This window comes from Petromyzon marinus, chromosome 48 (genome assembly GCF_048934315.1).
Source record: "Petromyzon marinus isolate PM22_M1 ecotype Great Lakes invasive population chromosome 48, UKy_Petmar_22M1.pri1.0, whole genome shotgun sequence".
In the NCBI taxonomy this organism is placed as follows: Eukaryota; Metazoa; Chordata; class Hyperoartia; order Petromyzontiformes; family Petromyzontidae; genus Petromyzon; species Petromyzon marinus.
In genome coordinates this window covers 6,281,241-6,425,419 of record NC_133714.1, presented here as the reverse complement: position 1 = coordinate 6,425,419, position 144,179 = coordinate 6,281,241, and the positions used below count along the sequence as shown (strand labels likewise).

The window sequence follows — 144,179 nt, the reverse complement described above, 5'->3', positions numbered from 1 at the left end:
TTATTTTATTGGTTCCCTTCTACGTGACTTTACCGAAAGAACCAAGAATGCACTAAGTCTAGGTCAGTGGTTCTTAACCTGGGGTGCACACACCCCTTGGGGGTGCGAGAAGCCCTTTCTAGAAGTGCGAGACGTGGACAGATTTTCTTTAGAAGGTAAATAATTGAAAACACAGATAAAGCACGGGGAACGTAAATTACAACTACTTTGTTTCATAAAACCCTACGTATCTATTGAGAACCAAAGGTGTGCAGGCTGCAGTAAATGTTAAGAACCACTCTGTCTACGTGATCAGACCCAGGCCCATAGCGAGGGTGGTACTGTCAGCGTGAGCGACACCGCATTACCACGGACGTTTGTTTTCCCAGGAAAGCCTCACTGAACTCGTTTTCAGGAGGCTCCTGCCAATTGTTTTACAGCAGGTGGCGATCAATACAAATGTAAGTTACATGTGTGTATTGAACTTCTTTCGCACGGTACTAGCCAACCGCGCCTATCGGAGGTGCGGGGGAAGGACAACGAACTAAAGCACAACAATCAGTTGTAAAGCTGATCTAAAAGTGCATGAGTTCCAGCCGCTTCCTAATATCTGAAGGAGGAAGAGCGTTCCAGACGGCCGCAGAAGCGCATCTGAAAGCGCGCGATGCGGTGAAATGTAGCAATTTCAACGTATGCAGCACGGGTCGGAATCTGACCGCCCTGATTTGGTTCGGGGTTCCTGCATCTTGTGCTGAAGACGCTGGGCGCGGCTTCAAGGGAGGCGCGGTGTTGCTCTTCTGTGTTTACCGTGAGCTGAAGCAGCAGTGACAGCACCGGGCATTGTTGACGAGCTGACAAGTGCATTTTGGCGTTTGGCCGTGTCGGTTTGTGCGGTGGAGAGTTCTTCACGATTCACATTTGGCCAGATCATCACATGGCCTCGCGAATTAATACATTATTTTTTTTAAAAAAAATATACAATCATACATTCTGGATGCGAAAGTTAAGATGAGAGCAGTTTGGAATGCAGCTGACTCTAATTCGATCCCGAGCCTGACGCCTGCTGTTTATTTGGAGTTTGCGGCGTCTCTCTCCCCGTGGTAGCGTGGAGTTTTCTCAGAGTACTCCGGTTTTCTCCCCACCACATTTCAAAACAACGTCACGCGTTTAGAGTATTTGGCTGCTATACATTTCCACGCGATGATAAGCCGCTTCGTTGAGCAATCATTTGTGGCCAGGTCGCTTCTGAAAAATAGCTGTAGAAAGCTCAGTGGGTCTTACCTAGTAAAAAAAAATAGTGTAATTGCTGGCTCTTACTGCTGTGGCTGCTGCTGCTGATGATGATAATGACTCTCTGTCAACGAGACAAAGCGCCAGAGCTATGGGAAGCCATTCGAGACAGCATCACTAAGAAACTAGCAGGAGAGGACAGCGTATAGGCATTAAAGACGCCACTGCGGAATCAACTCTCCCCGGCGAGCAGGGGGGGGGGGGCAGTGGCTTGTCAGTCCAGTCCTGTACCTGTGAATCATCTGGCGGCCGGGCTAGGCAATGGTCACCGCAATTTGTGTTGCGAGCAACAATTGACGGCGGAGGGAGTTCTCCAAACGCGAAGATTCATTTTTCTCTCCATCGATGGGACAATTTTAGTTTTGTTGTTGTCGGTATCGAGAAGATGATGAAAAAAAATAATGAAAGGCTTTTATCCCTTTGCGGTAATGTTAGGGAAGGCGTTAAGATGTCCAAACACCATATAGACGACACCAATTTGCGAGGCATCGAGTTCTGCGTTCGCCACTCAAGCCTCGTAACTCATTGTCCTTGCAACTCAGTGGCCTCTACACCAGAGGCAGCCTCCTTCATGGAGGCATTAAAGACACCACCGGCGTGAGGCCAGAGAACAGCGCCAACATTGCGAACAGCGCAAAAGGAAATGCAAATATCAAAGCGTTAATAGCTCGGGGTTGAACAGTTATATCTATGGGACCATTTCTTTTGAATTATTTTTAAAAATATATTTTTTTCCCCGTTCGGTTCTTATTGTTTTTAATCAGTTGCTGAAACAAATTCTCAAACTACAGCTGCCGGCAACAACGGGCAGTGTTGGCGAATTTGTAATTAGATACCGCAGGTGGGAAACGCATTTCTTGAATTGAGGAAGGTTACTGTTTTAATAGATTGAGAAATAGAGACACTGGTACGCGGATTCCAGAGTGGAGCAGTGCCAAGGAAGGAGCAGCGAGAGAGAGAGAAGTGAGGTGACCTGCAGTGTGGTGAGTGAGTGGGTAAGTGAGTGAATGAGTGAGTGGTCAGGCGAGCGAGCAGGTGAGTGAGTGAGTGTGTTGTTTAGACCTGCAATGAGTAAGTGGGTGAGTGAGTATGTTGTTGTGATCTGTAGTGTGGTGAGTGAGTGGGTAAGTGAGTGTGTTGTTTTGACCTGCAATGCGTGAGTGAGTATGTTGTTGTGATCTGTGGTGTGGTGAGTGAGTGAGCAAGTGAGTGGGCAGGTGAGCGAGTAGGTGAGTGTGTTGTTGTGACCTGCAGTGAGTGGGTGGTTGAGTGAGCGAGGTGAGTTTGTTGTTTGTGATCTGTGAGTTGTGCTGTTGGAGTCGGGTCACGAGCAGAGGTCGATGTCGAAACTCACCCGGGGAAGGGTCGGGGGGGGGGTGCTGGGCCGCCCTAAAATGTCAATCATTTTAAATAGGTGTCTGCATTATTAATAAAATAAAACATTGAATGTATTTTCTCCTGTAAATATCGATACAATAGCAATTTCGTGGCCTCAACGGGGGAGGAGGGGGGGCAACTCCCCCCCCCCATCGCCCCCCCTCCCCACCCTCGATCCGCGACTGCTCACGAGTGGAGGTTGTCCATTCGGATCTGTCGCAGTCAGCAGTGCATCGCCCCGCGTTAGAGAGACGCGGGAGAGAGGTCGCAAAACTACCGCTGAGATCTGAGATCTCCTCTGATGATGGTGATGATGACGATGATGGATCTATTGATGGATGATGATGATGATGAAATTTTGAATGATCAGTGATGATTATAATGCCGATATGGATACGACCGCGGCGTTCCTCCAATTGTGAACGGTTGGCTACGTACGGCGCGAAAAAAAGTTCTGCATACATTCGCGTGGCCGGGCGTGGGTCCCGGACGGGATTCACTTACAGTATATATGTGTGTCACTCTGTACAATTCCACCGAACCCTTCACCCCTCCAGCCAGGGCCGTCGATAGGGCGGGGCAAGTCACACTGTGTGGGCCCCCCAAAGCGCGAGGCCCGGGGCAGTCGCCCTGATTCGCCGTACCATAGAGATGGCCCTGCTACCCTCTCGTGCCCAGTGTCGGATTAAGCTCGTGCGGGGCCTGTAGCATATGTTGTAACGGGGCCCTAAATTGTGAAGGGGGAAAGCAGGAGAAAAATCCACGCGACCACCAAGTGCAGAGAGAGAGAGAGACACACAAACTCCAAATATACAGCAGCAGGCGTCAGAGTCGTGATTCGAACCCACGACCTCCTGCGTACCAGGCGAGGTAGTTAACATCTCCTAGCCAACGTGATGATGATAGATAGAGAGAGAGACTCGCAAACTCTAAACATACAGCAGGCGTCAGGGTCGGGATCGAACCCACGACCACCTGTATACCAGGCGAGGGAGTTAACATCTCCTAGCCACTGCGGCGCCCCATTCTGTCCCGCGTAACCTACGGGGGTGGGGGTGGGGGGGGGGCGCAGTCCCACCGCTTGTGCCCTCCATGGCAACGCCGCTGGGCACGAGCACGGCTGGGTGAGGGTGGGTGAGGGTGTGAGGGTGGGTGAGGGTGTGGGTGGGTGAGGGTGTGAGGGTGGGTGAGGGTGAGGGTGGGTGAGGGTGTGAGGGTGGGTGAGGGTGAGGGTGGGTGAGGGTGTGAGGGTGGGTGAGGGTGTGGGTGGGTGAGGGTGTGAGGGTGGGTGAGGGTGAGGGTGGGTGAGGGTGTGAGGGTGGGTGAGGGTGAGGGTGGGTGAGGGTGGGTGAGGGTTGGTGAGGGTGAGGGTGTGAGGGTGAGGGTGGGTGAGGGTGGGTGAGGGTGGGTGGGGGTGAGGGTGGGTGAGGGTGAGGGTGAGGATGGGTGAGGGTGGGTGAGGGTGGGTGAGGGTGAGGGTTGGTGAGGGTGAGGGTGGGTGAGGGAGGGTGAGGGTGGGGGTGAGGGTGGGTGAGGGTGGGTGAGGGTGAGGGTGGGTGAGGGTGGGTGAGGGTGAGGGTGAGGATGGGTGAGGGTGGGTGAGGGTGGGTGAGGGTGAGGGTTGGTGAGGGTGAGGGTGGGTGAGGGTGAGGGTGGGTGAGGGTGGGTGAGGGTGGGTGAGGGTGAGGATGGGTGAGGGTGAGGGTGGGTGAGGGTGAGGGTGGGTGAGGGTGAGGGTGAGGGTGGGGGTGAGGGTTGGTGAGGGCGCGCGTGCCACGTTTCCGTTCTGTGGTCGCCACCCCTCGCGCGCTGCTCCCCTATTCATGAGCCCCTCCCCCTGCCACCCCCCACCCCCCCTTGGTACGTACGTTTGAAGGGTGGGTGGTGGGGGTGGTGTTGGGGCGGGGAGCGGTGGTGCAGCGGTTAGCGCTACGCTGCGCTGTAAACCCGACGATCCAGGTCAACGCCGGTGACGATTATCTGAACCGGTCCCGGGCCTCCCCTAGGTCGACTCAGCCTCAATACGAATACCTGGAGTGGTGTGTAGTAAAGCATCGCCACTGGGGCGACAAAGGCGGTCGGGCGTGGTGCTGGCCACCCACCCCCTCGTGTGCCGTTCCGGCCTTCATAGGTGCTCGCTAACAGCACTTGCCCCTGCAGTCTGTTAAGGCCATACGGGGGATCTTTGTCTTTGCTGTAGACACGTGCGTGCGTTGCCTCTGCCAAAGACGCGTTTGGATCAATCGAGTCGAGAATAGCCTCCGCGTCCTGCAACGACAGCAGGCCGCACAAACACGCGCGTACAATGCGTTCTGAATGGCATTACGGCGATGTGGATCTACCGACACCGCTGGATAAATAACACTATTTAGAACTATTTGCCAATTTTTTATTACGAATTTTTTTATTTTATTTTCTCTACCAGGTAAGGCCCAAGTGATATATGCAGAGATGTTTTTTTTGTTTTATTTTTTTCCAGGGGCCACCCGCCCACAAATGAATGCTTTGACGAGGTGGCTTATCGTCGCGGGCGTTGACAGCAACCAAACACTCTGAACGCGTGGATGTTCACTGTAAATGTGGAGGGAAAAACCGGAGGACCTGGAGAAATAAAATCCGCGCGACGACGGGGAGAGAGAGAAAGAGAGAGAGAAAGAGAGAAAGAGAGAGACACGCAAACTCCCAAACATGCAGGCGTCGCCAGAGTTGGGAATCGAACCCACGAACCTCCTGCGTACCGGGCGAGGGATTTAACATCTCGCCACCACGGTGGTGGTTGTTACGCTGCTGCACGTGGGTTGCCTGTAGTCCCGCGCTTTGGAAGCAGCAGCAGCAAGGGTTGGTGGATCACCGCGAGGCACGCGCGCGCACACACATACACACACAAATGAATACATAAAGAAATCGTTTAAAAATAAATAAATGTATGCAAACCGACACACCTGATGACGACCGTTTGTGTTATGGTCGAAACGTCGTGAGAATTTTTTATTGTTTTATATATATTTTATTATTTTATTGTTTCCCTTCAATGTGACTTTACCGAAAGAGCTAAGAATATGAATTACTGCAGTCACGAAAGCTTTAAATCAAAATTTACACACACAGTTGTTGTTGTGAAACTTTCCCTTCCCGTGGGCATCGAGATGGAGCCGCCGTACCCCTGGGTCGGCAGGAGAAGGCGGTACGGCAAACAAAGAAGTTGACTAACACCCGTTTCCACCTGCCATGTGATCGAGAGCTTTCCCCCCCTGGACACCGTGGGCTCTTCCCCGGTTGCTCGCGTTTAACCCCACGTGTGAACACTCATCACATTGGCCCGTAACACCTCGATATGTAGAGGACCGCAGAGCCTGGGCAATTGTTGGGAGCGCCGGCGCATTTGCCCGTCTGCTGCCCGCTGCTCCCTTCTCGCTCCTCGTCTGTAGTCCCTCAACTGAGTCGTCCTCTCCATCTCTCTCTCTCGACAAGAGCGAGAGATTACCGCGCTTCGCAAGCTACAATTATAAGCATAAAACCACATTGGGGGGGGGGGGGGGGTGGGGGAGGGGCAAGTCAAAAGTCCTATGAATTGACATGACCCCTGCCATGGGAATGTGGAATTTCCACCACTGGCTCAGGGGCCGCGGAAGGAGGAGCAAGCAACGCAGCGATGACCTCGAACCTGGCGACTGGGGTTCGACCGGCGACTACGGACGACCATCGGTGACGAGGTGGACATCAGCCAAATGTTCTGGGCCTGCATTAGGTAGACTCGGCCTCAATGAGTACCTGGTGCGGTGTGTAAACATCAGCGCTGGGGGGGGGGGGCGGGGGGAGACAACGGTGATCAAGTATGGATCTGGCTACACCACCCCAGTGTGTTAATAGGTGCTCGCAAACTGAAATTGCCCCTACAGTCAGTGGAAGACTACATGGGGAATCGTCGCCTGTGTATATATGTTCACATGTGCACGCGGCCTTTATAGGTGCTCGCGAACAGCACCTGCCCCTACAGTTTGTGAATGTTATTCGGGGGATCTTTGTCTTCATAGGTGCGCGCAAATGTATGCGGGAAGCGGTGGCACGGTGGTTAGCGCATTGTATGTATGTATGTTGAATTTATTTCGCACCCTACGTAGACAACCGTGCCAATCGCAGGTGCATTGCACCGTGACCTCTGTTTCCAGAGTTCAATTCCCAACCACGGCTAACATCAATGGGGAGTGATATCTGAACGGGTCCAGTGATCCCCCCTTCAGCATACATACAACCGTAATTCTTACGTACTGTGCGAAAGAAGTTCAACATACATGCAACATACCACAATGAACCAGCGTGGTGAAGCATTATCAAACAACCCCCCCAACCCCACCCCCATGACCGACACAGCTTGGGGCACGGATCTTGATCCAGCAGTGGATTGAGAATGGGGTTTGCTTGGAATATTTTTTTTTATTGTAATCATTATTGCTGTTACTTGTTTTTTTTTTTACAAAAGTATTTTAACTGAAACAAACGATGCCGGCACACGCAGAGGGCACGCATGGGCATGCCATTGACAGCAGTACAGACGCAATGCGTATTGCAATGGTTAGTACCAACGTCTTATACACGGTGCTTTAGGGGCCGTCCATAAATGACGTCACGCACTTAGGGTGGGGTGGCGGGGGGGTCAGACATTTGTGACGATTTGTGACGACGGGGGGGGACGGGGGGGGGGTTGAGAAATGTGACGTCACATCAAAATTGCGCAACTGTAAATAAATATAGACAACACGTTCTACTTAATTAAATAGACTTTTTAATAAATGTTTTCCCCTACAACATCAGCGTGCAGCGCCACATTAAATAAGCACTACAATGACAATAGTTTAAAGCGATTTGAAGCATATATATTTTTTTGGGGGAGCAGAGCTTTGTGACGTCATATTTGAGGGGGGGGGGTCTGACTTTTTGTGACGCCGTGTGACGAAGAGGGGGGGGGGGTCAAAAATCGTCCAAAATCGCGTGACGTCATTTATGGACGGCCCCTTAAAAAAATGTGAACATTCCTGAGAATGTGCAACAATACCAAGAGATCACCTGGAGAATATTCCAAGCAACCGTTGACAATGATGGCGAACAAGTGGAGACTCTTAGACTTTTTAAAGCAATTAGCGTACATCTGTTATCATCATATAATGTATTATTTTTTTCACTTTAAAGAATAGCCCCATAGACGCGTTAACATTTTTTTTGAAGCAACCTGCATTTTTTTTCCATACCTGTCTCGTTTGAATGAAGTCTCCTTCCTTAACCCGGAAAATCCTATAGGGAATGGACAGAGTTGGGGGGTTGGGGGGAGCGGGAGGTGAAGAGGAGGGAATGGGGGTGCCGGAATGCCCGAATTCACGATCTTAAAGAATCAATGCCCACATCAAAGTGCTTGCCACATAATGAACCACCAAAATAGCTCGTTCGCCTCGTCAAGGAGCTATAAACCATCGTCACGCGAACTCCGGTCATCGTCACAACAGCAGCAGCGGTCCTTGGCTGGGCCATCGAACAAAGACGGTCACCGCATCGCGCAGCGCTTTCAGACGCGCTTCTGCGGCCGTCTGGAACGCTCTTCCTTCCGATATTAGGAAGCCACTTGGTGCTATGCACTTTTAATATTGTTGCGTTTAGTGTATTGTCTTTCACCCACACCTTCGATTAGCACGGTGGGCTACGTACGGTGGGAAAGAAGTTCAACATACATACCTACGAAACCGTGCAGGTGTTTCTACTGCTGTTGCCTTGAATACCTGTTGCAGACGATCTCACTTGATTCAGAGCCCTTTAATTATTTATCATCTTCCTATTTCGCATGGAGATTTCTATATTTGGTGATCACTAAATCATACATTTTGCTCTCCCCCCCCGCCCTCCTTCTGTACCGTAGCGCCTGGACATTAGACTGTATGGTAAATCAATTTCACTTACTTTGTATGTTCAGTAATCAGCCGTGATTGATGCATTTGAGAGGTCTCTTGAATGCATTTAAATTGCAATATCTAGTTGTGTGCGTGCGTACGTGCGCGTGGGTTCGTACGTACGTATGTATATATGCGTGTGTGTGTGTGCCACTTGCACCGACATTCTGTTGAGGCTAAACGAGGGGTCTTTGTTGTTGTTGTTGTGTGTGGGGAGCGGTAGCGCAGTGGTTAGCGCAACAGCGTCACGAACCCGATGACCTGAATTCGATTCGCGCTCACGGCCAACATTGGTGGCGAATATCTGATCCGGTTCTGGGTCTCCACTAGGTCTACTCAGCCTTAAATAGCGTGCTGTGCTTATATCAGCACTGGGAAGACAAAGGAGGTCGGGTATGGTGTTGGCCACCTACCCACCCTCTCGTGCACCGTGCCGGCCTTCACAAGTGCCACTAGCTAACAGCACTTGCCCCGAGATTATGTTAAAGGCTATACGGGGGATCTTTGTCGTTATGTATATATATAAACTCATAAAAATGGTATGCGTGGGTTTGAGCTCATAAAGAGATAGGCAATGAAAGCACTTCAAATAAATTGTGGATTTTAAGGTGATGGGTCGCAAAATGGAATATGAGGTCCCAGGTTATTTAAGGTGATGACGCTGAAGATCGACTGCACTCTTTAGACTTCCTTTGCCAGTACCAAAATATAATAATAGGGGTTTTCCCTTTTTTTCTGGCAACAAAACTGAAACCTTTTTTACGAGGATTAATGTCTGCATTAACAACAATACCTGCAGTCAAAATGCAAACAAAAAACATACTATGATAATATATGCGTTGTGTTTTAAACTGATTGGTCCACACCAAGGGACGGCTTTCTTTTGAGCCTCGACCCAATTGGTGCTCCACCAGATGACGCCAAAAGGCCTTTTGCATGGGGATTTCTATATTTGTTTCAAGGACAATGCATATATTATCATAGTAAGTTTTTGTTTGCATTTTGACTGCAGTTATTGTGGTTAATGCAGACATGAATCTTCGTAAAAAGGTTTAAGTTTTGTTGCCAGAAAAAAGTGGAAAAAACCCTATTATCGACTGCACTCTTAAGTCTATTCCCCAAAAAACTCCTCCGTGTGTAATAATGACAGCAGTGATAAAAGCATTCGTCCCGTTCGCTGAATCCACCGCTGGATTCAGCGAACTTCCATTATATTTGGAAGCTTAAATGTCCAAAAAATTGCACCCCGCTCATCTCATTTCAATTATTCTAATGCCCAGCTGTAGATTTGCTTTTTTTGATTTGGCCTTCGGGGAACCCCCCTGGAGACAGCTGCCGCTGTGCCTCTCCAAAATCCGTTTTCCCCCACGCTCAAGATCTACCAACGCCGCTTCGCCGGGTTGCTGTCACACCATGTTAGGTGGCCTAGGAGACATCAACACGCCACTCGACGCCGACGCCAGCCGTCGCGGCAGTGGCGTAGCTATCGGGTGTACAGGCGGTGCAACTGCACCGGCGCCCGTTGGGTTGGAAGGGGACCGCAGGCTCTGGGTTACGAAGGCGTCCTCTCTGTTAACGTTCATGAGCAGTGGACATCATCTATTCTGGTTTGTTGAATCCTCTGCTGGAGGACGCCTCTCGTCCCTTTAGCTAACGGTTAACTTTTGATTTAAAGCTTTCGTGACTGCAGGGATTCATATTCTTGGTTCTTTCGGTAAAGTCACGTAGAAGGGAAACAAAATAATAAAAGTATACAACAATAAAATGTTTGTTTGATTTAAAGTCACGTAGAAGGGAAACAATAAAATAATAAAAATATAAAACAAAAAAATTATTGTTTGATTTAAAGCTTTCGTGACTGCAGGGATTCATATTCTTGGTTCTTTCGGTAAAGTCACGTACAAGGGAAACAATAAAATAATAAAAATATAAAACAATACATTTATTGTTTGATTTAAAGTCACGTAGAAGGGAAACAATAAAATAATAAAAATATAAAACAATAAAAGAACCAAGAATATAACTGTTAACCATTATAGGCAAGCTTCTTTGCCCGTCTTAGGAAGGAGGCTGTAATATTTACGAAATAATTGAGCAGATTATATCTTGTGTAAATTTAATGGCAGTGATCTTGCACGAAAACAAGTCATCAAACACTTCACTGCATTTCGCTGTAGCACTCTATATAACTGACCGTCAATTTGTTCAAATTCACTGATCTGATACTTTATTCCCTTCTGCTTTCGGTCACTGGGATTGAAATAAATTTGAAATCGATACAATATCTGGAAAATCACCGAGGAAAGTCTATTTTACCTTAATGGTGAAGCATCAATTAGACTTACCTTTTGTCTCAAGTGCTGAAGAAATAAATAAAGACACCAAATCCACTTTGTTGCGGCGTAGAATTATTTATTAGATTCAAATTTCAATAAAGAAACGTCAAACTTAAAGCGAATTTGCGAATTTGTATTTATTTCCGCTCGAACCTTCTGCGTGAGTGTCAAAAATCCACCCGCTCATGAATATTAATGACGGGGGGTAGGGGGGCGGGGTGCGGCATGTGGAGTGACGTCACGCGCAGGACACACAGACATTTACCAGGTAAGGTCCATTGAGACTGGTATAGATGTAGTAAAGACACAAGCCATGGCAGTGCGACTGTGGCCGTGCAACACAAACGATTGACCGCGCAGTAAGTCCCGCTGCAGTTTCCTCTCCTTTAACGAAGGAGCAACGGGTAGAGAAAACTTTATAGCTCATCGGATTCCTTCGGAATAAATACATAGTCTGATCAAATATTACGAAGACTACACGAATTCTACCTGCCTCCAGAAGCCCTTTCGTTGTGGCCAGCAGAACTCGCATTGATATTGCGAACCGTGAACAGTGTTGCTATCGTACACGCGCAATAATGCGATTCCACATAACCAGGGGTCGGTAACCTGCGGCTCCTCAGCCTCGTGCGACTCATGAAGGGACCCGCTTCGTGAGACCATCACTTATTGAGGATCGTCCGTCTCGTAATCACGTTGCATTTCGGCTCTTGAAATATAGTTTTTTTTTGTATATATATTGCCGACCCCCGTGCACACAACGGTGCGGAGACGATGTCAGAGCAAACTAAATCGGATGTCATTTTGATGATTTAATTTAAAAACAAAGAAACGCAACGCGTAGCGGGGTTCCAGAGTTTCAGGTCCCAGGCTGGGACCCCAAACTCGACAATTTCCAAACTTTTAAAGCCTCTGCGTCACACGCGAAACGTTCTCTCGACGTTGTTTTTGAAGGGCATGTGCAATATACCCCCCCAAAACCCACCCTTCCCAACCGCGCACACCGTGTCGCCTTAACAGCACATTCGGAGCAAATGCTGTTATCAAGTAGCAGCGCCTTTGAAGGCCGGCACGGCACACGGCTGGGTGGGTGGCCAACATCTCGCCCAGCCGCCGTGGCGATGTTTACACACACCGCACCGGATACATATTTGAGGCTGAGTCGACCCAGGGGAGGCCCAGGACTCGTTCAGATCATCGCCTGGTCAGTTTAACTCGTAGACTTTCGCGACCAATATTATCCATAGATAAAAACGTTTTCTCAGAGTTTGAACGCCGAATTAGAATATTTGATCAATACCATACATATTCTTGGTTCTTTCGGTAAAGTCACGTAGAAGGGAAACAATAAAATAATAAAACATATAAAAAATAAAAATTCTCACGTTTCGACTGCAACACGCAACAAAAGTGGCGGTTTTTTCTTAACGTTACAGTAGAAACCGCCACTTTTTTAAATTTTTCTTGCTGTGGTTTTCACAACTGATGATGATTGCTTGTGTTGCAGTCTAAACGTGAGAATTTTTATTGTTTTAAATATTTTATTATTTTATTGTTTCCCTTCTACGTGACTTTACCGAAAGAACCAAGAATATGAATCACTGCAGTCACGAAAGCTTTAAATGAAAAAAATACCATACATTTTAAATAAACTTTAACTCGTATATTACGCGTATTCGTGTTAAATATGTATCTCGAATAACTATTAAACTATTCGATGTTCTTTTTGGGATATAGATTTTCTAACACCCTGTATATAACAAAGGCAAAACAAAGAGATCCCCCGTATAGGCTTAATAGACTGTTGGGGCAAGTGCTGGTGGGTGACCAGTACTACGCCCTGCCGCCTTTGTCTCCCTCGTGGTGATGTTTATACACTGCACCAGGAAGTCGTTTGAGGCTGTGTCGATCTAGGGGAGGCCAAGAACCGGTTCAGATAATCGTCACTGGTGCTGGCCGTGAGGGGGAATGGAACTCAGGTTGCCGGGTTCGTAGCGCAGCGCCCTAACCACTACACTACCGCTCCCTTCACACACACACAAACAAACACACGTGCCATGTTGCACGTGAACGACGTAAGATCTATATCAATTTTTTGCAGAATCATTCTCTCTCTCTCTCTCTGGCTCACCTTCAGCAACAGGCAAAATACAAACAATGCCCTTTGTGCAATCAGATGATATTCACGGCGTGAGCCCTCGGAAGAAAAAAAGCCACAGTGGAGTTATTCGTGAAGTCCAATGTGCCAGTGAAAGATAGTGATTGAGATCTGTATTGGCTGAAAGGTTGCATTCATTCCATTTGAGGACGTATCTTTCAAAGCTCTTACAGTGCGCGTGCGGCTGGTTGTGAGTGATTGAATGAATGGGTGGCTGATGTAAAACATCGTGACGTAAAAAAACTAAAGGAGGGCAGATAATTTTTTATTTTGACAAAAACCTACTCGAGGCTCTGCTTCATCATCCATGCTTCGATTATCGGTAATGGTCAAACCACTGCTGGATCAAGGCCCTCCCCAAGCCACTGCCACCTCTCACAATCGTGCCAGTAACTGTTGGTGACTCAGTGTCCTGTCTCTGCTGGTGACCCAGTGTCCAGTTTCTGCTGGTGACTCAGTGTCCAGTTTCTGCTGGTGACCCAGTGTCCCGTCTCTGCTGGTGACCCAGTGTCCAGTTTCTGCTGGTATACAGTGTCCAGTCTCTGTTGGTAGCTCAGTGTCTCATCTGAATACTACAGAGAACCAGATAGTACCAGTCCAGATCCCGATAAAGGAGTGTGTGACGAGGTGAAAGTTGAGGATCACACCACTGGTTTCCCTCTGGTGTCCAGTGATAGCTGGTGGGACCGATTTTAGGAGAAATGGGTGTGGGCAAGCCCAATGATGCCAATTTACCGGCAATTAAAGGGGAGAAGGAAGCAAAGCGCGGGAGCCACCAGGAAACAGCAAACCAGCACCAGACATCAGCCACCAGCAAGAGGGCCTGGTCCACTGCTGGAGTGTGGAGCAACCACACCGAGTGGGGCAAGAGGGCCTGGTCCACTGCTGGAGTGTGGAGCAACCACATCGAGTGGGGCAAGAGAGCCTGGTCCACTGCCGGAGTATGGAGCAACCACATCGAGTGGGGGAAGAGGGCCTGGTCCACTGCCGGAGTGTGGAGCAACCACACCGAGTGGGGCTAGAGGGCCTGGTCCACTGCTTGAATATGGAGCAACCACAGCCAGGGCTGTGATAGCCTCAAGCAGTGCAGCCCCAGAAGCTGTGGGTGCTGTACCTGGGGCTGAGTGTGGTGTGCTGAGAGGTGTGGGTCCAGACTCTACTGCTGGTGCGGGGTGGAGGCGACACGCTACACCCAGAGCCACGAGGAGGGCTCTATCAACTGTTGGAGTGTGGAGAGAGACCACTTCAAGAGCTGGGTGAGCGGTGTCGACTGTCGGAATGCGGGGACTCTCCACGCCGAGGACAACCAGGTGTCAATAGTTGCCAGTGCCTCCTCTTCAGCTTCCACGGATAGGTCAACGATTATCGAGTCGATACAGAGGGGTAGCCTCATCTCAGCGGTGAGCGTTCCAACATTCCACGTGGCCACTCGCAGTGGATTTATTTTTTATTTTTTTGCCGTTTCTGGAAGAACACCGAGGGTGCGGGTTCAGTCTCCTAGCTCCGCCAAATGGGGGTTGGTCAGCGTATGTCACAGAAGCCCGTCTCCAATGTTGTTTTGCCGGAGACGCACACATCCACCCACACTTTTACAGGTAGTATACGCCGACAAAAAAAATGTCAAGTTGTCACATTTTGCCCAGAAAAACAAAATATTGCGGAGCAGACGTCAATTGCCCGCGGCGCGAGGCTCCGTGGGGAGGGCAAACGAAACGATTTGTAGCTGCCCCGCATCATGGGGGGAGGGGGGCGCTAGAGTGGGGGAGGAGTAGGGGGGGGGGCTTTGGAGTTGAGAGCTTCAACCACGTGCCAACAAACTGCTCGCCTGCTCCGAGAAAACACAGAGCGTGTGAGCGAGGAGCGGGAGTGTAGCAGTGAGCGCGCTGCGCTTCAAACCGATTCGGTGACCCGAGTTCGAATCCCGCTCACGACCAACACCAGGTGACGATTATCTGGGCTTCCCCTAGGTCGACTGCGCCGCAAAATGAGTACCTGGTGGGATGTTTAAACATCGCCACTAGGGAGACAAAGGCGGCTGGGCGTGGTGCTGGCCACCCACTCTTTGCGCGTGCCGTTCCTGCCTTCATTGGTGCTCGCTCACAGCACTTGCCCCAACAGTCTCTTGAGGCTATACGAGGGAGATCTTTGTACTGTATTTGTGTGTGTACGCGCCGCATCTCCCACCACGCCATTGGCTCATGGACTCCCTGGGCAAACAATGAGTCTGAAGGCTATTTTTCAAGAGGCTCCCGCGTTGGAATGTTTGGCCACAGTGTGGTGTTTTAAGGTGATGACGATCATTATCATTATTACGAGCCGTGGTTTATCTCCTTCTAGATGAAGGGATACCCAAGCCGTCTCCATCTGTAATAGTCCCATGAGGCTACAATTCATCAAGCGCCTGCACTCGAGCAAAATTCCACAGCTCCATCTCTGGGACAGAGGTCCTCTCAGGGCCGAGTGTATTTAAGCAAAGTGGACTTGGGCTAGAATGATATGTAGCTGGTGATCGAGACTCATGTTGGAGCATGGTCGTGATCATCACGATCATGATGTAATTTATTGATGAGGAGAAATTCACAGTGAGTCTCAAAACTCGTTTTCAAGAGGGTCCTTAGTTGGGATTTAGCGACCAATGCCACCAATTAGGGTGTAAGAGGCAATCAGAGGTCCCGGAGAAAACCCACTGCTCATAATGAAGGGGGCAATACTAAGCACCACCATTTCCTGGCCACCACAACTACAAAACTAAAATATGTTTTGTTATCTTATTAATGGTCCAGTGAGCGATATAGCTCTATTTTTTTCAGAAGCGACCTGGCTTTCACAAATGATAGCTCATCATCATCACGTGGACATTTTTAGCAGACAAATACTCTAAACGCGTGACGTTGATTCTCAAAGTGAAGGGCAAAAACTGGAGGACCCGTCATAAGAAATCCTCGCGACCACAGGGTCGGGGTCGAACCTACGACCTCCTGCATACCAGGCGAGGTAGTTAACATCTCCTAGCCACCGTGGCGCCCCAAGCCCAGGCAGTCACCCATCAAAGCACTGACCAGGCTCAAACCCGCTTAGCTTCCAAGATGAAAAAATAAACTAGACCAGGGGCATTCAGGGTGAATTTCACGTAATTAATAGCAACAATAGAGACAATCAGAGAGCGTTGCGCGCTAATGAGTGGGTATCATTAACTCGTGCGCATGGCCATCTGTCATTATGAAAAATGCACATTGTGCATTGAGTCATTTATTAAGTAGGGAGATTAATTTAAAATACGGTTGAGTGGTGAAGTGGTGGATCGCCGCACCGCGCTGAAATGAAAAAAAACACAACCTGAGTTGGATTCCTGGCCACGGCTATCATCAGTGGCGAGTGATCGCGTGGATTCTTCTCCGAGGCCCACGGCTATCGTCCCCGCACATTCAGAAACACGCTTTCAGAGAATCCGGCTGCTATGAATGTACACGTGATACGCGAGATTCGTCCAGCTATCTTTTGTGGCCAGGTCGCTTCTGAAGAAGAGCTGCTGTAACTAGTCAAAAAAACTAAAAGATTGTTTAGTTTAGTTTTTCATTCTCGTCTTCTTAAGCGTTCCACTATTCTCACAGTAGCAGCTGCCGCAGCGTTATTCGGATTCTGGCATGAGCTTCTCGGATGGTGACAGCATCAGCGCTATCGCAGAAGCGAAGGGGGGGGGGAGGTGTTAGGTGGTTGTGGTTGGTAGGGAACGGTGTAACAAACCCCTTGCAGTTCGCATGCAAATGATCAGCCGCTGTGAAATGAAAATACACGCGTATGTAATTCGTAGCTCGTAATCCTTATAATTGTGCGTGCTCGTTCATTGCATGCTACATGTTGAAATGTATTAGCAAGTGTTTAATTGAATAACGAGGTGAATTGTTTCGTCGGATGCACGCCAGTGCGCACGTGGTTAGACGGTCGAGTCGACCACGGTTGGCTGCCTCACGAAAGGGAAATAAGTTCAACATCGTGCCTACGGTACACAATTTCCGCATGTCTTAATCTCGCCTGTTGCATATTTCACGACCATTGTAACTTGCAAACGCCCTTGTCTCGCGATTAAAACGGTGTTCGCTAAAATATACAAAATTGCCCGATGATGCTGGATGTAATTGCCAGCGAAACGTCGTACTCAAAAATTGTAAATGTTGTAGATTCACTCTTCAACACACCGGGTGGGCTAAAGCAGTGAACTATTTTGTCTGTTGTCAACGTCACACCTTTTTTACTGATTGGCCGTGTCGGGTGGTGGAGGGTTACGACACATTTATAAATAACGCGACCTAACCCAAAAACGTTTATTACGAACAATATTGGTCGCGAAAGCCCACGCGTTAAACTTAATATATACAAATATAGACAAAGGTCCCCCGCCCCACCCGTCCTGCTACAGCATAGCCTTTAAACAGACTGCTGGGGCAAGTGCTGAAAAGCGAACGCCTTCTCAGGCTGGCAGGGCACGCCAGGTTGGGTGTGTGTCTGGCAATCACGCACGACTTTGCATTTGTCTCTGCATATTTGTACACCGCCACAAGGTACGGCACTCACTTAAGGCTGAGTCGACCTAGGGTGGTGTGGGGGTGGGGGTGGGGGGGTGGGGGGGGGAGCAGAACCGGTTCAAATATTCGCCACTGTTGTTGATCGCCATCGGGAATCGAACTTGGGTCGCGGGGTTCTTAGCAGGGTGCAGTGCTAACCACTGCCCCACCGCTCCACCGCACAACAATTTAAAGGAACAAGCACGCAGCGTCTATGCTGTCCTTCCCGTTGTCTGCCAACGGGTTACACTGTTACGATGACAATCGACTCATTTACCCGCGGTGAATTCCTGCATCCTCGAATCTCACCCAGATCCGCGAGAACGCTGATTTGCTGGCGAACAGAGCCTGAACGATATTAGAGGGTTTTTTTTTTCTTGGGTTAGATCGCGTAAATATAAAAAAAAAATGTGTCGTTAAAACCCGCCACCACCCGACACGGCCAACTAGTAAGGGTTGTGTCACGTGAGCAGAACGTGGCCAACTCGTCACTAGCACAGCACACCGCTGTGTTGGAGCGGAGCTACCTGGGGGGGGGGGGGGGGGGGGCGTGCCCAGTGGCCCCTCCAGGCTGCTGCTGCTTGAACGCGACGACGACGATGACGACACTCCTCCTCTTCGTCCTCCTCGTCATCCTCGTCCTCCTCCTCGTTCTCCTCCTCGCCCTCCTCCTCCTTGTCCTCCTCCTTCTCGTCCTCCTCGTCCTCCTCCTCCTACTCGTCCTCCTCCTCCTCGTCGTCCTCCTCCTCGTCCTCCTCCTCCTCCTCGTCGTCCTCCTCCTCCTCGTCGTCCTCCTCCTCGTCCTCCTCCTCCTCCTCGTCGTCCTCCTCCTCCTCGTCCTCGTCCCCCTTCCTCCTCTTCGTCCTCGACCTCAGTGGGCTTTGCCTGGTAGGATGGGGATGGTTTCGTGTTGACTTTGTTTGTGTTTGGGTGATTTGTTTATTTGTACTTTGCACTCGTATCACGTTTTTTCACTGTTGTCGTTGTAACGTTCTTACCCATCCCTACCTGAACATCTGTGAAAAAGAGCTTTATAGCTCATCGGATTACTCCATGAAAAAATACTGATTCTGCGTGGGAGACCCCCACTATTTGATTTGCGAAATGTACGGAAGCCAAACGTTACTGCTCTAATCACATTTAAAGCGTGGAACGTACATAAAATGTTTTTCAAAACCGCGTTTTAAATAAGAGGTTGTTGTTCTTTGACACCGTGGTTGAAACCACTCCTCATGGTGGTTGTCAAGGGGACCTCAACTCATAGCTTTGGCCACCGGGGGGGGGGGGTGGGGGCGGGACGAGACATCCCCTGCCCCCCACGCTCGTTACGCGACTGACAGAAATTGAAGACACGAGCCGCGGCGGTGTGTCTGTTGCCGTGTAACCCAAACTGTGGACCATATACTACACCCAGAGAGACACCTAGAGACACGTGAAGACTCACAGAGATGCACAGAGACTCATACAGATTGATTTAAAGACAAGCCACCAGTAATACGACTGTCCCCATGCGACACGAACTACGGACCGCACAGTGAACCCATCGTGATCTGCGCTCCTTCAACAGAATATGAGGACGGCACAACGACACGAACTCTTCTCTCTCTCTCTCTGCCGAAGCCCTCTCGTCGTGGACAGCCGCTGCAGACTTCCACATTGGCATTTAGCTCCCAAACATATTGCCATCATAACGCAAGAAATTGAACGGTGGTATTTGAACGTGTCTCGGCGCTGATGATGCTGCTCTTACTGCGTGTGTGTGCGTGTCGGGACTGAGTGCCTGCGCTTGCGTCGCTGATAGGACTGCAGAAATGAATGATATCAATCAACGGGATTGAAATGGAATTGAGTTAGGGATTGGAGGGAGGGCTGAGTTCGGGGCCACCCATCGCACATTTTGCTGTTTTTTTTCTTCTGGATTTTTCTGTTTTGCGCATAGTCACTTTAAGATGTTTTTTTCTCGTTCATGTTTTAGTTTTTTTTTGTTTGTTGCGGTTGCACCCGATTCAAGAGCCGAATGGCTCACGGGGCTATACCAAAAAAAATGAAACTGAAAACTGAAACCATCACCAAAGCTCCAATGCGGCACGCGCACCGTTGCCTCTGAGACTCTCAGCCAAATCCACCCACGAGCCGACGCAAGTCAGCAACAGCTCGGCACTCAAATCCGGCGCACTATATAATACCATAGACTACAGATTATCAGACGCTCCGGAAAGTAAGACGCACCCTACCCCCTCCTCCCCCCCCACCGTGTGTGCTCCGTGTCAATAAATGTGCACAAATCTGTTCAAAACTAAAAAAAAAACAGACGAAGGTTAATTCGCTGGATAGCCTTTCACAGACTGTTGGGGCAAGTGCTGTTAGAGGGCACCTATGAAGGGCCTCATACACATACAGCGCACGGGGAGGGGTGGTGTTCCTAGAGCCACGCCCGGACGCCTTTGTCTCCCCAGTGGCGATGTTTACTACACACCGCACCAGGTACTCATTTGAGGCCGAGTCAAACTAGGTGACACCCAGGCTGAATCATATAATTGTCACTTGGTGTCGGTGGGGGAATGGATCCTATAAAATATCTCCCTCGGGCCCCCAAATAAACTATAACTACGAACTTTATATATTGATATTTTATTGTTTCCCTTCAACGTGACTTTACCGAAAGAACCAAGAATATGAATCACTGCAGTCACGAAAGCTTTAAATAAAATTTTACTACGAACTATGTTTTATTTTACAAGGTAAGGACCGCTGAGATGCGTAGCTCTTTCTCAGAAGCAGACCTGGCCACAAATGACAGCTCAGCGATGTGGCTTATCACGTGGAAATTTATAGCAGCGAAATACTCTGAACGCGTGTGGATTCTTAATGTGGGAGGGAAACATCGGAAGACCAGAGGGAAAAATTGGAATCGACAACGGAGAGAAAGAAAGACACGCAAACTCCAAATATGCAGCAGCAGGCGTCAGGGTCGGGATCGAACCCACGACCTCCTGAATTCCAGGCGAGGTAGTTAACATCTCCTAGCCACCGTGATGATGAGAGAAAGACACCGCAAACTCCAAATATACAGCAGCTGGCGTCAGGGTCGAGATCGAACCCACGACCTCCTGTATACCAGGCAAGGTAGTAAACATCTCGCTACCAAATGAGTAAACATGAGTACAGAAGACGGAGGCAAAGGCGTGCGAGAATTGCGGGTGGGGGAGAGTTAGGGGAAGCGGGGCGAGTTAGGCAGGGGGAGGGGGGGCAGTGTGTGATTGATCGTGCGAGATGGGGGGCGATTGAATTACAGACGACACCGAGTGTTCCCCGCAATGGGATGTGACATTAACGCCTCCGTGTTGTCGAGCCATGCCTATGCATGCACACGCTCTCGCTCGCTCTCGCTCGCTCTCGCTCGGTCTCGCTCGCTCGCCACCCACGTGGAATTACTTACAACAGGCGCTCGGCAACCTGCGGCGGCGCAGCAGCAACGGCATGCGGCGGATCTTTGGATTCCCCGCTTGCGGATCTTTGGATTCCCCGCTTGCGGATCTTTGGATTCCCCGCTTGTGGATCTTTGGATTCCCCGCTTGTGGTTCTTTGGATTCCCCGCTTGCGGATCTTTGGATTCCCCGCTTGCGGATCTTTGGATTCCCCGCTTGCGGTTCTTTGGCTTCCCCGCTTGCGGATCTTTGGATTCCCCGCTTGCGGATCTTTGGATTCCCCGCTTGCGGTTCTTTGGATTCCCCGCTTGCAGCTCTTTGGCTTCCCCGCTTGTGGATCTTTGGATTCCCCGCTTGTGGTTCTTTGGATTCCCCGCTTGTGGTTCTTTGGATTCCCCGCTTGCAGCTCTTTGGATTCCCCGCTGCGGTTCTTTGGCTTCCCCGCTTGCGGTTCTTTGGATTCCCCGCTTGCGGATCTTTGGATTCCCCGCTTGCGGTTCTTTGGCTTCCCCGCTTGCGGTTCTTTGGATTCCCCGCTTGCGGATCTTTGGATTCCCCGCTTGCAGCTCTTTGGATTCCCCGCTTGCGGTTCTTTGGCTTCCCCGCTTGCGGATCTTTGGATTCCCCGCTTGCGGTTCTTTGGCTTCCCCGCTTGCGGATCTTTGGATTCCCCGCTTGCAGCTCTTTGGATTCCCCGCTTGCGGTTCTTTGGCTTCCCCGCTTGCGGATCTTTGGATTCCCCGCTTGCGGTTCTTTGGCTTCCCCGCTTGCGGATCTTTGGATTCCCCGCTTGCAGCTCTTTGGATTCCCCGCTTGCGGTTCTTTGGCTTCCCCGCTTGCGGTTCTTTGGATTCCCCGCTTGCGGTTCTTTGGCTTCCCCGCTTGCGGATCTTTGGATTCCCCGCTTGCGGTTCTTTGGCTGGCCACCCTTGCAGGCACCCTTTAAAAACAAATACTTACATCTTCCACGTAATTTTGGTATGTAAGGGTAATTTATGAAATATGGCAGGGAATGGGTCACTCTGGAATGTCTTGGTGACGACAAAATGTACAACAGTCAAACTGTACTGTTGAAGAATAAGTAATGGTGGGGGGAAATAAAACGAAGTAGACGGAGTTTATTCCATCACCTATTTTGTTTTATTTTAGTCAGAATTTGTCATCTGCTATACCTGCTGCGTTTGACTTGTCTCGTCTCGGTCTCGTCACCAGACTCGTTTGAATTCCGTCTAGAGCCAAGCCTTGTCTCGTTACACGTCGTGGTGACGAGACTTGTCCCGCCTGTGTCTGGAGACAAATCTTGTCTCGTTACACGTCGTGGTGACGAGACTTGTCCCGTCTCTGTCTGGAGACAAACCTTGTCTCATTACACGTCGTGGTGTCGAGACTTGTCCCGTCTCTCTCTGGAGACAAGCCTTGTCTCGTTACACGTCGTGGTGACGAGACTTGTCCCGTCTCTGTCTGGAGACAAGCCTTGTCTCGTTACACGTCGTGGTGACGAGACTTGTCCCGTCTCTGTCTGGAGACAAATCTTGTCTCGTTACACGTCGTGGTGACGAGACAAGCCTTGTCTCGTTACACGTCGTGGTGTCGAGACTTGTCTCGTCTCTGTCTGGAGACAAGCCTTGTCTCGTTACACGTCGTGGTGTCGAGACTTGTCTCGTCTCTCTCTGGAGACAAGCCTCGTCTCGTTACACGTCGTGGTGTCGAGACTTGTCCCGCCTGTGTCTGGAGACAAGCCTTGTCTCGTTACACGTCGTGGTGACGAGACAAGCCTTGTCTCGTTACACGTCGTGGTGTCGAGACTTGTCCCGTCTCTCTCTGGAGACAAGCCTTGTCTCGTTACATGTCGTGGTGACGAGACTTGTCTCGTCTCTGTCTGGAGACAAGCCTCGTCTCGTTACACGTCGTGGTGACGAGACTTGTCCCGTCTCTGTCTGGAGACAAATCTTGTCTCGTTACACGTCGTGGTGACGAGACAAGCCTTGTCTCGTTACACGTCGTGGTGTCGAGACTTGTCCCGTCTCTCTCTGGAGACAAGCCTTGTCTCGTTACATGTCGTGGTGACGAGACTTGTCTCGTCTCTGTCTGGAGACAAGCCTCGTCTCGTTACACGTCGTGGTGACGAGACTTGTCCCGTCTCTGTCTGGAGACAAATCTTGTCTCGTTACACGTCGTGGTGACGAGACAAGCCTTGTCTCGTTACACGTCGTGGTGTCGAGACTTGTCCCGTCTCTCTCTGGAGACAAGCCTTGTCTCGTTACACGTCGTGGTGACGAGACTTGTCTCGTCTTTGTCTGGAGACAAGCCTCGTCTCGTTACACGTCGTGGTGACGAGACTTGTCCCGTCTCTGTCTGGAGACAAATCTTGTCTCGTTACACGTCGTGGTGACGAGACAAGCCTTGTCTCGTTACACGTCGTGGTGTCGAGACTTGTCCCGTCTCTGTCTGGAGACAAATCTTGTCTCGTTACACGTCCTGGTGACGAGACAAGCCTCGTCTCGTTACACGTCCGTCCTGGTGACGAGACCGGCACGTGTGATCTCGTGATCTCCCGCTCCATGTCGTGGCCCCTCGTAACGGTGGTTTTGGGGACACGGGGTTTGGTGGTCTTGAATGGTAGTTGTCGTAGGGGGGGGGGGGTGAGGGGGATACCACTCATTCACATACCACGCACATTTTCCTCTCAAAATCCAGCACCGTGGGTCTAGGGCGGTTCAGAATAACACCTGCAACTGTGACCGTCCCGGTCTCAAATTGACATTGGATATGAATCGGAGCGAAAGATAGGCGCGCTTGCAATGCCACCGTCGTCTAAAGCATTTCCCATTTGTGTTTTCGCAGGCCCCTTGATTGAATCTGGGGGTGAAGGGGGGAAATTGTCGAATCGTTAATGTGTCGGAGCCCGACGCAGTCCAGAATGAGACGTGAAGGACAGATGCAATGACGATCCCTCGAACCAATTTGTATTTTGTGTCGCGAGACCGCCTCCTCCTCCTCGTAGTTCGTGAGCACAATCCTCACTACGGTGCGCTTAGCAAAAAAAAAAAATACATTCACGAGCCCCTTCTTAACTCGATTTATCCGCAATTTACTTTCAATAAATAATTTACGTTTTGTAATTTAAAAACCATTATAATATATTTGGCCTTTTTTTTGCCGGCCTCTTCACGATGAATATTTTCACGGACACGAGAGTCGCGTTGTCACGTAACTGTGTGCCTAAAATAAAATAAAATGTTTCGCTCCGGATGACCGCTGCAAAGAATTATCTGTATTTTGATTCAGCGTGCTGATCTTAAAGGTGCATTGAAAAATTTGATACTCCGACTGATGCTCCTGTTGTTTTGGAGTGACTCATGCAGCCAGTAATGGGTCTAGGGTTTGGTGTTACATGTTATTTATGTAGTTTATTGTTAATAATTCGGTCGCAGTCCTTATGATCACTGTTACATTGCATTTATGGCTTTATTTTGGTGATTTCGAAAACCTTTTTTGGTTTGGCCATGTTTCTTTGTTATAGTACGGAGTTAGACTGATGACCTAAATCTAAGTTGTCTTGTGGTTGTTGTTGTTTGACTTGCATTCCACTGGGATTTTTGCACACAGCGTTGGTGTACGGTGCTATTTCAGGAATATTATGTTGTTTTCTCCTGGATTTTCTGTTTGCACAGTCACATAGTCACTTTAAGACGTTTTCTTGTTCATGTTTTGTTTGTTGCGGTTGCACCAGATTCAAGAGCCGAATGGCTCACAGGGCTATACCAAGTAAATGAAACTGACAAAAAAAACTTAAATCTGACCTCCGTTTGCCGAACGAATACACCATGAGGTCGCACTCATTACACGCAGTGAGTTCTGGGTCAATGGAAAGTTCGTGCCATTGTGTGAGCGAGTACAAAGGCACGTGACACAGCACACACACACACATGATGATCCCAAGAACAAGCAGCAGCAGCACCAACATTTTAAGAACAACCTTTGTTTCCTTCCTCTCTATATATCTATATCTACGTGAAATATATATATATTTTAGGTAAGCACACAAGCCCCGGTACGACGCCCTCACTGGTTTCTGGGGAGCGCAGGGGGCGGGAGGGGGGGGGAGGGTGAAGACAGAAAAACCGCGACGGGGTGGGGGAGAGAGTGTGGGGGGGGACACACTTTCCGGTGTCTGCCACGAATGAACAACAATACCTTGCTGATCTCGTACAGGAGCCAAAAAACCCAACACGCGAACTCTGGTCGCCCTCGCAGCAGCGACTTCTGGCTCGCCGTCGGACAAAGACGGTAACCGCATCGCGCGCTTTTGCGGCCGTCTGGAACGCTCTTCCTTCGGACGCTAGAGAGCCCCTGGAGCCATGCACTTATAAGTAATCTCGATTGAAAACTCGTTTTTTTTATAACCCGCTTTTTTTCTTCTTTTTAGTTCATTGTCCCCCCCCCCCCGCCTACCACTGACTAGCACGGTTGGCTATGTACGGCGCAAAAGAAATTCAACATTACGTACGCATTGCGGCACAGAGGTGATTTACATGGCACACGCTGGCAACGTGCCGATCACATTACCCTCCGTTGTTGTTGTTTGTTCGAGCCATTTGGATGAAATGTAACGATAAATTAATTCTGTTCTATTGTCGTCATGCGGAAGCACTTCATTTAGGGGCTAAGTGCCAATGTCGAGGTCCTGCTGCTGCTGCTGCTGGCCACGGCGAGAGGGCTTCAGCAGAGAGAGAGTTCGTGTCGTGTCGCTGTTCCTCCTCCTCCTCCTCCGTTGAAGAAGCGCAGATCGCAGTGGGTTTACTGTAGACTAATACTGGACCCATAGACTAACACTGGATCAATAGACTAACACTGGACCCATAGGCTAACACTGGACTCATAGACTAACACTGGATCAGTAGACTAACACTGGACCCATAGAATAACACTGGACCCATAGACTAACACTGAACCCATAGACTAACACTGGACCCATAGAATAACACTGCACCCAGAGACGAACCCTGGACCCATAGACTAATGCCGGACCCATAGACGAACATTGGACCCATAGACTAACATTGGACCCATAGACTAACACCGGACCCATAGACTAACACTGGACCCATAGACTAACACTGGACCCATAGACTAACACTGGACCCATACACTAACACTGGACCCATACACTAACACTGGACCCATAGACTAACACTGGACCCATAGACTAACACTAGACCCATAGACTAACACTGGACCCATAGACTAACACTGGACCCATAGACTAACACGGGACCCATAGACTAACACTGGACCCATAGACTAACACTAGACCCATAGGCTAACACTGGACCATACGCTAACACGGGACTCATAGACTAATACTAGACCCATAGACTAACAGTGGGCCCATAGACTTTCGCTGGACCCATACACTAAGACTGGACCCATAGACTGACACTGGTCCCATAGATTAACGCTGGACCCAAACACTAACAGTGGACCCATAGTCTAAAAAATGGCCATAGATTAACACTGAACCCATAGACTGAGACTAAACCCATAGACTAACACTAGTCCCATAGACTAACACTGGACCCATAGGCTAACACTGAACCCATAGACTAACACTGAACCCATAGACTAACACTGAACCCATAGACTAACACTAGAACCCATAGACTAACGCGGGACCCATAGACTAACACTGAACTCATAGACTAACACTGAACCCATAGACTAACACTAGAACCCATAGACTAACACTAGAACCCATAGACTAACGCGGGACCCATAGACTAACACTGAACCCATAGACTAACACTAGAACCCATAGACTAACACTAGAACCCATAGACTAACACAGAACCCATAGACTAACACTGAACCCATAGGCTAACACTGGACCCATAGACTAACACTGAACCCATAGACTAACACAGAACCCATAGACTAACACTGAACCCATAGGCTAACACTGGACCCATAGACTAACACTGGACCCATAGACTAACACAGAACCCATAGACTAACACTGGTCCCATAGACTTACACTGGACCCATAGACTAACACTAGAACCCATAGACTAACACTGAACCCATAGACTAACACAGAACCCATAGACTAACACTGGTCCCATAGACTTACACTGGACCCATAGACTAACACTAGAACCCATAGACTAACGCGGGACCCATAGACTAACACTGAACCCATAGACTAACACTGAACCCATAGACTAACACTGAACCCATAGACTAACACTGAACCCATAGACTAACACTGAACCCATCGACTAACACTGAACCCATAGACTAACACTGAACCCATAGACTAACACTAGAACCCATAGACTAACACTGAACCCATAGACTGACACTAGAACCCATAGACTGACACTAGAACCCATAGACTAACACTAGAACCCATAGACTAACGCGGGACCCATAGACTAACACTGAACCCATAGACTAACACTGAACCCATAGACTAACACTGCACCCATAGACTCACACTAGAACCCATAGACTAACACTAGAACCCATAGACTCACACTAGAGCCCATAGACTAACACTAGAACCCATAGACTAACACTGAACCCATAGACTAACACTAGAACCCATAGACTAACACTAGAACCCATAGACTAACACTAGAACCCATAGACTAACACTAGAACCCATAGACTGACACTAGAACCCATAGACTCACACTAGAACCCATAGACTGACACTAGAACCCATAGACTGACACTAGAACCCATAGACTCACACTAGAACCCATAGACTGACACTAGAACCCATAGACTGACACTAGAACCCATAGACTAACACTAGAACCCATAGACTGACACTAGACCCATATACTTTAATTTTTGCCGTGTGGCAGCAGAAGCATGCTTCATGAGCTAAGTGCCAATGTCGAGGTCTGCTGCTGCTGGCCACGACGAGAGGGCTTCAGCAGAGAGAGAGTTCGTGTCGTGTCGCTGTTCCTCCTCCTCCGTTGAAGGAGCTCAGACCACAGTGGGATTACTGTGCAGTCCGTAGTTTGGGTATCATGCCCCCAATCACACTACTATCTCTTGCAATTCATGTATCTCTATGAGTATGCGTCTCTAATGGGACTCGATGTATCCCTATGAGTCTCATTGTGTCTCTATATGGGTTTGCTATATGGTCCGTGGTTTGTAATTGATGTTAGACGTGGGCGGGATTGGAAACGGTGCGATAATCACTACCGCCACCGCACACATTGAGTGCAAGCTAGACGCAGCCGCCATTCTCCACTGAGCCGTGCGGACGTGAACATAGCCTGGCACAGCGCGTTTGGACTTTGAGACTATCACGTCAAGTGTGGAGGGCTCGCCTACTGGCAGGAGGTCACGGGACAGACCCAGCAGGACATCGGTGAAAAAAAATAATCTTGATAGCTAAACGGATTCCTCCAGTGTGAAGACGTTTTCTGATTCTGAAAAGCCATGGATTGGCTGAGATGCCTTTCAGATGCACCACCTGGGCCACCTGTACAAAAAAAGACAAATATCCCCCGTATAGCCTTCCAAGACTGGTGGGGAAAGTGCTGTAAACACCCGCACAGCATGCGAGGTGGGCGGCCAGCATCGCGTCCGGCCGCCTTTGTCTCCCCAGTGGCCATGTTTACACACCGCACCAGGTACTCGCTTGAGGCTTGTGTCGACCTAGGGGAGGCCCAAGACCGGTTGAGATAATCGTCACTGGTTTTGGCTGTGAGCGGGAATTGAACTCGTGACGCCCGGTTCGTAGCGCAGCGCGCTACACCACCGCCCCCCAAACACGTACACACACACACATACACCCACACACGGTCTGCAGTACACAATGACAAAGATTCCCCCCATAGCCTTAACAGACTCTCGGGGCAAGGGCGCTGCTAACGAGCAACTACGAAGGCCAACACAATAAACCCGGGGGTCGTGTGGCTAGCACCACGCCCGACCGCCTTTGTCTCCCTCGGTGGTCACGTTCGCTCATTTAAGAGCAAGTCGACCTAGGGGGAGGCCCAGGACCGGTTTCGGATTTTCGTCGGCTGCTGTTGGCCGTGAGCGGGATTCGAACCGGGTGTCGCCGCTGCTTTGGCAGAGGTGTGCAGCGCGCTAACCGCCGCGCCACCGCTCCCCCGCATATGGGCTCACTCGCACGCGAACGCCGTCTCTCACTCTCACGCGCACGCGCACGCGCCCAATCCACCTACGCGCGCGCTCACCGGCGCGGGCCATCATTATGTATAATTTACTGGGGAAGATGTATACAGCGAACATCCTGTCAAGTGAAACAGTAAATGCTTTCCGTTCCACTGGGCGAAGTCAAATGGCTTTGTTTTACCGCTGCAAACCCCATGCTCTGAGATGCTCTCGACATCGACAGCGGCAGCAGCGGCAGCAGCAGCAGCATCGCTCACACAATATCCGCAATACTACCGACCGGATTCTCCGCATTGAGACGTTACCGGTGAGAAGTGTGACGCACCTCGCCCCCCCCCCCGGCCCCCCCCCCAAATAAAAACGAAACTGTGTTTTTTGCCGGTGTCAATAAATGTTCCATATAGGAAGGGAAAAAAAAACAAATTTTGGTGACATTTTGGACGACAGTCTCGGATAGCTCCCGAATGAAATTAACAGCAAAAAAAAGAATTAAATGCATTCGTCAGTAACGCCGTAGCCTTAAGATATATATAAAAAAAACCAATAAAATGATGATATTATTTGGGTCTTTAGGTAAAGTCACGTAGATAGGTTCAAAGACCCAAAGAATATGAATTCCTACAGTCGCGAAAGCTTTAAGTCAAAATTACGATAATTTAGTTTTTTACGACGTTTCTCTCAATGGCTACTTTCGTCGCCAATTCGTGTGCTATGAAGAAGGGTAATTGCTTGAAACGTCGCATATATATACACACTTCCTTTCAAGGTCTCGCACGGTGATATTATTGCCAGGTGCATTGAATTGTTGTGTTAATTGTTATTTTGCACCGCAGAAGCTGCACCAAATAATTGGTCTGTGTCTCTGTACAAACAAAATTCCTCCTCCACCGCCTCCACCTCCAATTTCAATGCACGTCTATCCGTGTGTGTGTGCGCGTGTGTGTGCGCGTGCGTGTGTGTGCGCGTGCGTGTGTTTGTGTGCGTGTGTGTTTGTGTGGGTCTGTGTGTGTGTGGGTCTGTGTGTGTGTGCGTGCGTGTGTATGTGTGCGCGTGCGTGTGTGTATTTGTGTGCGTGTGTGTGCGTTTGTGTGCGTGCGTGCGCGTGCGCGTGCGTGTGTGTGTGCGTGTGTGCGCGTGTGTGTGCGTGTGTGCGTGTGTGTTTGTGTGCGTTTGTGTGCGTGTGTGCGTGTGTGTTTGTGTGTGTGCGTGTGTGCGCGTGTGTGTGCGTGTGTGCGTGTGTGTGTGCGTGCGTTTGTATGTGTGCGTGCGTGTGTGTGTGTGCGCGTGTGCGCGCGCGTGTGTGCACGTGCGAGGCTTTGTCTTTGGAGCGGTGGCGCAGTGGTTAGCGCGCTGCCCTACGAACCCGGCGACTCGAGTTCGATTCCCGCCTCACGGTCATCGCCAGTGGCGTTCATCTGAACCGGTCCTGGGCCCTCCCCTAGGTCGACTCAGCCTTCAACGAGTAACCTGGTGCGGTGTGTAAAAGCATCGTCACTGGGGAGACAAAGGCGGTCGGAGGTGGTGCTGGCCATCCAGCCGTTCGCGTGAACGTTGCCGAACCTTTGTTCGGTGCTCGCTCGCGAACGGCACTTGCCCCCCAAAAGTCCGTGAGAGGCTACACGGGGGACCTTTGCCTTGGCGCGCGCGCGCGCGTGCCCCGTGCGTTATTTATGCGAAACCGCGCGCGCGCGCTCATACACGAACGCCAAAAACGCGTGGGAAGAGTCACGTAATGTGCGTGGGGGGTGCTGGGGAGCGACAAACATTTTTAAAAAATATTTTTCGTTGTTGCTGTCGACCAATACCTCTCTGCGACGGCGTCGTAAATTATGAAAGTGACTATTAAGTATATTGGTTTCGGACGCATGATGAAGCAGAGCAATATCGAGCTAAATGAAAATCGCGGGCATCGCACTCCGTCTCGGAAAGGGGAAGGTGAGCGTCCCTGCGAAATAATCCAAGCTCGGGGAAGTATTCCGAGGCGTGGCGTGATGAATGCCAGTGTCTTCGTCGATGCATATGATAGCCAAATTCACAATTAGCCACACACCTTCAACTTCACCCCCCCCCCCCGTCCCCGCAGGCCCCTATTATCGGTCTGCGATTCTTACTTAAATGAGTCATCACACAGGTTTACATCGTTGCGTCGGTGGCAATTGTGTTGTTCGACGTTTCGAGCAACGGCCCTCTTTTTCGTCTCCTTCATCTAAATAGCGGCGCGTAAACAGAGAGGCCAGGGGGGAGGACAGAGCGGTGGCGAGCTGTGAACTACCTCGCCTGGTATGCACGAGGTCGTGAGCTCGATCACGACCCTGACGCCTGCCGTGTATGTTGAGTTCGCTTGTCTCTCTCCCTCTCTCTCTCCCCGTGTGGTCGCGTGGATTTTTCTCCAGGTCCTCCGGTTTTTTGCCCCTTTCACAATTTAGAATCAACTCCACGCGTTTTAAAGTATGTCGGCTACTGCTATATATGTTCTACGTGATAAGCCACTCCGTTGAGCTTTCATTTGCGGCCAGGTCGCTTCTGAAGATAAGCTGTATAGCTCAGTGGGCCTTACCTGGTGAAATAAAACGTTGTTTTGTTTCGTTCTAAAAATAATAAACTCTGGACATGATAAGAGTTGGCAACCACATCATGGGGCCTGATGGGGATTACATTGTTCCCAATGTTTTCCGATGACCAGTATTTACATTTGGCATGTGATCATTCTGCGCACTAATCACCCACCCATTCACCTACTCACCCATCCACTCACCTACTCACCCACCCACTCACCTCCTCACCCACCCACTCACCTACTCACCCACCCACTCACTTACTCACCCACCCACTCACCTACTCACCCACCCACTCACCGACTCACCCACCCATTCACCTAATCACCCACCCACTCACCTACTCACCCACCCACTCAACCACTCAACTACTCACTCACCTACTCACCCACCCACTCAACTACTCACTCACCTACTCACCCACGCACTCACCTACTCACCCATCCCCTCACCTACTCACCCATCCACTCACCTACTCACCCACCCACTCACCTACTAACCCACCCACTCACCTACCCAGCGGTCCATCGACCTGAAACTCACTGCTGCTGCACGATTTTCAAGACTCTTCACGGACATTTAACCAGTTCAGTGGAAACTGCGGGACAGAACTGTTTAATTGAGGAGGCCGCTCTCTCTCTTTTCTACAGTTACATGCTATCTCTCACATTAACATCACTAGCCCCGGCCACTTCTTTATGACCCTTGAGCTACACCCATTTCAAACCTTTTAAAACAGTCTGCATCAGCAGCAGGCCACGCTTTCCCACCTGATGATGGACGCTTGTGTTGCGCCCGAAGCGTCGTGATTTACTTTATTTTATACCTACGTGACTTTACCGAAAGAACCAAAGAGTATGTTTAATTGAGCTTACAATGTATGATTATTGCGCACTCGTGACAACCGAGGTTATAAGAGTTGCGTGTTTATAAATGTACTTACTCTCTGGGTACCAGACAAATGCTTCAGTAACAATACGAAAGAAATGCTTGATACCTTAATTGATATTCGTGTTGGGGAACGACGCACGGAATCGGACATCAAAGAGCTACGTCAGAGTCGTTCCACGTGACACTCCGGTCCGCTCACAGCGCTAGAGGGCAGCACTTACCCACCTGCTCTGCAATAACGGAGTAAAGTTCGTCACGTGACGGTCAAAGTTGTAATTTTTAGATCTCAGAGCTGCAATTAAGCCAACCGAAGCCCAGAACCAAAGCTAGTGTGATGCTATTTTTTTGCAGTCATTGACCCCGTCAACTTGAGAACCTCCGTTTAATCACAACTCTGTCGATGCTACTGTAGGTATGAGTCGACGAGTCGGTATGTGAGTCTATGGTTGCTATATGTGTCTATGGGTCTCTACGTGAGCTTATGGTTGTTATTTGAGTCTATGGGTCTTTATTCGAGTCTATATTTGTTCTGTGAGTATGTGGGTCTCCATGTCAGACTATGTGAATGTACGGTTGATATGTGAGTCTATGTTTGTTATGTGAGTTTATGGGTCTCTGTCAGACAATGTGAGTCTATGGGTCTCTATGTGAGTCTATGGTCGTTATTTGAGCCTGTGGTTGTTATGCGAGTCTGTGGGTCTCTTTGTCAAACTACGTGAGCCATTATATAGTAATAGGTTTTACCCTTTTAACTGGCACAAAAACTGACACCTTTATTCAAGGCATCATGTTTGCAATAACCACAACACAAGCAGTCAAAATGCAAACAAAAGAGACAACTCTGATAATAATATGCACTGTCCTTGAATTTGATTGGTCCACACCCGAGACGGCTTTTCTTAGAGCCTAGTCTCCACTGGTGTTGGACCAGAAGACGCCAAAAGGCGTACAACTCAAAAACAGCGCACTATCAGAGTATTGAGGGCTCGGGTTGAGCATTTAGATTATGAGACCTCCTTTGCCAGTAACAAGATATAGTAATAGGTTTTACCCTTTTAACTGGCAGTGAGCCATTGTTCACTGGGCTTGCACCATCAACTTTCTACACTCTAGAGCCCGATCTCATCACAGGCGGCTTGCCTGGATTCGAACCCACGAACTTCAACGCCCCGCTTCCTTCATTCGAGTTTATGAAACGTTGTTAGCGCCACGCCAACCCCTCCTCCCCTCCCATCCAGAGGACCAGTGTCCTGGCCTTCGTCTGGAATCTCGCCTTAGGCCAATGCTGTGCCGTTAACCCTGCCGGGAGCCCGAACCTCCCACCGCCATGGCTCTCAGGGTGTGTTGAGAGGGAGCAAGCGAGAGAAAGAGACTTCAGAGCTCTAACCTCTCAGCCACCTCACTGCCTTTGGCCTGGACAATTCTCAACCACCCGTCTGTTTGGGGTCACCGCACGGTGCAAAGACAGAGATCCCCCCCCCCCCCGTGCAGCCTGAAACAGATCGTTGGGGGCACGTGCCGTTTATCGAGCACCCTGTTAAGGTCGGCACAGCGCACGAAAAGGGGGTGGATGGCCAACACCACTCCCGGCCGCCTTTGTCTCCCCACATTACTGATGTTTACACACCGCACCAGGTACACATTTATGGCCTGGGTCGACCTAGGGAAGGCCCAGGACCGGTACAGATATCGGCGCTGCTGGTAGCCAGTCTGGACATGAGGGCGCAGGGTTTATAGTACGGTGCGCTCACCACTACGCCGTCACCCATAGCTTCACCACATACACACGCATGTTGTATAAACACACACACACACGCATGTTGTGTATACACACACACGCATGTTGTACACACACACGCAGAGGACCATATATAATTCATTATTACACTAAGTGGCTACGGGCCTGATGTACGGCGCAATGAGTTCGCGCTCTGATATGTGGGGCTGTCACTTGGGGTTCGGTGTTGCGTGGGTACAGAGGTGGGGAGGGGGGGGGGAGATGGCGGGTCCGGGAATGCCCGTTGCAAACCGAACACGGCAGTGGCTATGAGATGTTAACAACCTCGCCTGGTGTGCAGGAGGTCGTGGGTTCGATCCCGACCCGGTCGATCCCGACCCTGACGCCTGCTGCTGTATATTTGGAGTTTGCGTGTCTCTCTCATCATCATCATCATCACGGTGGCTAGGAGATGTTAACTACCTCGCCTGGTGTACAAGAGGTCCTGGGTTCGATCCCGACCCTGACGCCTGCTGTATATGTGGAGTTTACGTGTCTCTCATCATCATCATGGTGGCTAGGAGATGTTAACTACCTCGCCTGGTGTACAGGGGTCGTGGGTTCGATCCCGACATTGACGCATGCTGCTGTATATGTGGAGTGTGCGTGTCTCTCTCTCTCTCATCATCATCACGGTGGCTATGAGATGTTAACTACCTCGCCTGGTGTACAGCAGGTCGTGGGTTCGATCCCGACCCTGACGCCTGCTGCTGTATATTTGGAGTTTGCGTGTCTCTCTCTCATCATCATCACGGTGGCTATGAGATGTAAACTACCCGCCTGGTGTACAGGAGGTTGTGGGTTCGATCCCGACCCTGACGCCTGCTGCTGTATATTTGGAGTTTGCGTGTCTCTCTCTCTCATCATTATCACAGTGGCTAGGAGATGTTAACAACCTCGTCTGGTGTACAGGAGGTCGTGGGTTCGATCCCGACCCTGACGCCTGCTGCTGCTGTATATTTGGAGTTTGGGCGTCTCTCTCTCCCCGTGGTCGCGTGGATTTTTCTCCGGACCCTCCGGTTTCTCCCTTCACGTTTAGAATCATAATCACGCGTTTGGAGTCTTTGGCGGCTAATACATTTCCACGTGATGATAAGCCACTTCGTTGAGCCTATCCAATTGTGGCCAGGTCAGTGGGCCAGCTCTGTGGGCCCTACCTGGTAAAATAAAAAAAAAAGTTTTAGTTTACTTTAAACCGTGTTCCGTTTGTGGCCCCATATAATGTGTCACTTCACTTGTTGACCCAGCAAAGCCTTGGAGCTTAGGGGCGATCACGGTTTATCATTGTTTAACCTTAATAATAGGGGTTTTCCCCTTTTTTCTGGCAACAAAACTGAAACCTTTTTTTACGTGGATTCATGTCTGCATTAACCACAATACCTGCAGTCAAAATGCTAACAAAAAACATACTATGATAAAATATGCATTGTCCTTGAAACTGATTGGTCCACACTAAGCCGTCCCAAGTCGTCCCTCCACACCCAGCCCCTCCCTCCCCACCCAGCCCCTACCCACCCTCCCCTCTCCACTCAACCCCACACCTCCCATTTTTGGATGCACGACGGACGGACGGCCACAATAATCCCCTGTGGGCTGGTGTAACCAGGAGGTTCCTACCAGTAATAGTCAATGTTGATGATGCCTCTAATAGTCAACATACTACATCTAACAGTCAATGTTGATGATGCCTCGAACTGGGGTTCTCTGATGCACGTGTTTCTCTTATCTTGCACGCCACCTTTCCCGGTCCCACGATCCACTTAACTCAACTAAAGTATGTTTTTATTTGATCAGGTAAGGTCCACTGAGATAAAAAAATAGATATTTTCCAGAAGCGACGAGGCTATCACAAACGAATTAGCTTCTCGTCACGTGGACATTTATAGCAGCCAAATACTCTGAACGCGTGACGTTGATTCTATATGTGGAGGGGAAAACCGGAGGACCCGGAGAAAAACCCACGCGATTACGAGGAGAGTGACACGCACACTCCAAATATACAGCAGCAGCAGGTGTCAGGGTCGGGATCGAACCCACGACCTCCTGCACACCCGGCGAGGTAGTTAACATCTCCTAGCCACCGTGATGATGATGAGAGAGAGTGACACGCATACTCCAAATATACAGCAGGCGTCAGGGTCGGGATCGAACTCACGACCTCCTGCATATCTAGCGAGGTAGTTAACATCTCCTATCCACCGTGTTGATGATAATAGAGAGAGACACGTAAAACTCCAATTATATAGCAGGCGTCAGGGTCGGGATCGAACCCACGACCTCCTGTATACCCGGCGAGGTAGTTAACATCTCCTAGCCACCGTGATGATGATGAGAGAGAGTGACACGCAGACTCCAAATATACAGCAGCAGGCGTCAGGGTCGGGATCGAACCCACGACCTCCTGTATACCCGGCGAGGTATTTAACATCTCCTAGCCACCGTGATGATGATGAGAGAGAGTGACACGCAGACTTCAAATATACAGCAGCAGGCGTCAGGGTCGGGATCGAACCCACGACCTCCTGAATACCCGGCGAGGTAGTTAACATCTCCTCGCCATCGCGGCGCCCTGTCTCCTGCTCGCTCAAGCAGGACAAGAGTCGTCGATTCTCAAACGCACAGTTGGATGCACCATGAGTATAGGAATTGACTTCATCTGACGGAACGATGCATCGTTTGCATCGTCAGGTCAGAGCGATGTCTGCTCAAATGAGCATTGATGCATTGACGCTCATCTCCTTTTTACAACGCTACAGAGCCAGTGGAGGGGGGGGGGGAGATTCCACATTCATTTGACAGGGGTGAGTGTATCTACAGGACAATCGCTTTCGATTCCACAAAATGTTAACCCTGAAGGCGCGATGGGCTGCGTCAACCCCAACCAGAATTAGAACTCCCAACTGCTGACTCATTCAAGTTTCAACTTTCATTTTTTTTTTGTTCTGTTCAACCGGTCGACGAGAATTCAAGAGACCAGGATTAGAGTTTTCGTTTTAACAAGCGTGATCCAACCAGGATTATTCCGGCGACCGGTTAAAGGGGCCCGCTGTTTCCCACGATGACCGCGTCCCAATTGAGTCGCCATGCAGGCGCTTCTCGAATGTGGGGCACGTTTGAAACCACCGCAGCACTCCTCCGGCCTCGGCATGGACCGGTGCCTCGATCTGTTTCTTAACCTCAGAGGCCTCCGTGCGTCTCCCACGCGGCCGTTAATGGAGCCATCTCAGGCGACCTTCGGACAACGTCACAAGACAGTTATCCCGATATTATTATTCCGTCCGCAATGCATTTCATTCACGAAGTTGTTGTTGTTGTTGTTGTTTGTTGTTATTGTATTTCGCCACAGGTTCTGACCGGTCCACTTAGGTGGGAACTCACGACCTCCTGCACACCAGGCGAGGTAGTTAACATCTCCTAGCCACCGTGATGATGATGACGATGATAGTGAGAAGCACGCAAACTCCAAATATACAGCAGCAGGCGTCAAGGTCGTGATTGAACCCACGACCTCCTGAATACCAGGCGAGGTAGTCAACATCTCAAAGCCACCATGTTCAGATTAAAAAAAAAAATATCCTCAAACTTGCCACCGACAATCGCTTGAAGAGCCGCTCGAGTTGAAGCCACCGGTGATGTGACGTCACAATGGCAGCACACTGCCTACGCCACATTGGTCCACGTCAACGCCTCGCGGGCAGAGCACGAGCCCCCCCCCCCCCTTAGCTGGTAACGACGTTACCAGCTAAGGGGGGGCTGGGGGGGGGGTTCAGCAAACGGTCAGGGTGGGAGACCCCCAATATTTGATTTGTCTCTTTGCACGGTCGCACCCAGGCTACTGAATATCCCTGCTCCCCTCTTGCCCGAATCGCAGCGTCGTGACGCTCACGGTCTCGAACGTTTAACGCTGTGGGGGTGGGGGGGGCGGTGCTCTCCGTCGTCGCGAGATGCAGCCACCACTACAGCTGCGTTACCGTTACCGCTCTAATCGAATTTAAATCAAACGTGGAACGTCAAATGAAAGCATTTTTCATATATATACTAGCTGTACTACCCGGCTTCGCCCGGGACTTGGATCCACCACGCGCGGCCGCCTTTGTCTCCCCAGTGGCGATGTTCGCACACCACAGCAGTTACTCGTTTGAGGCTGAGTCGACCTAGGGGAGGCCCAGGAGCGGTTGAATTAATCGTCACCGGTGGTGGCCTTGAGCGGGAATCGAACTCGGGTGGCCGGGTTCGTAGCGCAGCGTAGCGCTAACCACTACACTGCAATGCGTTACGCTTCCACACACACAGACACACACAGACACACACACAGACACATACACAGCGCGCTAACCGCTACACTACAATGCGTTACGCTTCCACATGCGCGGGTCACGTGACAGATTTGACGTCACAGCTCACTTGCCGTGCAAAAAATCTATGCATTATTGAGCTCACCCCCCCCCAAACAAAAAAAAGTGTTTTTTTATAATTGTTGCATGGCGTACAGTCTGGAAAGTACCCACATGGCAAATTTCCAGTTTGTTGCATGTCGGGAAGTACACTAAACATTTTGAACAGACACACATATATTTATATTTTGTTTATTCGTTTACACAGCTGTTGAAAACAAATCTCATGGTGGTTGTCAAGGGGGTGCCAACTCGTAGCTTTGGCCACCAGGGTGGCGTCTATGTGGACTTCAAGGACGAGGAGGGGGGGGGGGGGCGGCGGGGAGATTGAGGTGGAGGGGTTAAGGCCATGGGAAGGAGGTAATGATATCCAGAGGAGCAGCAGTCACCTCCGATTTGCTTTGACACGTATTCAACCCCGTTCGCACAGAGAGCAGGGTCTAGCAAAGCTAAACACAAATATAAAGATTCCCCATATAGCCTTTAGCAGACCGTTGGGGAAAATGCTACAAGCGAGCACCTATTCAGGTCCATCTTATAGCCTCAACAGACTGTTGGGGAAAGTGCCGTTATCGAGTGGCACCAATGAAAGCCGGCATGGTACACGAGGGGGTGGGTTGTCAATACCATGCTCTAGTGGCGATGGTTTACACACCGCACCAGGTTATTCATTAGAGGCTGAGTCGACCTAGGGGAGGCACCTGAACCGGTTTAGATAATCGTCACTGGTGTTGGCCGTGAGCGGGAACTCGGGTGGCTGGGTCCGTAATACGGTGTGCTAACCGCTACACTACCGCTCCCCACCTGACGACACACACACGCAGATACACACACACAGATACAAAGACAAAGACCCCCATATAGCCTGTGCAGACTGTAGGCAAGTGCTGTTAGCGAGCACCTTTGAAGGCCGGAACTGTACACGAGGGGGTGGATGGCCAGCACCACGCCCGACCGCCTTTGTCTCCCCAGTGGCGATGTTTACACACCGCACCAGGTACTCATTTTAGGCTGAGTCGACCTAGGGGAGGCCCGGGACCGGTTCAGATAATCGTCACTGGCGTTGGCCGTGAGCGGGAATCGAACTCGGGTCGCAGGGTTCACAGTGCAGCGCGCTAACCGCTACACCACCGCTCACACACACACGCACTCCACCTTTCCGTCAATCCACCGTTCGATGCGTGTCTCTTCCGCACGCAATGCGCTCGCCGCTGCGACTTGGTGTGGACGAGGAGCGTCGACGTGGACACTGACGGGTGCAGTCGATCAGCAGTGCGACTTTTGCTGCGCAGCCCTCTGAAGTGCCACCACGTGGCACAAACGCAGTGGCACCTATGAGCAACCTGGCATTCGTGGTGTGGTCACCCACCCACAAGCCAAGATCCAGGCTCAACCTTGCTTAGCTTCCAAGGTCAGATGGATAATTTAGTTGGTGATGCTGCTGCTGCTGCGTTGACAATGGCGTGGTCAACCACCCACAAGCCAAGACCTTGCCCCAAAACCTGCTTAGAATCCAAGGTCAGATGGATAATTTATTTGGTGATGTTGCTGCGTTGGCAGTTGTGAATAGAGATCCCCCCCTTCCCCCCCCCCCCGTATCACTCGGACGCATCAATGTCACAGGGACCTCTCCGTGTTACTCGCATCCACCCGTATCACATGGACCTCCGTGTCACACGGATTTCCCGTGAGATTACAACCAGTGACGCGCGTCACGCAAATCTACCGCCGACCGCGCTCCACGTGTCTGAGCCCCCTTTGTCCTCCACCCCCCACCCCTCATCCCAAAAACAATTCCATGAATTTTCCCAAACACGTGAAACTCCCATCGCTTCCAAAAAAAATACGTCCTCGGCTCGTTTCCCATAGTTTTCGTCACGAGTTGATGTCCACTTACGATCGCCTGCGACATTTACCCTCGTCTGTTTACGCGGGGGGAGGAGGAGGGGGTGAGGTTAATAGCCACTCTCTGAATCCGTTCGACGTGTCCTCTAATGTCATCGCTCGTCGCACTGGGAGCGGTGTCCAGGTGAGCCTGTCCGAGCCAACAGACACACACTTCTTACGTTACGGAGAAATGTGTTTTTTTTTTCTCTATCGCGATAATGCTGATTTACGTTTGCTCGCTGTAACGCGGTTGGTTTTGCTTTTGATTTCTTTTTTCGCTTCATTGCCGGTAACTGCATAATTTTTTATGTGATTGCCTTTTTTCGTCATTCTGGGTGACCCAGGTCACCAATTGCAAACGATACTTATCCCTGTATCTTTGAGTTATACACACGGACACAGCAAATGAGACTCATCCTGGTCTCTGTGAGTCCTCACTCGGACACAGCAAATGAGACTCGTTCTGGTCTCTTTGATGTTTCGCTCGGACACAGCAAAATGATCTTGAAACTTGTAACGCCTGGGTTCAAACGCAGTTGGCTGGCTGTCATTCCACTGACTTCCTAAGTGTCGTCAAGTTGATGGTTTCACGCCCGGTCACGAGTGACTGAACACACACACACAGAGATGATAACACCACGTCGAAATTCGGCGTTGCACTTAATTTGGCCAAATTTTAGTGTCTGTGATCTAAACCCATCAGTTTGACCGCGACGCCACAAATTATTTCTCCCGGTGGTGGAGCGGTTTGGAGGGCCTCTGCATACGGGAAAGACGTCGACTCGACCGACTCTCAGATGTAGCTCTCTGAAGTCCCGCTCGCTATTCGACACGGGGGAGCGGCAGCGCTTGTCCTGGAGCGGTTTGGAGGGCCTCTGCATACGGGAAAGACGTCGACTCGACCGACTCTCAGATGTAGCTCTCTGAAGTCCCGCTCGCTATTCGACACGGGGGAGCGGCAGCGCTTGTCCTGCCATGGTCCCGACGAATGGCTCGGGTCACGTGACGACTCGGCGCACCGGAGACCACAAATCGAGATTAAAAATTCGGTGGGTGGAGGGGGGGAAGAAACCCACAAAACGAAAAACAAGACAAGGTCAGACTGCAGGGCGCCTTGGGCAGCGAGGCTGTGTGAGAGATGAAATGTAGGGAATTCCTTTTTTAGTCCGTGACCCGGGGTGGTTGGTAATGGGGGGATGGTGTTTGGGGGGGGGGATTGGTGGAGGGGGGGGGCAGGGGGATTTGGGGGGGGGGAGTGAGTGAGCGAGTGAGCTGGAAAACTGGAGAGAGAGAGAGAGAGTAAGAAAAGGGTGAGAGCCGTGTAATATATATTATATATAAATAACAAAACACTCTTTATGTAGATCGAGAGATCTTGGATGCATTTGACAAAATTACGGGCTGACACGGAGTGACCTTGGAGCAGCGGCTGGGGGTACGGGAGAGACGGGGCGGTGGGGTCAAAATTTGAAATTCAGCTCAACAGACGCCCATGGGTTCCACAATCACTTTTGGCTTTCCTCTCGTGGGACCAGAGAGACAGGAGGAGGAGGAGGAAGCCGCGCTCCCACGAGGGGGGTGGGTGGCCAGCACCACGCACAGCCGCCTTTGTCTCCCCAGTGGCGATGTTAACACACCACACCAGGTACTCATTTGAGGCTGCGTCGACCTAGGGGAGGCACAGGACCGGTTCGGATAATCGTCGCTGGTGTTGGCCGTGAGCGTGAATCGAACTCGGTTCTCCAGGTATCGCAGCGCGCTAGCCTGCTACACTACAGCGACTAAAGACAACCATCCCCCGTATAGCCTTAACAGACTGTAGGGGCAAGTGCTGTTAGCGAGCACCTATGAAGGCCGGCACGGCACACAAGGGGGTGGGTGACCAGCACCATGCCCGACCGCCTTTGTCTCCCCAGTGGCGATGTTTCCACACCGCACCAGGTAGTCATTTGAGGCTGCGTTGGCCTAGGGGAGGTCCAGGACCGGTTCAGATAATCGTCACCGGCGTTGGCCGTGAGCGGGAATCGAACTCGGGTCGCCGGGTTCGTAGCGCAGCGTAGCGCTAACCGCTACACCACCGCTCCCCACAATGAACACACACACACACAGACAGACGCGCAATAACTTGTAGTTTGGAAACCGATGTGTCCCTTCGCAGACTTTCTTGAGGCATCTTGCTCATCCTTGCCGCATCCTTCATTGCCGACTTACGAAGCGGAATGAAGAGCGCCTTTCGACGAGTTCAGTTCATCACGCGGCATTGTTTCACTGACGCCTGGCCGCCGACGAGACGCCAGCGTTGGCGACTCCGGGTCGCATCGAAATCGATGCTCACGGAGCCTTGAACGCTACCACTCCCAGAAGAGCGCGTGGCTGGATTATGGGATTGTTACGTGAAATATAATAATATAATTAACAAAGGATTGAGGATCAAATGATGAGAGAAAAATATCGCCGGTCTATTATTGTGTCATCTCTTTTCTTTTCCCTTCCCAATGAATCAATCCCCCGCGGGTCTCGGTTGAACGGCGATGCGAGGAAGACCTGGCACCTGGCCCACAGTAGCAAACGAAAACACTAAAGACAAAGATCCCCCGTATAGACTTGAGCAGGCCGTTAGGGCAAGTGCTATTTAGCGAGCAGCACCTACGACTGCTGCAACGTTCACATCGGGAGGGGGAGAGGGGGGGGGTGATGTGGCCAGCCACCACGCTCGGCCGCCTTTGTCTCCCCAGGGGCGATGTTTACACAACGCACCAAGGACTCATTTGAGGGTGAGTCGACCTAGGTGAGGCTCAGGACCGGCTCACATAATCGTCGCCGGTGTTGGCCGTGAGCGGGAATCGAACTCGGGTCGCCGGGCTTGAAGAGCAACAGTAGCGCTAACCGCTGCGCCACCGCTCCCCACACTGTTGCATCACACACGCGCACGTGCCCGTAACACAAATGTCAGACGTCAACACATTGACTGTTGTTGTTATTGTTTATTATTTACCCGAGGGGGAATCTCAAACGTCGCATTCCGTGAGCGTGTAAAAGGCCGCTCGTTATGTAGAGAACCCCGATGCTCGCCGTGCCAACAGGGACACGAGACACGTGTGTGTGTCTGTGGTGGGGAGCGGTGGTGCAGCGGTTAGCGCGTTGCGCTACGAACCCCGGCGACCCGAGTTCGATTCCCGCTCACGGCCAACACCGGCGACGATTATCTGAACCGGTCCTGGGCCTCACCTAGGTCGACTCAGCCTCAAATGATTACCTGGTGCGGTGTGTAAACATCTTCACCTGGGAGACAAAGGCGGTCGGGCGTGGTTGCTGGCCACCCACCCCCTCGTGTGCCGTGCCGGCCTTCATAGGTGCTCGCTAACAGCACTTGCCCCTAGAGTCTGTTAAGGCTACACGGGGGATCTTTGTCTCTTTGCGGTCTTTGCGGACAAATGAGCTGTCGAGAAATAAACCCCGCAACATCGAGACCCTCCCCCCACCCACCCTTAATTATATAAGATCTCATATTGTTGACGAGGTCAAGGAATGTGTCACCATATTACGTTCGCCTTACATAAGGAAAGACAGGAGCAGGAGGAGCGATATGGTAAAGACAAAGATCACCCGTATAGCCTTTGACGGACTGTTGGGGCAAGTGCTGTTCGCGAGCAGCTATGAAGGCCGGCGCACGAGGGGGTGGGTGGCCAGCGCCTGGCCGCCTTTGTATCCCCAGTATACACACCGCACCAGGTACTCATTTGAGGCTGAGTCGACCTAGGGGAGGCCCAACACCGGTTCCTATATGCAGTGCGCCAACCACCATGCCACCACTCCCCTCGAATATCTCTGTGGGAACAAGGACAAAGGTAAAGGCGCTACATATGGTCTCGGTTGTGCGACACCACCACAACCACCACCACCACCAACACAGCAGCCACAACAAAGAACGCCGTGTGTGCGCGTGCGTCAGCGCATCTCCAGAATATGGGGGGGGGGGGGGTGAGGTGGGATGGGGGGGGGATAGGGGGAGGGGAGAATGGACAGGGAGTGATTCGGTTGCGAGACGCGAGAATCATCCTTGAATTAATGAGTGAGCACTTGGGATGTTGTGTGTGTGTGTGTGTGAACAGCAGCACCGGGAGAGAAAAAAAATGTGGCTGGGCGTGGTGCTGGATGCACGTTGAACTTCCTTCGCGCCGTACGTAGCCAACCCTGCTGATCGGAGATGCGTGGTAAGAACAACAAACTAATTCTAGATTTGAAGCTTTCGTGACTGCAAGGATCCATACTCTTTGGTTCTATTCGGTAAAGTCACGTAGGTAAAAAATAAAGTAACAAAAATCACGACGTTTCGGCCACAACACAAGTGGCCTTCTTCAGGTGAAAGGGACAGACCTGTTGGGACGACAGTGCTTCAATAAACGCTGTTAAGATTCGTAGCGCCCTTTTAGTTTAATGTTTGGTTTGATTTAGAACATCTTTCCAATGATTGCTTAATTTAAAACCATCCTCTCGGTTGAAATTGTGTTTGTAAATCTGAATTGACTTGTGGACAAATCTCTGATTTGCCTCGTGATCACGATATAGTTTTCTCCGATACCAAGGTTCTCTGCAAACCCACGGGTTTTTATCAGAAATTTGTCCACGAGGCAATTCAGATTTACAAACACAGACACAATTTCACACGAGAGGATGGTTTCAAATTAAGCAATCATTGGAAAGATGTTCTAAATCAAACCAAACATTAAACTAAAAGCACGCTACGAATCTTAACAGCGTTTATTGAAGCTCTGTCGCCCCAACAGGTCTGTCCCTTTCACCTGAAGAAGGCCACTTGTGTTGTGGCCGAAACGTCGTGATTTTTGTGATTTTATTTTTTTACCTACGTGACTTTACCGAACAACAAACTAGCCAGAGGCGGCTACATTTACAACAAGTCTGAAAATACAACTACAATACAGGGTGTTTGAAAAAGATGGACCCAATTTCAAAGCATATTTCACGATGGCAACATGTTACAATTACACGAAAAGTTATGAACGGTTTTAATGAGTTATCAAGTTTTACTAACCATTTTATAAATGCCCTGCTGTACGGACAGCATCGAGACGACGGTTGAATTCGTCCCAAACGCCTCTCAAAGTGTTCTTTTCCATTGAAGTCACCGCTGCCGTGATTCTATTTTTGAGGTCATCCAGATTAGTCGCTAATGGTGGCACAAAACCATCACGGTCTTTTGTGCCACCACGCTCTTTGACATTGGCGGATCAATGCCAAAACGCCGTTGAAACGCACGCTGCACCGCAATAACGAATTCAATCTTGCTGAACTGCAGAACGCAACACGCCCCTTGTATTGCGGTGGGGTCACTGTCTTGCCAATGACTGAGGCTAGGGGCTGTTTGTGCGCTGGGAGAGGCATCTAGCGGTAATCATTTGAAACTCTATGCCCCACCCTCTCTATGCCCCGCCCTCTCTATGCCCCGCCCTCTCCATGCCCCGCCCTTTCAAGTGGTAACAGTTTCATTCATGGGCGGTTCGTGGTTGCAGAGATTTAGCGATTTCAAATCGGGTCCATATATTTTAAACACCCTGTAAAAGTACTAAATTCGATTGATATGTTTTATTCATTATTTCGCTTGCTTATCCAGGAAAGCATCAACGAGTCCCAATACTCATTTTTTTAAGTGCTGTGATTGGCGATATGTTAACTCACTCGCCTGGTATACAGGAGGTCATGGTTTAGATCGCGACCCTGATGCCTGCTGTACATTTGGAATTTAAATTTTATCCTCCTGGTCGCGTGGATTTCTCTCCGGGTCCTCCGGTTTTTCCCTTCCACATTTAGAATCAACATCACGCGTCTAAGACGATTTGCCTGCTCTACATTTCCACGTGAAAAGCAGCCACTTCGCTGAGCTATCATTTGTGACGGCTTAGGGAGCTCCTAAAATAGAGCTACACAGCCCAGTTGGGCCGTACCTGTTAAAACTTAACAAAAAAAAAGTTAAACTTTTTTTGTAAAGTTTGGATTTCGGAGGGTCCTGCTAAGTTTTTGTTGTTGCAGTAGGGGGCGATGATTTCTGGGTATCATCCACTCCAAAACGCGAGGAATCGTCATAATTCTTGGCAGAGAAAGGGGGGGGGGGAGGTGGATAGGAGGGGCGGGAGGGTGGGGGAGGGATTGAGCGGGGTACTGGGTGGTAATTGTGCCATCTTTGTAAACGTGACACCAATGCGGCTGCAGTACTGTTCAATTAGTATATATCCGAAGCAGAATAAAAAAAATATAAAATTATCTGTCGATCCTAAAGTTCACGTGTATAGAGATATGTGTGGAACAAACATCAAACGTATGATTGTGCTTTGCTCTTGAATCGAACCTTTAGCCCTCTGTAAGGTGCGGTGCAGCAGCCTTTGGAAGATGATGAATTTGAGTCGTTGATCTTTGAAGCCTTCATCTGTCTGTGAACCCACAGCAGCTGTGCCCATAGACACATAGACCCATACATTTACACAGAGACCCACAGACTCACGCAGACATCAACAAACTCATACAGAGACCCACAAACTCACTCACACAGAGACCCACAAACTCACGCTGAGAACCAAAGACTCACGCAGAGACCCACAGACTAACGCAGAGACACACAGACTCACAAAGAGAACCACAGACTCACGCAGAGACCTAAAGACTCACGTAGAGACACAGACTCACGCAGAGTCCCACAGACTCGCGCAGAGACCCACAGACTCACATAGAGACCCACAGACTCACGCAGAGACCCACAGACTCACGCAGAGACCCACAGACTCATGCAGAGACCCACAGACTCATGCAGAGACCCACAGACTCACGCAGAGGCCCACAGACTCACGCAAAGACCCACAGACTCGCCCAGAGACCCACAGACTCGCGCAGAGGCCCACAAACTCACGCAGAGACCCACAGACTCGCGCAGAGACCCACAGATTCGTGCAGAGACCCACAGACTCACGCAGAGACCCACAGACTCATGCAGAGACCCACAGACTCATGCAGAGACCCACAGACTCACGCAGAGGCCCACAGACTCACGCAAAGACCCACAGACTCGCCCAGAGACCCACAGACTCGCGCAGAGGCCCACAAACTCACGCAGAGACCTACAGATTCGCGCAGAGACCCACAGACTCACGCAGAGACCCACAGACTCATGCAGAGACCCACAGACTCATGCAGAGACCCACAGACTCACGCAGAGGCCCACAGACTCACGCAAAGACCCACAGACTCGCCCAGAGACCCACAGACTCGCGCAGAGGCCCACAAACTCACGCAGAGACCTACAGATTCGCGCAGAGACCCACAGACTCACGCAGAGACCCACAGACTCATGCAGAGACCCACAGACTCATGCAGAGACCCACAGACTCACGCAGAGGCCCACAGACTCACGCAAAGACCCACAGACTCGCCCAGAGACCCACAGACTCGCGCAGAGGCCCACAAACTCACGCAGAGACCCACAGACTCGCGCAGAGACCCACAGATTCGTGCAGAGACCCACAGACTCACGCAGAGACACACAGACTCACGCAGAGTCCCACAGACTCACGCAGAGTCCCACAGACTCACGCAGAGATACACAGACTCACGCAGAGTCCCACAGACTCACGCAGAGACCCACAGACTCGCCCAGAGACCCACAGACTCGCGCAGAGGCCCACAAACTCACGCAGAGACCCACAGACTCACGCAGAGACCCACAGACTCGTGCAGAGGCCCACAGACTCACGCAAAGACCCACAGACTCGCCCAGAGACCCACAGACTCGCGCAGAGGCCCACAAACTCACGCAGAGACCCACAGACTCGCGCAGAGACCCACAGATTCGTGCAGAGACCCACAGACTCACGCAGAGTCCCACAGACTCACGCAGAGTCCCACAGACTCACGCAGAGATACACAGACTCACGCAGAGTCCCACAGACTCACGCAGAGACCCACAGACTCACACAGAGACCCACAGACTCACGCAGAGACCCACAGACTCACGCAGAGACCCACAGACTCACGCAGAGACCCACAGACTCACGCAGAGACCCACAGACTCACGCAGAGACCCACAGACTCACGCAGAGACCCATAGACTCACGCAGAGACCCACAGACTCACACAGAGACCCACAGACTCACGCAGAGAACCACAGGCTCGCGCAGAAACCCACAGACTCACACCGAGACGCACAGACACCCTCCAGAAAGGACTTCTCGTGGAGGCCGCTTTTTGCCAGCAGTGGTGTGGGCCAGCACTTGCTGGGCTGCCCCTTTATGTTATTTTATATTGGGGGAATTGTAAACGAACGAAATAGCATACAAAACAACGTTAGTTTTGTTTAACACGTAGGCTTTCGAGACCAATATCATTCCTAATAATATATTTTTGTTGGGTTAGACTGATGTGCTGTGCTGTGAACGAATTGGCACGTTCCGTTCACGTGACGAACCTTCCTAATTGGCTGTGTACGGTGGTGGCGGGTTTAACGACACATTTATATTTCCGCGATCTACCCAAGAAAACCTGTATTATGAATATTAGTTTTGGTAATGACACGGCATTCATAACAATCATCGGATGAAATGTATGAAACGATTAAATAACTTCACTAGCTGGTACATCAGAATCAGAATCAGAAAGGGTTTTATTCGCCATGTAAGTTCACACCGACACGGAATTTACTTTGGCAGGATGGTGCATACATTCAACATATAGGAATCTAAAATCTTAAATAAGTTTTAAACAAGTCTTACTATAATAAGGGTTAAAAGTCTAACACTAAGGGGCTGAAGTATATAAAATTAAATAAATATCGAATATAAAATAGCTTTAAGATATAATTTAAAAATACAAATAGGGAAACATAGTTAATATCAGCAACGTGTCGTTATGTAGATCAAATGTTAAAAACAGTGTTATCCCTTGGCCTTGTTTAACAGGCCAGCAGCAGATGGGAAGAAACTGTTTTTATGGCGTGAGGTTTTGGTCCTGATGGACCGAAGCCTTCTGCCGGAGGGGAGTAGCTGAAACAGAGAGTGTCCAGGGTGGGAGAAATCGGCCATAATCTTCCTCGCTCGCCTCATAGACCTTGTCGTGTGCAGGTCCTCGAGGGTCGGTAGATTGCAGGCAATTACCTTCTCAGCAGTGTGGATGATACGCTGCAGTCTGCTCTTGTCCTTGGCAGTGGCAGCAGCGTACCAGACGGTTATGGAGGAGGTGAGGATGGATTCAATGATCGCTGTATAGAATTGCACCATCATTGTCTTTGGCAGGTTGAATTTCTTCAGCTGCCGTAGAAAGTACATCCTCTGTTGAGCTTTCTTGGTGAGGGAGCTGATGTTCAATTCCCACTTGAGGTCCCGGGAGAGAATAGTGCCCAGGAAGCGGAAGGACTCTACAATTTTTACTGGGGAGTCTAACAGGGTGATGGGGGTGAGTGGTGCTGTATTCTTCCTGAAGTCCACAACCATCTCAACTGTCTTTAGAGCATTTAGCTCTAAGTTGTTCTGGCTACACCAGGTCACCAGATTGTCAGCTTCCCACCTATAGTCAGACTCATCCCCACCAGAGATCAGCCCAATGAGGGTGGTGTCATCCGCAAACTTCAATAGTTTGACGGACAGATGATTGGAGGTGCAGCTGTTGGTATACAGGGAGAAGAGCAGAGGGGAAAGGACGCAGCCCTGAGGAGTTCCGGTGCTGATGGACCTGGAGCCAGAGACTTGTGTTCCCAGCTTAACGCACTGCTTCCTGTCAGACAGGAAGTCTGTGATCCATTTACAGGTGGTGTATGGCACGTTCAGCTGGAAGAGCTTGTCCTGAAGCAGGGCAGGGATGATGGTGTTGAAGGCAGAGCTGAAGTCCACAAACAGGATCCTGGCGTAGGATGCTGGGGCGACCAGATGCTGTAGGGTGAAGTGGAGGGCCATGTTAACTGCATCGTCCACAGACCTGTTGGCTCTGTAGGCAAACTGAAGGGGGTCCAGGAGAGGGTCTGTGATGGCTTTGAGGTGTGCCAGGACCAGGCGCTCAAAAGACTTCATTACCACAGATGTAAGGGCGACCGGTCTGTAATCATTTAGTCCTGTTGGCCTTAGCTTTTTGGGCACAGGGATGATGGTGGAGGACTTGAGACAGGCTGGTACATGGCATGTCTCCAGGGAGGTGTTAAAGATGTTGGTGAACACCGGAGACAGCTGGTCAGCGCAGTGCCTGAGGGTGGCTGGAGAGACAGAGTCCGGCCCGGCTGCTTTGCGTGGATTCTGCCTCTTGAAAAGTCTATTAACTTCTCCCTCCTGAAAGGAGATAGTCGTCTCTGTAGTATTGGTGGGGGATGGGGCCTCTTGGGTTGGAAGGGGTGGTTCAGGACAGTCCAATTGTCTTTCAAATCTACAGTAGAACTCGTTCAGGTCGTTGGCTAGGCGGGAGTCGTTAGTGGTGTGGGGGGCTCTGGGTTTGTAGTTGGTGATCTGCCTGAGCCCTCTCCAGACAGAAGCAGCGTCGTTTGTAGAGAACTGGTGTTTTAGTCTCTATGAGTACAGTCGTTTAGCCTCTCTCACCGCTTTGCTAAACCTGTTCTTCGACTCCTTGAATCTGTCTCTATCTCCACACCTAAACGCTTCCTCCTTCTCCAACCTCAACCTTCTGAGCTTTGCTGAGAACCAGGGCTTATTGTTGTTAAAGTTCACCCTGGTACGTGTTGGGATACAGCAGTCCTCACAGAAGCTGATGTAGGACGTCACAGCCTCTGTGAGTTCATCTAGACTATTGGTAGCAGTCGTGAACATATCCCAGTCAGTACAGTCTAAGCACGCCCGCAAATCTTCCACAGCCTCACTGGTCCACTGTTTAGATGTCCTCACAGCAGGTTTACAGAGTTTTAGTTTCTGCCTGTATGCAGGAATCAGGTGGACCATGGCATGGTCAGAGTGTCCTAGTGCTGCTCGGGGGACGGCGTGGTAGGCTCTACTGACTGTAGTGTAACAGTGATCCAGAGTGTTCCCTTCTCTGGTTGGGCATTTAATGAATTGTATGTATTTGGGGAGTTCGTGGCTGAGATTACCTTTGTTAAAGTCGCCAAGTACGATAACCAACGAATCTGGATTTGCTCGCTCCACACTCAGAATCTGATCGGCGAGCATGCGTTGGGCCTCTTTAACCTGAGGACAAGGCGGCAAATAAACTCCGACCAAAATGAGCGACGCGAACTCGCGAGGCGAGTAAAACGGTTTACAGGTTATAAAAATTGATTCAAGGAGTGGAGAACAATGTTGCAGAATCACTGTGACATCTACACACCAGCCACTGTTAATGTAAAAACAAATACCACCGCCTTTCGTCTTGCCGGAGAGTGCTATGTCACGATCCGATCTTACAAGATGGAATCCTGCTAGTTGTAGCGAAGTGTCCGGAATCAAATCACACAGCCATGTTTCCGTGAAGCACAATGCAGAAGCTGAAAGAAAGTCTTTGTTTTTTACCATCAGTAGCTGAAGTTCATCCATTTTGTTGTACAGTGAACGTACGTTGGAGAGGAAAAAGCTCGGAAGCACTGTTCGGATCCCGCGTCTGCGTAGCCGTACTAGAGCCCCCGACCGTTTACCCCTTGGGCGGCGTTTCGTTGCTTGAGCAAAGCCTAGCGCGGCATTGACTAGAATGCCTACTAATTCTGCCGCTGGAAGCAGAAAAGTAGGAATTAAATCCACAGGAGTTGTTTCCCTGATATTTAAAAGTTCGTCTCTTGTTAGAGAACTCCGAAAATCTTGGCAAAACACTGAATTGACAGACAAAACAAGACAAAACAGGGCGCACCGACCGGCTGAGGCTACCATCATCAGCGCCATCTTCGCACCAGCACGGGTGTGCTGAACAGCAGGACTCCCTCACCAGCACTGGTGTGTTGAACAGTAGGCCCCTCTCACCAGCATGGGAGTGGTGAACAGCAGGCCCCTCTCACCAACACGGGTGTGATGAACAGTAGGCCTCTCTCACCAGCATGGAAGTGAACAGCAGGCCCCTCTCACCAACACGGGGGTGATGAACAGCACGCCCCTCACACCAGCACGGGTGTGATGAATAGTAGGCCTCTCTCACCAGCACGGGTGTGATGAACAGCAGGCCCCTCTCACCAGCACGGGTGTGTTGAACAGCAGGCCCCTCTCACCAGCACGGGTGTGTTGAACAGCAGGCCCCTCTCACCAGCACGGGTGTGTTGAACAGCAGGCCCCTCTCACCAGCACGGGTGTGCTGAACAGTAGGCCCCTCTCACCAGCACGGGTCTGTTGAACAGCAGGCCCCTCTCACCAGCACGGGTGTGCTGAACAGTAGGCCCCTCAACACGGGTGTGCTGAACAGCAGGCCTCTCTCACCAACACGGGTGTGCTGAACAGTAGGCCCCTCAACAGCAGGCCCCTCTCACCAGCACGGGTGTGCTGAACAGCAGGCCCCTCAACACGGGTGTGCTGAACAGCAGGCCTCTCTCACCAGCACCGGTGTGCTGAACAGCAGGCCCCTCTCACCAACACGGATGTGATGAACAGCAGGCCCCTCTCACCAGCACGGGTGTGCTGAACAGCAGGCCCCTCAACACGTGTGAGCTGAACAGCAGGCCTCTCTCACCAGCACGGGTGTGCTGAACAGCAGGCCCCTCTCACCAGCACGGGTGTGCTGAAAAGCAGGCCCCTCTCACCAGCACGGGTGTGTTGAACAGCAGGCCTCTCTCACCAGCACGGGTGTGCTGAAAAGCAGGCCCCTCTCACCAGCACGGGTGTGTTGAACAGCAGGCCTCTCTCACCAGCAAGGGTGTGCTGAAAAGCAGGCCCCTCTCACCAGCACGGGTGTGTTGAACAGCAGGCCTCTCTCACCAGCAAGGGTGTGCTGAACAGCAGGCCCCTCAACACGGGTGTACTGACCAGCAGGCCTCTCTCACCAGCACGGGTGTGATGAACAGCAGGCCCCAAAACAGCAGGCCTCTCTCACCAGCACGGGTGTGATGAACAGCAGGCCTCTCTCACCAGCACGAGTGTGTTGAACAGCAAGCCCCTCTCAAGACAAAACAAGACAAAACTGGACAAAACAGGGCGCACCAACCGGCCGAGGCTGCCATCATCGTCAACTCTGTGAAAAAGGGGTCATTGCCCGAAACGTCGCCCAATGTAATATTTTATTTGCCTTCGCAAGCCACGACGTTGTGATTATCGAACGTCTTGAGTGATATATTCTTGGTTCTTTCGGTAAAGTAACGTTGAAGGGACACAATAAAATATATATATATAGAACAATAAAATTCTCACGACGTTTCGACTGTAACACAAACAGTCATCATCAGGTGTGAAAACCAACGGCAAGAAACTTTTAAATGAAGTGGCGGTTTGTGTTTATTTATTTATTTTTAAACGTTAGCACCACGGATAGCGATTTGAGTGTTGTTGTTGTTGTGTTGGTGCAGCAGCATCACCCAAGTGACTGACTTCACATCGCTGTGAGCCAGACTTAACGTCGTGGTGCGGTGAGCCCCCATTTGACGCGTGGCGATGTTCACACCACAACTGCGTGTTAGCTGTAACGCGCTTCTTCCATTCGGGAACACGTTGCGCACAAAAGCGGAACGGGCACCCCGTTATAACGCGCGACGCACACACTGTTATAACGTGACACACACCGTTATAACGTGTAACACACTATTATAACGTGTAACACACACCGTTATAATGTGTAACACACACACCGTTATAACGCGCGACGCACACACTGTTATAACGTGACACACACTGTTATAACTTCTAACACACACACCGTTATAACGTGTAACACACACACTGTTATAACGTGTAACACACACTGTTATAAGGCACACACCGTTATAACGTGTAACACACACGCTGTTATAACGTGTAACACACACCGTTATAACGTGTTACACACACCGTTATAACGTGTAACAGACACTGTTATAACGTGTAAGACACACACCGTTCTAACGTGTAACACACACTGTTATAACGAGTAACACACACTGTTATAACGTGTAACACACACTATTATAACGTGTAACACACACTGTTATAACGCATACACCGTTATAACGTGTAACACACACGCTGTTATAACGTGTAACACACACACACTGTTATAACGTGTAACACACACGCTGTTATAACGTGTAACACACACTATTATAACGTGTAACACACACCGTTATAACGTGTAACACACACTATTAAAACGTGTAACACACACTGTTATAACGTGTAATACACACACTGTTATAACGTGTAACACACACACTGTTATAACGTGTAACACACACCGTGATAACGTGTAACACACACTGTTATAACGTGTAACACACACTGTTATAACGTGTAAAACAGACACTGTTATAACGTGTAACATACACACGCTGTTATAACGTATAACACACACTGTTATAATGTGTAACACACACCGTTATAACGTGTAACACACACACACACTGTTATAACGTGTAACACACACTGTTATAACGTGTAACACACACATTGTTATAACGTGTAGCACACACACACTGTTATAACGTGTAACACACACACTGTTATAACGTGTAGCACACACACTGTTATAACGTGTAACACACACTGTTATAACGTGTAACACACACGCTGTTATAACGTGTAACACACACTGTTATAACGTGTAACACACACACTGTTACAACGTGTAACACACACACTGTTATAACGTGTAACACACACACCGTTATAACGTGTAACACACACACTGTTACAACGTGTAACACACACCGTTATAACGTGTAACACACACCGTTATAACGTGTAAAACACACCGTTATAACGTGTAGCACACACACTGTTATAACGTGTAAAACACACACTGTTACAACGTGTAAAACACACACTGTTACAACGTGTAACACACACACTGTTATAACGTGTAACACACACACTGTTATAACGTGTAAAACACACACTGTTACAACGTGTAACACACACACTGTTATAACGTGTAACACACACACCCCGTTATAACGTGTAACACACACTGTTATAACGTGTAACACACACTGTTATAACGTGTAACACACACACTGTTACAACGTGTAACACACACCGTTATAACGTGTAACACACATCGTTATAACGTGTAACACACAACGTTATAACGTGTAACACACACCTTTATAACGTGTAACACACACACTGTTATAACGTGTAACACACACTGTTATAACGTGTAACACACACACTGTTGTAACGTGTAGCACACACACTGTTATAACGTGTAACACACACTGTTATAACGTGTAACACACACACTGTTATAACGTGTAACACACACACTGTTATAACGTGTAACACACACGCTGTTATAACGTGTAGCACACACACTGTTATAACGTGTAACACACACACACACACTGTTACAACATGTAACACACACACTGTTATAACGTGTAACACACACCGTTATAACGTGTAACACACACTGTTATAACGTGTAACACACACTCTTGTAACGTGTAACACACACACTGTTACAGCGTGTAACACACACCGTTATAACGTGTAACACACACACACCGTTAAAACGTGTAACACACACCGTTATAACGTGTAACACACACACTGTTATAACGTGTAACACACACACCGTTTTAACGTGTAACACACATCGTTATAACGTGTAACACACACTGTTATAACGTGTAACACACACACTGTTACAACGTGTAACACACACACGCTGTTATAACGTGTAACACACATCGTTATAACGTGTAACACACACTGTTATAACGTGTAACACACACACTGTTACATCGTGTAACACACACCGTTATAACGTGTAACACACACACTTTTATAACGTGTAACACACACCGTTATAACGTGTAAAACACACTGTTATAACGTGTAACACACACTGTTATAACATGTAACACACACCGTTATAACGTGTAACACACACCGTTATAACGTGTAACACACACTGTTATAACGTGTAGCACACACACTGTTAGAACGTGTAACACACACACTGTTATAACGTGTAGCACACACACTGTTATAACGTCTAACACACACACTGTTATAACGTGTAACCCAAACACTGTTATAACGTGTAGCACACACACTGTTATAACGTGTAACACACACACTGTTATAACGTGTAACACACACGCTGTTATAACGTGTAACACACACTGTTATAACGTCTAACACACACACTGTTACAACGTGTAACACACACACTGTTATAACGTTTAACACACACACCGTTATAACGTGTAACACACACTGTTATAACGTGTAACACACACTGTTATAACGTGTAACACACACACTGTTACAACGTGTAACACACACCGTTATAACGTGTAACCCACACACCGTTATAACGTGTAACACACACACAGTTATAACGTGTAACACACACACACTGTTATAACGTGTAACACACACCGTAATAACGTGTAACACACACTGTTATAACGTGTAACACACACTGTTACAACGTATAACACACACTGTTACAACGTGTAACACACACACTGTTATAACGTGTAACACACACACACACCGTTATAACGTGTAACACACACTGTTCTAGCGTGTAACACACACTGTTCTAACGTGTAACACACACACTGTTACAACGTGTAACACACACCGTTATAACGTGTAACACACATCGTTATAACGTGTAACACACACCGTTATAACGTGTAACACACACCGTTATAACGTGTAACACACACACACTGTTATAACGTGTAACACACACTGTTATAACGTGTAACACGCACACTGTTGTAACGTGTAGCACACACACTGTTATAACGTGTAACACACACACTGTTATAACGTGTAACACACACACACTGTTATAACGTGTAACACACACGCTGTCATAACGTGTAGCACACACACTGTTATAACGTGTAACACACACACACACTGTTACAACATGTAACACACACACTGTTATAACGTGTAACACACACCGTTATAACGTGTAACACCCACTGTTATAACGTGTAACACACACCGTTATAACGTGTAACACACACTGTTATAACGTGTAACACACATCGTTATAACGTGTAACACACACACCGTTATAACGTGTAACACACACCGTTATAACGTGTAACACACACACTGTTATAACGTGTAACACACACACCGTTTTAACGTGTAACACACACACACCGTTATAACGTGTAACACACACCGTTATAACGTGTAACACACACACACACACTTTTATAACGTGTAACACACACCGTTATAACGTGTAACACACACGCTGTTATAACGTGTAACACACACACACTGTTACAACGTGTAACACACACTGTTATAACGTGTAACACACACACTGTTACAACGTGTAACACACACCGTTATAACGTGTAACACACATACCGTTATAACGTGTAACACACACACAGTTATAACGTGTAACACACACACTGTTATAACGTGTAACACACACACCGTTATAACGTGTAACACACACCGTTATAACGTGTAACACACACTGTTATAACGTGTAACACACACTGTTACAACGTGTAACACACACACACTGCTACAACGTGTAACACACACACTGTTATAACGTGTAACACACACCGTTATAACGTGTAACACACACTGTTATAACGTGTAACACACACTGTTATAACGTGTAACACACACATTGTTATAACGTGTAACACACACACCGTTATAACGTGTAACACACACTGTTATAACGTGTAACACACACACCGTTATAACGTGTAACACACACTGTTATAACGTGTAACACACACACTGTTATAACGTGTAACACGCACACTGTTATAACGTGTAACACACATTGTTATAACGTGTAACACACACCGTTATAACGTGTAACACACACACATTGTTATAACGTGTAACACACACACCGTTATAACGTGTAACACACACACTGTTATAACGTGTAACACACATTGTTATAACGTGTAACACACACACCGTTATAACGTGTAACACACACACATTGTTATAACGTGTAACACACACACCGTTATAACGTGTAACACACACTGTTATAACGTGTAACACACACTGTTATAACGTGGTTTCTGAGTGATGGACGACGAACTACTTTCTTCAGCTGTGCGGCTGAGCGTTAAGGTGATACCGACTTTTTTCTCCCTCCAGATCCTCCAATTTTTCCCCTCCACATTCAGCATCAACATCACGCTGTACATTTCCACGTGATGCTGACGATGATGACGAGCTATTGTTTGTGGCCATGCCGCTTCTGATAAAAGAAAAGCTACGGAGCTCACTGGGCCTTACCTGGTAAATAAAAGAATGCATATCCGACCAGGAACACATAGCCAGTGAACTTAAGCACGTACAGCAAGCTCTTAGGGCTAATGGTTACTCCGACTACACAATCCGCAAAGCTATCACTCCAACCATGAAGAAGGACCCTCTTAAGGAGCCTTCCAAAACCATCACTTTCCCCTACATTGCGGGGATCACAAAAAAAGATCTCCAAAATCTTGAATTAACACAAGATCAAGGTCCGATTCAATACATTACATAAAATCCGTGATCTGGTTCCGTATGTAAAAGATGTGATTCCGGACATACAGTACCCTGTTGTCTACAAACTAAGTTGCCTCTGTGGTAGTAGTTACATTGGAGAAACCAAACGACATGTCTCGGACTGCATCCGTGAACACAAAGCAGACCTAAAACACAGTAGGACCAACACCTCGGCCGTGGCAGATCATTGTTATAATTCAGTAGGCTCACATGACATTGACTTCTCCAAGACAGAGGTTCTTTGCAAGCCATCTGGCTACCATGAAAGATTCGTTCATGAGGCTATCCACATATACAAACACAGAGACAATTTCAACCGAAAAGATGGATTCTGGCTTAGCAATCATTGGAAGGATTTGATAAACCATTTCGGGTCTTAATTTATTGTTCACGCTTACGGTGGCTTTCAGACCACATCCATTATTTTCGTCCCCCCCCCCTCCTCTTTTCCGAACATAGATGGACTCGTCCACCTGAATAACTGCCAAATCGCTCTCCGTGGTGCTAACGTTAACAAAAAAAACCCGCCACTTTTTTCAAATGTTCTTGCTGTGGTTTTCACACCTGATGATGATTGCTTGTGTTGCAGTCGAAACGTCGTTATAATTTTATTGTTTTATATATTTTCATTATTTTATTGTTTCCCTTCTACGTGGTGACCTTACCGAAAGAACCAAGAACATGAATCCCTGCAGTCACGAAAGCTTTAAATCAAAACAAATTGTTGAAATAGTAAGGGCGGGTAGGGCCGGGGCGGGGTGACGATTACCGCTGTGTTTGCGATGCTAACCGATTAAAATGTTCTGTTCGCGGTGTCAATTTCGACTCTTGACAACAACAAAACGTGGACACGCGCTGGCCCGCATCTTGCGAGTGGTCTCACGCGGGGATCTTTAACGTCCGCTGCGAGTCAGCGCTCACGTGCCCCCCACCCCACGCCCCCCGGGCCCCCCGAGAGTGTTACTACCGCTCTCGCATGACAGCGGCAATTAGTCGGCGGGTACGGGGGCTTGGGGGGGGGCTGCCACCGGAATATAAAATAAATGCACCGCAAAATGACTCCGTCGGGATCGTACCGTGGCAATCATCGGGCACCATGCCGGCAACCCGACGACTCCCGTGGGGGGTGGGGGTGGGGGGTCATTCTGTAACGACAGGGGAGGACGCGCCACCACCACCACTGCCACAACAACCACCACCACAACAACCACCACAACAACAACCACCACCACAACAACAACCATCACCACAACCACCACCACTGCCACAACAACCACCACCACCACAGCAACCACCGCCACAACCACCACCACTGCCACAACAACCACCACAACAACCACCACCACAACAACCACCACAACAACAACCACCACCACAACAACTACCACCACAACCACCACCACAACAACCACCACAACAACAACCACCACCACCACAACAACCATCACCACAACCACCACCACTGCCACAACAACCACCACCACCACAGCAACCACCGCCACAACCACCACCACTGCCACAACAACCACCACAACAACCACCACCACAACAACCACCACAACAACAACCACCACCACAACAACCACCACCACTGCCACAACAACCACCACCACAACAACCACCACCACCACAACAACCACCACAACAACCACCACCACAACAACAACCGCCACAACAACCACCGCCACAACAACCACCACTGCCACAACAACCACAACCACCACCACAACAACCACCACCACCACAACAACCACCACCGCCACAACCACCACCACTGCCAAAACAACCACCACAACCACCACCACCACAACAACCACCACCACAACAACCACCACCGCCACCACCCAGGCCCAACGAACGGTTTGGTTTTTTAAAACAACGTGCGATTTTCGTAACGTGAATGAGAGTTAAATTGTTGCACCCCCTGGCCCCCTCGCCTCCCACCAAGCGGAGGGTTTCAATCAGTTCAGGGTTTTTGTTTAATGTCGTCTTACTACACGGATGGTGGTTAAGGTTGAGCCAGTTGCTTTACCACCCCCGGATATTTTACACGCGAGAGAGAGAGAGATCCATGGCGCTTAAGCACAGCAGCAACAGCAGCAGCAGTAACAACAGCAGCAGTAACAACAGCAGCAGCAGTAACAACAGCAGCAGCAATAACAACAGCAGCAACAACAGCAGCAACAGCAGCAGCAACAGCAGCAGCAACAAAAGCAGCAGCAGCAGTAACAGCAGCAGCAGTAACAACAGCAGCAACAGCAGCAACAGCAGCAGCAACAACAACAGCAGCAGTAACAACAACAGCAGCGGCAACAACAGCAGCAGTAACAACAGCAGCAGTAACAACAGCAGCAGTAACAACAACAGCAGTAACAACAGCAGTAACAGCAGCAACAACAGCAACAGTAACAACAGCAGCAGCAGTAACAACAACAGCAGTAACAAAATCAGTAACAACAGCAGCAGTAACAAAAGCAGCAGCAGTAACAACAGCAGCAGTAACAACAGCAGCAGCAGTAACAACAGCAGCAGTAACAAAATCAGTAACAACAGCAGCAGCAGTAACAACAGCAGCAGTAACAACAGCAGCAGTAACAAAATCCGTAACAACAGCAGCAGCAGTAACAACAGCAGCAGTAACAACAGCAGCAGCAGTAACAACAGCAGCAGTAACAAAATCAGTAACAACAGCAGCAGCAACAACAACAGCAACAGTAGCAGCGTTAACAACAACAGCAACAACAACAACAGCAACAACAACAGCAGCGTTAACAGCAGCATCAGCGTTAACAACATCAGCAACAACAGCAGCAGCAACAACAGCAGCAGCAACAACAGCAGCAGCGTTAACAACACCAGCATTAGCAACAACAGCAGCAGCAGCAACAGCAGCAGCAACAACAGCAGCAGTAACAACAGCAGCAGCAGCAACAACAGCAGCAGTAACAAAATCAGTAACAACAGCAGCAGTAACAACAACAGCAGCAACAACAACAGCAGCAGCAACAGCAGCAACAACAGCAGCAGCGTTAACAGCAACATCAGCAGCAACAGCAGCAGCAGCAACAACAGCATCAGCGTTAACACCACCAGCATTAGCAATAACAAGAACAGCTTGGTCTACGAGGACTATTGCACAAACTTACAGACGAGGAGGTCAACGATCGTATTCAATGCGCACGCGAATCAAAAACCAGTGCAAAGGGGCCGCCCATAAATGACGTCACGCACCTGGGGGGGGGGGGTGGATCAGACATTTGTGACGATGTGTGACGAGGGGGGGGGGGGTGAGAAATGTGACGTCACGTAAAAATGCACATCTTTCAATAAATATAGAATTGTTACAACAACACAGTTTAAAGCGATTTGAAGCATGTTTTTATTTTCAAAATGGAAATATGTTTTTTTTTTGGGGGGGGGGTGGTGCAGAGCTTTGTGACGTCATATTTGAGGGGGGGCCTGACTTTTTGTGACGCCGTGTGACGAGGGAGGGAGGGAAGGGGGGTCAAAAATCGTCATAAACCGCGTGACGTCATTTATGGACACCCCCAAATGTAATGTGGCAAAGTTCGGTACAGGTACCAGTGTGAGTTCTGGCATCAGAGCGCGTTTACCTGTTACGGACGAAGTGAATCAGAAACACGGGACAGTGGCACTGAACGAGAATCTGATACCGCACTGGGCAACGTGGAGAGAGAGAGGGAGAGAGGGAGACGCGCGCTCCGAGTCGGACGGAGCAAGTTTCGTGACGTGCTTTGAAGCGTGGCGGACCTGTGATGGACCGGGCTCGTAAGAGTGTGCGGATAACAGACGTTCAAAAACTCTCACAAGGCGTGGAAGGGCAAGGACACGGTGTGACCGCGGGTGGCGGGGATGGAGGGAATGGTGATCGTAAGGATCATGAATTGATAGCAGCAGGATGCGTCACCTCGCCTCGGCGTTCTCAACGAGGGCGCTTTGAGCGGCAGAGTTGAATAGAGCCGGTTCAAATCGAGCGTGAAATTTCAGTGTTGCGTGCGTTTGTGTGCGCGTGCGCGCGTGTTTCACGTGAGCACGTACACACGCGCGCACACACGCGCACACGCACACGTGTGTACGCAGCCAGCAGTCGATGGAGCGGTGGTATTGTGATTAGCGTGCGTTCGTTTTCGATTAGCGACCCGAGTTCAACTCCCAGCGATGGCTAACATCAGTGGTAAGGTTAACGGAACAGAACCAGTCTTAACCCCCCCCACCTCCCCCGAGACCTTTCACTGACCAGCATGGTGAAGTATGATAAACCGCACCCCCGCCACCCCCACCCCCACGCTCTCTCTAATCGACATCGCGCGAGGCCTTCATCCATTGGAGGTGACGGAGAGATCAACTCGTATCGTTGCAGAATGTCCCCCGTCCACCCCCCCCCCCCGATCTCGGTGAGCTTAAGCAGAATGATAATAAAATAATAAATTGATAAAATAAAATAACAATATTTTATCAATGACAATATTTTATCAATTTATTATTTTTTTATTATCATTCTACGTGACTTTACCGAAAGAACCAAAGAAGATGAATCATTGCAGTCACGAAAGCTTTAAATCGAAGCTTAAGCAGAAGTTGAGCATTGTGGTGATGGGGCCTTTTATTAGCGCGGTACCCAGGTTATGAAACGCCTCGCCACTTCGAAATCAGCCAATCGGAATCGGTAGAACAACGGGGTGCTTCAAAAAAATGTTAACACTTCGGAGAATTTGCAACCACGCCACGAGAAATGCGCGCCGCCTCCGGGCCCTTGAGGCGGCCTGGAGAAGATTCCAGGCCACACGTTGACTACGACGGCGAACGAGTGGAGAGACTCTTTGACTTCTTTTTTTTTTAAGCTATTAACATTACGTTTATTATGCTACAGTATAGTATTATCCGTTCGTTTTCGATTAAAAACGATAGTCCCATATAAGTGTTAACTTTTTTTTAAGGACCCTGTATTTAAATCTAATTTGAAAGCCCCGCCACTTTAAAGTGGCCTTCCCTCTTTAGTGCGTTCAAGTTGCCCCCTGGGTTCTGTTCATGTTTCACTGCTTTCCATGCATTGCGCATTAGTATCCCAGTATGGAATGCTGCATTAATACATTTGCATTGCCATTATGACGTATCCCATTGGCCATTTTGTCTCTTCAAGTCAGAATGTGTTTGTCGTCGGCCGGCATATACTGCTGCTGCTGCTGCTGTGTTTGTGTGCGTGAAGTAGCTTGGGCGTGGAATGCGGCTCTCGAACAATGTTTGGTCAAAGCCACAACAACACAACATAACAAATGTCCCTTCTTATTCTTCCTCTTCTTTGAAATGTTTTGATTTTTTGCCGACCTCTTCTTGCCCTGGACTGCGAAGTGGCCCAGCCAAAGCGCACCTTGCAAACTCATTCTCGGAGGGAATCGCGGTTTCGAATGTTCAGCGGCTGCCGCGGCTAACATCGCGCGGGTGTCTTTACCGGAAAACGAAAAAAAACAACCCGAAAAAAAAACCCAGAAGAGACTACGGCTCGCCGTCACGGCGGTCGTTACGAAGCCCGCGATGCCGTTCGAAAGAAGTTGGCCAACGTGTGCCATCGTCAGCGTTCCGAATTTGGCCCGAGTTTGAGAGAGAGAGAAAAACTAAATAATTCACACCTCGATTACGCGAAGCAGTCATCGTGGCCCACTTCGAACACGTGGCCAGGACAAAACAAAAACTCTTGAGACTCAGTGCGGCTTTTTTTTGTCGTGGATAAACAAGCGTGTGGTAAATAATAATCGCAATAATAATTACACTTGGGTGAAGATTAACACTTCTACATTGTTTGACACCTTGTTGCAAATCCACCGTCATCACGATATATATATGAGAACTTTGCGTAACCCCGCGCACACAAGTCCGTGATCAATATCTAAATCCCTCAACGGATCTGACTCATATCCACCCCCGCTCCTTCCCCACAGCACAACTGGCTCTCGCTACACTCCAGCCACCTTTGTCTCCCTCCTACAAGCTGCCGCCAGACAGTTTCTCAAACCTACGCTGTCTGCTGCTGCTGCTTACATCATCATCATCATCCCCGACGAGCTTCATCCCTCACCGTCCTGAGATGCCGCAATCAGTTCTCGTCCTGCGCACGAGCTCATCTCACCGTCCCCGCTCACAGATCATGAGCTTCATCATCATCATCATCATGACCCATGGTCTATCCGCTGATGGATGAAGGCCTCTCCACATCATTATTATCACGTGCCATGACCCATCCCGTGCTGGACGAACGGTTCCCCACGCCATCATAACATCTTTCACGGTCACGAGATGCCACGAATTCACCGCGCAACTCGCGCGCACAAGTACCGATCTCGCCCCTCCGTCTCCGCAGCGTCCGTAATACCCTCTCGGGCGCGATCCATTCCTCGGGCTGCCATTCCGTTACCGACCTCAGCATCCATTCCAGCCACGCGCTCTTCCTTCCCAAAATGCAACCGCTCGATTCGCTTCAAACAGTCGATGCGATGTGTACTTCGACCGTGCGTGCGTCCGCCCGCCCGCTCTCGAATCCATGTAACGCATTCCTCTCCCTGTCCCTCGGCGTAATTACCGGCGTGCCTCCTCTCCCTATTTCTGTCCATGCATCTTTGCGTACTTCCCAGGGTGTACCCCAGCTGAGCTCCCGGCCATGCGGAGACGCCAAGCGCCGCGTGATGAATTCTCTCAATTAAATATCGCCAAATCGGTCGCTACCGACTCCGGGGAGACAGCGGGAGGGATGGTGGAATTATGCGTCTCTGTGTGTGTGCAGTTGCACGCGCGCGTGTGTGTCTGTGTGTGTGTCTGTGTGTGTGTGTGTCTGTATGTGTCTGTGTGTGTCTGTGTGTCTGTGTGTGTGTTTGGAGGAAGCGAGTGGGGGAGCGGTCGTGTAGCGGTTAGCGCGCTGCGCTATGAACCCGGCAACACGGGTTCGATTCCCGCTCACGGCCAACACCAGTGACGATTATCTGAACCGGTCGTGGGCCTCCCCTAGGTCGACTTAGCCTCAAATGAGTACCTAGTACGAGGTGTAGTAAACATCGCCACTGAGGAGACAAAAGCGGCCGGGCTTGATTCTGGCCACCCACCCCCTCGTATGCTGTGCCGGCCTTCATAGGAGCTGGCTAACAGCACTTGCCCCAACAGTCTGTTCAGGCTATACGGGGGATCTTTGTCTTTGTGGATAGAGGCTTTTTGTGTGGATCGGTGGCGCAGTGGTTAGCACATTGCGCAACGAACCCGGTTTTAACTGACTGCGATGTTTGCATCCTGCGTGCATATGTCAGCTGTTATTTCCGACTCTCTGTGTCTCTGTCTCTCTCTATGCCTCTCTCTTAGATCTATCATGCTCACATGTCCTTTGGATTGCACTCTCATGCTCACATGTCCTTTGGATGACACTCTCATGCTCACATGTCGTTTAGATTACACTCTCATGCTCACATGTCGTTTGGATTGCACTCTCATGCTCACATGTCCTTTGGATTGCACTCTCGTACTCACATGTCCTTTGGATGACACTATCATACTCACATGTCCTTTGTATTGCACTCTCATGCTCACATGCCCTTTGGATTGCATCTCTCATGATCACATGCCCTTCGGATTACACTCTCATGCTCACATGCCACTTGGATTGCACTCTCATGCTCACATGCCACTTGGATTACACTCTCATGCTCACATGTCCTTTGGATTGCACTCTCATGCTCACATGCTACTTGGATTGCACCCGTTGGGTCGCACTCCCTCGTCTAGGAGGCCGCTCTGCTATCTTACAGTTACATGCTAATTTCTCACGTTAACATCACTAGCACCGGCCACTTTTTTATGACCCTTGGGCTACACCCATTCCAAACCTTTTAAAACAGTCTGCCTCAGCTGCAGACCATGCTTTCCCACCTGATGACGGACGCTCGTGTTGCGCCCGAAACGTCGTGATTTATTTTATTATATACCTACGTGACTTTACCGAAAGGACCAAAGAGAATGGAATGATGTCGTTGGCAGGGGAAGCGCTACGGTGGTTGAGGAATGAGCGACAGCGATAGAGGGGTGCTTGGGGGATCACGATAGGGTAGAGGAGGGACGGAGATGAGTGGAGGGGCGACGGGGAGGGAAGATGAAAAGAATGGGCGATCAAGGAGAGGTGAGGCTTGAAGAGAGGAACGGTAGGAGGTCAAGGAGGGGGACTGCTTCGTGTACAGGGGCAGTGCTGAGTCTATGGGCAGTGTTGAATCTATGAGCAATGCTGAGTCTATGGACAGTGCTGAGTCTATGGGCAGTGCTGAGTCTATGGGCAGTGTTGAGTCGATCGGCAGTGGTGATTCTATGGACAGTGTTGAGTCTATGGAAAATTGTTGAGTCTATAGGCAGTGCTGAGTCTATGGGCAGTGCTGAGTCTATGGGCAGTGTTGAGTCTATGGGCAGTGCTGAGTCTATGGGCAGTGTTGAGTCGATGGGCAGTGCTGATTCTATGGACAGTGTTGAGTCTATGGAACATTGTTGAGTCTATGGGCAGTGCTGAGTCTATGGGCAGTGTTGAGTCTATGGACAGTGCTGAGTCTATGGGCAGTGTTGAGTCGATGGGGAGTGCTGATTCTATGGACAGTGTTGAGTCTATGGAACATTGTTGAGTCTATGGGCAGTGCTGAGTCTATGGGCAGTGCTGAGTCAATGGGCAGTTTTGGGTCTATGGACAGTGCTGATTCTATGGACAGTGTTGAGTCTATGGAACATTGTTGAGTCTATGGGTAGTGTTGACTCTACGAACAGTGCTGAGTCTATGAACAGTGCTGAGTCTATGAACAGTGCTGAGTCTATGAACAGTGCTGAGTCTATGAACAGTGCTGAGTCTATGAACAGTGCTGTCTATGGTCAGTGCTGAGTCTATGAACAGTGCTGAGTCTATGGGCAGTGCTGAGTCTATGGATAGTGCTGAGTCTATGGGCAGTGCTGCTCAATGTACAGGGGGAGATTATTCCTGTGGAGGGAAGCAAGGAGGGAGAAGGACCGAAAACGCAATTGGGCACAGGGAGAATGAGAGACCGAGAGATAAGAGGACGAGAGGAGGGGTCATGGAAGGAGATGAGAGAGGAGAGATGATGAAGTGGGGCCAGGCCATGGAGAGATGTAAGGACTATAGCGTCAGTTGCAGTAAACGGGAATCCATTGGAGTTCACGGAGGAGAATCGAAGGGGAGATTGGAAATAACTCGTGCACAGCAGCCGCGTGGATCTTTACATTACGAGTCCGTGAGAGATGGGTTCTGGCTTTTCGGAAGGATTTCACCCAGCAGCAGATGGATAATCGCTCACAATTGCGACACATGCATTGTTGGACCAGGCAGGGCAATGGTAAAGCCCGGGTCAGTGCGCTTCACTTTCGCCGATAAGACATCATCAGCGGGAGGGCCGCCACAAATTTGTAGCCATCTTGGGGGTTTGACAGCATCACGATGATGATGGGGGTGGTGGTGGGGGTGGTGGTGATGGTGGGGGGAGGCGTTGACACTCTTTGTGTATTGTCGGGGTGCCGAATGCTCAGGGGCCTGCGCTAAATGACAACGAGGGGGGCCGCGCCAGCTACCCGCGGCGGGACTGGCGATGAAGATTGCTGGCGTCTGGAGTTTTCGTGCCAAGTCGCTTTCAACCGGTACCGCTTTCTCTCCCCCTCTCTCGCCGCAAGACGAGACACGGCCGCTGCCTCTCTCACGACAGAGAGAGAGAGAGAGGCAGCGAGCGTCGCTCATTCTCTCGCGTGGTTACGAGCCGCGCTCCGCCTCGCTCGACCGCATTGAGGTTCGGAATCAAAATTTTACGTGACGGTATTTTTTGTGCAGTCACTGGTGACCGTGGCCTGAGAACATTACCTCGCACAGACCCGAGGACCCGCTTTAATCACGGGCGGATTACGAATCGGAACCTTAATTGTCCTGACTCGAGGACCTCCCTGGCCATGGCCATTGTGAGCCTGCCGAGTTGTACAAGCAGCCTGTGATGCTCGACTGTGTGTGCGTGCGCGTGCGCGTATGTGTGTACCCATGTTGCACTTATTTCGCACCGTACATCGCCGACCATGCAAAGCAAAGGTGATCGGGGAAGGACAATAAAACTGAGCACACAAAAAGCAGTTGTAAAAGAAGTTAGTTTTCAATCCAGACTTTAAAGTGCATGACTCCAGTGGATTCCTAATATGGCGTGCGCGACGACCGCCATATGGCGTGCGCGATGAAAACCACCACCACCACCACCACGTGGCTTTACCTTCGTGTTGTGCGCGGTGCTTTTAGCGCCACAGCGCGTGGATTTGTAGCGTTTATTTTCATTTGTGTTTCTGGTGACTTTGTGCATTTCGTATCGAAATCGCCTCCAGTGCTGTTGCTGCTGGCGGCAATGAAAGTTGTTTAAAAGTCAAAAAAATATATATCGGAAGGAAGAGCGTTCCAGATGGCCGCAGCAACGCATCTGAAAGCGCCGCACGATGCGGTGAATACAGTCTTTGTTCGATGGCTAAGCCGAAAGCCGCTGCGAGGAAGACCGAAGTTCGTGTGATGGAGGTTTATGCTCCTTGACGAAATCGGCTGAGTGATTGTGGTTGATTTGCCGCAAGCACTTTGCGTGCGTAATGAGAGCAAACGGAAGCCAATGCAGCTCAGACAGCACTGGACGGTGAACTCTCTCATACCCCTCTAGCGAGGGGGTTGGGGGGGGGCGCTTCCGCTAGCAGTGGAGTGAGCAAGCGCTTGCAGGGCTACGCCTTTACCCGTGTCCCTCTACACAGCAGTGTGGATCTGCTTGCCACACTGGCCACATGAGTTAGATTCCCGACCAAGACCAACATTAGAGTTACCTCGCGTGGACTAATGGAGGACCGTCCATAATGTAACACGAATTTTTGTCCCTGGGTAGTAAGTGGTATTTTCGAATTGCTTATGCCTCAAAAGTATAGAAAATGGCTATTATTCCGCACGAACTTTGCTCTTGACATCAGGCGGAGATCCCACCACAACAGCCCGGAGTCTCCCGCGCATCTCCCTTATATCTCAACACGAGGCCACGCCCCCCTTCTCGATCATTCTCGCTGACTCTGGACGCTCCCTCTACCGGCAGACTCCACCGGCCTCTTCCGTCGCCTGACAACGCTCCTTTCTGGAGCAGCCACCAGTCCCTTGGCACTCACAACTGATACCCCTGTCATTACCTCCCGTGACCACCAGTCCCTTTGCACTCACAACTGATACCCCTGTCATTACCTCTCATGGCCACCAGTCCCTTTGCACTCACAACTGATACCCCTGTCATTACCTCTCGTAGCCACCAGTTCTTTCGCACTCACAACTGATACCCCTGTCATTACCTCCTGTAGCCACTAGTCCCTTCGCACTCACAACTGATACCCCTGTCATTATCTCCCGTGGCCACCAGTCCCTTCGCACTCACAACTGATACCCCTGTCATTACCTCGCGTAGCCACCAGTCCCTTGGCACTCACAACTGATACCCCTGTCATTACCTCCCGTAGCCACCAGTCCCTTGGCACTCACAACTGATACCCCTGTCATTACCTCCCGTAGCCACCAGTCCCTTCGCACTCACAACTGATACCCCTGTCATTACCTCCCGTAGCCACCAGTTACTTCACACTCACAACTGATACCCCTGTAATTACCTCCCGTAGCCACCAGTTACTTCACACTCACAACTGATACCCCTGTCATTACCTCCCGTAGCCACCAGTTCCTTCACACTCACAACTGATACCCCTGTCATTACCTCCCGTAGCCACCAGTCCCTTCACACTCACAGCTGACTCCCCTGTCATTACCTCCCGTGGCCACCAGTCCCTTCACACTCACAGCTGACTCCACCTGTCATTACCTCCCGTAGCCACCGGTCCCTTCACACTCACAACTGATACCCCTGTCATTACCTCCCGTTGCCACCAGTCCCTTCGCACTCACAACTGATACCCCTGTCATTACCTCCCGTAGCCACCAGTCCCTTCGCACTCACAACTGATACCCCGGTCATTACCTCCCATGGCCACCAGTCCCTTCGTGCTCACAACTGATACCCCTGTCATTACCTCCCGTAGCCACCAGTCCCTTCACACTCACAGCTGACTCCACTGTCATTACCTCCCGTGGCCACCAGTCCCTTCACACTCACAGCTGACTCCACCTGTCATTACCTCCCGTAGCCACCGGTCCCTTCACACTCACAACTGATACCCCTGTCATTACCTCCCGTTGCCACCAGTCCCTTCGCACTCACAACTGATACCCCTGTCATTACCTCCCGTGGCCACCAGTCCCTTCACACTCACAACTGATACCCCTGTCATTACCTCCCATGGCCACCGGTCCCTTCACACTCACAACTGGCTCCCCTGTCATTACCTCCCGTAGCCACCAGTCCCTTGGCACTCACAACTGATACCCCTGTCATTACCTCCCGTGGCCACCAGTCCCCTCACACCGCATGCAGGCTCTACTGTCAATACATATTCATACTGGAGCAATCCGATGAGCTTTGAAGGTCTTTTTTCACAGATGTCCATAAGCGGTGGCGGAGAGCGAGCTATTGCAGGGCCTGCGCATTTGCCTCTTCGCTCTATACGACAGCGTGGAGCTCCATGTCACACTTCGAAACGCGTGGCCACCTAAGGTCGATTCCGGACCACGATGAGCGTCAGTGGCGAGTGATGTCTGAACCGGTCCTCAGCTCCCCACTCCTCCACTCCCCACCTCACCCTCGTTTGCCAACCCGCACTGTCCAGAGTGGTGAAGTATAGTCAAACAACCCACATAACCAGCACAGTAACTCATCCAGCAGTGGATAGACCTTTGCTGATTGATGATGATGATGATTCACACCCGCGACTGGGGCGACTTCCTGTGTTAAGGTGTCTATGGTCTCCCCCTGTTCTAACCGAGTTTCCTCCGGTTTTCCCCGGTTTACACCCCTCTACCACCACCAGCAGCACCCACACCACCACTCCAAAACACCATCTCGCTCCAACGCTGTAAAAACAAAAATATCCACAAATGACTCACGTTGACGAATGGTCGCCCTCCACCCCACCCCCATCACGACTGGCAGACGCCTGCCAATCGATCAGCCAGGTGCTGCGAGTAACCTTAATGCCAAAAAGGAACAGCTACCCATAGTGGGGGGGGGGGGGGGGGGGGGGGTGGTCTCTGATTCTGAGCCGTGTCGCTGTGCTGACAGAGAGATGGAGAGCGCGCGGCACCCATAGCCAGCTCGCTAGTTTCATGAGGCGGGCCACTGCGAATGAGTCATGTGTTCATTGAAGGTGTCCGGTGCAAGGCCCGCTTCCTTTGCTGAACGGTCAAGGGGCATGGAAGAGGCGTGATCGCCGAGAGGCGCAAAGAGTCCGAGAGAGATGAACGCATGCATCGACGAAGGCAACGCACGCACGTCAGCGGCATGCGTTCAAATGGGTACCCGGCCGCCTTTGTCTCCCACGAGGGAGACAAAGGCGGCCGGGCGTGGTGCTCGTCACCCACCCCCTCGTGTGCGTGTAGGTATACACGGGGGATCTTTGACTTTGAGTTGTACGAATGCCACCGCTTCTCTGTCGTGATGGAGTCGGTGTGTTTATTTCGTAGAGGGAGAGAGAGAGAGAGGGGCAGTCCTAGGCAGAGGAGGGGAATGGAAGGTGTTTATTGAGCCTGGACTTAACCAGGGGGCATGGAGGCGGCAGCACGGATGGCTGGGGGATGGTGGTTCCGGACTGTGGGGGCAGCAGAGGAGAAAGAGCGACCTCCCACTGAGCGACGCTTGATTGGAGTCTTCCACAGATGGATTGGGGAATGCGTGGAAGGAAGTTGAGTGAGATGAGAGGGGTAGAGGTAGGAGAGTGCGTGGAGAGGAGTAGAGTGAGATGAGAGGGAGAGGTACGAGAGTGCGTGGAGAGGAGTAGAGTGAGATGAGAGGGGAGAGGTAGGAGAGTGCGTGGAGGGGAGTAGAGTGAGATGAGAGGGAGAGGTAGGAGAGTGCGTGGAGAGGAGTAGAGTGAGATGAGAGGGGAGAGGTACGAGAATGCGTGGAGAGGAGTAGAGTGAGATGAGAGGGGAGAGGTAGGAGAGTGCGTGGAGGGGAGTAGAGTGAGATGAGAGGGGAGAGGTAGGAGAGTGCGTGGAGGGGAGTAGAGTGAGATGAGAGGGAGAGTTAGGCATTAGCAATGTATGCATCTGTCGAGGCAACAGCACTAACGGCTGAGAGAGGGGGGCTGGGGGAGGGGGGTCCCGGCCAGATTTTCAGAACTAATGGTGGATAGCAGAGGAAGCGCATTTGAATCAATTTATGCAGCTCAAGCAAAATTTAAACGACGTTCAACAACTGCGAGGAACACGCGGAGCGAGGGGGCGCTCACCTTGCTCATCGATTTTGCCCGAACGGAGTTGCGTCAAGCCTCCATCGTTGTTGCGTTAAAAAAATAGAAAGTCTTGCGGTTGCCACACGTGGCGCCTTGTGGGCTTGGCCACGGAGAACGAAGCAGCAGTAGCAGCAGCGGGAGCAGCAGCAACAGGAGCAGCGTGAGCAGGAGCAGCAGCAGGAGCAGCGGGAGCAGCAGCAACAGGAGCAGCGTGAGCTGGAGCAGCAGCAGGATCAGCGGGAGCAACAGCAGCAGGAGCAGCAGCAGCAGGAGCAGCAGCTGCAACAGGAGCAGGAGCAGCAGCAGGAGCAGCAGCAGCAGGAGCAGCAGCAGCAGGAGCAGCAGCAGCTGGAGCAGCGGGAGCAGCAGCAGGAGGAGCAGCAGCAGGAGCAGCAGGAGCAGCAGGAGCAGCAGGAGGAGCAGGAGCAGCAGCAGCAGCAACAGGAGCAGCAGGAGCAGCAGGAGGAGCAGCAGCAGCAACAGGAGCAGCAGCAGGAGCAGCAGGAGCAGCCGGCTGGCGAAGTTAACCGCGCTCAAATATTGATGCCTGCCGAGAGTTTCTCGTCCAATCTCCCCACACAGGTCCCACAGTTTTCCTGGAATAAGAAACACAAAAACAACTCGAGCTAAAATAAAACAACTGAAACGTAATATTTAACTATTTATTTACACGATAAAAGCTTTCAGTTTATGTATAATGCATCGGTATGTGTTTGGGGATGTGGTTATCACTCTGCGTTCAGAACGCGGCGACTCGAATTCGATTCCCGGGCCACGGCTCAGGGCAGTGGAAAACAACATCTGAACCCGTGCTGGGGTTCCAAGTAGGTCCGACTCGGACTGAAATTAGTACCTGTCACGTGTGTAAGCATCAGACACTGAGAATACAAAGGCGGCCGGGCGTGGTGCTGGCCACCCATCTATCTCGTGTGCCACACAGGGCCTGCGAGGTGCTCGCTAACAGCACTTGCCCCAAAAGCCTACTGAATACTATATGAGGGGTAGGGGGCTTTTATCTTTGTGCGTGCATGGTAGAGGTGGTACCTGCTGCGGTGTTTAAACACAAGCACTGGGAAGACAAAGGCGGCCGGGCGTGGAACTAACCACACCACTCCTTCTCGTGCGCTGTGCGTGCTTCATAGGCGCTCTCTCACAGCACTTGCCCCAACCCCCCAACTCCCCAGGCGAAGCAGTCCATTGAGGCTACACGGGGCACCTTTATCTTCGTGATTTTCGCCTTTCATCACGCTCGTGCGTGAACGCCAACAGCGGAGAGACAAAGGCGTGCGTGCGCGGTGCTAGCCACGTGACCCCACCCCCCCCCACGCCACCCCTACCACTCATCTCGTACGCTGTCAGCACTTGCCCCAACAGTCTGTGCAGGTTTCACATTTTGACTTAAAACTTCATCAGACCGCGTTGTGTTGCCATCGAAACGTCGAGGGATTTTTTTTTTGCTTTTATTTTTAATCCATTTTTTATTTTAATTAAATTTTTATTTCCTATCGACGTGACTTTACCGAATGAAACCAAGACTATGAAGTCTGTGTGCAGGCTACGCCGTCATGGTTCGTCCGTGCGTGGGGAGGAGGTGCGTGGGTTGACCGTCGCGTGGGGCCTCGCTGTCGGTGGTGACGAAGAGCGGACGGGAGTCGTGAACACACCGGGGGGGTGGGGTGGAGGGGGTGGAGGGGTGGGGGTGGAGGGGGGTGGAGGGGGGTGGACGGGGAGGGGCGTGGAGGGGGTTGGAGAGGGTGGGGAGTGGATGGGGGATCGGGTGGGGGGGAAGGGAATGGAGGGGGGTGGAGGGAGTGGGGAGTGGAGGGGAGTGGAGGTGGGTGGAGGGGGTGGAGGGGGTGGGGGGTGGGGGTGGGGGGTGGAGGGGGTGGGGTGGAGGGGGTTGGAGGGGGGTGGACGGGGAGGGGCGTGGAGGGGGTTGGAGGGGGTGGGGAGTGGAGGGGGGTGGAGGGGGTGGGGGGTGGATGGGGGATCGGGTGGGGGGGAGGTGGAGAAGGGGGTAGGGAGTGGAGGGGGGTGGAGGGGGGTGTAGGGGGTCGAGGGGTGGAGGAGGGTGGAGGGATTGGAGTGGGTGGGGAGTGGAGGGGAGTGGAGGAGGTGGAGGAGGGTGGAGGGGGTGGAGGGGAGTGGAGGAGGTGGAGGGGGTGGAGGGGGGTGGAGGAGGGTGGAGGGGGAGCTCGACACGCGCCGTACCGCGTGAAACGATGCGCATCGCATACTGATGCACGCGACCAAAGGCAAAGGCAAAATATCGCCCCCACCCCTCCACCCCCCCGATAGCATTCGATGGACCGTTGTGGAGCGAGTGGCACTAGTGAGCACCTACACACCTATTTATTTATTTATTTTTATTTGACTACGTCAAGGACCATTGATGTTACACAGGTCTCGTGGTTTTTTTTTTTGTCAGAAGCGACCTGGCCCATAAGTGATAGCCCAGCGCAGTGGCTTATCATCATCACGGGGACAGCCGAATGCTCTGAACGCGTGACGTTGATTCTAAATGTGGACGGGGCAGGGAGGGAGTGGGGGGGACCGGAGGATCCCGAGAAAAATCCCGGCCGCCGCGAGGCAGACAGGAAAACTCCCAATATACAGCAGCAGCAGGCGTCAGGGTCTGGCGCGAACCCACGACCTCCTGTAAACCAGGCGAGGTAGTTAACAACTCATAGCCACCGTGATGATGAGACAGAGAGACACACACACACACACTCCACATATACAGCAGGCGTCAGGGTCTGGCGCGAACCCACGACCTCCTGTAAACCAGGCGAGGGAGTTAACAACTCATAGCCACCGTGATGATGATGATGAGACAGAGAGACACACACACTCCACATATACAGCAGGCGTCAGGGTCTGGCGCGAACCCACGACCTCCTGTAAACCAGGCGAGGGAGTTAACAACTCATAGCCACCGTGATGATGATGATGAGACAGAGAGACACACACACACTCCACATATACAGCAGGCGTCAGGGTCTGGCGCGAACCCACGACCTCCTGTAAACCAGGCGAGGGAGTTCATATCTTGTCACCGCGTCACACGAGGCGAGGCGCGGTGGGACAGCTGTGATGTACGCAGCAGGACAGCTGTGATGTACACAGCAGGACAGCTGTGATGTACACAGCAGGACAGCTGTGATGTACACAGCAGGACAGCTGTGATGTACACAGCAGGGCAGCTGTGATGTACACAGCAGGACAGCTGTGATGTACACAGCAGGACAGCTGTGGTGTACGTGGCAGGACAGCTGTGATGTACACAGCAGGGCAGCTGTGATGTACACAGCAGGACAGCTGTGATGTACACAGCAGGACAGCTGTGATGTACACAGCAGGGCAGCTGTGATGTACGCAGCAGGACAGCTGTGATGTACACAGCAGGACAGCTGTGATGTACACAGCAGGACAGCTGTGATGTACACAGCAGGACAGCTGTGATGTACGCAGCAGCACAGCTATGATGTACACAGCAGGACAGCTGTGATGTAGGCAGCAGGACAGCTGTGATGTACACAGCAGGACAGCTGTGATGTACACAGCAGGACAGCTGTGATGTACGTGGCAGGACAGCTGTGATGTACACAGCAGGACAGCTGTGATGTACGTGGCAGGACAGCTGTGATGTACACAGCAGGACAGCAGTGATGTACACAGCAGGGCAGCTGTGATGTACACAGCAGGACAGCTGTGATGTACACAGCAGGACAGCTGTGATGTACGTGGCAGGACAGCTGTGATGTACACAGCAGGGCAGCTGTGATGTACACAGCAGGACAGCTGTGATGTACACAGCAGGGCAGCTGTGATGTACGCAGCAGGACAGCTGTGATGTACACAGCAGGACAGCTGTGATGTACACAGCAGGACAGCTGTGATGTAGGCAGCAGGACAGCTGTGATGTACACAGCAGGACAGCTGTGATGTACACAGCAGGACAGCTGTGATGTACGTGGCAGGACAGCTGTGATGTACACAGCAGGACAGCTGTGATGTACACAGCAGGACAGCTGTGATGTACACAGCAGGACAGCTGTGATGTACACAGCAGGACAGCTGTGATATACACAGCAGGACAGCTGTGATGTACACAGCAGGACAGCTGTGATGTACGCGGCATCACGATGGTGTCTTCCAACTCCCGCCTGGCTCCAGGCTTTCAATGCGCAGGTTCAGGCAGGGACGGGTCCTCTTTAAGACCCGGCACCGTGTCCGTCCCGTGCTCACCGCGCTGCATTGCTAAGGGGCCGTCCATAAATGACGTCACGCGTTTTTGGACGATTTTTGACCCTCCCCCTCAAATATGACGTCACAAAGTTCTGCCCCCCCCCCTCCCCGCCAAAACCAAAAATAAAACATGCTTCAAATCGCTTTAAACTATTGCCATTGTATTGCGGATTTAATGTGGCGCTGCACTCTGATGTTGTAGGAGAAAACATTTATTTAAAAAAAGTCTATTTAATTAAGTAGAACGTGTTGTCTATATTTATTTAAAGTTGCGCATTTTGATGTGACGTCACATTTCTCAAACCCGCCCCCCCCCCCCCTCTCGTCACACATCGTCACAAATGTCTGACACCCCCCCCCCCCCGCCCTAGGTGCGTGACGTCATTTATGGACGGCCCCAAAGGTCGCACTCATTGCACATCACAAAGCGGCGCTTTCCACAAATGAACCGCCAATCACCTCGCTGCTGATGTCGTCAAGGAGCAGTAATCCATCATCACGCGAACTCCGCTCATCCCCGCGGCAGCAGAAGCGGCCACTCATTTGGCTAAGCCATCGAAGAAAGTCGGCGGTCACCGCTGCATCGCGCGGCGCTTTCAGATGCGCCGCGTCTGCGGCCGTCTGGAACGCTCTTCCCTTTCCGATATTAAGAAGCCACTTGTTAGATCATCGTCTAGTTTGACAAACTAATTTCTTTAGAACTGCGTTTTGTGTTCAGTTTGTTGTCCTTCCGTGCGCACCTCCGATTAGCACGGTTGGCTACGTACGTACGGTGCGAAAGAAGTCGGCATACATACACTCACCCACTCACTGAACCACTCACCCACTCACTGATCCACTCACTGACCCACTCACTCACGGTTGGCTACTCACGGTGCGAAAGAAGTTCAACATACATACACTCACCCATTAACTCACCCACTCACTCACCCACTCACTCACCCACTCACTGATTTAACTCACTCACGGTTGGCTGAGTACGGTGCTAAAGAAGTTCAACGTGCATACATACACTCACCCACTCACTCATCCACTCACTAACCCACTCACTAACGCACTTACGGCTGGCTGCGTACGTTGTGAAATAAGTTCAACATACATACACTCACCCATTCACGCACCCACTCACTCACCCACTCACTCACCCACTCACTGATTTAACTCACTCACGGTTGGCTGCGTACGGTGCTAAAGAAGTTCACCGTGCATGCATACACTCACCCACTCAGTCATCCACTCACTAACCCACTCACTAACGCACTTACGGCTGGCTGCGTACGTTGTGAAATAAGTTCAACATACATACACTCTTCTTTGGTTCTTTCGGTAAAGTCACGTAGAATGAGAATAAAATAATAAATTGATAAAATAAAATAACACAATAATATTCTCACGACGTTTCGGCCACAACACAAGCGGCGTGAGAATATTATTGTGTTATTTTATTTTATAAATTTATTATTTTATTCTCATTCTACGTGACTTTATCGAAAGAACCAAAGAAGGTGAATCATTGCAGTCACGAAAGCTTTAAATCGATACATACACTCACCCATTAACTCACCCACTCTATCACCTACTCACTCACCCACTCACTAACGCACTTACGGCTGGCTACGTACGTTGTGAAAGAAGTTCAACATACATACACTCACCCATTCACTCACCCAGTCAATCACCCACTCACTCACCCACTCACTAACGCACTTACAGCTGAACGTCTCACGGTGCGAAAAAAGTTCACCATGCATACAGCATGGCCACTGGTCGAGAGTAACGCTGGAGTTGCAGTTCAGGGGCGGGAAAACGTCATCGTGACCGGTTGTGGAGATGGAGCATTGAGATCGTCGCGTGCACCGGCTAAGGTAGATTGTTGACGTTGCGGAGCTGTGAGTGACGGTGACGGCCTCTGGGTGGACTTCATCTAGCAGTGGATAGATCATAGGTGGCGATGGTGATTATTATTACGTACAGAATTACAAACAAGTTCAAACAATATGTATATATATACTTGTCCTAAGAGGTAGCCGGGTGGTTTTGAAGAGGAATTCTGTGCCATAGTGTGCCGAGTAGCTGGGTTTGATTCCAGATTCTAACCACCCGTGATTAAACTTGATCATTAATGATTTACACAGAGACCCATAGATGTACATAGAGACCCATAGACTTACATAGAGACCCCATAGACTTACATAGAGACCCCATAGACTTACACAGAGACCCATAGACTTACATCGAGAGCCATAGACTGACACAGAGACCCAAAGACGTACACAGAGACCCATAGACTTACATAGAGACCCCATAGACTTACATAGAGACCCCATAGACTTACACAGAGACCCATAGACTTACATCGAGAGCCATAGACTGACACAGAGACCCAAAGACGTACACAGAGACCCATAGACTTAGCAAAGACCCATAGACTTACATAGAGAGCTATAGACTGACACAGAGACCCAAAGACGCACATAGAGACCCATACACTTACATAGAGAGCCATAGACTGACACAGAGACCCAAAGACGTACATATAAAGCCATAGACTTACCAGAGACCCATAGACTTACATAGAGACCCCATATACTTACATAGAGACCCACAGACTTACATAGAGAGCCATAGACTGACACAGAGACCCAAGACGTACATAGAGACCCATAGACTTACCAGAGACCCATAGACTTACATAGAGACCCAATATACTTACATAGAGACCCACAGACTTACATAGAGATCTATAGACTGACACAGAAACCCATATACGTACATAGACTTACACAAAGGCCCATATACTTACAAAGACACCCTATAGGCTTACACAGAGATGCATATACTTACATAGAGACCCATAGACTTACACAGAGACCCACAGACTTACACAGAGATCCATAGATTGCCACAGAGACCAATAGACGTACATATAAACCCATATACTTACACAGAGACCCATAAACTTACATGGAGACCCCATATGTTTACAGAGTCCCATAGACTTACATAGATACCCCTTAGGCTTACACAGAGACCCATAGACTTAAACAGCGACCCCTCGACTCACATAGAGACCCATAGACTTACACAGAGATCAAAAGATCTACATAGAGACCCATAGGCTTAAATGGATACCCATAGACATACATAGAGATCAAAAACTTAAACAAAGACCCATATACTTACATAGAAACCCATAGATTTATATAGAGATCCACAGACATACATAGAACCCATAGACTTACACAAAAACCCATAGACTTACATAGAGATCCATAGACTTACGTATAGACCAATATACTTACACAGATACCCATAGACTTACATAGAGACCTATAAACTTACATAGAGACCCCATATGTTTACAGAGTCCCATAGACTTACATAGAGACCCCTTAGGCTTACACAGAGACCCATAGACTTAAACAGCGACCCCTCGACTCACATAGAGACCCATAGACTTACACAGAGATCAAAAGATCTACATAGAGACCCATAGGCTTAAATGGATACCCAAGCCATACATAGAGATCAATATAATTACACAAAGACCCATAGACTTACATAGCGACCCATAGATTTATATAGAAACCCACATACATACGTAGAGACCAATAGACTTACACAGATACTCATAGACTTATATAGAGACCCATATATTTACATAGAGACCCGTAGATTTATATAGAGACCCATATGCTTAGATAGAGACCCATAGATTTGCATAGAGACCCATAGACCGAAATAGAGACCCATATATTTACATAGAGACCCATAGACTTAAGTAGATATCCATGTCCTCACACAAAGTTGTGATTAATTATGTTTAAAGGTTAAATGTTTGTTGATGTTCAGGCGGCGGTTGGGCTAGCGCTGCTCTTGATTTGTGGGATATATGTAGCTTGCCATGCTATGGGGTTACAGTAGAAAATTGCCATTGTTATTATTACTATTGAAGGGCTCTCAGAAGTTGTTCAGCAATATGCATGGAACATTCTTACACGTGAAGGGTTGTTTGGCTCTATTCTGCTATGGTAAGAGGTTCCAAATGGATTATTGGTCTCATTACAAGACGCCAATAGCAATTTTGGAAGAATATTGGTAGAGAGGACATTGTAGTTGTGTATATATATATAAATGCCATTATTTATGATCATTATTAAAAAGACAAACATTGCTCGTGTTCATTCACGGACTCAAACGTGTTCGGAAAGATTCAAAAGTGCGACTAGACCATACTTCACCACGCTGGTCAGTGCGAGTTGTTGGTAAATCGGCGTTATTGGTGTGAGTCCGGATCGATTCGGGGCCGTCCATAAATGACGTCACACGATTTTGGACGATTTTTGACCTTCCCCCCCCCCTTCGTCACACGGTGTCACAAAAAGTCAGACCCCCCCTCAAATATGACGTCACAGAGCTCTGCCCCCCCCCCCCCAAATATATAAAACATGCTTCAAATCGCTTTAAACTATTGTCATTGTAGAGCGTATTTAATGTGGCGATGCACTCTGATGTTGTAGGAGGAAACATTTTTTTAAAAGTCTATTTAAATAAATAGAACGTGTTGTCCATATTTATTTAAAGTTGCGCATTTTGATGTGACGTCACATTTCTCACCCCCCCCCCACTCGTCACACATCGTCACAAATGTCTGACACCCCCCCCCCCCCCCAGGTGCGTGACGTCATTTATGGACGGCCCCTTAGGATATCACTAGCCGCCGATGTTAGCCGTGGCTGGAAGTCGAAATAATGACACGGGGTCAATAAGGCAGCGCGCTAACCACTGCACCACCGCTCTCACCCACCCCTGCCTTCCCACCCCCCCCCCCGATCATCCGAAACTTGGCACTCGTTCATTTGTGCAGTTATCGTGCAGGTGTATTTCGCACGCGCACGTGCACACGCACAGAAATACAAATTTTTACCAAGGCGCGCCGTATAGCCTTCGCATGCTGTCGGGGCAAGTGCTGTTATCGAGCACGTGTGAGTGATTCAAGACAACAACAACAACAACCGCCATTCGCCACTAAGTGGCGGTGACATCACCACGACGCTTGTGCCAGGCTATGTGGACCTTGAGGCCACGTGGAGTGTCGAACGCCCGCTGGCAGGAGGTCACGGGGCAGACCCTGCTGGTGCCACGGGTCGAGTGACTGAGACGACTGAGATGACTGGCTGATGCACCGCCTGTGCCCTTTACTGTGCCAACTTGTACAGTTAGGGGGCACACAAAGACTCAGCCCTTCTGTCAATCCGCTGCTCGATGAGTGTGGCTCCACGCCATGCGGGACGTGGGTTTTTTTTTTTAAATCTCATCTCCGAGTGTTAATTTAAAGCGAGAACACAACGACGCAACGAGACCAATATGCCCACGGTGCAGCCTACGCAGAAAGTTGGGGCAAGTGCTGTGAGCGAGCAGCACCTATGAAGGTCGACACGGGGCACGGCGGAGGGTAGGCTGGTGTGTGCGTCACCACGCCCGGCCGCCTTTGTCTCCCCTCAGTGCCGATGTCCGCAGACGCACACAGCAAGCCGCACCAGGTACTCATTTAAGGTTGAGTCGACCCGACGCAGAGGCCCAGGCCCGGTTCTGATGATCACCACCGAACAGAAAAGCAGCCGTGGGCCTCGGGGAATCAAACTCGGGAGTGTTTTTGTTGCCATTGTTTGCGGAGTGCCACGCGCTACAACGCTGCTGCTGCTGCTGAACGCAATCCCCACGCCAGCCAGCACCCCGCGATGTGTCCGCGTCTCTGCAGGTGTTTGTGTGCCCATGCGTCCGCACCATCACCACCACCATCACCACCAACCCCCGCCCGCACCGAGGTGACTCTGTCGCCTCGCCGTCTCATTCGGCACCCGCGGTACGCGGAGCGCGACCGGAGGGTGACTGATGAGCAACTGCAGCGCCGTCCCCGTGTCCTCCTCCGCCACCTCCTCCTGCGCCACCTCCTCATCGTCCTCGTCGTCCTCGTCGTCGTCGCACGAGGCCGAGGTGGCGGAGATGAGAGAGCAGGACGGCCGGGAGAGAGTTCGGGTCAGACGGTATTGGAGCGGAGGACAGAGGGAGAGATGAGGCCGAGAGGAGGGTGAGGGAGTGGAAGAGAGTGGAGAGCGAAGGAGAGAGTGGAGGAGAAGGGAGGAGAGTGGAGGATAGTGAAGGAGCGTGAAGGAGAAAGGAGGAGCGTTAAGGAGAGAGGCGGAGAGTGAAGGAGAATGAATGAGAAATGAGCAGAGCGGAGGAGCGTGAAGGAGAGAGGCGGAGAGTGAAGGAGAATGAATGAGAGTGAATGACAGCGGAGGAGACGCGAACTACAGAGGAAAGAGCAGAGAGAAAGAGAGGAGAGGGGGGAGGAGAAGGAAGAGAGGGCATCGTTGACAAGACAGATCGCAGGGCTCATGGGCAGGAACACAGTGACCGTCGCGCCTCCGAGTGACGCGGGACAGACATCCACACGCACGCGCGCACGCACGCACGCGCGCGCGCTCACCCACAACAATGCCTGGCTCATCACGCAGCACTCCATCTGCTGCGCCTTGGACACTGGGAGCGAGCGAGCGAGCGAGGGGTGGAGGAGGTGGGGGGGTTGGACAGCAAAGGACAACGGTGAGATGAAGAAGAACACACATTAGAAATCTACCCGTTCTCCCCTTGGTTTTGTCCTTCCCTCGATTTGGGTACCGAAGAAATCCATCACGGGAGTTAGGGGGGCGGCGGTGGCTGTGGTTTAAATATGTATATTACGCGGCGTGTTTGCGATGTTGGGCAATGCGTCTCGGCTGTCGTGTATATAGCCACGCGGAACACAAATGGTTTGGGGGTGGCGTGTTTGTCTGTGGTGGTGCGGCCGTGGGTGGGTGATAGGGAAGGAGGTTGTTGTTGTTGTTTTATTCGCCCCTGAGTTGACTTTAAAGATTATTAAACACCCCCTGCGCGATTCTGATGGTGGGGGGGGGGGGGGGGGTGATTCCTCCGCGCAAGTGAACGCGATGATGGAATTGTCGTGGCCGGGTGAAGAGCGTCGCTTCGAATGTCGAGTGCCTGAGGAGTTAAGCGCCGTCGCACCAAAGACAAAGAGCCCCTGCGTAGCCTGTGGCAGACTGTTGGGGCAAGAGCTGTTCGTGAGCAGCACCTGTGAGGGCCTGCGGGGCATACCCTTGAGGCGAGATGTGGCCTGAAAAAAACACGCCCGGCCGCCTTTGTCTCCCCAGCGTTGATGTTAACAAATCGCCCCCAAAGACAAAAATTCCCCGGTTTAGCCTTCACGGACTGTTGGGGCAAGTGCTGTTTGTGAGCAGCACCTATGAAGGCCGGACCGTCATACCCGTGAGGAGGTGGTGCGGCCTGTAAACCACGCCCGGCCGCCTTTGTCTCTCTTTGCACACTGTAATTGGGTTATCTTCTTTGAAAAAAAAAAGCACAGTTGACTATGGCGATGTCTAAGACCGGTTCAGATGTTTGTTCATTATCGTCGGCCTTGAGCAGGAGTCGAACTCGGGTCACCGGGGGGGCTCAAAGCCAACAATATTCAGTGACGATGAGAAAATCAAAGAATAGCTGACGAATGTTGTAAAGTTTGCACTGCCGTTGTGCCGTTCGCCTCTCGGCGTCGTTCTTTGTTGTTGGTGCAGAGACAGAGGTCACGAAGGAGGCTGCGTCTCTGGTATGGGACATTTGTGTTTTATTTTAGACCACAGGCACGTGTTATTAATGCAGACTTGATGCCTTTCGATAGGTGTCTATTCGGTGTTTGAACATATTATCACCTCCTGTATTATTGTTAGTATTTTTTTTTCCCCATCATATTTATAGTGGCGGGAAAAAAAGGGTCCCAGAAATATTCAGTGACGAATATTTGAAACCGGTCCGAGGCCTTCCCCAGATCGACTCAGCCTCAAATGCGTTATGTAAACATCAGCACCGGGAAGACAAAGGCGGCCAGGCGTGGTGGTGGCCACAACGCCCCCTCGTGTGTCATTCCGCCCTTAATTTGTGTTCGCTAACAGCACTTGCCCCAAGAGCCTGTTCCAGGCTATATTGGGGATATGTATCGTTGTCCGGCCACACCAACACACAAAGACAAATACCGCCCGTATAGCCTTCATAGACTGTAGGGAGCAAGTGCTGTTAGCGAGCACCTATGAAGGCCGGCACGGGCACACGAAGGGGTGGGTGGCCAGAACCACGCCCGCCGATGTTTACACACCGCACGTGGTGCTCATTTAAGGCTGAGTGGATCTAGGGGAGGCCCAGGACCGGTTCGGATAATCGTCACTGGGTGTTGGTGGCCGTGAGCGAGAATCGAACCTGGGTCGCCAGGTTTGTAGCGCAGCGTAGCGTTAACCGCTACACTGCAGCTCCTCACACGCGCGAGCACACACACACACACATGCAATTACAGAAGACCTCAGTGTTTATTAAAATCACAAGGGCGCAATAAGCCATAATTAAACTTTCAGGCAGCAAAATATTGGGAATGGAGTGTTGCACAAATGAAGCAATTGGCGGGACCCCGGGGTCCCATCACTGCCCCGGGGTCGGAGAAACCTCGTAGCGACACGAGTCTTGTCGCCTTACCGACAACAAAACTAGTGGTCAATCGATCGGCCTCGTTGAGAGCTACTCGGGGACACTAAGTTTCGTAAAAAGTTTAAAAATTACACAAACACGTTAAATTCACTGCCTGGAGGGGGGGGGGGGGGGGGGGGCGGTGGGGCTCGCCTTGGCAAAGAAGCTGAGGATCGACGGCTGACCGGAGGCCGCGCGCGACTGCGGCGGACGCCCCCCGGGGCTCGCGTTTGTCCGGTGGGGGTGGCGCCCATCGTGGTGATCGCCACCTGCTGCTGCTGCTGGCGCTTGTTGTTGGCGCGAGTCTGGGCGGGCGGCGCGTTGCTGTTGGGATCACGAGTGGGGCGGACTGAACAGCAATAATAATAATTATTATTATTCTTAGTTCTTTCGGTAAAATCACCGAAAGAACTAAGAATATGAATTACTGCAGTCACGAAAGCTTTAAATCTAAATTTAACAATAATAATTATTGACCTGATTTTCGCGGGACCCCGGGGGTCACGCCAAATTAATTCAAATGTTGATTTTTTTTTTCATTTCAACTTCCCGGTTAAACTTGTCGCAGAGTAGAGTGACGGGAGCTATCACTTGGAAAGACCGAGTCTCTCTCGCAGTTTCACGATCTGCCTCTCGCAATTACCGCCTGTTCCCTAGGCATTGACGCCGACATCAATGCGGCTGTGGTATGTGTACACTGTGGTATGTAATGTGGAATATCTACACATTGGAATGTGTACACCGTGGTATGTGTGTACACCGTGGTATGTGTACACCGTGGTAGGTCGGTTGTGGTTGTTTTTCACATCACAGGATCGTGACAAATGACGGCGGTTTGGGGGCTGTGACATTCGTCCAGCAGTGGATTGATCATGGCTGATGGTGATGCTGCTGCTGATAGTGGTGATGGTGGTTTATTAACCATCTGTACGGACAATGTTGATATGTCTCAATGTGCTTGTCACCCAGTTCACCCGTTCCATTACGATCGACTTCAAACAAACACGTGACCGCGCGTTGCGTCTCCACAGCCCTCACCCGTACACTTCACACGCGACACTCAAGGATATTAAATGCACGCTGCACATGCACCTTTACGAACTTCGCACAAAGTGTACCGACATTAAGTGCCCCGTGATATAGTAATGAGAAAAGCCTTCAAACACTGGCAAACTCGGTCAAGCCATGGGAGTGTGACAACTAAACTAAACTACGTATTAATATAGTTTTTTCCACCTTTTTTTCTGGCAACAAAACTGAAATCTTTTACAAGGAATCACGTGTGCATTAACCACGATACTTGTGGTCAAAATGCAAAAAAAAACCACACTGATAATGTGATGCATTGTCCTTGAAACTGATTGGTCCACACCAGGGACAATGCATATATTATCAGAGTGTGTTATTTGTTTGCATTTTGACCACAAGTATTGTGGTTAATGCACACGTGATTTCCTTGTAAAAGGTCTCAGTTTTGTTGCCAGAAAAAAAGGGGAAAAACCCTATTATTGAACTACGTTTCATTTGACCAGATAAGGTCCACTGAGCTATCTGGCTCTTTTTCAAAAGCGATCTGGCCCACAAATGATAGCTCAACGGAGTGGCTTACCACGTGGATATTTATTGCTGGCAAATGATCGAAACGCGCCACGTTTATTCTAAATGCGTAGGGAGGAAAAACTGAGAGGATGCCGAGAAAAATCCACACGCAGACTCCAAATATACAGCAGCAGCAGGCGTCAGGGTCTGCATCGAACCCACGACCTCCTGTATACCTAGGCAAGGGAGTAAAAATCTCGCCATGAGGTGTGACTACCGCTCTGTGGTAGTGCAAGAGAGAGCCTTCAAACAGTGGCACCGACTCTACAGGTGAGGCTTGCCACGAGGTGTGACTACCGCTCTGTGGTAGTGCATAAGAGCGCCTTCAAACACTGTCACTGACTCTACAGGTGAGGTTTGCCACGAGGTGTGACTACCGCTCTTTGATAGTGCATGAGAGCGCCTTCAAACACTGTCACTGACTCTACAGGTGAGGCTTTGCCACGAGGTGACTACCGCTCTGTGATAGTGCAAGATAGCGCCTTCAAACAGTGGCACTGACTCTACAGGTGAGGCTTGCCACGAGGTGTGATTACCGCTTTGTGGTAGTGCAAGAGAGAGCCTTCAAACAGTGACACTGACTCTACAGGTGAGGCTTGCCACGAGGTGTGACTACCGCGCTGTGATAGTGCAAGAGAGCGCCTTCAAACAGTGGCACTGACTCTACAGGTGAGGCTTGCCACGAGGTGTGACTACCGCTCTGTGATAGTGCAAGAGAGCGCCTTCAAACAGTGGCACTGACTCTACAGGTGAGGCTTGCCACGAGGTGTGATTACCGCTTTGTGGTAGTGCAAGAGAGAGCCTTCAAACAGTGACACTGACTCTACAGATGAGGCTTGCCACGAGGTGTGACTACCGCTCTGTGATAGTGCAAGAGAGCGCCTTCAAACAGTGGCACTGACTCTACAGGTGAGGCTTGCCACGAGGTGTGATTACCGCTTTGTGGTAGTGCAAGAGAGAGCCTTCAAACAGTGGCACTGACTCTACAGGTGAGGCTTGCCACGAGGTGTGACTACCGCTCTGTGATAGTGCAAGAGAGCGCCTTCAAACAGTGGCACTGACTCTACAGGTGAGGCTTGCCACGAGGTGTGATTACCGCTTTGTGGTAGTGCAAGAGAGAGCCTTCAAACAGTGACACTGACTCTACAGATGAGGCTTGCCACGAGGTGTGACTACCGCTCTGTGATAGTGCAAGAGAGCGCCTTCAAACAGTGGCACTGACTCTACAGGTGAGGCTTGCCACGAGGTGTGACTACCGCTCTGTGATAGTGCAAGAGAGCGCCTTCAAACAGTGGCACCGACTCTACAGGTGAGGCTTGCCACGAGGTGTGACTACCGCGTTGTTCGATAGGGCCACGCAACGTCAGGTTCGCAGTTTGGGCCCGTCTCTAGTCTGACGAAGATCCACGGATAGGTTCGCTGAAGTGGCGCGGGATCCAAGAGGGCTTTGTGTCGATAAAACCTAAAACATTTTTTTTTATCCGTCGCGTGCAAAAAGAAGCCCCACGAAGCGAAGCAACAGTGGCAGTTCAGTTGCGAGCACGGCGCGAAGGCGCTCCCCCACACACACACAAAGCAACACGCGGGTCGAGCGAAAGTTCTAAGTTGAGACGAAAGCCTCACCCGCCCCACAGCCCCCCCCCCCACCGCCCGCACGTTGTCCCACCCCCCCTCCTCCTGTGCGGCGCGACCTGAACGCGCTTGCTTTCTCTTCATAGCCGCCGCTCAATCTCTCCCCCCCCCCCCCGCCCCCCACCCTGACAATTTAATCCACGCCGCCACCTGACGTTGACCAAAGCGTAATGGGGATAACAGCGGATTTTGTGCGAGGGAGAATTAGTATTAGTGGATAAAACACACCGCTACAAATCCTGGTGATGTTTTTTTGTTTGTTGGGGTCACGTGACAGGGGGTCCTGCTCGGCATCGCGGCGGGGGAGGGGGGGGGGCAGTGCCCCTCCCCCCTCCATTCAAAGATCACCATTCTCGCGTTCGTGGGGGGGGGAAGGGGGTGAGCACGGGTGCCCTGCGGACAAATTTGGCCGAGCGCGCCGCGAGATTGCGGGCCAATTTGGTGGCTCTTTAAAGAGCTGCCCGCGGCCTTTGTGACGGGCGCCAATGGGGTGCGCATTGCGAGGCAGCATCGTAGCATTGGGAAGGGGTGGGAGGGCAGGGGAGGGGGCAGGGGTGGGAGAGGGGGTGGGCGTGTGTGGCAGGGGCTGCCCCTTACTGGACATCTGTACGAAAAAAAAAGCTTCATAGCTGATCGGATTCCTCCAGTGTGTTAATCACGTATTCTGATTCTGATTGATTCCGTTCCCCACTCTCACCACTAAGGGTTATATAAATATATAATGCGAAGGAACATTGCGGCTTCCGTGCCATACGCACTCCGCAGTTGTTATTTACTTTGATTTCTGATGTTTGCCTCCGGCTTTCTCGGTTGCTTCGGTTCGATATGAATTTTTTTTCCATTTGCTTTAACGTTCGTCGCTGATTTCAACGCTGTTGTCATGTCGGTGACCATCCTTCTCTTGGAAATGAGACTACATCCCACACCCACCATCACCACCACCACCTACCCACCATCACCACCACCAACACCACCAACACCACCACCACCACCGCCCTCTCCTGATTCCTCACCTGAGTAAACAAAGACAACTCTTAAATTTCGATTTAAAGCTTTCGTGACTGCAAGGATTCATCTTCTTTGGTTCTTTCGGTAAAGTCGCGTACGCCGTGAGAATATTATTGCGTTATTTTATTTTATTAATGTATTATTTTATTCTCATTCTACGTGACTTTACCGAAAGAACCAAAGAAGAAAAAGACAACTCTTCTCACGTGATCTGGGCGGCCGGAAGCTTCGAGCTGGATTCGTGATGAGCAGAACAAGCAGACTTATTTTGTTTGGTTATAAAAAATAAAGTGAATAAAAATGATCACAGTGATGTTTTTTATTCAGTTTATTTTTTTCTGCTCATTTCGACGTGACTTTACCGAAAGAACCAAAGAATATGAATTCCTGCAGACACGAAAGTTTAAAGTCAAAATTTAATAAGCAGACTGATAGGGGCAAGTGCTGTTAGCGAGCACCTATGAAGACCGGCACGGCACACGAGGGGGTGGGTGACCAGCACCACGCCTTTGTCTCTCTGCTGGCGATGTTTACACATTTTTCCGGCCGAATCGACCTAGGGGAAGCCCAGGTCCGGTTCAAAAACTCGTCACCGGTGTTGGCCGTGGGCGGGAATTGAACTCGCCGGGTTCATAGCGCAGCGCGCTAACCGCTACATTACCGCTCCCCAGATCACACACACACACGCACACCGCCACACATGCATTTAATATTTTTGTTTGAAAAAATATATTCCTGTGTCGTGTCATCATCCCCCACGCCCCGGGCTATGTGAGATGTTGTAGGGGACTGCTACAAGGTTACGCCACCGGGGGGGGGAGGGGGGTTGATGCAAGGTCACGTGATCCGTCACACGCGCACACGTCTGTGTTGACGCCGGACACAAGCGGTGCTGATCGCTTCCTACCCCGGCGCCTCCATAATCTGGAATTGTCAACAATCTGGGGTTACCACACAGGCGCAGGGATATGTCACAACGTGTTGCATCGCGAGCTATGCAAGATTTACGGGATGACGTTTCTTGTTTTGTTTCGGCTTAATGAATTCAATGAATTAAACCGAAAGATGACCTTCGTAAATTATTGGCATGGAAAAAAAAAATTCTGCCTTTTTTGCCCACTTGACACTTTGGCTGTGCCGCATCGTGGCCGTCCGTAAATGACGTCACGCGATTTTTGACCCCACCCCCCTTCGTCACACGCGTCACAAAAAGTCAGACCCCTCCCTCAAATATGACGTCACAAAGCTCTGCCCCCCCCCCCCAAAAAAAGAAAACATGCTTCAAATCGCTTTAAACTATTGTCATTGTAGCGCGTATTTAATGTGGCGCTGCACTCTGATGTTGTAGGAGAACACATTTATCAACAAGTCTATTTGATTAAGTAGAACGTGTTGTCTATATTTATTAAAAGTTGCGCATTTTGATGTGACGTCACCTTTCTCAACCCCCCCCCCTCGTCACACATCATCAAAATGTCTGACCACCCCCACCCCCCCTAGGTGCGTGACGTCATTTAGGAACGGCCCCAAATTACTGATCTCAGGTTTTGGGGGTTTGGGCCGGACATCCTGGAAACATCGTCAAGCAAAGTCACTTCCCCCAAAATGCCTCCACGCGCGGATTGCGAAGAGCTAAAAAAAAGTCGCGTGGGGGCTTACAAACCCGCCGAGGCTCCTGTCGGGAGATTCCGTTCAAAAAGAGAAACGTAGACATTGAAGTCGAAGTTTCTTCGTCTTCGGCATCGTCATCACGATTATCAGCAGCAGCAGCAAGAGTCATGCTCGATCCACTGCTCCACGAAAGCCTCCTTCCCCAAGCTGCCGCTGTCACCTCTCACGACTATGCGACGGTAAGCGCTGTGTTTTGCTTCACTGCTACACAATTGCAGGCGCCCTGCGTGAATTACAATCACAATCACTGATTTATCCAGAACGACACCGCAATGGGGCCCTGCGCCTCTCGTCTCGGGACGGTACCCGTCGCTACATTCGGAGATTTTTCTTTTTAAGGATAAGATGTTTTCAGCCAAATTAGTGATATAACCCACACGCGTGAAGGAGCAACGCTCTATCCCACACGTACATATGGAAACAGATGGAGATTCGTCCACATCTTCGTAGTACCGCCTAGTCCGAGCAAGCCAGTGTATGGAACATAGTCGACGCTCACTGGAAGGGAGTTTCCCAATATTTTGCCGTGACTTTATATGCCTGGGTGTGAGTCTCCCTCGGGTAAAACTCAGACTTGAATGAGGTTACAGTACCCGGTGTATTGTGAACAAGTCGCGATGGGGATGCAGTCATCCGGGTGTGCGTGTGGCTCCGAACAGGACACCCCCTCGTGCGCCCGTTCCATCTTTGATAAGTGCCCGCTCACAGCACTTGCCCCAAAAGCCCGGCAAAGGCTACCCATGGGGAACCTTTGTCTTTCTGTGAGTTTGTGGGCGCGCATTTATTGCTGTTGTAGGGAGCTGTGCGTTGCAGTGGTTAGCGCGCTGCGCTCCAGCTCACGGCCAACATCAGCGGCGAATATCTGAACCGGTCCACGTGGTGGTGGGGTAGGGTGGAGGGAGATAAATGCGTTGGTTCTGGCCGCAGCACGCCATGCCCACCCAATGTGGTGCTCGCTCACAGCACTCGCCACCCCCGCTCCCACAATGGCCCAAAGGAGGCACGCGATGCAGTGGTGCCGCGCGCTCACAGCGCGTCCCGCAACCTCACTCGGCGAACAGAAACAACGAAAGCTCAGCCGGATTGGATTTAGAGATTATAGGCACCTTAAACAAAAGCGCGCTGCCCGCCCTCCCTCCCTCCCTCCCACCCCCCTCCCTCCCCCACTCCCTCCACTCCCTCCTCCATGAAACACAACACAATATGCCACCCACTGCGTTAAATGAACCCCCCCCCCCCCCTTTGCCCGGACACGCCGGGCTTCGCGCGCAGTGCCTTGCGACGGCGGGCGATGCCGACAGGAGCGGCGTGACAAATGTAATCCATCCTCCCCAAGTGACTCGCCATCGATCGGGCGTATTAATAGGCCGCAAGCGAGTACCCGAGCAAGGAGGAGCAAGGGGTGGCGTGGGGGTGGAGGGGGGACATCACGGGCGCTGACAGTTCCAGGCATCGGCCGCTGATAAGGGGCTTGAAGAGATAACAACAACAATAACAACAACAAGGCGCGGGGAGAGAGAGAGAGAGGCACAGGAGGCGAGCGTAATGTACTTCCTCGGCTGTCCGTTGCCTTCGTTCGTGTGCGTGTCATCAGAATGAGAAGAGTGTTTGTTTTATTACTGGCGGAATCCGATGTCCAGTAGGATCGGGTAAGAATGTAATAATGACAATACAGCCAACACGAAAGGAGTGCCATGTACAAGAAAGACAGACAGTCACCCAAACGCATAATAAATAAAACGAAACCATCCCCATCGCACCGCACGTGGCGAGCCACGCTAATCGGGGGCATGCAGGGGCAGGATAACAAACTGAACACGCAACAAAAGCAGTTCTAAACAAATGAGTTTGTCAATCGAGATTATTTAAAAGTGCATAGTTCTAGTTCAGTGGTTCTTAACCTTTCCTGCAGCCTTACAATCGTATTTTTTTTTTATAATAATTAGACCTCCTTTGCCAGTACCAAAATATAATAATAGAGTTTTTCCCAATTTTTTCCCCCTATTATACATTTTGGTACTGGCAAAGGAGGTCTAATGATGTCGTTGCTTACCCCGAGCCCTCATTACTTTGATAGTGGCATTGTCTTTGAGCTGTACGTCTTTTGGCGTCCTCTGGTCTAGCACCTTTTGGCGTCCTCTGGTCTAGCACCGTTTGAGACGAGGCTCAAAAGAAAGCCGTCTCTGGTGTGGACCAATCCGTTTCAAGGACAATGCATCATATATTATCAGAGTGTGTTTTTTGTTTGCATTTGGACCACAAGTATTGTGGTTCATGCCCACATGATTCCTTGTTATAAGATTTCAGTTTTGTTCCCAGAAAAAAAGGTGAAAACCCCCTATTATTAAAAATAATAATGTTAATAAATACGTAGCGTTTGATGAAACAACTTAGTTGCACTGACGTGTCCTTGCTTACTTTGTGTTTTCGATTGTTGACCTTCTCGAAAAATCTGGCCATGACTCGCACCGCCAGGTTAAGAACCACTAGTCTAGTAGCTTCCTAATATCGGAAGGAAGAGCGTTCCAGACGGCCGCAGAAGCGCATCTTAAATTAACGCGATGGCCAGCCAAAAGCCGCTGCTGCTGCTGCTGCTCCGAGGATGACCATCGGAGTTCGCGTGATGATGATGATTTATCCTCCTCGACAAGGTCAGCAGCGACGTATTCGTGGTTAATTTGTGCCAAGCACTTTGCGTGTAATGAGTGCGACCTCGTACACAATGAGCGCCGCGAGTCTGCTGCTACTGCTGCTGCTGCTGCAAGCGTCATCACTGGGCAACAGCGGCAGGCAACAGCGAGAATGGTCGTGGCGGTGGTGGTGGTGGTGGTGGAGGAGCGACTGTGAATAAGTTAAAATAACAATAATACATCTTTTGATTTAAAGCTTTCGTGACTGCAGTAATTCATATTCTTAGCTCTTTCGGTAAAGTCACGTTTTATATATATTTTATTATTTTGTTGTTTCCCTTCAACGTGACTTTACCGAAAGAGCTAAGAATAATAATACATCTTCTTTGGTTCTTTCGGTAAAGTCACGTAGAATGAGAATAAAATAATAAATTGATAAAATAAAATAACACAATAAAATTCTCACGACGTTTCGGCCACAACACAAGCGGCCTTCATCATTTTATTCTCATTCTACGTGACTTTACCGAAAGAACCAAAGAAGATGAATCCTTGCAGTCACGTAAGCTTTAAATCGAAACAATAATACATTTACTTACGCAGTAAACCCTTGTTAATTCGACACATATGGGGCTGTGGCCTTGCCGAATTATCAAATATTCCGAATTATGCATAATGGTACTGCCCAGTGTCCCTCCTGCTCCCCATTGTATTTTTGTTTTCCAAATTTGTTTTCCAAAAAAATCTCTTCCCAAAAAAGTAACACCGTCGGTGTCAGTAACCAGCGATTGAAGGCGCATTGCCACACGTGCATCGATTCTATCCCAGACTTTGGATTTGTCTCGCATACTAAGGGATGTGTACTACAGTCCCTTTCTATTACTTATCGATGTAGGTGTAGACGACGTTTCAGAGAGGGTTGGCTTGCACAGAGTGCGTAGACAAGATAAAGTCCAAAGCGACAGCATGTCCGCACTCTCGCTCACCACGCACAACGCCACCAGACTGAGTCGTTGTTTTGGTCGTGGCGCGAGGCGTCGCTCCACGCGTCTGCCGAAATTGGATCATTCGGTACGGCAATTCGGCACGTGACGAATTACTAATATGCTGCATATATTAATGCCGAAAGCGCAGCCGTGCCGAAATATCCCCAATTACGAGTTATAAAATACCGCGATAACGAGGCTTTACACCTCACCGCTACCGCACGTAAGTCGCTCAGGTAAAGCCCACTGAGCTATATATATGGCGATCTTTTCAGAAGCGACCTGGCCGCAAATGAAATCTTACCGAAGTGGCTTATCGCGTGTGCATTTACAGCAGCAAAATGCTCTTAACGCATGCGTCTAAATGTGGAGGGAAAAACTGGAGGACCCGGAAAAAGAAATCCAGGCGACCACGGGAAGACAGACACCACACACACTCCAAAATATACAACAGCCGTCAGGGCCGGGATCGATCCCCCACGACCTCCTGTATACGAGGCGAGGTAGTCAACATCTCATAGCCACCGTGGCGTTCACTATATCTGAGCCAAGCCGAGTGCCATCAATTCCCAAGCGCCCCGTCCCCCCACCCCGGCCACAAACACCGTTGCTGCTCCATCCCATCCACGTGTCCTCCCGTCCCTCCTTCCATGAAAATAAAAACAATGCCGCAAACAGCGATTAACAAAAGAAAACAACAAAAAAAACCAGAGTCAGTGCACGGATTTCCACGGTGACTTGCGTGACGGCGTGCCTTGAGATGACACGACGGCGATGAGCCGAGGAGCAGGAGGGAGAGCAACGATTCCACATGGTGCTCCTGAGACAGCTGTGCGCGTGGCCTCGGAATGACCCATCCCTTGGAGGTGGCAGCAGCAGCAGCAGCGAGCGTGCGTTGGTGGATCGCCGCACTCATGGTTACGAAACTCCCCTTCCCGTGGTGGCCGATGAGGTTGCCCGTTACCCTTCCTTGGCTTAGTTCATTTAGTTCATTTCATAGTTCATTTATTTGGTATAGCCCTGTGAGCCATTCGGCTCTTGAATCGGGTGCAACCGCAACAAATGAAAAAACATGAACAAGAAAAACATCTTAAAGTGATTATGTGACTGTGCAAACAGAAAATCCAGGAAAAAAAAAAACATCAAAAATATTCCTGAAATAGCACCGTACACCAACGCTGTGTGCAAAAAATCACAGTGGGATGCAAGTCAAAATAACAACAACAACAACAACCACAAGACAACTAAGATTTAGGACATCAGTCTAACTCCGTATACAATAAACAAAAACATGGCCAAAACAAAAAAAAACATTTTCGAAATCACCAAAATAAAAGCCATAAATGCAATGAAACAGTGATCATAGGGACTGTGACCGAATTTTTAACAATAAACTCCATAAACAAATTATAACACCAAAATCTAGAGCCATATTTTAGGCCACTGAATAGCAGTGGCGAATGCACTCCAGCGAGGTGTGGACTAATCCCCGTTCGTCCCCTTTTGAACGGGATGGAGCGCTGTGCACTTCGCGCGTATGGGTATTGGTTTCCCCCCAGAAGTAATGGCTGAACACATCCTTGGCAGCACGCATCTTCGACACTGACGCCTGCTGTGTATTCTGAGTTGGCGGTGTCTCTCTCAGGGTCCTCCGGTTTTTCCCTCCACATTCAGAATCAACATCACGCGTTTGGAGTATTTGGCTGCTATACATGCCCACACGATGATAAGCCACTTCGTTGAGCTATCGTTTGTGATTGCCCAGTCGCTTCTGAAATATAGCTATATGGCTCAGTGGGCGTTACCTGGTAAAATAAAAAAGAAATAGTTTATAATATCTAGAGGACTTCAGAGCTTGGGCAATTGTTGGTCGTGTCGGCTCACTGGCTGGCCTCGACCTTCAAGCTCCCGTCTGTGGTTCCTCATCGATCACGAGATGCAATTTACACGAACAACGACGCTGAAAATCAAACCGAATTATCATTCCTAATTTTACATTTCTCTAAAGAATATATATTTGCTCCAGTATACTCAAATTGTGCACTACCACTATTATGATTCATAATTCGTTTCTCTTGAGGTTAAATTGCGTATACAATGGCAATAATATATATTTACAATTGTCTAACACATCTTGACTTAAAGCTTTCGTGACTGCAGGAATTCAAATGTGTATAAAATATGTATAACAGATACTCGTTGAATTCTAGATTTAAAGCTTTCGTGACTGCAAGGATCCATACTCTTTGGTTCTATTGGGTAAAGTCATGTAGGTAAAAAAAAAAAATCACGACGTTTCGACCACAACACAAGTGGCCTTCATCAGGTGAAGGGACCAACCTGTCCGGAGGACAGCGTTGGAGTGAAAAAAAAAGTCAAGCGCAGGTCGCCTCCTTTAAGCTGTGAGTGGGTAAACAGAAAAAAAAACGCCTTGACAAAGAATTATCATAAAATGTAAAGCTGTGCAAGCTCGCAAATAGAATCAAAAATACATTAGCACCACCGTGAGAGTTTGGGATGCCACTAATTGAATGAATATACTGTACCATTAAAAATTCATTTAACGTTTGGTTCGATTTAGAACATCTTTCCAATGGTTGCTTAATTCGAAGCCATCTTCTCGGTTGAAATTGTGTCTGTGTTTGTAGATCTGGATTGCCTCGTGAACAAATCTCTGATAAAAACCCGTGGGTTTGCAAAGAACCTTGGTATCGGAGAAAATTATATCGTGATCCCCCACAGCGTTGTAACAGTGATCAGCAACGGCAGAATAATTCGTTTTGCCGTGTTTCAAATCTGATTTGTGCTCGCGAATTCGGTCAGAGACATGTCGCTTTGTCTCCCCGATATAGCAATCACCGCAGGTACAACTCAATTTGTAAACCCCGGGGTACTGTAAGTCAGGAATGACATCCTTCACGGATGGGATCAGATCACGAATTTTGTGTACTGTATTGAACCGGACCAGGATCTTGTGTTTGTTTAGAATTTTGGAGATCTTTTTAGTAACGCCTGCTATATATGGTAGTGTGATGGTTTTGACCGGAGTATCAAGTGGTTGTTTCTGTATGGAGGGAGAAACAGCTTGGCGGGTGGTACGGTCAGAGTATTCATTCCTTTTGAGGGCCAGGTGTACATGTTTTAATTCACTGGTCAGGTGGTGTTGGTCCGAAATGCAATGAGCCCTATGGTATAAAGTTTTGATGAGAGAATTCTTTTGGGCTGGGTGGTGGTGGGAATCAGGTTTCAAGTAGGAATCTGTGTGGGTGGGTTTCCTGTAGACAGAATGCCCCAATGAGCCATCAGGTCTCCTCTCAAACAGAACATCTAAGAATGATAGCTTGCCATCTTTCTCCACTTCCATGGTGAATTTGATGGCGGGATGTCTGGAATTGATGTGGTGTAGGAAAAGGTTCAGAGCTGGGAGGCCATGTGGCCAAATGACGAAAGTGTCATTCACATATCTCTTCCACAGGGAAGGTCTGAGGGTGGAAGTCTGGATGGCGTATCTATACCAAAGAGTATCTATACTCTTTGGTATAGGTTCTTTCGGTAAAGTCACGTAGGTAGAAAAAAAAAAGAAAATATGAACAAAAAATAATATATCACGACGTTTCGATTGCAACACAAGCGGTCGTCCTCAGGCGAAAAAGGTATAACACATATTTTGCTTGCTTTACAACATTGCTCCGGTTTTTTTTGTAATCTGAGAAACAAAATCATTTTGCCTCCCCCACGTGATAACTTGATCGACTCTGTCGGGTGGTGAAAGGCTTCGGTGAAAACATTGACCTTGTGTGTCGAGACGAACACATTTCCGTTTGGAACTCAACTATCGGTGCCGTTACTGCACTTACCACAAGATCGACTTAGGGGCGCCACGGTGGCTAGATGTTAACTACCTCGCTCGGTATGCAGGAGGTCGTGGGTTCAATCCCGACCCTGACGCCTGCTGTATATTTGGAGTTTGCGGTGTTTCTCTCCCCCGTGGTCGCGTAGATTTTTCTCCGGCTCCTCCGGGTTTTCCCTCCACATTAAGAAACACGCCGACAGAGTAACAGGCTGCTATAAATGTCCGCGTGATAAGCCACTTTGTTGAGCGATCATTTGTGATAGCGAGGTCGCTATAAACTCAGTGGGCCTTACCAGGTAAAAATAAAAATATATATATATATAAAATAGTTTAGTTTACAGCTTAGAAACACGGACACTTGAGAAGACATTGGAAGCGACGTTGAAAAGTGAAAGAAGCGTGGAGACGTGGCCATGCTCGTCATGACGCCGAGAGAGATGGAGAGAGTCGCGTGGATTCGCGAAAACAAATCCAATCGGCGTCACATCGGCAGGGCGTGTCGCGGCAACGGATGTGGTCGAGACCAACGACGGAACGAGAGTCAACGGATGGAAGTCCACCACGGTGGTTGTTTTGTTGAGATAATTTTCAGCGCAAGGGAGGAACAATTGTTTACATTGAGAACGCGGTGGAGCCAGACAAACGGTACAGATCCTCCGTGTCACCACCTTCAACGAGCTGTTGGGGGCAACCGCTGTGAGTGATCGAGGTCCGAATTGTACGCGAACGGGTGAATGTGACCAGAACCACGCCCGGCCGCCTTTGCCTTCCTCGGATTCGTGTATTTATATATTACCAGAGAGAGAGAGAAAGCAGCTGGCTCCCTTCTCACCGTTTTTGCCTTTGCTCCCCTGCGCGCGCGTTTCTCGCACTCCTGTTCCCACACCACACGCACCTCCCTCCGCGGAGTAAATTCCACCTCGTGGCTTTAGCTGTTGGGTAAATTTCAAGAGGCACCGATGGCAGTCCATGAACACTTTGGGCGCGTTGCTTATCGCGGTCGTTTCAATCGGGGGGGGGGGCGGGGGGGGGGCAGAGAACGATGCAGAAGCACTTCGAGAGCATTCTCATTGCAAGGGTGCACATCACACTTCAAGTCCGAGGGAGAACGCGCGAACGCATCCAGTAACCCTCCACGGAATAGGCATTTCACAAGAAATGTCACGGTCTAGTGACCTCTCTCACTGCACATTCCTCATCGCATAGCAAGTCGAGGTGCTGCTGTTGGGGGACACCGCTCCGAATGTACACACGCGCACACACACGCACACACACGCGCACAAAGACAAAGACCCCCCGTATAGCCTGTAACAGATTGTTGGGGCAAGTGCTGCTTGCGAGTAGCGCCGATGAAGGCCGGAAACGGCACACGAAGGGGATGGGTGGCCAACACCACGCCCGGCCGCCTTTGTCTCCCCAAGTGGTTAGACGCCACACCAGGTACTCATTCGAGGCTGAGTCTTCCTAGGGGAAGACTATGGCCGGTTCAGATAATCGTCACTGGCCATGAGCGCGAATCGAACTCGGGTGGTCGGGGTTCGTAGGGCAGCGCCCTAACCGTTGCACTACCGTACAAAGATAAAGATCTCCCATATAGCCTGAACAGACTGTAGGGGCAAGTGCTGTTAGCGAGCACCTATGAAGGCCGGAACAGTACACGAAGGGGTGGGTGGCCAGCACCACGCCCGACAGCCTTAGTCTCCCCAGTGGCAATGTTTTTATCCACCGCACCAGGTGCTCATTTGATGCTGAGTCGACCTAGGGGATGCCCAGGACCGGTTCAGATAATCGTCACTGGTATTGGCCGTGAGCGGGAATCGAACCCGGGTCGCCAGGTTCATAGCGCAGCGCGCTAACCGCTACTACCGTACACACAGACACACACAGACACGAACACAGGTGTGGCATATATAGACATACTAGCTTCACTTCCCGGTTTCGCCCGGGACTTGGATTCACCACGCCCGGCCGCCTTTGTCTCCCCAATGGCGATGTTCACACACCACACCAGTTACGCGTTTGAGGCTAAGTCGACCTAGAGGAGGCCCAGAAGCGGTTGAAATAATCGTCACCGGTGGTGGCCGTGAGCGGGAATCGAACTCGGGTCGCCAGGTTCGTAGCGCAGCGCGCTAACCGCTACACAACAATGCGTTACGCTTCCACACGCGCGGGTCACGTGACAGATTTGACGTCACAGCTCACTTGCCGTGCAAAAAAATAATCTTCATTATTGAGCTCCCCCCCCCCAAAATTTCCAGTGTGTTGTATGTCGGGAAGTACGCTAAACATTTTGAACAGACACACATATTCACAACTTTGCCTTTTATATACATGGAGATTTTACATGTGTGTTTTTGTGCTAAGACGAACATACCCCACGTGTCGACTAAACAGACTGAAGGAGCAAGTGCTGTTCGCCAGTAGCACCTATGGAGGCCGGCACGGTACAAGATGGGGTGAGTGGCTAGCACTACGCCCGGCCGCCTTTGTCTCCCCAGTGGCGATGTTTACACACCGCACCAGGTACTCATTCGAGGCTGAGTCGACCTAGGGGAGGGCCAGAATCGGATCAGATAACCCATCACTAGTGTATGCCGTGATTGGGAATTGAATTCGTGTCTCCGGCTTCGTAGCGCCGCGCACTAACCGCTACACTACCGTCACCCACAAACACACAAAGACGAAGTACCCCCATATAGCCTTAACATACTGTTTGGACAAGTGCTGTTAGCGAGCATCTACTAGAGGGTGGGTGACCAACATCATGCCCGACCGCCTTTGTCTCACCAGTGGCGATGTTTTTACACACCGCACCAAGTACTAATTTGATGCTGAGTCAACCTAGGAGAGGCCCAGTACCGGTTCAGATAATCGTGAGCGGGAATCGAAATCGGCTCGCTGGGTCTCAGGTGCAGCGCGCTCACCGCTAAACTACCGCTCCCCACAGATACACAAAGACAAAGATAAAGATCCCCCGTATAGCCATAACAGATTTCGATTTAAAGCTTTCGTGACTGCAAGGATTCATCTTCTTTGGTTCTTTCGGTAAAGTCACGTAGAATGAGAATAAGATAATAAAATAAAATAACACAATAAAATTCTCACGACGTTTCGGCCACAACACAAGTAGCCTTCATCAGGTGAAGGGACGAGACTGTCTGGAGGACAGCGCTGGAGCGAACACAGCCAAGCTCAGACCGCGACCTTTAAGCTGTGTGAGAAGAAACAGAGCGCCTTGACAAAGGAATTAGCATAAAAAATAGCATTTAATTGGTGGACTTAGCATGATGAACGGTGTAGAGGGGGTGAACATGTGCAGACCGGCGAGGGGGGGAGGGGGAGTTTACATGTTGATGGTGTGAAAAGGGAATTTAAGCTGTTGCGAAAGTTTGGGATACCACTACTTGAAAAAATATACTGTACCTTTGAAAATTAGTATAATTTTTCGTTCGGATAATTTAGCATTGAAATAACTGAGTGATTAGCTTGTGACTGGTCATAGAAATAGCTATGTTAAAGTCAAAGCCTACACATCCACAGAGGCACCTAGTACAAATCAAACAGGAGAATTTAGCATTGAAATAGCTGAGTGATTAGCTTGTGACTGGTCACAGAAATGGCTATGTTAAAGTCAAAGCCTACACATCCACAGAGGCACCTTGTACAAATCAAACAGGATAATTTAGCATTGAAATAACTGAGGGATTAGCTTGTGACTGGTCATAGAAGTAGCTATATCAAAGTAAAAGCCTACACATCCACAGAGGCACCTAGTACAAATCAAACAGGAGAATTTAGCATTGAAATAGCTGAGTCATTAGCTTGTGACTGGTCGTAGAAATAGTTATGTTAAAGTCAAAGCCTACACATCCACAGTGGCACCTAGTACAAATCAAACAGGAGAATTTAGCATTGAAATAGGTGAGTGATTAGCTTGTGACTGGTCACAGAAATGGCTATGTTAAAGTCAAAGCCTACACATCCACAGAGGCACCTAGTATAAATCAAACAGGATAATTTAGCATTGAAATAACAGAGGGTCTAGCTTGTGACTGGTCATAGAAATAGCTATGTTAAAGTCAAAGCCTACACATCTACAGAGGCACCTAGTGCAAATCAAACAGGATAATTTAGCATTGAAATAACTGAGGGATTAGCTTGTGACTGGTCACAGAAATAGCTATGTCACAGTCAAAGCCTACACATGCACAGAGGCACCTAGTACAAATCAAACAGGAGAATTTAGCATTGAAATAACTCAGGGATTAGCTTGTGACTGGTCATAGAAATAGCTATGTTAAAGTCAAAGCCTACACATCTACAGAGGCACCTAGTACAAATCAAACAGGATAATTTAGCATTGAAATAACTCAGGGATTAGCTTGTGACTGGTCATAGAAATAGCTGTGTTAAAGTCAAAGCCTACACATCCACAGAGGCACCTAGTATAAATCAAACAGGACAATTTAGCATTGAAATAACTGAGGGATTAGCTTGTGACTGGTCATAGAAATAGCTATGTTAAAGTCAAAGCCTACACATCTACAGAGGCACCGAGTACATGGACGCCAAAGGGGGCAGCAACAACTCAACAACTTGACTATCATATAGTAAACCGATGTGAAAAAAACCTAAGTCTAAATTACATCAATATAATAAATGTACTCAATAAATTCTTCTATAAGCTGAGCTATTAACAGTAACTGGGTATACACTACACTATATAATGAATACCATATAGTAAACCAATAAAAACTAAAATATCAACTACCTCAATGCTAAAGTTGAAGGTAAGAATCCACCCATTTTTTCGCCATATAGCATTGTGATATATAACGACTTATTGTTGGTAGCTTAGCTGATTGGAGAATATATAGAGTTTATTGATAGTCACAAGCTAATCACTCAGTTATTTCAATGCTAAATTCTCCTGTTTGATTTGTACTAGGTGCCTCTGTGGATGTGTAGGCTTTGACTTTAACATAGCCATTTCTGTGACCAGTCACAAGCTAATCACGCAGCTATTTCAATGCTAAATTATCCGAACCAAACATTAAACTAATTTTCAATGGTACAGTATATTTTTTCAAGTAGTGGTATCCCAAACTTTCGCAGCAGCTTAAATTCCCTTTTCACACCATCAATATGTAAACTCCCCCTCCCCCCCTCTCCGGTCTGCACATGTTCACCCCCTCTACACCGTTCATCATGCTAAGTTCGCCAATTAAATGCAATTTTTTTATGCTAATTCCTTTGTCAAGGCGCTCTGTTTCTTCTCACACAGCTTAAAGGTCGCGATCTGAGCTTGGCTGTGTTCGCTCCAGCGCTGTCCTCCAGACAGTCTCGTCCCTTCACCTGATGAAGGGCACTTGTGTTGTGGCCGAAACGTCGTGAGAATTTTATCGTGTTATTTTATTTTATTATTTTATTCTCATTCTACGTGGCTTTACCGAAAGAACCAAAGAAACCTTAACAGACTTTAGGGGCAAGTGCTGTTAGCGAGCATCTTGAAAGGCAGGCACGGCACACGAGGGGGTGGCTGGCCAACATCACGCCCGGCCGCCTTTCTCTCCCTAGGAGCGATGTTTACACATCGCACCAGGTACTCATCTGAGGCTGAGTCGACAGATACGCACACACAGACAGACACAACACGCAAAAACACACCGCAGTCGACGAACACGCATTTGGGAGCTCACAAATCTCACTTCATCCGCATATCAAGCGTTTTAATCCGCGCGCATTGCCAGACTCCTCCTCTTAACATCTACAAATAACACTGATGCCGTGCAGGGGCGTCCGTGACGTCCATTGGAACCTGCCTCCGCTGGCGAACAACATCGATGACCGCGAATCGACATTCGAACACACAGCGGCATCGCCCTCGTCGCCACGGCGGCGTTGGGAAGCGCCCGAGGGCGGTCAGAAGGAGTGCGTCCCGGAACACGTGTCGCCCGCACCACGTGTCGCCCGCACCACGCGTCTCCCTCTTCACGCGTCCTCCCCTCCTGCCTCTCTCGCTCTCAACTCGAGTCCGCCGGCGTTCGTCTGCCAATCCCGGCCGGTTAAAGGTGGAAGAAGCCTCGGAGCCCAGGGGTGGTTCAACAAACAAACAACAACAACAATCATCCGCGTTTACTGAGCAGCATGCGGCTCTTTTGAGGGCCGCTTCGTGACGTTGTTCGCGTGCATTTTGCGGCTCTTGAAATATTTATTATATAGATGTATTTTTTTTTACCAAATTTGAAGAAATGAAAGTTTCTCCTTGTTATTGTGGCTGCGCGCCTCCTTCTCCATAACCCTTTGTGAACGCTGGCTCGCCGTTGTCCGCGATTAAAGAGTGTCCAAAGTTTTATATCGTTGATGTGCGTGTCCTTGTGCGTGTCACTGTGTCTGTGTGTGTGTCCTTGTGTGTGTGTGTCTGTGTGTGTGTCTGTGCGTGTCCTTGTGCGTGTCTGTGTGTGTGTGTCTGTGCGTGTCCTGGTGCGTGTCTGCGTGTGTGGGGAGCGGTTGTGTAGCGGTTAGCGCGCTGCGCTACCAATCCGAAGGCCCGAGTTCGATTCCCGCTCACGGCCAACACCAGTGTGACGATTATCTGAACCGGTTCTGAGCCTCCCCTAGGTCGACTCAGCCTCAATGGGTGCCTGGTTTCAGTTTCAGTTTCATTTATTTGGTATAGCCCTGTGAGCCATTCGGCTCTTGAATCGGGTGCCACCGCAAACAAACAAACAAAAACATGGACAGAAAAAAGCACCGTATATCAATGCAGGTGCGGTGTGTAAACCTCGCTACTAGGGAGACAAAGGGGACCGGGCGTGGTTTAGGCCACCCACCCCCTCGTGCCTTCATAGGTGCTACTCGCTCACAGCACTTGCCCCAACGGCCTATTAAGGCTAGACGGGGGATTTTTGTTTTGTGTGTGCGTGTCAGCAGAGGAGCGACGCTCACACCAACGAGCGGAGCGCCGGGTGGCAAAAGCACAGCGATTTGCCACAGGTGGTGGTGGTGCGTCGGTCAGTCATCTCAGTCAGTCGACCCATGGCACCTGGGTCTGTCGCATGACCTCCTGCCAGCAGGCGTTCGATACATCACATGGCCTTAACCTGCACCTAGCCTGGCACAGGCGCCGTGGTGACGTCACCGCCACTAAGTGGCGAATGGCGGTTGTTGTGCTTGCTAACAGCACTTGCCCCGCAACAGCCATTGTAGGCTATACGAGGCGCCTTCACCTTTGTCTTTGTTCTCAGAAAGAGAGTTGTGCAGGGAGTGGTGGCATAGTTGTTGGCGCGCGCTTCGATTCCCAACACCGGTTCCAGAATATATAAACCCCCTTGTGGGCATCCCCGAGGTCGACTCAGCCTCAAATGAGTACCTGGTGCGGTGTGTATACATCAGCACTGGGGAGACAAAGGCGGCCAGGCGTGGTGCTGTCCGCCCACAACCTCGTGTGACGTGCCATCCTTCACAGGTGCTGCTCACTAAACATCACTTGCCCCGACAGAGCGCTAAAGGCTCTGCGGGGGGATCTTTGTATTTGCGCTCACTCACGGCACCTGGCCCTCATGCTCACAGAGAGAGAGAGAGAGTGGCGTGGGCAGTGGTGGTAGAGTGGTTAGGTGGCTGCGCTACGAACCCCTGCAGACCGAGTTTGATTCCCCACACGCGACCGACAACACAAGCTTAAATGAATATTATGAGCGGTGTGTATACAAACCAAAAAAAAAACACGAGTCCTGGGAAGACAAAGGCGGCCGGGCGTGGTTGTGGTCACATTCACCCGATCGCGTGCCATTCCGACCTCAACATGTGATCGCGAACAGCACTTGCACCAATAGTCCGTCAAAGGCTATACGGGGGATCATTATCGTTTGTCTTGCTCCACCGCATTCTCAACGCAAAGACTTATAATGAAAAGTCCATGGGTCTCCGGCTGCTTGCTTTGTGGCCGAAACGTCGTGAAAATTGTATTATATTTTGTTGTATTATTTGTTATTTTATTATTTTCCTTCTACGTGACTTTACCGAAAGAACCAATCATATGAATGCCTGCAGTCACGAAAGCTTTAAATCGAAACTTGTTATATTCTTTGGGTCTTTCGGTAAAGTCACGTCGCAACACAAGCGGTCGTCATCCGCTTGTATTGCGATCGAAATGTCGTAGTTGTGTTTATTTATTTACTTGCTATTTATTTGAACCTATCTACGTGACTTTACCGAAAGACCCAAAGCATATGAATTCCTGCAGTCACGAAAGCTTTAAGTCAAGACGTAAAGACCTGTTCCTTTGGCTGATAGTTATCTCAACAAAGGAACCACCGTGGTGGACTTCCTCTGCTTAGCGTCCCCCATCATTTGACTCCGCTAATCCACGCGTCTCTCCGCCTCATTCCGATCACGGCCACGTCTCCACGCTGCTTCCTTCGTGCCCTTATCAACTTTCCTTCCAATGTCTTCTGCATTCATATTTTATTTTACAAGGCAAGGCCCACTGAGCTATACGTAGCTCTTTTGCAAAAGCGACCTGGCCGCCAAAAAATGATAGCTCACGGAAGTGGCTTATCATCTTAAGGCGTGACGATTCTAAACGTGTTTGGAAAAAAAACTGGGGCATCCGGGAGAAAATCCACACTATGACGGGGAGAACGCACAAACTCCAAATATACACCAGGCGTCACGGTTGGGATCGAACCCACGACCTCCTTTATACCAGGTAAGGTGATTAACATCTCGAAACCGTGTACCTCTGAGTCACAGCAAGCAATGAGGTGCTAATTTATAGAGGTTCTCCTTGAGGCACCTTGATGTGTGATGAAGCCTTTTCATGATCCAGTTCATGTTGCCGTTTGTATCTCAATCTCTTGAACGTGTTCCCCGTCTGCTGGGAATTTGCGTGAAAGTCTGTCTCCCATCCTGGCAGAAACCAGGCTCAACCGAGCTGAGCTTCCGATATGCGATGAGAACTACAGCATGGCCCGTGATTTGAAACTGTGGGAAATTAAAGCCCTCACTGGAACCCATAGACTCCGAGAACCATATAATCACAAAGGCCAATAATCTTACGCAGATGTTCGTAGACTCACATAGACACCGATAGCGTCGTACGGAGATCCATAAACTCACATGGAGACCAAAAGGCTCACACAGACACCCAAAGACACATTGAGACAGATAGACTCACATTGAGACCAAGAGATTCAAACATAGACCCATAGACTCAAATAAAGACCGGTAGACTGACATAGAGACCAACAGACTCGCACAGAGACCCATGGACTCACATAGATACCATTAGACTCGCACTAAGACCCATGGACTCACATAGAGACCCGTAACTCAAGTAGAAATGGATAACCTCACATAGAGACCAATAGACTCACACAGAGACCTATGGGCTCACATAGAGACCCGCGACTCGCATAGAAACCGATAGACACCAGTGCAATAATCGTGAGATCGTCTCTCTACGCAAGACGTTGCTTTTGCATTATTCTCAGAGATGGCCTCGCAGTTGTAAAAAAAAACCCAGAAAAATCAATTCAACCCTCTCCCGTCTTACACCTTCCATGAATAAACACGAGACGGTGTAATGAAGCAAGCGCGTGACCCCGCCGGAGCACGGAGCGCTCTGCCTGGCCGTCAGTCAGCGGAGGAGAAGGAGAGGAGGAGGCTCCTCCTCCTCTAATAACCTCCCTTTGCTCGTCGCCGTGCTTTAGCCAATTTTCAATCCAATTTTGGCCACGTCCCGTCCGCGATAGCCGTCTGCGAAGCTCCCCTCCATTACCGCTCGCCTTTGTGCGCCCACCGGCGATGGACGCTCCGCATCGGAGGCTCTCTCGTGGAAAATAAATAAATAAACTAAAAAGAAAGAAAAAAATTCGAGGAATTGCGCGCACGTGTCCCGTCGGGGCCATCGGCCAATTTTGAAATAATCTACCGGCCCAGCTCACGGTTTATTAGCGGGGGACACCGTTCTCGGATTTTCCTCGTGCGGCCAAACGCCGGACGGTTTCCGCGAGTCGTCGTAACCCGTTTTTGTTCTATAAATTATATAAAAAACGTGAAATATTTTCTTTTACCAGGTAAGGCCCCACTGAGCCATATAGTTATTTTTCAGAAGCGACCTGGCTATCACAGATGATAGCTAAACAAAGTGGCTTATCATCATGTGGATATTTATGGCAGTCAAATTATCTAAGCGCGTGACGTTCATTATAAATGTGAATGGAAAAACCGGAGGACCCGGAGAAAAATCCACGCGATCACGAGGAGAGAGAGAGAAAGACATCCAAACTCCGAATATACAGCAGCAGACGTCAGGGTCGGGATGGAACCCACGACGTCCTGTATACCAGGCGAGGTTGTTAACATCTCGTCAACGTGGAAAATCCCACAGGAAATTCCTCGTGACGTTACGGACGGACCGTCGATAAGCGGCGTGGTACATTCGGTGCTGGATCTCGGAGGGAAACCTTCTTGGAACGAGGCTCCGGGATTTTTTTTTTTGGAACTCCACAGCCGTCTCGTCGTCACGAAACTTACAGCGGATTATAGAACGACAATTATATAATGTATGTGGTGCAATAATGCGTGACTGTTGTGGAAGGCGGTGACTTACGTCAGTAATTCAGGTTGCAAACCAGCCATTGCAATGGTCGGGTTAAGAAAAATATTGTGAGAAACTATACCCTCTGTGGATTACACTGGTGGATTACGCGGATGGGATCACACAGGTGGATTACACCGGTGGGATTGTACAGGTGGATCACACAGGTGAATTACACAAGTGAATTACATTCGTGGATCACACAGGTGGATTACACAGCTGGATTACACTGGGCCTCATAGATCGTTAGCTAGTGGAGCAAGTAGGATGTTGCTCGCCAACCCGTGTGGGTGATTGACTATTTTTTTATTTATTTTACCATGTGCACAAATACCGAACGAGAGATTGGTCAAGCATCTTAAGAAACACTCTCCTGTGAACGTCGCGGGACTCAGTTGTGGCTTTCTCTTGGCAAACAGAATGACTCTTGCGGTCACGGTTATTATTGTTAGAAATTGTTATTATTGAGATGTCTGGGTGGCCCTGGAGGTCAGAGCGTTGGGCCCGAACAGCTGCAAGAGGCTGGGTTTTGGAAACCCAGGTGGCCGCCTGCGATGTAATCGACTCTTAAGTGTCGTGAGCTGATGGGCTCAGCTCGATCGCTAACGAGCAACGACGGTGACCAGGGCTTCAATTCAGCCAGGTCGGTCCAGATCCATTAAAAAAATTATTCCTCCTGTAACGGCACACTTCACCCGGGTTACCTCTCTCTTCTCTGGCTTTGGCTACTACTAGTCATGTGACCACCTGCTCCAGTTTATTTTCTTCCAGCGACCCGGACATAAAAATAATATGGAGTGAGAAATTAAGCGCTGACTGCAACCCATTGAGACGTATTGTATGTACTGTATGCTGAACTTATTTCAACATACAGCCAACCGTGCTAATCGGAGGTGCCGGGGAAGGACAACAAACAAAACACAATAAACACTCGATTTAAAGCTTTCGTGACTGCAATGGTGAAGGACGCTTGTGTTGTGGCCGAAACGTCGTGAGAATATTATTGTGTTATTTTATTTTATAAATTTATTATTTTATTCTCATTCTACGTGACTTTACCGACAGAACTAAAGAAGACAATAAACACTTTTAAGAAATGAGTTTTAAATCGATATTTAAAAGTGCACGGCTCCATTGAGTCACACTGACACCCATACAACCTACACTGAGGCCCACGGGCTCACGTAAAGAGGCCCCATAGACTGCCATAAAAGCTCAAATACTTGTTGAGACGAGGGTTTCATTCCATCCAGATCCCTCCTGGTGGGCGACCTGCCCATTATTACAACACCAGGCATACCACATCCACAATAGCTATTGCGATGGCTGCGGCTACTACCAGTCACGTGGTGTCACCTACTTCGGTCTACTGGTGACCCGGAGAAGAATCCGTGAGAATTTAAATCTCTGCCCACGACTTGTCGGTGGGGGCAGTGGGAGGTGGTGGGGGGAGGGGTGAATTTGCCAACGTGTGGATCTAAATGAACACATCTCCTCCGATGCGATCATGTACCCCACCCCCGCAAGTCCGCAACTCCTCAGCTCTCTGTCTACTGCCACCCCCTCTCCCTATCCCCCCCCCCACCCCGTGACCACGCGTCTAGGGGGGGGGGGGGACTCAGCTGGTGCGAGTGTCTCGACGGCGTCTAAAACCCTCGGCGTCCATCGGTCTCCATCAGGCGAGGGGCCCACAAATCCCAACGCGCAGCTGCGCTAGCTCTCAATGCCACAGCGATAATGAGTTATTAATGACCTTTCTTGCCGTATTCATTTGCATCGTGATGTTATGACTCGAGAGAGAGAGAGAGAGAGACGGAGGAAGAGACACGGGGGGGGGGGGGAAGTAGGCGGAAGGGATGGAGAGGAAAGGGGAGGATGGGCGTCCGCGTTGGAGATGCAGTGGGGGGTGGAGGAGGAGGAGCGGGGATGGATGGGTTGGTGGCGGCGGTGGTGGGGATGGGTTTATGTGTGGATTCGATGGAGGGTGTAGCGATGGCTCATTGCTGCCGGCGTGGGTTTGATGAATGGCGGCAGTAATTGTTGGGAGAGTTTAAGTCCGGACGCAGCAGATCGTCCCCAAACCTCTCCCTCCTTCCTAGATCTTGCCGCTCATCTCGCTCCTACAAGCAGCAGCGGCGGCAGCGGCGTGCGAAGTTAAAACTTTGCTTGGCCCAGGTGAGGTTTTCTCTCGGACGAGTGGAATGAACCGACGGAGGATACCAAGTGTTCTGCTTTCATCGCTCCGTGTGCCAAGTTCGCCAAATTTAATTCACCAGAGCGGCTCTATGCGCCCAACCTCCACCCCTCCCCACCCCCCCCCCCCCTTTTGAATTCCCAGGATTCCCTTCCGTATTTTCTCCAACAAATAAGTATCCGCAGCTCACGGATGTTGGAGCCAGCCAGAAGGGGACTTGAGTTTATGTGCCTCTGCACAAAGACAAAAGTCCCCCGTATAGCCTTTAACAGACTGTTGGGACAAGTGCCGTTAGCGAGCACCTATGAAGGCCGGCACGGCACACGAGGGGGGTGGGTGACCAACGCAACGCCGGACCGCCTTTGTCTCCACAGTGTTGATGTTTACACACCGAACCAGGTACTCATTTGAGGCTGAGTCAACCTAGGGAATTCCCAGGACCGGTTCAAATAATCGCTATCAATCGGTGGTGACCGGGAGCGGGAATAGAACTCGCGTACGCCGGGTTCGTAGCGCAGCGCGCTAACCGCTGCGCCACCGCTCCTCCCCTCCCTCCCCATGGCTACAAGTGGAGATGGAATCGTAACAGGCGAAGTCGCTTCATTGGCAAGGTCCGTCAGTCTGCTCGGCGTTAACCAACACAGACAAAACCTCCCACCTGTTTTCAGCTCCAATCTAACCAAGTTCGGACCGTCTCAAACCAAGAGGCGTCGTGAGAACTCGGCCGAGCCTGGGCACGGCAGCTGTCAATGGGCACGCGCATCGAATCGCATTGTTTATTACGACGACGTATTGTTTGATGCCAGACATGGGGGGGGGGGAGGTGGGGTTGGGTCCCCCGGTGCTTGACACGGAACATCGCATGTCCCCTCCACCCCCCTCCCCCTAGTCATCTTGGCGCGATGGTGGTGGTGGGTTCGGGGGTGGGGGGGAGGTGGTCCCGCGGTTATAACCTGCACCATTCACGTAAAAACCGGTGTCATTTACGGGCGAACAAAGCACGGTTGTCGGAAACCTCGGAGGCTCCACAACAAACAAACAACAAACAAAAACAACCCCGTGGAATTTGTCTTTTTTTTTCCTCTCTCTAACATTTTCTGGTCCGACAAGACCCAGATGACAGAGCCAACCGCTGCCCCACTTTGCTCTGTTGACAGCAGTGCGTTGCAGCGCTAGTGTGTGCGTACGCGTGTCCGTGTGTGTCTGTGTGTGTGCGCGGGTGTAGCTGCGCTATGAACCTGGCGACCCGGGTTCGATTCCCGCTCACGGCCAACACCCAGTGACGATTATCTGAACCGGTCCTGGGCCTCCCCTAGGTCGACTCAGCCTCAAATGAGTACCTGGTGCGGTGGATAAAAACATCGCCACTGGGGAGACTAAGGCGGTCGGGCGTGGTGCTGGCCACCCACCCCCTTGTGTACCGTTCTGGCCTTCATAGGTGCTCGCTAACAGCACTTGCCCCTACAGTCTGTTCAGGCTATACGGGTGATCTTTGTCTTTATCTTTGTGTGCGGAGGAAGCGCGTGAAGGACGCTGTTGGGCAGTTGGAGGCAGCAACGGAGGGCAGAGGAGCGACGCTCACAACAACGAGCGGGCGGATAAAGCACAGCAAGTTGGCACAGTAAAGGGCACAGGTTGTGCATCGGCCACTCATCTCAATTAGTCGACCCGTGGCAACTGCTGGGTCTGCCCCGTGACCTGCTGCCAGCGGGCGTTCGATACTTCACGTGGCCTCAACGTGCACCTAGCCTGGCACAAGCGCCGTGGTGACGTCAACGCCACTTAGTGGCGAATGGCGGTTGTTGTTGTTGTTGTGTGCGGCGGGGAGCGGTAGTGTAGCGGGTATCGCGCTGCGCTACGAACTCGGCGACCCGCGTTCGATATCTGAACCGGTCGAATCTGCCTTAACTGAGTACCCGGTGGGTGCGGTGTGTAAACATCGCCACTCGGGAAGACAAAGGCGGTCGGGCGTGGTTCTGGCCACCCACCCCCTCGTGTACCGTTCCGGCCTTCATAGGTGCTCGCTAGCAGCACTTGCCCCAACAGTCTGTGAAGGCTACACGATCCGAGTTCGATTCCCGCTCATGGCCAGGCCAACATCAGTGACGATTATCTGAACCTTGTCCTGGGCCTCCCCTGCCTAGCTGTGTGTTGAGCTTCTTTCGCACCGCACGTAGCCAACCGTGCTAATCGGAGGTGTGGAGGAGGCACAACAAACAGGCTCGACTCAGCCTCAATGGTTGCCTGAGACAGAGGCGGCCTTCATAGGTGCTACTCGCTAACAGCACTTGCCCCGACAGTCTGTTAAGGCTACACGGGGGATCTTTGTCTTCGTGTGTCTGCTGCGTTGGCAATCTTTCGTTACCCCGGCACGAGTTAACGCCGCACATTCGACGGACTTTTTTGTTGTTGTTCAGAACTCACTGAAAACGAATGTCCATTTACGATGTAATCAAACTGACTAGTATTGCCCTAGATAATCAGACACTCTATCTCCCTCAATGGACGCGGGGGGTGGGGGGGGGTGATACAAAATAAATACACATCTCACTTAAACATCTCACAAGGTCGCTTCTGTAAAAGAGATATCAGTGGGCCTTACCTGGTAAAATGAAATAGTTTATTCTAGATTTGAAGTTTTCGTGACTGCAAGGATCCATGCTCTGTTTTTTTCGGTAAAGTCACGTAGGTAAATAAAATAAAAATAAAATAAAATATACAAAAGATAAGATATTATTTATCTTTTTAATCTTTTTAAACTTTTATTTTATTTTTATTTTCTTTACCTACGTGACTAAAAATATCTTAGCTTTTTTTATCTTTTTCTTATTTTTTTTTACCTACGTGAATTTTACCGAAAGAACCAAAGTATGAAATAGTTTAGTTTGTAATTTAGTCTAGATATAGAATGCCAATTGAGTAATTGTGCAGGGTCATTTTCTAAATTCCCAACTGTTTACTCTGACGCCTGCCTTCTTCTGCAAATAACGCGAGGGAATAATTATAGTCCACTGTGAAGCAGACGGCGAGTATCATTATTATTATTACTGCCGCTATAATAGTCATTGTGGTAGTTATTTCGCCCGCAGAAATAACCAGGGAGGCCGCGTGGATTCGAACCGTGACTCCTGTGCAACGAAGCGGCGGCACACGTGGCCTTCGTCCAGCGGTAGATAAAGGACGTTAACGTCACCACCCGCGAAAAATAATTCTGTAGATGTTTTTTTTAGGGTGTTAGATCGCAAAAATATTTAATTGCGTCGTTAAACCCGCCACCACCCGACGCAGACAATCGGTAAGGTTTGTCACGTTAACAGAAAGTGACAATTCCTTACCGGTTCAGTGCACGCCGGTGCGCTGGAAAGTTTTCCGTGAATAATATTGGTCGCGAAAAGCTGCGTGTTAAAATCACTACCCCGATGTTAATTATTATACTTTTTAAAAAAAAATCCTAGATCTGAGACTTTATTTGTTTTTATTTCATCAGGAAGGGCCCCAATAAAGCCGCTGGGTTTCTATGCCACGGGCGTCCTGATATTTACTTTATATACCTAAATAAAATCACTGCCCACCCACCCACCCACCACCATCACGACCAACACAGACAGACAAAGACCCCCCCCCCGCCCCGTATAGCCTGAACAGACTGTTGGAGCCAAATGCTGTTAGCGAACAGCGCCTGTGAAAGCCTGCAGAGCACACACGAGATGGTGGGTGCGTGGCTGACACCACACGTCCCCGGCCGCCTTTATCCGCCGCCAGTGGCGATGTTTTACACAGCGCCGTGGGGCAGTCGTGCTGAGTCGACCTAGGGGAGGGCCCCACAAACGGTTCAGGTACTCCGCTATCGCCGGCGTTGGCCCGTGAGCGGGAATCGTAGTGCGGCGTCGCGCTAAACCACTGTGCTACCGCTCCCTCCTCCAGGACCAAAAAGACAGAGATCCCCCCCCCCCTTCCCTTATAGCCTGGACAGACTGTTGGGGCAAGTGCTGTTAGCGGAGCAAATATGAAGGCCGGCACGGCACACGAGAGTGGTGGATGGCCAGCACCGCGCCCGACCGCCTTTGTCTCCCCAGTGGCGACGTTGACTACACATCGCACCAGGAACTCATTTGAGGCTGAGTCGAATTAGAGGAGACCCAGGAACGGTTCAGATAATCGAACTCGGCTGGCCGGATTCGTAGCGCAGCGCGCTAACCGCCGTGCCACCGCTCCCCACCACCACCACCACCACCCGAACTCGCACCGCACCCACCCCTGACTTTTGAACCGATGCGTGGGGGGCGGCGGGCAGGCTGGGGAGGAGGGGGGGGGGTCTAAATTTAGACCGGCCGCCTTTGTGCATTCGGCACAACCGTCTCCTTGGTGATAATCCCTGCAGCACGCCGCTCATAAACGGGCGAGGGAGCAGCAGAGGCGCGCTGCGTAAATCCACCATCAGGCTTATTAAAGCCAAATTGACATTACTCGTGTGCTCACGGTGGGCGAACTTTACGGCGGAATAACTACGCATTATCATAGATCACTAAACCCTTTAATAGTAGCGCTGCCATCCGTAATGTGTTCACCTTACGCGCGCAAAACTTTAAACTTTTTTTTCCATCCCCCCCTCCTGCTTCCCTCTCTGTCTCTCTCTCTCTCTGGATCGTTTTCCCTCTCTTGCTCTCTCTCTCACTCTCTTACTCTCTCATGCTCTCTCTCATTCTCTCTCTCTCTCTCTGTGGATATGTTGCTTTCTCTTGCTCTCTCTCACTCACTCTCTTGCTCTCTCATGCTCTCTCTCATTCTCTCTCTGTGGATATGTTGCTCTCTCTTGCTCTCTCTCTCTCTCACTCTCTTGCTCTCTCATGCTCTCTCTCATTCTCTCTCTCTCTGTGGATATGTTGCTCTCTCTTGCTCTCTCTCTCTCACTCTCTTGCTCTCTCATGCTCTCTCTCATTCTCTCTCTGTGGATATGTTGCTCTCTCTTGCTCTCTCTCTCACTCTCTTGCTCTCTCATGCTCTCTCTCATTCTCTCTCTCTGTGGATATGTTGCTCTCTCTCTCTCACTCTCTTGCTCTCTCATGCTCTCTCTCATCCTCTCTCTCTCTGTGGATATGTTGCTCTCTCTTGCTCCCTCTCTCTCACTCTCTTGCTCTCTCATGCTTTCTCTCATTCTCTCTCTCACTCTCTATCGCTCGCTCATGCTCTCTCTCATTCTCTCTCTCTCTGTGGATATGTTGCTCTCTCTTGCTCTCTCTCTCTCTCACTCTCTTGCTCTCTCATGCTTTCTCTCTCTCTTGCTCTCTTTCGCTCGCTCATGCTCTCTCTCATTCTCTCTCTCTGTGGATATGTTGCTCTCTCTTGCTCTCTCTCATTCTCTCTCACTCTCTTGCTCTCTCATGCTCTCTCTCATTCTCTCTCTCTTGCTCTCTTTCGCTCGCTCATGCTCTCTCTCTCTCATTCTCTCTCTCTCTGTGGATATGTTGCTCTCTCTTGCTCTCTCTCATTCTCTCTCTCTCTCTTGCTCTCTCTCGCTCGCTCTCATTCTCTCTCTCTCTTGCTCTCTTTCGCTCGCTCATGCTCTCTCTCTCTCATTCTCTCTCTGTGGATATGTTGCTCTCTCTTGCTCTCTCTCATTCTCTCTCTCTCTTGCTCTCTCATGCTTTCTCTCATTCTCTCACTCTCTTTCGCTCGCTCATGCTCTCTCTCATTCTCTCTCTCTCTCTCTGTGGATATGTTGCTCTCTCTTGCTCTCTCTCTCTCTCACTCTCTTGCTCTCTCATGCTCTCTCTCATTCTCTCTCTCTCTCTTGCTCTCTTTCGCTCGCTCATGCTCTCTCTCTCATTCTCTCTCTCTCTCTGTGGATATGTTGCTCTCTCTTGCTCTCTCTCATTCTCTCTCTCTCTTGCTCTCTCTCGCTCGCTCTCAATCACACTCTTTCTCTATCTCTCAACGGGCTTGACCTAGTAAGATAACACGAAGATCTTAGTTTTACTTGTGTGTGTTTATATATAAAAATTTAAAGTGATTTGTTTACCTTTCATATAATTTGCACTCATTTATCGTGCTTGTTTATGGATTGTTTTTGTTGTTGTAACGTTCTGACCCACCCCTACTGGGCATTTGAAAACGAGCTTCATAGCTCATCGGATTCCTCCACTATCAATAAATACAGGGTGATTACATTTTTTTTAACACTTCTGCAAATTTGCAACAATACCACGAGAGATGTGTCACCTCCGGGCTCTGCAGACCACCTGGAGAAGATTCCAGGCGTATCGTTGACCACGATGGTGAACAAGTGGAGACTGATTTTGTGAAGCTATTAACATTACATTTGTAATGAAAATACGCTTTCACCTTTTTTCTGTCATAAAACAGGTGTTAAGATGTTAAAACAACAAACAGTTTCAAAGACAATACATATATTATCAGAGCATGTTTTTTTTTGTTTGCATTCTGACCACAAGTATTGTGGTTAATGCAGACATGATTCTTTGTAAAAGGTTTCAGTTTGGTGTTTTAACGTCTTAACACCTGTTTTGTTGCTGGAAAAAAGGGGAAAACCTATTCTCATATTTTGGTACTGGCAAAGGAGGTCCCATGATGTAATTACATTTGTTATCACGTTACAGTGTATTATCCGTTCTTTTTTTTCATTAAAAATGGTAGTGTATTATCTTTAAGTGTTAAAAAAAATTGAAGCACGCTGTATTTTTATTCCCTCAGTTTCAGTTTTCAGTTTATTAATTTCGGTATAGCCCTGTGAGCCATTCGGCTCTTGAATCGGGTGCAACCACAACAAAAAACCAAAACACGAACAAGAAAAACATCTTAAATGTGACTGTGCAAACAGAAAATCCATGAAACAAAAAAAAGCTAAAAATTCCTGAAAAAAGCACCGTACACCAACGCTGTGTGCAAAAAAATCCCAGTGGGATGCAAGTCAAACAACAACAACAACAACCACAAAAACTTAGATTAAGGCCATAGTCTAACTCTGTACTACAACAAAACAAACATGTCCAAACCAAAAAACGTTTTCCAAATCACCAAAAAGTAAAGCCATAATTGCAATGTAACAGTGATCACAGGGACTGTGACCAAATTTTTACAATAAACTTCATAAATAATATGTAACACCAAATCCTAGAGCCATAGCTGGCTGCATGAGTTACTCCACAAAAACAGAAGCATCAGTCGGAGTATAAAATTTTTCAATGCACCTTTAAGATCAGCACGCTAAATCAAAATACAGATAATACTTTGCAGCGTCATCCGGAGTGAAACATTTTATTTCATTTTACGCCAATGAATAGCAGTGGCAGCTAGGGGTATACAACTGTTATTGAGCAGTTTTGAGAGAAGATCTCATTGGTAGCGATTCAAGTTGCAGTTTATTGGCAATAGCATTCCAGACCCTGGTGGCATCAATAGCAAAGGCCCTTCCTCCAGTTTTTGTACGGCAATAGGGAATGTGAAGCTGGTAAATGAGCGAAGACCTGAGGTCAAATTTTTTCTTTGAAACAGAGAGGAGATCCAGCAGGTAGTCTGCGGATTTTTTTGTAAGTACATCGTGAATAAATAAGATCTGGTGCACAAGCCGTCGAACATTAAGAGATGTGAAGTTTGACCCAATGTAGAGATCACAGTGGTGAGTCCTATATGGGCAGTTCAATGTAAATCTTAAGGCCGAGTGATAGATGGAATCAAGCCTCTTCAGTACAGTACTTGGGGCTGATTTATGCACGATGTCACAGTAGTCAAGTAGAGGCAGTATGGTAGCTTTTATCAATTCCAAACGGAACATTGGGGGGAAGCAGTGCTTGTGTCGATACAGAAAACCAATTTTTTATTTTTGTCTTTTTACCAATATAATCAATGTGATCTTCAAAATTCAGTTTTGAATCCAGGATGACCCCAATATACTTAAAGATCTTGACTTGCTCTATTTGATAATTATTTAAGGAATGTAATTGGGGAAAAATAACTTCCTGCTTTAGTCCTGGTGAGAAGCGTAGCACATTGGTTTTGGAGGTATTCAGGACTAGTTTAATAGCAACTAGCTGATGTTGTAGTTTGTTGAAATCACCCTGTAGCTTAGCAATCACGTCATCCAGAGAGCGGCCAGCAGTAATCAGTATCGTGTCATCTGCAAAAAGATTTACCCTGGAATGATCCAGGTCAGTGCCCAAGTCATTGACATAAAGAGAGAACAAGAGGGGGCCGAGGATGAAACCCTGTGGAACCATTTTTGTTATCTTAACACTATTGACCACCAACCATCTGTGAATACAGTTTGGGTGCGAGAAAAGAGTTATTTTTGTAACCACTTTACTGCGTTTTCGGAAAAACCGAGGCAACTTAGTTTACTAAGCAGGGTGTTGTGGTCTACTGTATCAAAAGCTTTGGACAGGTCTAGAAAAAGACAGGCACAGTACTGCTTATTATCAAGGCAACTGTAAATGTAATTTAGAGAGTCTAATGCAGAAGATGTGGTGCTGTATTTTTTTCGGAACCCAGATTGTTTTAGATGTAGTAGATTGTTGATGGACAGAAAACTGCTAATTTGGTAGGTCAATGATTTTTAAAAAAATGTTCATCAACGGGGACAAAATTGAGATAGGTCGGTAGTTATTTGGATCATATTTAGGGCCCCCTTTGTGAAGTGGACGGACATAGGAATGTTTCATTCTAGAGGAACTGATGCTTCTTTGATGGACAGGTTGAAAATATGGGCTATAGGTTTGTATATTAGGTGACCAACAGTTAGTAGAGCAAAGACGGGAATACTATCTGCTCCGGTAGAGGCGGACCCTTTGAGGTAGAACATTACTTCCGTGGATTGGCTGGAAACTAAATTCGTTTAATGTTTGGACAGAGGTGTAGGAATTCGCATGAGCAGGGGTGACTCCCAATACATTATCAAAAGGATTACCAGCTTCAGAAAAATGAAGGTTAAAATTGTCAACTATTTTTTGGGGATCTGAAAAATTTTCCCCATTTCGGTTAAATTATCTTAATAAACATTGACATTTTACAATGTAAACTCATATTGGTAAAATAAAAATAGACACGCATCCCAATGCTATGAAGAATGCGCCATTTTCTGAAACGTCGCCTGCTATATGTCTTACTTTTGAGGCCACACTGTGTTGCTGATGAGTGTGTGTAGTTTGCTCCCATTATACTTCGTGATTTCTCAAGTGATGTACAGCATCTGTGAAGAAGACGACACAAATTTCGATTTAAAGCTTTCGTGACTGCTAGGATTCATCTTCTTTGGTTCTTTCGGTAAAGTCACGTAGAATGAGAATGAAATAATAAAATAAAATAAGAAAAATAAAATTCTCACGACGTTTCGGCTACAACACAAGTAGCCGTCCTCAGGTGAAGAAGCAGGACTGTCCAGAAGACAGCGCTGGACAGTCCTGTACAGACCTGTTTCTTCACCTGAGGACGGCTACTTGTGTTATGGCCGAAACGTCGTGAGAATTTTATTTTCTTATTTTATTAATTTATTATTTCATTCTCATTCTACGTGACTTTACCGAAAGAACCAAAGAAGGCGACACAAGTTCATACCTCAGCAGGGCGTTGCCTGGTACGATGGGGATGGTTTTGTTTTATTTGTATGTCTTTGGGTGATTTGTTTAATTTTATTATACTTTGCAATGCTGTCATGTTGTTGTAGTGTATGTTTGTTGTAACGTTCTGATCCCTGTGACCCTACAGGACATGTGAGAAAGAGCTTCATGTAGCTCATAGGATTCCTCCAGTATAAATAAATATTCTGATTCTGCATTATTGACGGGGTTTTTTTTTTGCCTTTTCTGTTTTGCCCCTGCTGCTGTGCTCACGCAGGACCACGGATCTACCGTGTAAGATAGCCGGGCATCCGGCGCTAAACAGGCAGCAGCATCATCATCGTCATCATCGTCATCATCCGTGGAACAAATAAAAACAGCTCAAACTAGGGCGGCCCGGCGGATTCGAACCGCAAAAAAACACTCTGTGACGTGCGGCGCTTAAAGGGTAAAAAAAGCAGCACGCGTGCGGAGCGAGCGAGCGAACGAGCGGTAAGAGAGAATGGCAGAGAGAGAGAGCAGTATAATGGGAGCAAACCACACACACTTTTCAGCAACACCGTGTGGCCTCAAAAGTAAAGACACATATAACAGGCGACGTTTCAGAAAATGGCACATTCTTCGCAGCATTGGGATGCGTGTCTATTTGTATTTTACCAATATGAGTTTACATTGTAAAATGTCAATGTTTATGAAGCTATGGGAGGAAATCGAAGGAAACACACGCACAACAGGAGCGGGAGAATACACTCACCTATAAAATATTTTAATTTTACCAGGTTAAGCCCTACTGAGCTTCATGGCTCTTTTTTGCAGAAGCGGCCTGGCCACAAATGATGGCTCAGTGGAGTGGCCCATCCTTTGGACATTTGCAGAGAACGAGTACGGGGCAGAGCCTCGGCAAGGAAATGTCGGCCCCCGAAGAAACAAGCGGAGGCGGTCTGACGGGTCGTAAGCGAAATGGGCGCGGCTAATCGAACGAAGACTGCTGACGCTTGAGTTCCCGTGACGCCGTTTGCGAAAAAAAAAAGTTACTGGGCCGCCGTGCGCCGGTGTAACGGATCCGCATTTGCCAATTTTTTTTGAGAGTTGCCGGCGGACGACTCGATTGGGGAATCACGTTCGCGGCGATCATCGGCCGCTTGCTTGCTGGCGGGTCGCTGCCCCCAGGCAACTCTTTCGCAAACGAGACTCATCCCCGCTCTCTTGAACTCTCCACCCTGCGTTGGACGAAATAAGCCTCAAAATTTGAAACGTGACATTTTCCAAAATTTAACGGAAAACAAAAAAAATTGACCCTTTTGTAAATGACTCAATTTGGGATTGATCAATCGCCCACCCCCACCTCCCTCTTCACCCCCCGCCCCCCCCCCCCGTCCACAGCAAGCCTAATTCCCGTTTGTAAGGCCGGCAACTGAGTCACCTTGTGGCAAACACAGGGATAGCTGACATGGGGGGGGGGGGCGTTTTGAAGGTGCTTCTATTTTTATTTGATTATAAAAACAAGGTGCAAAGGTGGTGCAGGTGAGGTTGCAAACCCAAGAGGGCTCCTGGAAAAACCCACACCAACAAAAAGAGCAATGATTATACAAAACAGATCGGTCAATCAATTAAACAAAGCGTACTAATTAGAATTAAACAGTTTAATCTCAGTGGAGAAAAAAAAAAACCGAACACGATTGTTTTTGCTTGAGCATGTGTGCTTGTGTGTGTGTGTGTCGTCTCAGTCAGTGGGGAGCGGTAGTGTAGCGGTTAGCGCTACGCTGCGCTATGAACCCGGCGACCCCAGTTCGATTCCCGCTCACAGCGAACACCGGTGACGTTTATCTGAACCGGTCATGGGACTCCCCTAGGTGGACTCGGCCTCAAATGAGTACCTGGTGCGATGTGTAAACATCGCCACTGGGGAGACAAAGGCGGTCGGGCGTGGTGTTGGCCACCCACCCCCTAGTGTACCGTTCCGGCCTTCATAGGTGCTCGCTAACAGCACTTGCCCCTGCAGTCTGTTCAGGGTATAGGGAGATCTTTGTCTTTGTCTCAGTCAGGCACCCCCGTAGCACCTGGGTCTGTCCCGTGACCTCCTGCCAGCGGGCGCTCGACACTTCGCGTGGCCTCAACGTGCACCTAGCCTGGCGCAAGCACCGTGGTGATGTCGCCGCCACTCAGTGACGAATGGCTGTTGTTGTTGGTGGTGGTGTTGTTGTTGGTGTTGTGGGTTAGGCTACATGGAGGAGGAGGAGACTCCCGGTTAGCTCGGGTCATCAGGCTGACACCGTAGTCTACGCTTGAGGTTCTTGAGGGGTGCAGTTGCTGAGGCGTTTGAGCAACCCCCCAAGATCAAGGAGGGCGACAATTGTTGCGTGACGTCGTTGCTGGTTTATTGCGCCGGTGAATGCAATCCTTCGCCGCATTGTCAAGCCGTGCCTTCTGCCCCCGACTCACTCACACATCGCGGGGGTGCAGAAACTTTGACTTTTTAAACAACTTTTATTGCCGCCAGCAGCAACAGCACTGGAGGTGATTCCGATACGAAATACACAAAGTCACCAGCCAAACAAATAAACGCTATAAATCCATGCGCTGTGGTGGCGCTAAATGCACCGCGCACACCACGAAAGAAAAATCACGTGGTGGTGGTGGTGGTCATCGCGCACGCCACGGTGACGAGCGAGCGCTTCAGAAGGTGAACACGTGGGGTGGTGCCGTCCACGCTGGTACAGAGAGGGACTTGTCCGGCTCCCCAGCGTTCGAAGAAGACGCGCTGCACATCACCGACACGCGTGTGTGGCACATGGCGTGCTCCAGCCGGAGCCGCGCCTTAAGCAGGCCCCCTGAACACTGGAAGCAGCACAGAGCAGCCGTCAGTGTCACAGAGAGAGGCGGCGGGGGTGAAAGGAGAAATTTGCGGCGTTCTGAACGATGCTGCTGCTGCAACCGCCAATGAGAGCTCTGACGCCCACCCTCAAACTTAACCCTACATCTATCCCTTGCCTTGATCAAAACCCTATGCTTATACCTTATCCTATCCCAATACCTAACACTACCCCTAACCCTATCCCTAACCTTGACCCTAGCCTTATATCTAACCTTAACCATAACCCTGTACCGACACCTACCACTAGCCCAATCGCTAACAATACCCCTGGCACTATTCCTAACATTGATACTAACTCTATCCTTATACCTAACCCTTCCCCTATCCCAATACATAATAATACTCCTCACCCAATCCCTAACCTTGATCCTAACCCTATACTTATACCTGATATTACAAAACTAAGCTATTTTTTCAATCTTGATTTGAAGCTTTCGTGACTGCAGGAATCCATACTCTTTGGTTCTTTCAACCTACGTGACTTTACCGAAATAACCACAGAGTATAAACCATTTTTTATTTTACCAGGTAAGACCCCCGCTGAGCTATGTGGCTGGTTTTCAGAAGCGACCTGGCCACAGATCATAGCCCAACGAAGTGGCTTATCATGTCGAAAGCTACAGCAGGCACACATTCTAAAACGCGTGATGTAGATTCTAAATGTGGAGGAATAAACAGGAGGGCCCGAAATTAAAATTCCACGAGACAACGGGGAGAGAGACACACGCGCAAACTCCAAATACACAGCAGGCGTCAGGGTCGGGATCGAACCCAGGACCTCCTGCATACCACGCGAGGTAGTTAACATCTCCTCGCAATCGTGATGATGATGATGAGAGAGAGAGAGAGACGCGCAAACTCCACATACACAGCAGGCGTCAGGGTCGGGATCGAACCCACGACATCCCGCATACCAGGCGAGGGATTTAACATCTCCTAGCCATCGTGATGATGATGATAATGAGAGAGAGAGACGCCCAAACTCCACATACACAGCAGACGTCAGGGTCGAGATCGAACTCACGACATCCTGCATACCAGGCGAGGTAGTTCACATTTTGCCATAACGTCGCCTAACCCAAACCCTATCCCTAACATTGACCCTTACCCAATTCTTATACATAAACCTACAACTAACCGCGAGCCTCAAACTACCCACAACCCAATTCATAACTCTTGATCCTGATATGCAAAACTAATTCTACCCTTACTCCTATCCCCCTGATCCTATCGCCTGGTATACAGGAGGTCGTAGGTTCAATCGCGACCCTGACTCCTACTGTATATTTGGAGTTTGCACGTCCCTCTCTCTCTCTCTCTCCTCGGTTTTCCCCCTCCACATTTAGAATCAACGTCACGCGTTTCGAGTCTTTGGCTGCTATCAATTTCCAGGTGGAGATAAGCCACTTCGCTGAGCTATCAACGATAAGCCAGAGAGCTTCTGAAAAAAAAAAAACAGCTAACAGCTCAGTGTGCCTTAACTGGAAAAATAAAAAAAATGCAGAAGTTTAATTTAATGGAGATGATGATGATGATGATTACGATGACAAACAGCGGTGTCAACGTTGCTACTGTGCGTCGAGTGTGAACACGGAGAAAAGCGTTCCCCTGCTAATGGAAGGTGGTGATGGTGAGTTGCTCACTCCCTCGCTCACTACCATCACCACCACCACCACTACCACGTGGATTCTTCACGCTCACCATACCGCGCGGACCGCAGATCGTCTGTCCGTTAATTGGCGAGCGGAGAGGAGCGCGCGTGCATAATGATGCATAGCGAATGATGCACACACACACACACACAAAGACAAAGATTCCCCGTATAGCCTTGCAACGACTTTTGAAGCAAGTGCTGTTGGCGAGGAGCAGCGACTCTGAAGGCCGGCACGGCACGGCACACGAGGGGGGGGGGGTGGCCAACACCACGCCCGACCGCCTTTGTCTCCCCAATGGCGATGTTTACTACACACTGCATGAGTCAACCTAGCGGAGGCCAAGGACCGGTTCAGATAATCGTCACTGATTTTGGCCGTGAGTGGGAATCGCACCCGGGTCGCCAGGTTCGTAGCGCAGCGTGCTAACCGCTACGCTACCGCTTCCCGTACACACACACATACACTAAGTGGCGGGGACGTCACCACGACGCTTGTGCCAGGACATGTGCACCTTGAGGCCACGTGGAGTGTCGAACGCCCGCTGGCAGGAGGTCATGGAGCAGACCCAGGTGCCACGGGTCGACTGACTAAGATGACTGAGATGACTGGCTGATGCACCACCTGTGCCCCCTACTGTGCCAACCTGCTGTGCTTTAGCCACCCGGCGCTCCGCTCGATGTTGTGAGCGTCGCTCCTCCGCCCTCCGTTGTTGTTGGAGGGCGACTGCCTCCAACTGCCCAGTAGCGTCCTTCACAAGCCTCCTCCACAGAGGCCGATCTTGACACCGCTGGTACCAGTCATCGGCAAGTCCACTCAGCTCCACGTCCTCCTGTACCACTCTCGGGTTTGGCCAGGAGACGTCATAGACAGCTGTCCCCCCGGGGCCTCCGGCACAAGCTTATTAGTTACATATTTCAGTCGTGGTTTAGTGGTACATTTTTAAAGGTGGAGGGGTTACCAGCCCCTCGCACCCGTCCAGAGCCCCCGTTTAGCCCCTGTGGGTGGTCACAGACGCCATGAGGGGAGAGGCCAATCGGAATTGTCCCTCCCCCCACAGCACTGTCCACGACAGAGTTGCCCGTCCAGCACCGCGAGGGGGGTAGGGGGTTGTTTTTGCCGGACGACACAGACACACACAGACACACAGACACACACACACACACATGAAGTACATATGTTTCATGCACACAGCTGCATACAGATGGCAGGTGCATCAGCATTCAGTAAATATTCAACACGTTGGGGTAGGAGAGAGTGCCTCTGGATCTTCAATTCCACGCGCGCCCCTGCTTAATTAATCGCAAGTTTCCTTCATTCCATTGCCTAATTACCTTCGCCACCGCCGTTGCCCGTTCATTAGGCAGGCATTGCGCCTTAATTGGATGAGGCGCATGCGTGCGTTCCACCCACATGGCAACCAGGGATCTTCCGAACGCGTCGCTTGACGGCACGGACTCATAGAGTGGTGGAACTCGCTGCCTGCTGCCCCGAAACTTCACAATCCGAATATTTATTTATACCACGAGGGATTCGATGAGCTATAAATGATATTTTTTTTGCACAGATCTCAAAAATCAATATGTACCGGCACAGACCCCCACCCCCCCCCCACCCCAACACTGTCACTCATAGAACCCTATGCGCTGGCGTGCATACACCACGCGAAAAAAGCAATAACCCCCCGTGTATCCTGTAACAGACTGTTGGGGCAAGTGCTGTTAGCGAGTAGCACATGTGAAGGCCGGAACGGGGCACGACGTGGTGGTGTGCACAACCAACACCACGCCCGGCCGCCTTTGTCTCCCCAGTGGCTGATGTTTACACATCGCATCGGGTACTCATTTGAGGCTGAGTCGACCTAAGGGGAGGCCCAGGACCGGTTCAGATAATCGTCACTGGCGTTGGCCGTGAGCGGGAATCGAGCCCGGGTGGCCAGGTTCGTAGCGAAGCGCGCTAACCGCTACACTACCGCTCCCCACACGCACAGACACGCACAGACACGCACAAGGACACACAAAAAGACAAAGATCCCCCGTATAGCCTTAACAGACTGTAGGGGCAAGTGCTGTTAGCGAGCAACTATGAAGTCCGGAACGGTACATGGGGGGGGGGGGGGTGGGTGGCCAGCACCACGCCCGACCGCCTTTGTCTCCCTAGTGGCAATGTTTACACACCTCACCAGGTACTCATTTGAGGCTGAGTCGACCTAGGGGAGGCCCGCGACTGGTTCAGATAATCGTCACTGGTTTTGGCTGTGATCGGGAAGCGAACCCGTGGCGCCGGGTTCATAGGGCAGCGCGCTAACCGCTACATTATCGCTCCCCACAGACACACAGACACACACACACACAGACACACACACATAGACACGCACAAGGACACGCACATCAACGATATAAAACTTTGGAAACCGTTTAATCGCGGGTAACGGCGAGCCAGCGTTCACAAAGGGTTATGGAGCAGGAGGCGCGCAGCCACAATAACAAGCATACACTTTTATTTCTTCAAATTTGGTTAAAAAAACATACATCTCTATAATAAATATTTAAAGAGACGCAAAATGCACGCGAACAACGTCACGAAGCGGCCCTCAAAAGAGCCGCATGCTGCTCAGTAAACGCGGATGATTGTTGTTGTTGTTGTTTGTTTGTTGAACCACCCCTGGGCTTCGAGGCTTCTTCCACCTTTAACCGGCCGGGATTGACAGACGAACGCCGGCGGACTCGAGTTGAGAGCGAGAGAGGCAGGAGGGGAGGACGCGTGAAGAAGGAGACGCGTGGTGCGTGCGACGCGTGGTGCGTGCGACGCGTGGTGCGTGCGAGACGCGGAGCGGGCGACACGTGGTGCGTGCGACACGCGGTGCGGGCGACGCGTGGTGCGGGCGCGCTCCCTCTGACCGCCCTCGGGCGCTTCAAAGCGCCGCCGTGGCGAGAAATCCACCTCGGGGTTCTCGTCGGGCGCGACGCCGCCGGCACTGCGTGACAGACGCAGACAGCTCACGCGTGCCGAAGTAGTTGCTGTGCGCGCACGAGCCAAGTTAACGTTCTGGCACAAACCGCGGAACAGACAAATCAATCAGCGCAAAACTGTGACACGATTAAACTACGTTTTTTTGTTGGGGGGGGGGGGGGGGGGGTTACCAGGAAAGGTCCACTGAGCCATGTAGCTCTTCTTTTTCAGAGGCGACCTCGAAATCGTAGATGACAGCTCGACCGAGCGGCTTCTAACGTGGAAATGTATCGCGGGCAAATCATCTAAAAAAAAAACAACGGACGTTTATTCTAAATGTGGTGGCAAAAGCGAGAGGACCCCCAAGAACAATCCGCGCGAGCACCACGGGCAGAGACACGCAAAAAAAAACCCCATGTGCAACAAGCGGCAGGGTCGCGATCGAAAGCAACGACCTCGTGTGTACAAAGCGAGGGAGTTAACATCTTGCCACCGTCACGTGACGCCCATTGACACTCACACACACACACGATTTGCACCACTGTTGGAAGGTAATTGGCAAAAAGCCGCAGTGTGACCTTCACTGCGACAAATCCGTTTCACACGATGCCAGATAATGCAACGCTCGATGTAAGATCATAGAACGCACATTACTCAGTGGGGTTAACACAACGGCAATCCCCGCTCCCTCTCGACGACAGCCCCACCCCCCTCCCACTGCTGAGAGACATACTCCGGGTTACTTTTACGACGACGAAACTCATCCTGGTCTCTTGAGTTCGGGCAAAAACAACAACAACAACAAACACAAAACATAAACTCTAAACTTAAACGCTAAGCTCTGGACGAGAAGTGTAAACAAAACAACAATAATAACCTTTGGTTCTTTCGGTAAAGTCACGTAGAATGAGAATAAAATAATAAATTGATAAAATAAAATAACACAATAATATTCTCACGACGTTTCGGCCACAACACAAGCGGCCGAAACGTCGTGAGAATATTATTGTGTTATTTTATTTTATCAATTTATTATTTTATTCTCATTCTACGTGACTTTACCGAAAGAACCAAAGAAGATGAATCATTGCAGTCACGAAAGCTTTAAATCGAAACATTAATAACAACAACAAACACCGACAATAAATGGTTGGTGGCTGGCTGATTCGACGAGTCGCTCCACGACTATTTTTTTTCAGAGCTGACACCCAGATGACGAGAGTCGTCCCGGAATGCTCCCCGTCCGATCTCACCAGCGCATCTCGCAAGCTCAGCTGGTGTCTGTGTGTCTGTGTGTGGGTTTAACCAGACTGGATTGTGTGAGGAGCTCACAAATCCTTGAAAGATCTGGGCAAGGTCCCATCGGTGAGCTCCTTCGGCGGGGAAGGCTGCGATGGCTGGGTGATGTAGCCCGCATGCCCAGCCACCGCATGCCGAAACAGCTTTTGTTCGGCCGGATTGAGGGGGCTAAGCGGGCGCGGCACGGGCTAGAGAAGAGATGGAGTGATGTGGTACAGGAGGACGTGGAGCTGAGTGGACTTGCCGATGACCGGTACCAGCGGTGTCAAGATCGGCCTCTGTGGAGGAGGCTCGTGAAGGATGCTACTGGGCAGTTGGAGGCAGTCGCCCTCCAACAACAACGGAGGGCGGAGGAGCGACGCTCACAACAACGAGCGGAGCGCCGGGTGGCTAAAGCACAGCAGGTTGCCACAGTAGAGGGCACAGGTGGTGCATCAGCCAGTCATCTCAGTCATCTCAGTCAGTCGACCCGTGGCACCTGGGTCTGCCCCGTGACCTCCTGCCAGCGACTGTTCGACACTTCACGTGGCCTCAGGGTGCACATAGCCTGGCACAAACGTCGTGGTGACGTCACCGCCACTTAGTGGCGAATGGCGGCTGTTGTTTGTTGTTGGTTGTTTTAGCCTGGACAGAGCTCGGATGGGCCACCGCCATGCGCAACAGGTGTTATAGGCTGCGGTGGGGGGCCCAGCGTCTGAGCGGCAGGGAGGGGGCCGTTGCAACAAAGTCCCATCGTTTGTTAACATCACGTTGTTCGGACGACACGCAGATCCATCCCCCCCCCCCCCCCCCCCGGCTCTACATGCCCCCTGCTGCAGATACCATCCCCCCCCCCCTTGTCTCTCATTGACATGCTAATTTCTCTGCCCCCCCCCCTCTCTCTCTCCCCCCCATGCCGCCGATCTCTCTATATAAGACCTCGTCACAAAAGGGGTTGTTTCTGTGTGTCCCTGTGTGTGTCTCTCTCTCTCTCTGTGTGTCTCTCCTCTATGTGTGTCTCTCTCTCTCTGTGTCTCTCTGTGTGTCTCTGTGTGTCTCTCTCCGTGTCTGTGTTTGTCTCTCTCTGTGTGTCTCTCTCTCTGTCTCTCTCCGTGTCTGTGTTTGTCTCTCTGTGTGTGTGTCTCTCTCTGTGTGTGTCTCTCTCCGTGTCTGTGTTTGTCTCTCTGTGTGTGTGTCTCTCTATGTGTGTGTCTCTCTCCGTGTCTGTGTTTGTCTCTCTGTGTGTGTGTCTCTCTCCGTGTCTGTGTTTGTCTCTCTGTGTGTGTCTCTCTATGTGTGTGTCTCTCTCCGTGTCTGTGTTTGTCTCTCTCTGTGTGTGTCTCTCTCTCTCTATGTGTCTCTCCTCTATGTCTCTCTCTCTCTCTCTGTGTCTCTCTGTGTGTCTCTGTGTGTGTCTCTCTCTCTGCGTGTGTCTCTCTCAGTGTCTGTGTTTGTCTCTCTCTCTGTGTGTCTCTCTCTCTGTGTCTGTCTCTCTCTGTGTGTGTCTCTCTCTCTATGTGTCTCTCTCTGTGTGTCTCTCTCTCTGTGTCTCTCTCTGTGTGTTTGTCTCTCTGTGTGTCTGTGTTTGTCTCTGTGTGTGTCTCTCTCTCTGTGCCTCTCTATGTGTCTCTCCTCTCTGTGTCTCTCTTTCTCTCTCTGTGTCTCTCTGTGTGTCTCTGTGTGTGTCTCTCTCCGTGTCTGTGTTTGTCTCTCTGTGTGTGTCTCTCTCTCTGTATGTGTCTCTCTCAGTGTCTGTGTTTGTCTCTCTCTCTCTCTGTGTGTCTCTCTCTCTGTGTTTGTCTCTCTCTGTGTTTGTGTTTGTCTGTGTGTGTGTCTCTCTCTGTGCCTCTCTATGTGTCTCTCCTCTCTGTGTCTCTCTTTCTCTCTCTGTGTCTCTCTGTGTGTCTCTGTGTGTGTCTCTCTCCGTGTCTGTGTTTGTCTCTCTGTGTGTGTGTCTCTCTCTGTATGTGTCTCTCTCCGTGTCTGTGTTTGTCTCTCTCTCTGTGTTTATCTCTCTGTGTGTGTGTGTGTCTCTCTCTCTGTGTGTCTCTCTCCGTGTCTGTGTTTGTCTCTCTGTGTGTGTCTGTGTGTGTGTGTGTCTCTCTCTCTATGTGTCTCTCCTCTATATGTCTCTCTCTCTGTGCGTCTCTCTCTGTATGTCTCTCTCCGAGCTTGCACCTGATGACGGTTGCTTGTGTTGCAATCAAAACGTCGTGATCGATGATTAATTGTTTTCTTTCTATGCGACTTTACCGAGAGAACCAAGGAGTAATGCCAGAAAGATGTCGCCACTGACTTCAGAGGGGATGTTAGCACCAGGGACGTGCGGTCAGGAGAGGCAGGGGAGGCAGAGCCTCAGCTGTCATACTCCAATGAAGCTGTTACTAAAAGTAAAAAATAATAATAATAAAATCAAATAAATATTAAGATTTTTCCACTGATCTGTGTTATGAATGTAATTTCTGTACGGTTCCAATAATTTTTTTCGTCAAAATCGCCAATTTTGGGGAGATCCGCTGCAAATACAGCAAGAGACGAGAGGTGAGGCAGCGACGAGCTCAGCCTCCCCTCTGATTGCGCAACCCCTCAGTAACTGGATGGAGCGCGGGCAATAAGCGCGTGCCTGTTACTATCTCAGTGTGTCACCAATGTAATGTTTGTAGACCCCTTCATTTCATGTCCTCGCCTTCCATACTCCAGGTAACTTATTTCACGTATGTGTATAAAGATATTTAGGCTTCGCCGGTCTCGTCATGAAACTGCAATGAAAAAGCACCAGGGGAGGCAGCTATCACATCTGCCTCACTGGGGGGGGGGGGGGGGGCGTGTCTAACACGCTCACCTCAGTGAGAACACGCCCCCCTCAGTGAGGCCATGCCCTTCCCTCCGTGAGGCCACGCCCCCCTCCTCAGTGTGTGAATCTGGCTCTGACACTAGCCATTGCCTCCCCAGCCATTGACCTCACCGCACGTCACTGGTTGGCACCAGACGGAGGAAAGTGGAAACAAATTACGGAATGTGCAGTGTGATCGCCTGCGGGCTATTTGCCCGTGCATCGTGATGATGATGAAGATGACGACGAGGTACTTGGCTCTTCCATGTGCATCACGATGTTTATGTATCTTCTTGGTTCATTCGGTAAAGTCACGTAGAAGGGAAATAATAAAATGATAAAAATAAAACATCATAAAATAAAATTATCACGACGTTTCGGCCACAACACAAGCAGCCGTCTTCAGGTGAAGAAACAGAATTGTCGGTAAGACAGCGTTCCGATGAACACTGCTAAGCCTGGCAGCGTCTTTTAAGCTGGGTGGGTGGAGCAGAGCGCCTTGACAAAGGAGTTTACATATCAACAGAAGAATTTAGCATTGAAGTAGCTAAGTTAATGTGATAGATTAGCAATATGTTAAAGTCAGAAATTAGCATGTAACTGGGAAATTATATGAAACATTGCACTGAAAGGTACTAAGAGATTAGCAGGATGTTAAAGTGAGAAATTAGCATGTAACTGGGAGATTAGCATGATGTTAGTGTGAGGGATTAGCATGTAACTGGTCGTGGAAGTAGCTATGTTAAAGTCAGAGTTTACAAATCAACAGAGGCATTTAGTATATTAACGCTAAATAACTGCAACTACCCACCTATCATACAATTAACCGATGTGAAAGAACTAAGTATAAACTAAATCAATATAATCAATGTACTCAATATATTCTCCAATAAGTTGAGCTATTAACATGAAGTAATTGGGTATACACTACACTATATAATGAATACCATATAGTAAGCTGATAAAAAAACTAAAATATAAACTACATAGCCACTTCCGTGACCAGTTACATGCTAAATCTTCACGTTAACATCATGCTAATCTCCCAGTTGCATGCTAATTTCTTACTTTGACATCCTGCTAATCTCTTAGTACCTTTCAGTGCAATGTTTCATATAATTTCCGAGTTACATGTTAATTTCTGACTTTAACATCCTGCTAATATATCACATTAACTTAGCTACTTAAATGCTAAATTATTTTGCTGATATGTAAACTCCTTTGTCAAGGCGCTCTGCTCCTCCTGCCCAGCTTAAAAGACGCTGCCAAGCTTAGCGGTGTTCATTGGAGCGCTGTCTTACCGACAATTCTGTTTCTTCACCTGAAGACGGCTGCTTGTGTTGTGGCCGAAACGTCGTGATAATTTTATTTTGTGATGTTTTATTTTTATTATTTTATTATTTCCCTTCTACGTGACTTCACCGAAAGAACCAGGAAGATGAATCCATGCAGTCACGAAAGCTTTAAATCAAAAGATGTTTATGTAGCTTGGTGCAATCCGATGAGCCGAAGAAGCTCTTTCCCACAGATGCCCAGTTTTTTTTTACCGAATGCTTTCTCGGGTAAATAATCATAATAACAACAGTGTTAATACTTTTATTTTTTTTCCCCCACAGATGTGTATGTACCTTTCACCCCGCCATTCCACCCCCACATCCCTTTAGATGAAACAAAGCTGACCGCAGTGGTAGAGGATCGTCAAATAGACCTCCACGACCGACAGGCGCCACGTGAGTGCAGATGCCATCATCAGGGCCCGGGATTGGCAGCACCGCGGGGTTTTAGTGGCAGATCGGTCGGCAGGGCGGGGTCGAGGAAGGGGGAAACGGGCCGGGGGGGGGGGGAAGCTATGCGAGGTGGAGGGGATGGTGGGGGGGGGGGCTATGGGAGGGGGGGCTATGGGAGGGGATGGTGGGGGGGGGGGTATAGGAGGGGGGCTATGGGAGGGGGATGGGGATGGTGGGGGGGTGGGGCTTGGGAAGGGGGGGGGGCTATGGGAGGGTGGGGGGTACGGTGTCAAATGAAAGGTACTGAAGCGACATCTTAACATTTCCAATTGCCGTAATTATTAACGATAATACATTTTTTCATGAAATGGAATTACGGTCGTGATTCGAAATGCTCAGTTCATTCTCTTCCTCGACGCTGTCCATGCAATGCGCTGCATGAATGGACGCGAGGGGTCCGGGTACGGCCTCCCTCCTCCCCCCCACACCCCGCCACGTGACATTTCTTCTGTTGTTAAAGCGTGAATTGTAAGATGACCTTTAAACAATGTTCACTATGCTCGGCTAATACACGAGTGAGTCCGTTGAGTGAACTTTCACTCAACGGATTGCTCCTACACTCACATCGCGATCAGACTGAAGGAGTCATTCACATTAACCACTGCAGGTCACCAAAAATAACTCGCCCACTCTCTCGCCTAATCAATCACTCCTAACTAAGTCATCTTCCCGAATCATTCACTCGCTCACTCACCCACCCACTAACTCGCTCACTCACCTACTATCTCACTCACTCACCCACTCATTCACTCGCTCACCCACTCATTTAATCGCTTACTCGCCCACTTACTCAACCACTCACTCACCACACTGCAGGTCACAACACACTTACTCACCTACTCACTCACCCACTCACTCACCACACTGCAGGTCACCACAAATAACTCGCCCACTCTCTCGCCCAATCACTCACTCATTCCTTACTCAGTCACCTACCCTACTCATTTACTCACTCACTCACCCACTATCCCACTCAATCACTCACCCACTCGCTAAACCTACTCATTCACCTATCAACTCATTCACCTGCTTACTCACCCACTCAGCCACTTGCCTTACCCACTCACCCAATAACACACCCGCCCACTTATTCACACTGCAGAATCACAACAAACACCCTCACTCGCCTACTCACTATCACAATCCCATAGCGCTCCGACACATTAACTTATCGTGCTCCATCTCCGTGCCGGCTGTGCTCTCAGGGGGAGGGGTCAACGGGAGGGAGGGGGTGCGGCTGGGGATGTGTCCGCGCCTTTGACTGCCTTTCCTTCACCAGACTCATCCATCAGCCTCCATCGCGCACGTCCGATTAGAACGGATGGTTACGTACAGCGCGAAATAAATTCAACCAACATACGTACAGAGACTCACACAGAGCCCCATAGACTCACACACAGAGACCCATAGACTCACAAAGATATCTATATACTCACACAGAGCCCCATAGACTCACACAAGGATCCATATATTAACACAGAGATCCATAGACTCACACAGAGACCCATGGACTCACACAGAGACCCATAGACTCACACAGAGTCCCATAGGCTCAAACAGAGACCCAAAGACTCACACAGAGACCCATAGACTCACACAGAGACCCATGGACTCACACAGAGACCCATAGACTCACACAGAGACCCATAGGCTCAAACAGAGACCCAAAGACTCACACAGAGACCCATAGACTCACACAGAGACCGATATACTCACACAGAGACCCATAGACTCACACAGAGACCCATAGGCTCAAACAGAAACCCAAAGACTCACACAGAGACCCATAGACTCACACAGAGACCCATATACTCACACAGAGACCCATAGACTCACACAGAGAGACATGGACTCACACAGAGACCCATAGACTCACACAGAGACCCATAGACTCACACAGAGACCCATAGACTCACACAGAGACCCATATACTCACACAGAGACCCATAGACTCACACAGAGACCCATGGACTCACACAGAGACCCATAGGCTCAAACAGAGACCCAAAGACTCACACAGAGACCCATAGACTCACACAGAGACCCAAATACTCACACAGAGACCCATAGACTCACACAGAGACCCATAGGCTCAAACAGAGCCCCATAGACTCCAATAGGGATCCATAGAGTCACGCAGGGACCCATAGACTCACACAAAGACTACATAGGCTCATACAGAGACCCATAGACTCACACAGAGATTCATAGACTCACACAGAGACCCATGGACTCACACAGAGACCCATAGACTCACACAGAGACCCATAGGCTCAAACAGAGCCCCATAGACTCACATAGGGATCCGTAGGGTCACACAGAGACCCATAGACTCACACAAAGACCCATAGGCTCAAACAGAGACCCATAGACTCACACAGAGACCCATAGACTCACACAGAGACCCATAGGCTCACACAGAGACCCATAGACTCACACAGAGACCCATAGTTTGTCGTCCATCCCCCGCACGTCGGATTAGCATGGATGGCTACGTACGGTGCGAACGAAGTTCAACATGCAGTACAATACCCTGATATCCGCGATATCGGGATATTAAACAGCTAATTAAATTGGCTGTTTAATTATTAAACAGCCAATTTAATGTCTCCGATTCGCATTTGTTCCTTCATGTGAAGCGTTCCTCTTTCAGCTTCGCAATCGAATTCCCTTCGCACATGTTTCTCATTTGTTGTTGTTTGCTCTTTCTTCAGATCGTTCTCCCCTTTCCTTTGTCGGCGTCCGCGATTTTTCTGACCACCGCCCCCCCCCCCCCCAAAGCAGCTTCTTCTTAAATTCAAATTCACTTTATTTTTTTTACCCGGCATGGCGTGAACACGGACGCGTGTGCGAAATGATTGAAAATGTTATCCTTCGCGGGTCGGCGGAGTGGATGGGGGCGGGGTGGGGGCAGTGGTGTACAATTGGACTTTATATGAATAAATAAATGTACACACACACGTATGTAAAATTATTCATTCGAAAAAGAAAAAAAATACACAAATTAAAGGGCAGGAGACGACTGTCACTCAGAGGGCCTCCTGCGTAAACGTCCATCGCAGACACCGTCGCAAAATAATTATTCCTCGCTCGATAATAATTCGACGCTCGATAATAACTCGCCGCTCGATAATAATTCGCCGCTCGATAATAATTCGACGCTCGATAACAACTCGCCGCTCGATAACAACTCGCCGCTCGATAATAATTCGACACTCGATAGCAACTCGCCGCTCGATAATAATTCGACGCTCGATAACTACTCGACGCTCGATAATAATTCGATGCTCGATAATAATTCGCTCGCTCCTCGCTCTCGTAGAGAGAGAGAGAGAGGGTGGGAAGGGAGACGACTCAGAGGAGGAACCACAGACGAGGAGCGGTGAAGGCGCCAAAGTCCCACACGAAAGCCCTGCGGTCCTCGCCGGAGACAGCCCACGCGAGCGAGGGGGCAACGCTCTATCCCAGTGTTCTTCACGAACCTTCAGAGGGGACGCCACCTCATCAGTGTGAAGATGGGGGTGGGGGGGTATTTTCACTATTTCTGTATTGTCAGGGGCCCACACTAAAGGCCACCAGGGGCAGCCAGATCCCCGCGGGCCTTGCGATGAAGAACGCTGCTCTATATCATACAGCTGGGTGACAGGTGATGCTCACATTTGATGTTTCTTACGCCAGGGTAGGGAAACTTCCTCGACACCACCACAATATCTGTGTGTGTGTGGGTGCGGTGATCCACCAACCCTTGCCGCTGCTGCTGCCTGCACACGCACCACCGATTAGCACGGTTGGCCACGTACGGTGCGAAAGAAACTCAACGTGCGGTACATACATCCCCTTCTAGCCACGATATGTTCCCGGCCAAGCTCGCTTTCGTGAACTATCATTAATTGTATTATCATCATTATTATCATAAATTATTTACGGTCAATATGATGCCTCCGATTCGCATCCGAATCCTTGATCCGAGCATTCCACTGTGCGGAGTCACTCCAGGGAGCCACGTGGCAGCAGCATAAGGCACCAACAAAAACTACCACCACCAACCACCACCAATCACCACCACGAACCGGCGGAGGGATGCCGAGCCTTGTGCGCTCGACTCGACAAACGCGAGCCGCCGGATGGAAACGCTCACGCTAATCAACGCCTGCGCTTTGAACACTCGCAAGGATCTCGCTGTCCCACGGCCAAGCAGGGCTTATGCAAAAAAAAAATGTTAACGCGCAGGACTACGCGATCAACATCACGATTCGTGCATTGATTTGTTGTTGTTGGGGGTGGGGGAAGGGAGAGAGGTGTGCGTCATACACCCTTCAATGAATTCAATGAATCTGGCACGCGCTCAACGAAGGCGTCAGACGCGTGGCCGTTTCAGCACAAAGGTGTCGCGCTGCAAGCGGTGATGCGTTGCTCGTTGGATTGGCTGAGTCGGGTGGCGGGAGGCTGCACGACACGCGTGTTCCTCGCGCTGTTGATCTGAACCAAAATAAGTTGTGAACCATCGGTTGCGTTTTTCGCTGTGTTATAACCGCAGGTTTCTTTGAATAATTATATATTTATAATTAACTAACGATTCACACTTTTTAATAATTGCATTATTTTGATTTAAATTTTGATTTAAAGCTTTCGTGACTGCAGTAATTCATATTCTTGGTTCTTTCGGTAAAGTCACGTTGAAGGGAAAGAATAAAATAATAATATATATTAAACAATAAAATTCTCACGACATTTCGACTGTAACACAAACAGTCATCATCAGGTGTGAAAACCAACGGCAAGAAACATTTGAACGAAGTGGCGGTTTGTATTTATTCATTGTATTATTTTATTGTATTATTAATGATTATTATTACAATGGTTAGGCTTTTTATATATATAGGGTCGTCTTACGTCCACATTGAATCTCACCACCGACAAAGGTGGACGGCAGCATCCAGGAACCGCCGTTGTCAACACTTGGCCAAGCTCTGCAGTCCTCTACACATGACGATATTTATCAGCAAATACATTGAGCGCGTTAAACCGTGCATCTGTGCGCCGCCTGCCGCGGAGTGAATGTTAAGGAACCCGGCGACAACGTTCGAAAAGAGTAAGGCCATTTCTAAAATTTTTGTCGTTTTTTTAATTGACCGCAGATTATTCATCAAATTGAGATCATGCACAGCAAACATCGCCCCACCCCCGACCCCACCGACGACTGTACAACTCCTGCAGACTGCGTCTGGGAAACACCGCGGCTTTATTGGCGACAGCCCCTGCGGTCTGAGAACTGTAGGCCCCATAATAAATGAAGCAAACTGTTTATACGTAATAACGTTTTTTTGGGTTAGATCGCATAAGTAACACATTCCTGCTGGAGGGAGCTGGTAGGAACGTTGGGTTGCTCGGTCAACGGCGGCACCACGTGGTGTTTTCCGCACAATGTGCCCGACTGTGAGGGCGAGCACAAGCCGGCGTGAGTAGGTTAAACGTTGAGTTTTATAAGGGCACCACGGGGTGACCAGCCCCTCCCCACCCAGCCCCACCCTCCCCACCCAGCCCCTCCCCACCCAGCCCCTCCCCACACTCCCCTCTCCACCCAGCCCCACCCCTCCCATTTTTGGATGCACGACGGACGGACGGACACAATAATTCCCTGTGGGCTGGTGTAACCAGGAGGTTCCTACCAGTATAAATGTTGTGTCGTAATTCTCCACCAACCGACACAGCCAATTAGTAAGGGTTTTGTCACGTAAACAGAACGCGCCAATTAGTGACTACTTCAGCCCACCGGTGTGTTGGAGAGTGAATCCACAACATTTACAATTGGAGTAGTCCGACGTTTCGCTGGTAATTACATCAACCGGGATCATCGGGCGAATGTCCAGAATAGTGAAGCCATCCACCCGCTTCCGGTCTTAAATAGAGCATCAGCAGGACGACGTCATCACTGAACCCATCAGATGCAGAGATCAGAGGCGGAGGAAGGCGGGGTATTGTAATTATATAATAGATTAGTAATCAGTTAATTCGTATGTGTTTCCTCCATAACGAATTGTAAAGTTACATTCCTTAATGATACGCTTCCAAGCCGCACTAAACGACATATTTTTTTACAAACGCGATCGAACTCAAAAAACCTTTATCATGAATAATATTGGTCGCGCAAGCCGACGTGTTAAAATGAAACTTGTTATTGTTTGAGAGTTCAGTGTGGTAGCCGTGCAAGTGGGGAAATTATGATCATCAGCCGTGTTCAATCCACTGCTAGATGAAGCGGTTCCCCCAACCGCCGCTACCGTCACCTCTCTTACGATTCTGCGGTTTGATAACAACCGCCAGTGATGACACCACGGTGCTTGTGCACTTTTAGTACCGCACCAGTCCATCTCTTGTCTAGCCCGTACCGCGCACGCCGAGCCCCCTCTATCCGGCGGTTTAATAGACAAAGACAAAGGTCCCCCGTATAGCCTTAACAAACTGTAGGGGCAAGTGCTGTTAGCGAGCACCTGTGAAGGCCGGCAGGGCACACGAGGTGGCCAATACCACGCACGACCGCCCTTGTCTCCCCAGTGGCGATGTTTTACACATCGCACCAGGTACTCATTTAAGGCTGAGTCGACCTAGGGGAGGCCCTGTGACGGTTCAGATAATCGTCACTGGTCTTGGAGGTCACCGGGTTCGTAGTACAGCGCGCTAGCCGTTACACTGCCGCTCCACTGCCGCTCCACACACACTCACTTTCACAGACGAACACACACGTGCGTGCACACACACACACGTAAGCACGCACTCTGAGTGCGAGTCTATGTGTGGGTATTCGTAAGTCGGGTGATTGTAAGCGCGGGTGTTCGTAAGTCGATGACTGTGCACCAGTCAATGTCAAGTCACGTCTCTGATTTGCATTTTCTTACCCCCCCCCCCGATCCACGTGTCAGTCTCTCCATCTCTGCGCGTAAATCCCGATCGGATTCACCGCTGTGTAAACAACAACATCAACAAGGACATTGCTGGTTGCGCAACGGGGAGTTTCTCGAACGCCTATTTAAACCATGCATGTTACCATCAATAATCTCACTGTACACATAGGTGGGTGGCTTGTTATATTCATTCAATTTACTCTCTCTCTCTCTCTCTACGTACTCTCGCTCTCTCTCTCGCTGTCTTCTCCAAGCAGGGCTGTATTTAATGGATCCATTGATGCTGAAGCATTCTGTTGTCTCTTGTTCTGCTGCATGGGGTGCACTCAAATTTTCTTTTTCTTTTTTAAAAGAGCCAACCCGAGAATCTGCCCCATCCCAAGACCGAGTGGAATTGGCCAGGGGACCCGAATTAATGAATTACCCTTCCCCGTGCCGAGGCCCTATCGCGCTGGCAAATAAAAATGAGTGCTGGTATCATGCCGAGGCTTATAACAACAACAATAATAATAACTGCCGATATGTTGACATGCGTGGACGTGCGTTTGTGGGGAGCGATGGCAGTGCAGCGGTTAGCTGCGCTGCGCCGCGCTATGAACCCCCGTAACCCGAGTTCGACACCCGCTCACGGCCACCAAACATCAGTGACGACTGTTCGAACCGGTCTTGGGGGGGGGGAGGCTCCCCCTTAGGTCGCCTCAGCCTCCAATGATTGCCCGGTGCGGTGTGCAAACGCGAGCGCTTGGGGAGACAAAGGTGGCCGTGCGTGGTGCTGGCCATCCGCAACCCTGGTGTTGCCGTTCCGACCTTCATGGGTACTGGCTTACACAACCTGCCCCAACAGTCTGTTGAAGGTGATTAAGACGGGGTCGGTTGTTTGTCCTTTGTGTGTCCGTGTGTGTACGTGCAAGTGCTTCGAACAGCAGCAGCAGCAGCAGCAACAACAACAACAGCAGCAGCAGCAGCAGCAGCAAAACACACCCAAATAAGCTCGTAAAAGGCCCGAGCTCATAAAGAGTACATCATAAAGAGTCTGAGTGTGTCGGGTATTTACGCGAGGCAATACCGGTTTGATTGTGGCAATGAAATACGAAAGCGTCTCGCATAGCTCAGCGGGAGGTCGCTCGCAGCCCCTCCACTACCCCCCCCCCCCCCCACCACCCGTTGTTCTGGCATCTCCCTTCTCATCAGAATCTGAATATTTATTCATACTCGAAGAATCCGATGAGCTGAAAAGCTCTTTACCCCCGTTCCCCCCGTTCCCCCCGTTGGCCTGGCATCTCCCTTCTCACCAGAATCTGAATATTTATTCCTACTCGAGGAATCCGATTAGCTGTAAAGCTCATTACCCCCTCCCCCTCCTCCACCCCACAGATGTCCAGAATCCATCGGCTCTGCTGTCCCACCGCTCCCGCGTTCAAACGCGTGGCGCGTCTCCGTCACGACCGCCCCTGCGTTGCGTCGAGGGCATTGGCATCGAGGCACGAGACGCGCCTGGCGCGCGTACACGGCGACTTGTTACGAACACAGGGGTCGTCGTGCCCATGTGTACGCGTCGAGGT

The 144,179-nt window shown here is 49.8% G+C and overlaps 2 long non-coding RNA genes across 2 annotated transcripts; one reads left to right on the top strand and one right to left on the bottom strand.

Moving 5' to 3' along the window:
* Positions 1-43,701: 43,701 nt before the first annotated feature.
* Positions 43,702-60,487, bottom strand: LOC142931079 (uncharacterized). The gene is made up of 3 exons (XR_012947087.1): positions 60,424-60,487; positions 47,098-47,196; positions 43,702-44,561 (listed from the first exon to the last, which is right to left on the bottom strand). It is a non-coding gene; the product is annotated as an uncharacterized LOC142931079 (long non-coding RNA).
* Positions 60,488-83,555: 23,068 nt separating this feature from the next.
* LOC116952809 (uncharacterized) lies at positions 83,556-106,325 on the top strand. Its single transcript, XR_012947086.1, has 4 exons — positions 83,556-84,631; positions 92,333-92,682; positions 102,367-102,428; positions 105,766-106,325. It is a non-coding gene; the product is annotated as an uncharacterized LOC116952809 (long non-coding RNA).
* The last annotated feature ends 37,854 nt before the right edge of the window (positions 106,326-144,179 follow it).